Below are 144,179 nucleotides of genomic sequence, written 5' to 3' on the forward strand. Positions count from 1 at the left end.
TGACATCCTTATTGACGTATCTATGTCCATCCTTACGTCAATCTCGGCACCTTAAAGGTATCAATATTACCGATATTGCCCTATGCAAACACACGCGGTGGTGACGAGATCGGAGCAGCCAGACTTGCCGAAGCCCAGAGCAGAGCAGACCCCGCTGGCGCAGCCCCGCCTTCCTGACGCGCTGAGAACGAGAAGCTGCCTTTTTCTCCTGCCGAGAAATCCAGCTCCGGCGCTTCCAGGTAGCCCTCGCAGGCAGCCTGGAATATCGAGACCAGAGACGAGAGATACCATCCCTCAACCATCCTAGATTCCAGGTACAGAACTGAATAACCCCTCGCAGAGAATTCTTTAGTCAGTCACTTGGCAAAACAAACTTAACTTAAACTGTAACTTTCTATCCCCGCCCATGTATTAGGCTTAGGTCAGGTACACGGGGTAGGCGTAGTTAGAAACACCAGTTGAGTACGATTAGTCAAATGTAAATGTGTATGTATCTATTTTATTCATTTTAAACCTTCATATGGCTTAGAAACCATATCAATGTTTTTACAGTATTATTTTATACTTCTGCTTTTAATGTATGCACTTTACTTAACCATAAGTATTGCTATAATATCGATCCATTTCTCTTGTATGAGAAAAGAGACTGATCAATAAATAACATCTTTTATTGAACACGCCCGTCTCTTCCTTTTCTCTACAAACTGATGAGACTAAGAATGCACGTACTGACTGAGTAAAATAAATTGCCTTTTGTTCACACGACTCTAGAGATACACTCTTGATTAGGGGAGAGCAAAGTTGTCATGTTCTATGGTTGTCAGAAACTAAATCCCTTCTTGTCTATCCAGGGAGGTTCAACTCCTCCTTGCCTATTCGAGAAAGTTTCTAGTGAACTCTGAGCTAGCTGGCAAACCCAAAACTTTAAGTCTAATATCGACAGTAGTAGACCTAGTTAATGTCTGGTCTAGGCCTATACTATTGAAGGTATTATGCCAATGCGCAGAGCCTATTGGGATAATAGGAACTACACTACAATGGCAGCCACAACGTAGTAGGTGACAACTAAGGACAGAGCTGGGGCATAATGGAACACATTGAGTACTGCCTTGGAGAATCGCAGTTTCTCCCTTCCCCCGCGTCCCCTGAGGGAGCGCCTCATGGGATCGGAGGCCTGACCCATAGTTGGCCATTCTTTGGACAGCAGGCGAGTGATCCGAGAACGGAGGTGAGCGGCTGTGAGTCCTTACACGCGCGGTAATAACGCAGGACTGCTGTGGGTAGCCCTAGAACTGTGCCCTCTGCTTTGACACAACAGAGCCCGTGGTGTGGTGTGGGCGGTGCTGAACTCACGGACTATCTTAGTTTACAGTGCCTGTCCGGCCAACATAAACGCACAGTGAGAGAGTATTTCAATCGAGCAGGCCATGGTCCGGAAAGGGACGAGGGCGATGGAGAGCCGGGAAGGCTCGGCCACTGTGCAGCAGACGCAGGACACCGAGGCTGAGGGGCCCTATCAGGGGCAGCTGCATTGAACCCCACCGGGGGACACCAAACAGACAAACTGGATTTGATCCTGAAGGAGATTAGGGATTCCAGGTCAGCAATGGAGTTACAATTAGGAGCCCTTACCACCAACCTCTCCTTACTCAAAGCGGACCACAATAAACTAGCTGATAAGGTAAAGGATCAGGGCATTGTGCTGGCGGATCGCACCCTGACAATGGCGGACCATACTACATCTATCCAGCAGCTACAACAACAGGTTGCCTCCTTGATGGACCACGTGGAGGATGCGGAAGCCCGTAATCGACGCAACAACATCCGCGTCATTGGCCTTCCGGAGCGCTGTGAGGGGACCCACGCTGCGGACCTCATGGAACAATGGTTCCAGGACCACATCACAGCGGAAGGCCTGTCACCACATTTTTGTGTGGAAAGAGCACACCGAATCCCCACTTGAAGACCCAGACAGGGGTGCCCGCCCCGCCCTTTGATCGTATGGATACTTATCTATCGGGACAGGGATATACTTCTGCAAAAGGCGAGGGAGAAATCCCTTATACAATTTGAGAACCGCCGCATATATCTGTACCCGGACTATACTAATGTGGTGCAAAAACAGAGATCCTCATACCAGGAGGTGAAGAAGAAACTCCAAAAGGCCAAGCTGAAGTACGCGTTAATATTTCCAGCCCAATTAAAGATCGTGTATGACACAAAAACGCACTTCTTCGAAAGCCCTGCAGATGTGGAGGAGTGGCTCGAAGTGATGGGCATCGAAGGTAGTCAAGGGGCGACTCAAGACACATCTGCTGGCGGATCTCGAACCGGCTCGGACCGTAATGCTGGGAATTCTCCGGCCCTAGAGAGAGGATCAGGACGACTCGGACCATCGCGGGAGCAGCAGAAGGATGACCAACTAGAAGCTGTTGCACTGGTGGGCAACTTTCGGGATGATCAGGAGACGATTAACACGGACACGGATGACAGCACGATTCATTCGGACTTGGAACACAGCGTGCTTTTATTCCCAACTGTAACCCCCAGAGCGGCAGATGACATATTGGACAATTAAGAGTCTCTGAGAGGGGACTGGGGAATTATTAGTTCTAGTTTAGATCCTACGAGGTGGGTCCCAGAGTACGTTAGATTTAACGCTGTATGAGTTACGAGGGTGAGAACACTCTGGCTGTTGGGTCCCGATGGATTCTGAAGTCCCCCTATTAGGGTCCTCCGGAAGATCACTGTGAATGTTCTCCTGACAATGGTACCCCTGGGCTGTTGCACCTAAGTGGACAGTTGTGATGACTAAGACAGTGCTGTTTTTGAGTGGGAAAGGGTACGTCTCCTGGCCGATTTTAACATTATGCATTAGAAAGGGACCGGTAACACCCTGGGTTTAACCCAAACAAGGTTATGGCTAACACAATAGGGACCTACAGCCTGGCTACCTGGAATGTGCGTGGGCTGGGTGCAATACAAAAGAGGCACAGGATACATACGTTCTTACTGCGACACCATGCACAAATTACATTCCTGCAGGAATCTTAGCTAACAGCATCTGAAATATACACGCTGAGGAAGAGGTGGAGGGGTACCATTTACTCCACTTCCTACTCCGCCTTTTCCAGGGGTCGATCATTTGGGTGCGTCATGGAACACCTTTTGTTGAAATAGAGAGGAAGGTGGATGATCAGGGGAGGTACGTCCTGGTGAAAGGCACACTGGATGGCACACTACTGGTCCTTGGTAGTATTTACGCCCCGAATTTTGATCATGATACATTTCTTTGTAAGGTGGGACGGGCACTGTCAGATTGGGTGGATATCCCCTGGATCCTGCGTGGTGACTGGAATATGGTGTTAGATGTGGGCCTTGATAGGTCACATCCTCCCCTCTAGATGGCTGGGATAACTAATTTGGTTAAGACGTTTCAGGCCTGGGTTGCGGGATGGGGGCTAGTGGATACCTGGCGAGCATTACATCTGACCCACCAGGAGTATTTTTATTTTTCCCCAGTACACAACTTACACACCCGAATTGATAGATTCTTGTGTTCCAACTCCATAGTGTCCAAGATTCATACATCTGAATATTTAGCTAAAACCTTCTCTGACCACAGGATCTTTAACGCTTGGCCTTCTTTGGGGTAGGGTGCCGTCTCTGGTGCCCACAGTGGAGACTCAACCCAACACTTTTGGAAGATGCCCTATTTCGCACACCTCTGTCTGAAACTTTAACTAATTACTTTAGAGACAATTGGGGCTCAGCAACGTCCAATTTGGTGGTGTGGGACGCTATGAAGGTGGTACTGCAGGGTGCCGCCATTGGACAGTTAGTGGGAGCCCGACAAGAAATCCATAAGAGACTCTGCGACATTAAGAACCGCCTGAAAATATTGGAGAGGGAGGCGAGTGTAGACCTAGTAAAGAAAGGGGACCTGCAAGCTGGAAAATATAGAGCATGCAGAACTGTTAGAAACACTGAGGACCATTGACTATAAAGAGTATTTACACCGTCAACAAGCCGAAGCCGATAGGTCGGGCGCTTTGCTGACCCGCCTGGTGCCCGATAGGCCCGACCCCCCGGTAATTATACAGATTTGTGATAGGTTAGGCGACATCGTAGTTACACAGTCCGAGATTAATAAGGCGTTCCACGACCACTTGCAAGAGTTATATGCTCCCTTCCCCACAGAGGACCCAGGGCGGATTGGCGAAGTCTTAAATATTCTGCCCTTCCCAACTCTATCATGAGAGGTACAAGACGAGGTGGACGGTCCCATTACACAACAGGAAATCTGAGCGGCGATCCGGTCCCTTAATCGTAAGAAGACACTGGGCATGGACGGGCTTTCAGTGGAGTTTTACCAGAAATACTCCAAAACCCTGGTGCCCATCCTTGGACAGATATATAAGACATCATATGAGGAAGGTCACCTACCTGCCTCAACGATGCAAGCCCTGGTTAAGTCTATACCAAAACCCGGTAGGGATACGCTCGAACTGACTAATTATAGGCCTCTGTCGATGCTCTCAACGGAGTACAAGATACTTAGTAAGGCCATTGCTTTGAGGGTGCAACCCCACCTCCCCGCCCTGATACACCCGGATCAGTGTGGTTTCCTCCCGGGCAGGAGTACGTCCCAGAACACACGGAGACTCCACGCTCTTATGACTGCCACACACGGGAACTCCCTCAGGCTGGCTGTATTGCGCTAGACCTCAGGCAGGCATTCAACTCACTGTCCTGGATGTTCATGTTTGAGGTACTGAGATGCTTTGGTTTCCCAGATTCTTTCTTAAAATGGGTGCGGCTATTATACACAGATCCCTCGGCCCGAGCGCGTACCGGTCGGTACATTTCGGATAGCTATCCAGTATGCAGAGGCACCCAGCCGGGTTGTCCCCTGTCGCCCATCTTATTTGTCTTAACGCTGGAGCCCTTGGCCATAGCCCTTCGGGCTCATGAAGAACGGATGGGTATTTCTATTGGAGGGACACATAACTTGATATCAATATACGCAGACGATATCTTATTGTACTTCCGTGATCTAGAAGAGGATCATTCTGCGATAGCCGACATTTTCCTTTGCTTTGACTTTCCTAGCCATTAACCCCGGAAAGACTATTGGCTTTTACTTCAGGGAATTACCGTACCCTCCTCTTGTTCACTTTGGGGGGTACCGGCTTCCGGTAGCCCAGAGCACGTTTAAGTATCTGGGTATCCAAGTCTATAGAAAGCCCGAAGACCAGATTGAGGGCAATGTTCGAAGGGCCATCACTAACCTCCGCAGTAGTGTGGGGTTCTGGACGTCCTTGCCCCTGTCCGTCATGGGCAGAATCGCCGTCTCAAAGATGGTCCTGCTCCTCCGCATGTTATACTCTTTTGTTAACTTGCCGGTCATCCTTCCACAACAGATATTTAGTACCTTAAATACGATTTTGATCACTCTTATTTGGGGGTCCAGGCGGAGACGTATAGGCCTCCAAAAGCTTCAACTTGACACCAGATTGGGAGGTCTTGGAGTGCCGGACCTGCGCGGATATTATTATGCCAGCCAACTTCAGTGGCTGGCGCGATGGGTGGCGGGCAGGAATCTGCACAAGATTAATTTCACAATGGACCAACTGGTACGCGGCGAGTTACACTCCCTGCTATTGCCTAAGGCCAGGATTCCCCCAGATTGCCATTCTCTCCTGCGCACGGCTCTGATGTGCTGGAGAAAGGCACTGGCATATACTTCTACGACCACGCCCTTTGCGGAGAATGTTCCGTTGTTAGGCATTCCGACACCGCAGGGACAGCTCAGCCAACGTAGGCTACTGCTCTGGACGGAAGCTGGGGTGGAGGATGTAGGGGCTTTTTACGGGGATGACGCTTTATTAGATCATGAATCCTTTCTGCAAACCACAGGGGCTCCCCAACGGTTATACTTACTACATGCCACTGTGTCACACTACATAAGACGTACATGGGACCCACAGCGGATCAAACCTGCACAACATGAACTGGTGCATTGACTTTATTTTATGGGGGCAGGTGGCCACTTGGTGCGGTGGCTCTACACTGGGATCAGAGAACATGCAGCCACATCCCTAACCACACTTAGAGACACCTGGATACAAGACACAGGGGAAGTCCTATCGGATAAGCATGGCATGGAAGGTTGTCCTTGAGCACCCCAGGAAGGTGTCTAGGAATGTCAAATTTAAGTTTATTCAGGTTATGGTATTGCATAGGGCGTACCTTACCCCCCCAAAGGCTACATCAAATGTTCCTGGATTCCCCCCACCATTGTCCTCGTTGTAAGGCAGATGAGGCTGGCCTCCTTCACATGCTCTGGGCGTGCCCGCGATTACGCAGTTATTGGAGGGCAATTTGCCATATCCTACACACATATCCTACACACTGTCACCGCTCTGCAGGTGCCAGAGGAGGCGCTGTATTGCTTGGTGGGGCACCGTAAACGTCCTAAACACCATAAGGCTCAATTGAAATTCTTATACCTGGCTCTGTTACTGGCAATTAGAGCTATAACAATGCGATGGAAGTCCCCCAGACCCCCTGGAATAGCTGTCCTGTTGAGATGGGGCAGGGCAGAAGGGACGGCCTTGCGCCGGGAGGAGGAGAGAGAACAGCGGAAGTATCCAATTGCACAAGACTGGGAACTTTTGCTGTTAGAATTGGAAGAAATGGAACTGGGGCCATCGCAGGTTGATGGGCTGTAAGTGAAAGACCTATTAGTGAGTATCGGAGTAGGCAGTATTAGTGCACAGGATCACATAAATGTGCAGGTGGTCCCCAAAGTGATTCTACACAACATTCCAAGATGGCCCGTTATCTACGACACGAAGTGTTACCCGTTGGTATTGGTGTGCCAGGAGACGTACAAGATGAGGGGTGGGGGGAGGCGGGGGGTGGGATGGATCACGGGCTTAATCTATTACATGATTAGCAAGATACGGCTCTGTATAATGATGTGTTGCATAATGATGATTCTCTAATTGAGGCTTTCTCGCACGTTTTATACAACGAATATAAGTTTCCTGTTCACTTTCCTGATTGCGTCAGACAATGTAATTATAGAGCCAGTATTGTTTAAGCCAGTTTGCGAAAAGAAGGGGCGAAAAGTTAAAAGACTGTATTTCATAACTGATGAAAATGATAAGATGTATGTAATTATGCAGTCGCAAATAAAACGTTTAAAAAATGTATTATTTGACTAATGGAAATTAATTAACAACTAATTATTAAACTATTTTTAATTAATCAATTAACACATTAATTATTCAATAAATGTTAAATATTTAAATTACTTCCCACCCTATTCCCCTATAGACCCACAACCCGCTTCGGAACTAAAAACGCAGAATTAAACTTAAAATAAATGAAAAACTAGTAAAATACTAAAACATATAATAAAATGACAATCAATTCTCATTAAAAACACTAACATACATAACATTATTAATAAATCGATATTTTTGTCAACTATATTTTTGTGAACGATATTTATTACAATATTTTTGTAATTGCTATTACTTACCTGTCAGTCGATATTCTTGACAACTATATTTTTGTTGTCGATATTTCTTTCCCACAATATTTTTCCAGAGATATTTATGTCCCACGTTATTTCTCTGTCGATATTCCTGCTCTGCACCATTAAAACCTATGAGAATGTCATGAGATTCACGTCTTCATCTAAGCATTATTGTTTTAATACACTATTCAGTATTTAGCATTGTAAATATATGTGGCAGGTAGAAAACTAACTAAATGTCATGAGCACATGCAGCTTAGGAAAAGAAGAGATACATTTATAAAGGCAGCACATTCTACAGAGATGACATGTTTAAAAAAATGGAGGAGTAGATGTATCAAGCCTTTTGCAATTCGCAAAGGCCGGAATTCTGCGAATTTCGGCGTTTGCGAATCGCAAAAGGCTTTTGTACATTTTTTGATATGTATCAAAAAAACGCAAAATAAGGACTCGCAAACATTTGCGATTCCTTATTTTGCTTAAGCATTTAAGGAATCGCAAATTTTGCGATTCCTTAAATGCGATGTATGTATGTTTTTGAAATTGTGAATTTGGGTTAAGAAATTGCAAATTACCACCAACTTGTAGTTGGTGGTCATTTGCGATTTCTTTAAAAAATGCCCTATTTGGCATTTGTGAAGGTGGCATGTGACGCACATACATGCCCATAGGGCATGTATGTACGCCATATGCACACACATGTAAATTTCAGGGGTGCAGCAGGGTGTCTTTGAGACACCCCTGCACCCTTGAAATTATTCTAAATTTGAGATTCGCAAATTGCGAATCACGAATCGAGAATTTTTCACAATCACTCCTATGGGCCTCCTTGCCCATAGGAATGCATGGAAATTATTCCTTAATTGCGAATTTGCAAATTGCGAATTTGCAATTAAGGAAGATTAAGAAATCGCTAAAAAATAGCGATTTTCTACGTACATTCCATTTTGCGATTTCTAAATAGCGATTCCTTAAAAATCGCTATTTAGAAATCGCAAAATGGAATCTTGATACATCTTTCCACAAGTGTGCATCATTTATCAAATAATATGGCATAGTTAAGCACTATCCCGAAGAGGTGTTTAATTGACATATACAAAGAGGAGCAGCAGTCCAGACCACAAAAGTGGCCCTGCTGTAGACTTTCTGCATGGGTTCAGTGAAGTCAGCAGACCAAACTCGATATTAGAGGCAAGCTGGGCAACCAGCTGCTAAGCGGTTGAAATTTGAACGCAAACGGTACAAAACTCAGGATGATGGCCCGGCCTGTGGATTTAAAACACGGCACTCATGACTGTAAAAGAACCCACAACCAATATCCACTGTGGGGCAGGGAGATGAATCAACTGACATGAGATTCAACATAGAATGCAGAACAGCAAAGCAACAAAGGGCCTCTACAGAAGCATTACAAGAGCATTGATCACCTTGATGAGACACACCAATAATTAAATAGGGGCCACTCATCCTTTCCTCTGGCCATGAAAACCTAGAATTACCTTTCAATGGGCTCTGGCAGTAAGTGACTTAGTATGTGAAAGCGACAATTCGTTGCCTGGCAGTAAAAATATCGCAATAGCTGCTTTTTCTGATGGTTTACAATATTTCAGGCACTATTTCTCCTGTGTAGTGTAGTGTTTCAACGGGCATTCTGAGTTCTTATGTAGCTATACAAAATATTTTTGAGCTACAAATGAATAATGTTCCCGAATACTCTGGCAGAAGAGGTGACATAATATGTAGAAGTAATATAATCTGAAATAAAGTTTGTTTACTGCACTCCCTCTTTTTGACTGCTCTGTGATCGATGACATTGGGGAAAGAGATAGTGTTTCAGATATGCTTTTTCGAGTTTTTTTTACTGTCCCAGAGTGCTAGAAGAAAGAAACCAACTTTGGAGATGCCTGCAGTGTGTAAGGTTTGAATTAATGAACATCGGCCCTGAAATCTTTCAGAGATAAGTCATTATAAAGCCTTTTACAGTTGTGTGTTTTAGCTCAGGTGGGATTTCTATTAATCCTGTTTTTTGGTTCCCTTGGGATAGTGCTCAGCAAGACATTTTCTTTGATCACTTTCAAAGTCCATGCGGTACAGAAAATTAACTAAAAACCTGTTTTGCAGTGTAGTAGTCTGGATAGAAAAACATTCTTAAAGACGCCACAGTTTATTGAGGTTGTATGAAAAATTCAGGAAACGCGTACAAAATATAGTTTTAGCCAAGCTAATTTCGTTGTTTTGGTTAAAACAGCACACATTAGAAGAAGAACCATGTATGATTTTATACTTTAATGCCCAGTACCATTTTAGGGTGTGTAAACTGGCAAGAAATAATGTTACTTTCCAAAACCGACTTATATAACATGCAAAGCTGCATGTTTGATAACGTTTTAGTGGAATACATATTGCTAATGTCTCATTTTATTTGCTTAAATAATTAGAGTCATTATGCTATATTGTGAGAAATAACGTTGGTATACAATATATCGAAACAGGTAAATACAAGACCACGTGAGGAATAAATGATTACCCTGTATGTTTGTGATTAATTGTACTGGTATTTATGTAGGGGGGCAATCTGATCTGGGAAGTACCATCAATTCTATAAAAAGCTGGTTGGAAACGAGGGGAATAAATCATTCCACGCGGTGATAGATTCAGGAAGTGTACCGTAAATCATACATCTTTATGTCTTTGCTTACACCTGGATGGATTTGACAAGCCTGATGTTTGGAGAGCTGTTATTTCAGATTATCAGCATACAGTTGATTTTGAGTGCCCATCATATTAACTTCCCTTGAATTTACACCAGTATTTTTCCACATTCATAATTACCAAAGTCATGGCATGGCTCTGACCACACCAAGCAATTACTGAGGGTCCGATAAAGTTCAATCGCCTAGATTTTGGCAGGGCAAACTTGATTACATTTGTTAGGGGGAACGGCCTGGTATTTGTATTTTTAGCATTTTTAAAGCGCATTAGACCAAGCAAGGCATCAAAGAGCTATGCAGGAGAGAGTGCTGTTAAGAATTTGGCAGCTCAGAACAACAGAATCCACCCCCTTCCCCCCGAAGAAGGATTAAAAAAGACAAGTTTTAACAGGTGCGAAGTAAGGCTCCTGATATGGTAAATAGCAAAACATGCAGATTTTTGCGCCTGGCTCACTAAAGTCCACATGTTATGGCCCATCTAGAGGGTTTATTCTGTGCTAGGTGCTCTTTATTTCACCCATTACATTTTGAATCCTAATGTGTTGGTTTGCAAGGAGCTGTGAATAAAACACCAGTCACCAGTGCACTCAAAATCAAAGCCCTGTTGGTCCTATGTATACTATAAAGTGTAATCAACGCCCACCCTGTTGATGTCAACTTGGGATGATGTAGAGATGATCCCACATTCTATTGGGTCCCTATTTTCCTGGGCTTGATGACAAATTTACCAGCATGCATTCATGCATCCATCTTTAGCTTTGAAAGTGTTTTCGTAACTAATAAATCTATAGTGTTCTGTATATAATGTGCATAAGCTTCTCTCTATTTACACCGCTCTATGCAGAGAAAGACTAACTATTGTGTGCTTTCTCTTCTCAGTGTTTCAGACCTTTAGGCTTCGCTCACTAATTATTTAACGTTACAAACTTTGTATTTTAGACTGTGGTGTGGGTATTTCTAAACAGCATGACCTCGTTCTTCTCCTGAGTTAGAGATATCTGCCAGTGATGATCAGTTGCAGCTAGCATGACTCACGGGTGGGGGGGGCGGGTGGAGGGGTCGCGCAGGTGTTCGTGCAGGGCGGGGTTTGGGAGACAGGGACGATTTTAATAAAATAAAACTTACCTTACCGGGTCCCATGGCACCTTCGCTCCTGGCCTGGTCCTGCTGCTGGAAACAGGAAGAAGGCAGCTTCCCTCCTCTAAGCAAATCACAATGCTGCAATGGCAGCGTTGTGAGTGGTACAGACAGCACTCAGCGCCCAGCCAGGCGCCTGTAGGGAGGCAATGTTCTCTATGTAGGCTGCATGTAGCCTACATTGAGAAAATGTAGAGTGTGCATCACTGGTTTGGTCAGCCCCAGAGGGCCGACCAAACAGTCAGGGCCCAAAACAGTGGGCAAGCCACTCCTCCCCAACCTGATGAACTAGGCATACCCTCCCGCCCGCCCACAACCAGGCATACGCTGCCTTTTGCTTTCTCGCAACGTGAGAAGTAGAAACATAAAATGGTGTTTAAGGTACCAGTTTATGTTTCTGCTTCTCGCACTAGGAGAAAGCAGTTAGGCAACGCTCCTCCGCCCTACAGGAGGAGCTGCCCCTTGTGATGAATCGTGTACTCTCTTTTTTAGTTCCTTGCCCTGAAGCACTCCATTCATGAAAAAGAGTCACGTAGACTAATTCACAAAATTTACTTCAGACTTACATTTTATCACATAGAAAAACATTTCTTTAAGATTATATGGCTCACTATGAACTGCCTGTGTTTTAACAATTTCTAAGAATTATGTCAAGATACCAAGACTGAGCCGAAGTTCGCCTCGTTCATTATTTATGGAGGGAAAAAAAAGAAAATTCAATCTCACTTTCAAGAGAGTTCGATAAAAAACGGATTCTCGCACTTGAGTTCAGCAAAACAAGTCAAATCCATCGCAGCACTAGAAAACCTAATTTAGCTTTACACACACTAGTATAAAGGCAATAAAAAATATTCCCTACCCACCAACCGTAAAGCCTCAAACATTTCGACTTCTTTGATACACTTACTGAAACGGTTTTGTAAATTTGTAAATCTATTCAACCCACCTCATATTCCCTTTGAAGGAACAGGTTTTGTTGCCAGGAGGTTGGCATTCTTTTCCAGTTAGATTCTACATTTGTCAAACAACTTAAGGGGTGTGTAAAGGTTCATAACGGGTACTACGCATTGAGTAAATATCCCTTATTTATATTAGTATAGAACAGTGTGGTCTTCAGGGGTCTCCAATGCCAGCATGGCCTCCAATAGCATCAGCTGGTCGACTTTGTTAATTTCTGCAAGCACTTGATTCACACATGCTTACCCAGTCTATCTGATTTCTCTTTGTAAGATCAGTTTCCTTTTAATTTCACCTCTCATCAAGACATTTAGTTTTTTTTCTCTTGGGCCCTGTAATCTTACCCTCACTCTAAAGTTACCTTGAACAGGAAATAGTGGTTATTGCAAATTTTGCATCTGTAAAGCAAATACACATTCTCACACTGGTCATAACTCACACAACAGTGCTGCTGCTTGTTGTGGTAGCCATATTACTCCAATCCGCTCCCCCAGCGCTGCAGGTTTCCTGGACTCTGCTATGCATTCCAGCTGCCAGAAACCTGCCTTGTGTTTGTGCTGCCTGTTTTTGTTCTCAGTAGACAGACTAAGCAAGGCACTGTTTTAGCCATCTTCATACATACTTTATTTCGCTGCATAAAAAGTACACATACAAACAATGTAAAACCTTAAATAAAACCTCTGTTTCAGCCATTCTGCTCTGTGCCTACTCTTCATTTCCTGTATTCACCACTGATAATTGTATTGCTGTGCCAGTAAGTCCTACAATTCGTCCTGTTCCTCTCCTATATTCCTGAGTTTTTCTCCGGGGGTAGCTGCGCGCTGTATAAGCTACTTAAATAAATAAGTAAGCCTGTTTGGTACTTTTGTATCATGAGTTGTTTTTTTACTGTAGAAAAGCCAGTTAGTCAGTATAATTCAGCCCCATTCATTTACTTTTTCTTTAATTGTTCAGTGTCTGTACTTCACTGTTTTTTGGAGCCACTCAATCCTTTTCTGACCCGTTCACCGGTCCCGCCACCCAACGCACCTCCCCCTACCAGGACCTACTTAATGGAGGTCGCAGCATCACAGCACACCACCAGCATACCAAAGGCAATCCGGTCTGCACCGTCCTTCCCTGGAATACGTCTAGCACCAAGAACCCTGGCCCTCTGGCCACCCAGAGATTCTCCACCGAAGAACTCCGAGCCCTCGACCCCAGATGCCACAACAATAGATGCTGCCTCACATCACCTGCTGCCACTGCCTCTTCACTCGAAACTCAGAACCTCCCAGCCTCAATGAAACATTCGCTAGGCCCACCCTCAAAATTCAAAGCCATAGAACCACACCACTGCCTCTGCTCAACCACCGCTCACTCTGCAAACATGCTACAGAGATCTGGGACATCATCATAACTTTCACCCCAGACATTGCATTTATAACAGAGACCTGCCTCAACCCCTCTGCTGCCTCTGACATCACAAAGCCCAAAGGATACAATATGATACACCAGGACCACACCAATAAACACAGAGGCAGCATTACCATTATCCACAGAGAAAAAACATCCATTGCATCGCAACCACCAAAGCCAACACTACAGCAATCATGAAGCAACTCAACTTCCTACTTCAAAATGATGAAAGAACAACGTTCAGAGACACTCTTGTATACTGACCCTCAGGCACACACCCCAGCTTCTGCAACACCATTCCTAAATACATTGTCCCACTTGCCATTAACTCCATACACTTCATATTCCTTGGAGACCTCAACTTCCACCTCGACGGCCTCCAAGACACTAACACTGCTGCTGGTGGGTTTGCAGCACTGGTTATGCCACCCACAGAAGCAGCTTGTAAAATGTGTCTCAGGTCTGCCATTACAAGGACTAGGTGCAGTCTACCACTGCCATGTTGACTTGGCCAAGTGCACCCACTAGCCAGTTTCTAAACCTTCCATTTGCTTCATATTAGACACCCCTATGGTAGGCCAAAGGGAAGGGTGCATTGTAAGTATAAGGTAGGACATGCTCGGATGTGTGTAGCAAGTTCTAATAGTGAATTACAGCTTTTTTTGTTTTTCACTATTGAAGGCTACCGTTTCTCATAGGCCAGAATGGGCAGTTAGATAATTACATTCTTATAATCCTAACTGACTCAGGGAACATGGTAGAAATTCGTATTTAGTATGCCTGAACACAGAATAATAAAATACATCTTTTGGTAAAGTGGGTTTTAATATTCTGTGTTTGAAAATACCACTTTTAGAAAGTAGGTATTTTCTTGCCTAACTATCCAGGTGTGCCTCTGCTGGGTTGTGTATTCCTTGTCTGGGTTTGTGAGTGACAGGGCTGGGGATTCCAGGAGACAGGCTGGGGCAGGCCAGTGGTGAATAGAAAGATCTGCATCTAGATGGGAGGGAGGAGTTGCACTTGGGACCTAAATAGGGCTGTGCCCTCCCTCTACAATGCTGGCTCCACCTCCTGTGGCTTGTCTGATGTCTCTGCCCTGCACTGTGAAAGGAGAGGAGTAATCAAGTCAACAGAGTGCTCCAGAGCTGTATCTTCCCTCCCATGTGCTGGCTCCACCTCCTGTGGGGCAGCTGATGTCTCTGCCCTGCACAGTGAAAGGAAGAAGAGAGTCATGTAAACAAAGTGCTCAGGAACTGGTTTGAACTAGGCAGAGGCCTCTCTGCCTTCAGAGAACAAAGGATGTTGGGGTATAAATATTGAGACCCTGATCCCAAGAAATTAGAACACTTCTGGACAAGAAACCTTTCTGCCAAGGAGAAGAATCAATGAAGCTGCAGGAGTTGTACTGCCCCTCTGCCAGTGTGCTGTTTGCTGGGTTGACCTGCAGTGGTTGCTTCATTGCTAAGGGAAAGGAGAAGGAACTTTGTAAAGATCTTTCATCTACAGAATATTCTCCAAGGGCTTGAACTGTGCTTGCCTCCTGCTGAAGTCTCAGGGACAATAGACTTCACCTCCAGCTCCCTCCTGAATTTTCTTGCTGGGAATTAGGACTCCAGTCACTTGCGTGCCGCTGGGAACTGGACGCGCAACGCATCGAGAAGAAGCGTGTTGCCGCCGCAGCTGAAATCATGGCAACGCCGGAGAAGCGAGCCTTCGTCGCATCTCCCTGGAAGCGTATGTTCATCAAAGCTGCCTGCTGTCGTATCACCGGAGAAGCGTGACGCCATCGTGAGAGTGGCCATCGCATCACCGGAGAAGCATGTCGTAGGGCCTGCCGCGGCTCCAGACTACAGAGTCTTCGCAAGGCTGCCAGGGCGCCATCACATCACTGCCTCAAGGGCGCCATCTTCTCGCATCGCAACAGGATCATCACATTGCATCAAGGCGCCATCTTGCGCACCGCAACGGGCCCTCAGCCGAGAATCTACACATCACCTGCGCACCGGTAAGGCTCACAACGGGTCCCCTACTCTGTGCAAGCATTGAGGCAGGACGCAACCGTTCCCCCGGATCACGGAACAAACGCATCTCCCCTTTTGCAAGCCTTTTGTTCACTTTGCATTATGCATCCAGGTACTTTGTTGAGAACTTTGTCGCATTTACCAACAACTTGAACTAAGCAATTTTAATCATATTTTAAGTAATCTTAAGTGTAGTATTGTGGATTTTTGTCATTTGTGGTCTTGTGTTTAAGTCTATATAAAGAATACTTATTTTTATAAAACCTGTGTTGTGTCCATCTGTAGTGTTTTCACTGTATTACTGTGTATATTTACAAATGCTTAACACACTGCCTCAGAGATAAGCCTGTCTGGTCGTGCCAAGCTACCAAGGGGGTGAGCAGGGGCTATCAAGGAGTGTAATCCCCTTAACCTGACTTAGAAGTATGGGTCCCTATTTGGACAAAGGTGAATACCATTGCCAACTAGAGACCCCCGGATCTAACATTGGTGGTTAGCGGTGAGGATTTGGACTTTGCATTTGTGTTTCATATACAGTGATTGGTGTACACTACTAGTGAGTGCAGATCAAACGCGACCACATACTTTTTTTAGAATCCTTTTTTCCTTGGACTATCAGTTTTTCCTGAAAACTCCCAATTTTTATTACCATGAGTAAACCAGCATCTGTTGCATCTATTGATCTGGATTTTGAGGAAGAGAGGTTGGAATCCTACACTGTGAAACAGCTCAAGTATCTCTGCAGGAAAATGAAAGTTGCTACACCAGGCATTTCTAAAAAGGAAGACTACCAAAGGTGCTGAGGGCCAGAAATGTCCCTGATTCTGTGGTGGAGCCTGTTGGGGATGCAGATGGGCAAAGTGATGGGCCAAAATTTCCAGCCAGGGGAGGGGTGCCGTCCCCACCTGGCAGCAGCATCTCTTCCAAAGACCTGTCCCCCAGACAACTGGAAGACAGGGTGAGAAATAGGGCACTGAAGATGGAGTTGGCTAAGCTTAAAATGGAGAGTCAGAGCGAAACAGAGAATACTAGGTTGTCCATGGAAAGGGAGAGAATGAGAATGGAGCATGAGAGAATGTTGATGGAGTTAGAGATCAAGGCCAAGGGCTTAGAAATCAATCCATCTGGTGGCAGCGCACCATCTGTGCCTTCAGAAGGCAGGGCACATATTCCCAAGAATGTCATCAAGGATTTCCACAAAGGTGAAGATATTGGGCAGTGGTTTGCAGCCTATGAGATAGCAATGTTGGCACACCGGGTCCCTGAGAAGGATTGGAGAGCGGGGTTGTGGGGCCGCTTTTTAACTGAAGGTAGGGATACTTTGTTAGACCAGCCGCAGTTGGTAGGGGAGTACCTGCCGGGGCGGTAACGTGGGGAGGGGGAGGGGCAGGGTGGGGGTTAGTAATGTATGGATAATGGAGGTTTGCAGGTAAGTAAACATTTAAATAAATCAAACGAATTTCGTTGCGCGCACTGCATTGCATTTGGGGATGCAGTGCGCGCAACGAAATTTGTTTGATTTATTTAAATGTTTACTTACCTGCAAACCTCCATTATCCATACATTACTAACCCCCACCCTGCCCCTCCCCCCGTCACCGCCCCATCAGGTACTCACCTACCGACCGCGGCTGTGTTAGACTTGCCTAAGACTCATAGAATGCCGTATGCCCACATGAAGGAAGCACGGATGACAAGGTATGGGTTAACACCAGAGCTCTATAGGCAGGAATTGTAAGAAACTTGAGGGAACCACTTGGTTAGAATATGTGTCTTTCTTTGCAGAGCTATGGATGGTTGGGTGATGGGTAGCAATGTTGATAATTTTCAAGCGCTCTATGATTTGATTGCTAGTGAGCACTTGTCTGCTAATTGTTTTCCAGAGCTACGCCAACACCTTATTGATAGCAAGTTGACTAATCCTAGAAAATTTGCTGAAGAGGAGGGCCGCTGGGTCAGTACCAGGGTCCACAAGGGTCTTGTGAGAGACGTCGCCGAAGGTGTGCAGGGTCCTCAACAGAAGAGTGGGGGGGACAAGGGTAAACAGAGGGAGTTCCAAAAAGGTCCCCAAAGTAATTCCCAAGGGAACCAAGGTAAGGGTTCCCAGCCTCCCCCTGAGAAGAAGTTAGGACTCCCGACAGGTAAACCTGTTCAGAGGGGGCCTGTTACCTGCTTTCAGTGTAAGCAGGTGGGATACCGTTGGTATGATCCCCAGTGTCCCCAAAAGGGTCAGTAAGTGCCACCCCGTGCACCACCCCCTCAGATAGCGAGTGTAGCCCTGGGTGGGGGGGAAATGGGTGCCCAAGGTGGGTGGGGTCCCGCAGAAATGTCCCTTGTCTCATTAGGAGACTTTGAGATGGTCCCTAGAACTCAGCTGCCTGATAGCACTAAGAAATACAGGCAGTGGGTGACTATCAATGGCCATAGAGTGGAGGCTCTGAGAGACACAGGAGCAAGTGTGAAGCTGTCAAGTGTCACTTGGTCTCTGAAGAGTAGGTAGTCCCTCATGCATTCTTCCCAGTTGTTGCCGCTGACAACACAGAGAGCCATTGCGAGGTGGCTCAAGTTCCCTTTGAGTGGAGGGGGTCTCTGGAACTCTTTAAGTGGATGTACGTCAGTACAACGCGTTCTTTTAGATCGCGGTCCTTTACAACGCTGCCATTACAACGCAAGTCATTACAACGACTTGCGTTGGTGTGCGCAGATTGAGGATTATTATAATTTGATATTCCAACACCAGCCCACGTAATAGTCAGACCCCCCAGGATATAGCGGCATGGATTCGCAAATTTAGCGGCACAAAAATGGAAATTTAGCGGCACAAATATGGAAATTTAGCGGCAATTTTGCGGCATTTTATTTGGCCATTTTTCCTACAACAAACACAGATATCTTAGCTTTTTTAGCTATTTAACAACATGAAGCTATGTATATTTGGTTTAATTACAATGTAGACACTTGGTCATATAAAAGAGGCTGACAAACTGCACAAATACTATCTGTGTCAAGGTGAGAGGTGAGTCTGTGATACTTGTGAGCCATTAACCAGCATTAGATGTTTATTTAAGCAAGAGCACTTTGCATGCTGAATTTCTAAACTCGTGTTTGCAATGAAAACCGAAACAGAACTGCGAGTCACAGAATGCAAAGCGATGTTGGCTCAAAAATGGCATGGAGGTGGAAAACGTCACACAGGATATTCAGAAGCTTTCCAGGCATGTGCACATAAGACCCTAACGCCCTAAATACCAACGGGATCCTAGCTAGAATTATTTAGCATTCATTTTTAGGTCACAAAAAAAGATAAACATCCGGCGCTATTATGTCTCGCCTTCTATTAAGTTAAAGCCATCTGCTTTGCTATACAATACCATTAGCAAAGCAAATGACTTTACCTTAATCAAAGGTGCGACCTATTGCATTTTCAATGCTTGTTTTTCTTCCGTGGGAATCATTGCTCCATTACGAAGCAAGTTTTCTGTGACTTCGTTTTGGTTCCTTGATTGCTGTCTTACAATCTCTATGTGGGAATGGCCAGGAAGGTGTGTTCTTTCTTCATTAAATCTCATGAAGTTTCACGTGACAAGGTTTTAAAGATAAGTGAGAGAGCTTGCTAAAACTTAAACTTTGCAAATTTCCACATTTCAAGTTATCACTGCTCACGTGCGAGCATAACCTCAAATTTATACACATTGTTTGATAAAGGCGAGAGCCAATTAAATGGCATGGGCCACTGCATGGACCTATTGGCCTTAGCACGAGATTAGCAATAAATGGCTGCTCTTTTCAAGAAATCCTCTCGCATTACATGGTAGAGCTAACACGTTATGTTTTTGAGTGTTAGAAAGACTGTACTGTAGGGGATTTCTGATGGGAGAACTCATTAGCCAATATTTTCGAGCCCAAAGTACAGATGGAGGCAGATAACAGATATCTGCAACGTATAACGTAAAAGGTAATTTGCTCTCTTAATTGAATTAGGAGCAGAATTAAATTCGCCTAAAACCTCAAATCAGAAATTTATTTCTGACATGAAAGTATGGTAGTTTATTTTTGACGTACATTCGATCTGTCAACAAATGATTTTCAAAATGTCTGGCACATCACGGTAAAACACCACAGGAGCCAGCATGGGCTGCAGCGTGACACACAGATCAAAGGCACAGCCGAGGCCAGAGCTCCGAGCAGGATTAAAAGCCGAGCAGCGCTGGGCCCGCACCTTCTTGCCTCCCACCTCCCAGGATCTGGGGGGACATCTTCCGAGCAGCTGGAGGTGCACAGATGAAAAGCCAGCTCATAATATCCTTGCTGCCCTTGCTGAGAGCCTGCCTGCTGAAAGCCCACTTTTAGTCAGACCCCCCAGGATATAGTGGCATGGATTAGCTTTTGTAAAGATACCGCGATTTCCACAAAAGTGCCGATTTCGCGGGCACTTTTGTGAAAATCGCGGCATTTTTACATAAGTGCCGATTTCGTGGCAAATCGCGAAATCGCGATATACTGGAGGGTCTGAAGAGTAGGGAAGCTGTTGGATTATAAAATTACAATATTCCTTATCCAACAGCGCCATCCAGCGCAAGTAATAGCATAGTTGTAAAGGTAGTGCGGTGTAAACACCACGTTGTAAACGATGTTTCCCCTTTAAGTAGCAGTGAGGCCATCCATCCCTGTTGATAGTCTGTTAAGCAATAATTTGCAAAACTCCCCTTGGGCTAAGGTGGAGAGGAAGGCGCATTTAGAGATGTTGGGTCTGCCTGAGTGGGCATGTGTGACCACTCGGTCTATGGCAGCTAAGGGTGTTCAAGAGACCCTGGAACCTTAAAGTATGGCCCACGGACCTGCCTTAAAGAGAAGAGGTAGGGGGTGCGGGAAACCAGCTCCCATTGTTCCCACGGTCCAGGAGGAGGCAGACCTTGAAGGGGATGCCCTGGAACCTACAGGGGTGCAAGTTTCTGAACTGGGGAACCTTCCTGAGCTGACCCATTGGCAGCAAGAAGGGGGTCGCTCCAGGGAGGAATTTTGTGAAGAGCAGCAGAAGTGCCCTTCTCTTGTGGGTTTGAGGCAACAGGCCACAAACCAGGCAGCAGATATCAGTCTAGAGTAAGCATGGGCGTAAAATCCGCTCCGCTCGCGGATTTTTCGGATTTTCGGCAAATCCGCAATCCGCGAACGCTCGCGAATTTGTCGAAAATCCGTGAATCCGCTCGCGGCGGATTTTTTGCTTGGTTGCGGCGCGCGGCGTGGTGCACGGCGTTCACTTTCCGTCATTTTAGCGTTTGCCGAGTTGTTTTTCTTTGCGAGTGACGCGCCATTTTAGATCTTGCTGCGTGTTCCCGCGGGAGTTTGTCGCCCGCGAATACGTACTCGCGGCTTGCCACCTTGCACAGCACACCTCGCGAGAGTTCGCAATTGCGAACACGTAGTTGCGGCGGAAAGGAACAATCTCGCACTTGCGAAATAGAGATTTTGCAATTTCGCACAAGAAAATCACCAGCAAACAGGATAAACCTTCAGAAAATTATGATTTTTATCAGAATCACTCCTCAGGTTGACATTTGCATGGCTTTTTTTTTTTGCAAGGAGTCCATTTTGGGGGGGGGGGAGGAAGGAAGTGCCCCACAGTCTCCAACTTCCTGTTCCTGTCCAGCAGGCTCCTCCCAGTGCTTTGTCCATCTCCTGGTCACTTTCATTTGGATCTGGAGCTGGAAGGATTACTTTTTGTGGGTGCTGCTGGATATTTGGATTTGAGGCCTTTTTGACTGTCTTTGGATCACTTTTGGATTAGAAATCAACTTTCACAAGTAAGTTTGTTTGGGGCATTACAGTTGCTGCAAGTAAAATTTTGGAACTTTTTCAGAACATTAAATAAATTATATTGTGGGTAGCCACAGTATCCAGTAGGACCAGGGTTGGTTAGGGGTGCATGATACAACTGTTTTGTTGAATTTAAACACCATTGAGGCCATGGATGGGCTGGGATTGTGCTGATTTTTGTCTTTTTTTTGGGACTGCTGGTGGGGCCCTTTGCCCAGGGGTGGTGAGTGTTGCATGGGCCTAGTCTTTCTGTGGGGTGTCTTCTTAAATTTAAACATAATTGAGGCCATGGATGGGCTGGGATTGTGCTTATTTTATTGTTTTTTGTCGTTTTTGGGGGGCTGCTGGTGTGGCCTTTTGCCCAGGGGTGGTGGGTGGTGCATGGACTGAGTGTGCCTGTGGTGTGGTCTCACTCTCTTTAATGTAAACATCATGGATGGCATTGGATTGTGGTGATTTCTGGCTGTTTTTCTGTTTTTTGGGGGTGTACTGTTGATGTGGACTGGTCATGTGGGTGGTGGTGGTGGCCATCTTGAGTGCTGGCTGGTACAGGTAACATGTGCCTGGGGTGTAAGGGGCCATTTTGAGGAGAGGCAGTGTCTGAGGCCTGCACTTATTTTGCCTACTTTTCATCCATTATGCCCAGGGGTAGTGAGTGTTGCATGGGCCTAGTGTTTCTGAGGGGTGTCTTCTTGAATTTAAACACCATTGAGGCCATGGATGGGCTGGGATTGTGCTGATTTTATTGTTTTTTGTCGTTTTTTGGGCCTGCTGGTGGGGCCCTTTGCCCAGGGGTGGTGAGTGTTGCATGGGCCTAGTCTTTCTGTGGGGTGTCTTCTTGAATTTAAACATAATAGAGGCCATGGATGGGCTGGGATTGTGCTTATTTTATTGTTTTTTGTCGTTTTTGGGGGGCTGCTGGTGTGGCCTTTTGCCCAGGGGTGGTGGTGCATGGACTGAGTGTGCCTGTGGTGTGGTCTCACTCTCTTTAATGTAAACATCATGGATGGCATTGGATTGTGGTGATTTCTGGCTGTTTTTCTGTTTTTTTGGGGGTGTACTGTTGATGTGGACTGGTCATGTGGGTGGTGGTGGTGGCCATCTTGAGTGCTGGCTGGTACAGGCAACATGTGCCTGGGGTGTAAGGGGCCATTTTGAGGAGAGGCAGTGTCTGAGGCCTGCACTTATTTTGCCTACTTTTCATCCATTATGCCCAGGGGTAGTGAGTGTTGCATGGGCCTAGTGTTTCTGAGGGGTGTCTTCTTGAATTTAAACACCATTGAGGCCATGGATGGGCTGGGATTGTGCTGATTTTATTGTTTTTTGTCGTTTTTTTGGGCCTGCTGGTGGGGCCCTTTGCCCAGGGGTGGTGAGTGTTGCATGGGCCTAGTCTTTCTGTGGGGTGTCTTCTTGAATTTAAACATAATAGAGGCCATGGATGGGCTGGGATTGTGCTTATTTTATTGTTTTTTGTCGTTTTTGGGGGGCTGCTGGTGTGGCCTTTTGCCCAGGGGTGGTGGGTGGTGCATGGACTGAGTGTGCCTGTGGTGTGGTCTCACTCTCTTTAATGTAAACATCATGGATGGCCTTGGATTGTGGTGATTTCTGGCTGTTTTTCTGTTTTTTGGGGGTGTACTGTTGATGTGGACTGGTCATGTGGGTGGTGGTGGTGGCCATCTTGAGTGCTGGCTGCTACAGGCAACATGTGCTTGGGGTGTAAGGGGCCATTTTGAGGAGAGGCAGTGTCTGAGGCCTGCACTTATTTTGCCTACTTTTCATCCATTATGCCCAGGGGTAGTGAGTGTTGCATGGGCCTAGTGTTTCTGAGGGGTGTCTTCTTGAATTTAAACACCATTGAGGCCATGGATGGGCTGGGATTGTGCTGATTTTATTGTTTTTTGTCGTTTTTTTGGGCCTGCTGGTGGGGCCCTTTGCCCAGGGGTGGTGAGTGTTGCATGGGCCTAGTCTTTCTGTGGGGTGTCTTCTTGAATTTAAACATAATAGAGGCCATGGATGGGCTGGGATTGTGCTTATTTTATTGTTTTTTGTCGTTTTTGGGGGGCTGCTGGTGTGGCCTTTTGCCCAGGGGTGGTGGTGCATGGACTGAGTGTGCCTGTGGTGTGGTCTCACTCTCTTTAATGTAAACATCATGGATGGCGTTGGATTGTGGTGATTTCTGGCTGTTTTTCTGTTTTTTGGGGGTGTACTGTTGATGTGGACTGGTCATGTGGGTGGTGGTGGTGGCCATCTTGAGTGCTGGCTGGTACAGGCAACATGTGCCTGGGGTGTAAGGGGCCATTTTGAGGAGAGGCAGTGTCTGAGGCCTGCACTTATTTTGCCTACTTTTCATCCATTATGCCCAGGGGTAGTGAGTGTTGCATACTTGCATGTCCGTAGTCTTTCTGTGGGGTGTCTTCAATGTAAACATCATGGATGGCATGGGATTGTGCTCATTTTTCTGTGTTTTGTCGATTTTTTGGGGTGTATAACTGAACTGATGTTCCTCTGTCTTCCATTGCTTTTAGGTGCACAAGAAGACTCAAGAGAACCACCAGTGCCAGGAAGAAGTCCTGCAGCGGTGTGTGTGTGCAGCATAACGTCACGCGACGTCACGTCTGGACACAGAACCCTCTGCAACTCGTGCAACTGCTGCCTGCTGACCTGCTCTGAAGAAGATGGCCCCAAAAAAAGTAACCCGTAGCTCCTCTAGCAAGAAAGGTGCCAGTAAGGAGCAGAAGAAGCAAGTTACCAAGGACACTGGTGTGCCGCCCGCCCCTTTTTTTGGGAGTAAAAAAAAAAGTATGCCTGCAGCAGCAGCGGGATCTGCTGGGGACCAAGCTGGCAGCAGCACCCCCGCTCCATTGGGCTCAGTGCCACCACCACCACCACACCAACTTAAGTCCAAGCCCTTGAGTGCTGCAGAGGCAGCCAGTATAGTTCTTCAATCACCATCGACCAGTGATGTTGGCTCATCGCAAGAAAGCAGCAGCAATGTCCCTCAATCAACACAGGTTGTTGTAGCTCATCTGACGAGTGTTGAACAACCACAGCCGCAACAACAATCACATGTGCAAGTACAAGCCCAAGTACATGTGGAAGGAGAGGCAGCGCAAGGAGATGCGCAAGCAGAGGTGCATGGAGGGTCACAAGTGCCCACAATAGTTGTTCCTCCCGAAGTAGGGGCACATCAGGAAATCGACAATCAAGGCGAGGTATCATTTGAGGAAGCCACTCCTCCTGATGATCCTTCATTGTCTTCCACACCCCTAGCAAGGAAGAGATCAAGGGTGGTGTCTACATCTTCTTCAAGCACACCTCCTTCTGATGATACGGATCAAACTTGGGAACCAGCACCACAGCCGTCTGAGAGTGAGGCACACCATGATCCAACAAAGGTACTTAAGCGTAAAAGGAAGCTCGTCCAAAGTCTCAGACTTATGGAGTGTGATGAGGCTCAACAAGAAGTGGCGGATACTGCTGCTGATGAAGACTCTGCCAACGACGACCCAGTCATCATAAAGGTCACTGCAGCCCCAGCGGGCATGCAGCAAACAGACATTTTGACCCTAGCCCGAAGAGCTGCTGCGCGTGATGATGATGATGATGATGTTGTCGATGAGGAGGCAGTGGAAACACCACAATCATTGGAGTTAAGTAGTACACCAACTCGTCCCGCTTCCATATTTCTTTCTGGCAAGAAGAGACCTGCGTCAACCTCGACCTTAATTAGTGGCGGTGAAAGTGGAAAACGTACAAAAGTTGGCCAATCCAGATCCTCCACTTCATCTGGCATTAGCTTCATGACCACCACCACCAGTATCGCCGCCTCCTCCAGGTCCCACAGACACTTCAAGTCCCCAGTTTGGGACTTCTTTACTGTTTGTCCCAAAAATCCAAAGTTTGCCATTTGTACCCTTTGTAAGCTTGCAGTTAGTCGTGGTAAGCCAGGTAGCAACTATGGTACCGGCGGCCAGAGTGGTCATCTTGAGAGAAAGCACGCTGTCAAATGGTTTGCGCACCTAGCTGCGATCAAGAAAGGCCAAAATCAAGGAAACGTTGATGTTTCATCTGATGTTGACGAGCAGGAAGAAGACGTGTCAAACACTTCCCTTACACCCAGTACCCCTCTCAGCAGCACACCCAATGTGAGGCACACTAAGAGTGTTGGAGCGAGTGAGACACCAACGCACAAAAGTTCACCAGCGAGCAAAATTGGGTCAACGAAGTCATTATCAGCCCGTAAATGCTTGGTCCAGGGCAACATTAGAACAATGCTTACTTCAGAGGTGCCATATGAACGCAACCACCCACTGACGCGTCTGTATAACACTAAGCTGGCTAAAATGCTAGCTGTGGACCTTCTACCTTTTTCTTTTGTAGAAGCGGTAGGTTTTCTTGAATTAGTTGCAACGCTCTGCCCTAAATGGAAGGTTCCGAGCCGGTTCTATTTTGCCAGAGTTGCGGTTCCAGCACTACATGAAGATGTGCTGCAGGCGATTGGGGCAGCTTTGCAGAAGAGTGCTGTTCACACAATACATCTGACAACAGACATGTGGACCAGTGGCCCAGGCGATGATTACATGTGCATCACTGCACACTGGGTCTCTTTTTCAGGTGTTATAGCAAAGCTAAACGCAGGTGTTGACCCGGACCAAGTTTTCAAAGCTGCTCGGAAACATGCAACACTAGCCATGTTTGGCTTGGAGAAAAGTCACACAGCAGAAAACCTTTTGCAAGAGTTTAACAAAAAGGTCTTGACAATGCTATCCCCCCTAAAACGCAAGATTGGTTATGTTTCCACGGATAATGGCGCCAATGTAGTTAAGGCCATGTTACAGGGTGACCATGTTAGAGTGCCGTGTTTGGCGCACTGTATCAACCTGGTAGTTCAAAAATTCTTGAGTGATAAAGAGAGTCCAGCGTTCGAGGTAATGGCCACCTGCTGCAAAATGTGCAACCATTTCAGCCATTCTTTTAAGGCCCGGAAGCATCTGCGGAGACTGCTACTTCAACGTGGAATGCCAGTGAAAGCACTCATCCAGGAGGTGGCAACACGTTGGAACTCAACCTTCTACATGCTTGAGCGTCTGCATGAGCAGTATACGGTACTCGATCACTATTTCTTGACAGAGGCTACATCTCAGAAGGAGGACCTGCGGATGAGTAAGGCGCAATGGGCCATAGTTAAAAGCCTGACAGACATGCTTCGTCCTTTTGAGTTCTTCACGCGTGCAGTCAGCCAGGAGGACTGTAATTTGGGAAAAGCTATCCCATTGTTGTGCATACTGGAGCACCAACTGATGGCGGTTTCTTCTGAGTTTGAAAAAGATGAAAAAAAAAAAAACCATTTCATTTTGTCTGAGAAATTATTACATCGCCTACGTGGTGATGAACGTCTTAAAAACATCAACTCAGATCAGCATTACATTTGTGCTACTATTCTGGATCCACGCTACAAAAAGGCGCTGGCAGACAACGCATTCTTTCCTTTCGCTGATGCAGATGTTCAAAAGTACAAACATTGGTTAGCCTGGTCAGCCAAGAGGTTTGAAAAAGAACGGCAGGTTATTGAAGGAGAAGCCAGTACATCAGCATCAGCAGGCCATCCGCAGTCACAAGAATCCACTTCTGCACCTGTGGCTGGGGCACAAGTGACCTCTCAGCCGTTAAAGACACCGGCAACTGGATCATCTGCACCACACACAATGACAACACTAACAGTGGCTGGGGAGGAGGATTGGCTAAGTTTGATGGGGTATGGTTCTCGAAAAAATGTCACAGGCACAGCAAAAAGTAAGCAAAGTGGAGGAACAGTTGATGACCTTGAGTCGATGGTGCAGGACTATCTGAATGACTCAACAGTGGTCTTTCTTAATGAGGAGCCATTGCAGTATTGGCATGGCAAAAAACAATTGTGGCCACAGCTCTACAACCTGGCTATAAACTATTTGTCTTGCCCACTCGCAAGTGTGTCTTCTGAACGTGTTTTCAGTGCTGCTGGTGGCATTGTAACTCCCAAACGGAGCCGCCTATCGCCCAAAAATGTGGAGCGGCTGACAATGATCAAGATGAATCAGCACCTCATACCACCAGATTACAAAGTGCGAGAAAGCACGCCACATGAAGACGAGGAGGACAGCAACGTAGATGAGGGGATTTTTTCTCTGTTCGGTGCCACTGACCTCATCCAGCCTGAATTCGCAGAGTATGATGACGAAATCTTGTTCTTATTCCCTGACACCGAGCCCTGAAAATGAGACAATCAATCAAGAACTTTCTTTTTCGTCCTTATTCACTTTTATTCCTGTGTGCTTTGTGTCTCTCTTTCTTTGTTTTGCACAGTTAATTTAATTCAAACTTTAATCACCTAATCCCAAAAACAAGACCATCATCAGAACTGTCTTCACTTGTTTGCTTATTGATTTGAAGGTGCCGCAGTCTACATTCCTCACGTTCACAAGTTCTGAAGAACATGCTCCTCTATCCTCCTCCTCCAGACTGCGATTTACCTCCAAGCAGAGTGCTGGATTACGCACAATGAAGAAAGACTCAGCACTTGTGGGGGTGTTGTACTTCTTTGCGGGTGAGTTGACGGTTTTGGGCCCATTGCTGTGAAGCTCTAATAATGGACAAAAGTGTTTTGGACCAAATATGAGGTGGAAATTTCTTGCCGTTTTTGCTGACTTGCTTGCCTTTGAGGTGCTCTTTGGCGGGGTTCCGGGGGTTTGTGTGTAATTTTTGGTGTCTGTCGAAGCACTGCTGCGACAGTCTAATCTTGATTGCATTTGCTTTTCAGGAAATCCGTGGTGGAAAACAGGAGTTATGATGATTGATGATGATGACCTAGCTGAACAGCGCGGCATTTGGAACGAAGGCCGAGAGATATTGTAACTTGTAAGTATGAGATTTAGCTTTTTCGCTGTTTGGGGGTGTTGTCGGGTGTTTTTTTGCGGGTGGGTTGGCGCCGGCGGGTCTTGCCTGGGGCATTCCTGGGAAGGTCTAATACCGGATACAAGTGTTTTGGACAAAATCCATAAGGAACAGCCTTTTTTTTGCCATTTCTTCAGACATCTTGCTCAATGTAGCGTTTTGGGGGGCTTCCTGCTGTTCGTGGGTGGGTTGCGGCCGGGGTCTCTGTCGAAGCACTGCTGCGACAGTCTAATCTTGATTGCATTTGCTTTTCAGGAAATCCGTGGTGGAAAACAGGAGTTATGATGATTGATGATGATGACGACCTAGCTGCACAGCGCCGCGTTTGGACCGAAGGCCGAGAGACATTGTAAGTATGAGATTTAGCTTTTTCGCTGTTTGGTGGTGTTGTGTCGGGTGTTTTTTTCCGGGTGGGTTGGCGCCGGCGGGTCTTGCCTGGGGCATTCCTGGGAAGGTCTAATACCGGATACAAGTGTTTTGGACAAAATCCATAAGGAACAGCCTTTTTTTTGCCATTTCTTCAGACATCTTGCTCAATGTAGCGTTTTGGGGGGCTTCCTGCTGTTCGTGGGTGGGTTGCGGCCGGGGTCTCTGTCGAAGCACTGCTGCGACAGTCTAATCTTGATTGCATTTGCTTTTCAGGAAATCCGTGGTGGAAAACAGGAGTTATGATGATTGATGATGATGACGACCTAGCTGCACAGCGCCGCGTTTGGACCGAAGGCCGAGAGACATTGTAAGTATGAGATTTAGCTTTTTCGCTGTTTGGTGGTGTTGTGTCGGGTGTTTTTTTCCGGGTGGGTTGGCGCCGGCGGGTCTTGCCTGGGGCATTCCTGGGAAGGTCTAATACCGGATACAAGTGTTTTGGACAAAATCCATAAGGAACAGCCTTTTTTTTGCCATTTCTTCAGACATCTTGCTCAATGTAGCGTTTTGGGGGGCTTCCTGCTGTTCGTGGGTGGGTTGCGGCCGGGGTCTCTGTCGAAGCACTGCTGCGACAGTCTAATCTTGATTGCATTTGCTTTTCAGGAAATCCGTGGTGGAAAACAGGAGTTATGATGATTGATGATGATGACGACCTAGCTGCACAGCGCCGCGTTTGGACCGAAGGCCGAGAGACATTGTAAGTATGAGATTTAGCTTTTTCGCTGTTTGGTGGTGTTGTGTCGGGTGTTTTTTTGCGGGTGGGTTGGCGGGTCTTGCCTGGGGCATTCCTGGGAAGGTCTAATACCGGCTAGAAGTTAGTTGGACAAAATCCATAAGGAAACACCAGTTTTGGCACTTTTTGTAAGTTAGGGTTCGTTAGGGTTAGCCCTAGCAGCAGGATTGCATGTGTTTAGGGGGGTTCGATTGCAACGCGGTTCTGTTGTTGTAGAGCACTGTTGGAGCGATGCTGGCTATGGATACTTTTGCTTGCAGGCAAGTGGTTTGAATACAATCCACGGTCTGTATTTGGGTCTACTGTTACTTTCAAAGTACGTTTTGTAACCATTTTTCTGCTAGGCATCGTTTTTGGAGATATGATTGGGTTCTTCTACATTTTTGCGACTGGCTTTAGTAAGGGTCTTGGTGGGAGCATTGCTGGGAAGGTCAAATTTTGTTCTAAAACACAGTAGTACACCCACCTTGAGGGGAAAGATCCGCTATAATATTTTGGCCATACTTATTGATCCTTAAAAAGGTGACTCAGACAGAGCACGCAATTTCAAAAATATTGTACTGTCTATTAGGGAAATCAAAGTGTCACTTTTTGAACCACACAGCGTACATACCTTTTATTTATTTATCAGTGGTATTGTAATAGCACTTCCTGTTTTCCGTTCAATAATTACAGGCCGGGTTTCAGTCAACATCCGCCAGGCAGGCAGTGGACAGGGTGTCTCTTCTGTCAGTGGTCACCACCACATTGATGGACGAAGCGTCAGCTGGAATGGAGGAGTGCCGCCAATAAGAGGAATTGTTTGCTGCATGCAACTTACTTACCAATTTCAACAGGACAACTCCAACAACATACGCAATACAGATACAGTATCCATTGTTGTCTTTTATTCTATGAGTGTGACTGCATGTGCTTACCTTTAGTTTGTAACCAAAGATTGTCTGTAAACTCTGTATCTTCAATTATTGTTTGTCCATGCTCTGCTTTTTTTTTCTTCTCTCAACAAAACCTACCCAAAAAGAAACCCCCATTCCCATCCATTTTACAAACCCTAACCCTCTTCCCCCGGGCTGTGTTGTTTTGCTTGATGTCTGACTAAAATGACATCAATAATTCCACACACTTGCTGGGGAGGATAAGGTGATAGCAGCAACAGGCTGGTGAAGGAATACGAGGATATCTTCTAGACTTACTCAGCTTCAGTACTATATCTTCTAGTAGTAGTAGCCAATGTCAAATAAATTCAACGCAAGTACTAGTTATACTTGCAATACTTTACCATTTGTTAGGCTACATTATGGCACTGTTCTAGTGTACTGTCACCTGCTATTTTCTCGATCGTACCGTAACCGTTGTAATGCTACAGTAAGGAGTACAAACAAGGTTTCGTTTTCTTTTTTTCCATAGGCATGCAACTGCCACTGTGTCACACCACTAGTAACACCGCAATGAGGAAATGTCACCCGCCCAGGAATGACAACGTTAATCCCCATTTCACCTGGAGCCAGCCCTGGGCCTAGCCCTAATTTCTAACACAAATTACAGGTAAGATAAGCGTTTGGTGGGAGGTAGTATAATGGAGTATTATTTCGGAGTAGACAAGAGATTGACGGTTGTACTACTAAAGTCCTACGACTGTTCAGGAAAACAAAGTTACTGTTACACCCCCGCCCCCCACCCACCAGACTGAAAAGCAGTAAAAAACAGGTATGGTCAGATAAAGTTGAAAAATATATTTATTTATCCCTAACAAAATAATCTCCCTCACCCACCCTAACCCCAACGATTGTCTCTGAAACGTCCCAAAACGATCCCAACTCCCAAATCCCACCCCCCAAAAGTCTATAAAAAAAGGGCAAGGGACACTCCACTACTGGAGGGTGCTGGTGCTGGTGCATGATGCGGCATGGGCATCATACTCCTTGCGGAGGGTGGCAAGCTCGGAGCGGAGGCCCTTAACCAAGGTCTTATACCTCAGGACCTCCTGCTCCAGGTTGGACATGCGGACTCGTAGGCGGCGTTGGCGTTCCTTGCAGCTCCTGTGGGGGGCAGCTGGTATTTCGGGTGCTTGGCGGTGGCGGTCGGCTTTCTTAGCCCGGCTCGGTCTCGCTGGTTTAGTCACGGAGGAGGATGCAGTGGTCACAGTCGAAGATGTTGCCCCGCTCGACTGCGTGTCCTCCTCCTCCTCCAGGGCCACCAGCCGCCGATACTCGGCGACTGTGGCCTCCAGCCTCCGTTGCCGGGCCAATCTAGCCTGCTCCCTCCTTGTTGTTGATTTGGAAGGAGCAACTATATGAAGAAAGAAAGACATAGTCTGTAACCAATGCTCCTTATTAATAACACAAAGTGATTGAGCCGAAAGTTGGGTCACAGAGTACAAGTAGCAAATTGAAAGCACAGTACATAACTATTGAGGACAGTATCTATGTAACCTCCCACTTCTGCATCCTTGCTCTAACAGTAGTGGTAGTTTAATGAACTAATTCTACAACCACTATGGACTTCCATTACAGTCGACTATGACAGTACACCAGTCTTATTCTTCTTCTTCTCTCTTGTTTAGGGAAATGGGTACGTTATCTTATGCAAGCCGGCAGAATGACATGGACACAGCACAGTGAAGTTGCACCCGAGAAAAAAAGTTGCACACCATGATGATGGAGACAGACTTGCGTTACTGTACCGGTCCAGTACATGCAGGTGGTGAAGCTATTACTTTTCTATTACGGGTGGCACTGAGAATACTCTGTTACAAGGGCTACTGCTTAATTAATTTACCTTTCACCCTACAGTGCAAATGAGTACTAGAAAAGGAAACTGAAGAAGCTAACTAATTTGATTATCTATCACTTCACATGGGACGTATTTAATGACAGATGAGATGACTTTAGGTGCTTTGCTTAATATTGAGTGAACACAGTGATACACCCACACATGAATGACGTACTACAAGTAAACTAAAGTTATTAAGAGAGGTACGGAGTGTCCACCGTAATAACCAGATATATGCTGTGAATGCAAACGCAATACAAAGTACTGCTACTATTCATGGTAGTATTGGACACATTTACAATTTCTTTTCCTTGCCTTCCCTGCACTGGGACGGACGTGCGGGTGCGGTGGTACATGCTCTTCAAGGTAACACTTACTTCACCTGGCGACCATCTACTCTCTCTAGATACACATTTGCTATGTAAGAGTCAGAGAATACCATGCTCCAGGCATCCATTCATTCAAAGTATACGCACACATACAGTTTCTGTTTCACCCACCCAGGCTGCTGTCCTTCCACCCATCCTTGCTTCATCATTGACCCAGCCATGCACCATACCATATTCTTTCCTTCCCAGCCACCTCTGGGTCCAAGCAAACACATATCGTTCTTCTTTGCCAGCCATCATACAAGTTCGCGTCCCACTTACTTACACCCTTCTTTCGCTTTTCGTTCATCCCATCCATCACGTTCGTCTAAGAACTTATTGGGATTCTTCTCACCAAAAACTTCACAGCTAAGTCGAAGTACATTTCGAGGAGGCTACTACCTGGTTGATTTGTAATTGTAATACACCCGTGCAAAAAGCACACTATGCAGTCTTCAATCTCAATAAGTAAGGAATATATAGCTTACCTGTTTCCGCCACCACCGTTTGATCCCCCACAGGAACGGCCACCAGCTCTTCTAACGCCGCCTCCTCCCCAGAGGCCTCCGAGTCCAAGTCCAACACAGCCACCTCCGCGCTGGCCCCGTCACCAGATGTTACACCTACAAAGTACATTTAAGAATGTTAGAATACACCACTCACTACTATATAATATTTGGTCTAGGAGAAATGTTAAAAAAACAGAATACAATGTAATAATTTGTGACTGTCTACTCCATAGTAAAAATGTCCCATTTTCCAGGGAAGGCTGTTGTCTTGCTGCACTTTTATGCACAACTGATGAATGCTTGCTTTTGATTTTTAACACGCACCACTTTTTCTCCTAACAGACAGAAGCTTGACTCCTGTCCTGACTGAGTCCTAAGAACATGACCAGGATCAAGTTCAAACTAGGTGAGAGTTCGGCTCGACCACAAGAAATGTGTCCAATTAATCGTCAGCACTAACCACTTTTCCGTTTACAGTTAAATAGTTTTATGACAAAGTAGATTTTAATAAATGTGTTTACTTTTAATAAAGCTTTTACACTTAAATAGACTCTGTGGTTTTTGTTCCTCTAGACTAGAGTGGATGAGCTAAAGGTTTTGGAATTTTTGCAAGCATGAGTGCCTCTGACACTTCTTGACTGTGCTGTGACTCCGTACTACTCTCTTGTCCTGCGTACGATAATCTAGAGATCATTGGGGATCTATAATCGGTGACTTCGGGAGCTGAATGACTCTACCACACTATCTAGTCAGTAAGGAGACAGTGCATAGAGGTATTGCTGAATATAATGGGAGTCCAATGGAATTGCCAAATGTCCAATCTTAGTTATCTACACAGACAGACTAATAAGAATAGTCTAATAATACCACAGGGAGTCATATTCGAGGCAGGATAAGAATTTATATCCAGTCTACAAGAAGATCAAAGATGATTTAGAAAAAATCGAATGAGGAACGCTAGGAAAAAATATGTACTGTTTATTAAAATGTAAACTTACTGGGGCCAGCAAAGGAGCCCTCGCCTGCCCGATCCTGGCCTGCATCCTCAGCACCCTCCTCCTGTGTCCTCTTGCCCTTGGGGGGAGCTGATGTACAACATGAAAGAAAGAAAAACCAGAAAACATGGATGAGATTTTTCAACCAAATCAAACATTTCAAAAGAACAATAACAACATATTTGGAAAAATAGCAAATAGATAGACAACTATTCCACGGGATCTATCTCATGTGGTATACTACGTTATTCGTATTGCCTGATTTGCGGAACGTTGACTTAGAAAGTTCCTATGTAACTCAATAAACAGACTACTAAAGAGGTTGATTTTCCTCCATTGTTGCGTGCCTTTTCTGACGCAGCGGCAGAACAAAAGACTCGCCATGGTGTTGGTGCGGCGTATATATTAAAAAAAAAAACACATATGGGCATATGGGTGATGCATCACGTTGTAAAGCCCTGCGCCATCAGGGGGCGTTCCGGCGCAAGGGAGGGCGTACCTGCGCAGGAACGAATCCTAAAAGTGGCTGGGGGAAATCTACAAGATGTCAATCAGTCACTTTTAGGACAATGATGCATGACTCAAACCCTGCGCGCTTGAAGCCGACGTACGGCTTGATGCAGCATTGGGGAGATAGGGTACCCCAGAGCATTGCTGGAGCTGCGCCATCGTTGGCACGCAACTCCAGCAATGCGCTGCCTTTACGGCACAGATGCGTAAGGCTTCTGTGACGTTTTGGGCCAATGGGTGGTGGTGGCATGGCACACAATTACTGCCGCATCCCTGCTACTTTGCAGGGATGCGCCGGTAATTGAAAATATGACCCTTACTGTCTAGCATTACGCAGTTCTTTTCTTTACAGTACACTCATACATAATTTCTCAGGCCAATGAAATGCTTCTGAACACAACATACAAAACAAAGAAGCATAGTAGCAAGCAAGGCTACTGAGAAGGAGAGCAGTGCACCTGAAAATGAAATGCATAGAAGATTTTGAAATATAATTTACCTCAATGTAATCGGCAGCATTATTGCTCTTGGTAAAGAACAAAGATTTGCAAATAACAGAGCAGGATAAAACAGAGTAGTAAATGTACCACTACTACTACTCACCAATCCCGGGGACCTCTACGCCGAGCGCGTCCAGCAAGTCCCGCTCCCGGTCCATGACATCGGTCCAGCGGTGGGTGGCCTGGTTATATGTGCGCCGGACCCCAGAGATCTTGTACATGGCCCGGCACACCTTCTCCCACCGCTGGCGGCGCTCCCGGATGCCATAGCCGGTCGCGATCTTGCCGCCTCCCAGGATCGTCTTGGGGAGGCGGCGCTGGACGTGGAAGATCAGTGCCGCCACTTCCTCCGCGCTGAAGATCTCCCTCGGGACCACTTGCTCCCCCCTTAAACGCCCGCACGGGAGCCGGGCACGGGGTGCGGGACCCTTCCCCTTCTCAGGGTGCTTCCCGGCTCCCTTTACCATGGTCTGGGCAGAAATAAACTTAAATGATAAAGAAGAAATAGAATAGTGAAGAAGAAAAGAAAAGAGTTTAAAAAAGTAGTTTAAAAGTAAATAAAAGCTGCAGAAAACACAAAAATATAGAGCTAGAAAAATAGAGGGTTAGATAATAAGTAAAATTAGATCAAAAAAACTTCAAACAAGCAAAGGATGGCAGAGATTGAGAGAGGATAGAGAAAGCATGCCCAGAACCATAGCAATGAATGAGAAACAAGATGGCCGCGCCCGTTCACGACCGCGTGGGTAAGTTCGCGCGAGATTTTCCTTGCGAGTACGCGCGAAATTGTACTAGCGAGCAGCACACTTTGCGAGATTACACATAGCGGGCGGAAACGGAATTACGTCACGCCAACAAGATGGCCGCGCCCGTGTACGACCGATAGGGTAACTTGGCAAACGAATAGCTAGGAGCGCCTCGCGAACACGAGCAAGATCACGCGAACATACACGTCGCAACAAAAACAATTTTGTATTCGCACGTATTCGCGGCTTCCGAAATCGATCTCGCACGGATTCGCGCCCCAAAAAACGCGCGAAATTGCAGAAAAAACGATTTTAGCTAAAATGAAAGCAATGAGCAGGTGCAAAAGTTCAAACTTAACATTAGTAACATTCAAGGTAGTGCTTCCTGATGGGCCCCTCCAGAGTTTGCAACTATTCTATGACCCTGCTATGACCCAAACAGCAGGCTCATAGAATAGCACCATAAAGGTCCTGTGAAAAAAAAATTTCACTGCAACAAAAAGCAAATTACAGATAAGGAAGGAAGCAGGTGCCAGCCAGACTGGAACTTTCAAAATTAGTGACACATTAATGAAACAAATTAATTGATGGCAGTTGAAGAAGGGCAGGTGTGCTTGCTTTTTTCAACCACCATAATCTACAGTGATAAATAAACCTAATAGGTGCCAGTGAGGATGTACTAGAGGGTGGCATGGGTGTCCCAGTGGGTGGCAGTGGTGAAACAGAGGGTGCTGTGAACCTGTGATGATAAACCAGACGTAGAAACAACATAGTCGCGGCCGTTGCAAGCCGAAAAGTAAGTTCGCAATTGCGAACTTGTCCCAAAATCGGCGCGAACACGCGCCAACACAAAAAACGGAAAAATCCGCAAATCCGCTAGAGTTCGCGGATCTTCGCGGATTGCGAATCCGTAAATACGCAAGTTCGCGGATTGCCAATCCGCAAAATCCGCCCATGCTTAGTCTAGAGCACATTGGATCTACTGGGAGAATGGTCTCCTGTATAGCGAGCCTAAGGTTTCTGAGCCTGGGTCAGCCTGTGTGCTGTGGTACCCCAGTGCTTCAGAGCCTTCCTACTGCGTTTGGCTCAGGATGTTCCTTTAGCTGGCCATCTGGGGCAGAACAAGACCTTTGAAAGGCTTGTCTCCCACTTTTATTGGCCCCAGATGCGGAAGAGTTCAGATAATCACTGTAGGACCTGTCAAACTTGCCAGGCAAGTGGGAAGAGCGGGAGGAGGCACAAGGCCCCTCTCCAGCCTTTCCCTGTAGTCAGTACCCCCTTTGAACGGGTGGGGGTTGACATTGTGGGGCCTCTGGACCCCAAGACAGCCATGGGCAACATGTTTATCCTGGTCTTGGTGGAGCATGCTACCTGGTGCCCGGAAGCCATTCCGCTCATGACAGTGACGTCCCCCGTGGTGGGGCGTGCACTGATAGGGATCTTCTCCCGTGTGGGGTTCCCCAGAGAGGCAGTGTCTGACCAAGGTACAAACTTAATATCTAATTATATGAAGTCTCTGTGGAAGGAGCGTGGTGTTACCTACAAGTTCACCACTCCTTACCACCCACAAGGTAATGGGCTGGTTGAAAGATGCAACCAGACCCTCAAAGGCATGATCATGGGTCTTGAAAAATCAATGAAGCGTAAGTGGGACGTCCTCTTGCCATGCCTCCTGTTTGCCTACCAAGAGGTGCCACAAAAGTCTCCAGGGTTCAGCCCCTCTGAGCTTTCGTATGGTCACCCGGTAAGACAACATTTGAGTTTGCTCAAGGAAGGCTGGGAACAATCTCCCAGGAAACTTCCCCAGGATGTATATAGCTACATGCTGGCATTCAAGAATCAGACTCGACGTTTCAGAGATCTCGCTCAGGTGAATCTGGAAGCCAGCCAGGAGGAAATGAAGCGGTGGTACGATCAGAATGCCACTCTGATTGAGCTTCAGCCTGGACAGAAAGTTTGGACCATTGCCCCTGTGGAGCTTGTGTGCTCCAGGACAGGTAAGTGAACGTGTGGTCTCCCAGGAATCCCTTGCGTGTCCTGCATGTTAACCGCCTAAAGCCCCACTTAGAAAGGTCCGAAGTGGGCATGCTCCTAGCAACAGATGATGGAATGGAGGAGGAGACTGAGTCTCTTCCTTACCTCCTGTCTGCAACAGAGCAAGATGGGTCAGTGGATGGTGTCAGCCTCACTGACCCCTAATCAGCAGCAAGATTGTCGCCAGCTGTTGGGGCAATTCTCAGATCTATTTTCCTTGGAACCCGGTGTCACAGAGTGGTGCGTCCATGATGTGGACACTGGAGACAGTCCTCCTGTGAAGCACAAGGCTAACAGAGTGACTGACAAGGTTAGGGCTTACATTAAGGAGGAAATCTCCAAGATGTTTGCTTTAGGGATCATTGAGTCCTCAAACAGTCCTTGGGCCAGCCCAGTGGTCTTGGTCCCAAAGGCTGCCTCGCCGGGTGCCACACCTGAACTCCAGCTCTGAGTGGACTACTGAGGACTCAATTCGGTCACCAGGACTGATGCATACCCCATCCCCAGAGATGATGAGCTCAGAGATCGGTTAGGGGCTGCACGGTACCTCAACACATTTGATTTGACGTCTGGGTACTGGCAGATCACCTTGACTGATGGAGTTAAGGAGAGGTCAGCATTCTCCACACCAGATGGGCACTACCAATTCCGGGTTATGCCCTTTGGGATGAAGAATGCACCTGCAACCTTTCAGAGGTTGGTCAACCAGGTGTTGGCTGGACTGGAGGATGTCAGTGCCGCCTACCTGGATGACATTGCAGTGTTCAGCGCCAGTTGGGAAGAACACTTGCAGCACCTCTGGGAAGTGTTGATGGCACTGCGAAAGGAAGGCCTCACGATCAAAGCAAGCAAGTGCCAGATCGGGCAGGGTTCCATTGTGTACTTGGGTCACCAGGTAAGCAGCGGCCAGGTGGCACCCCTATAACCCAAGATTGATACCATCCTGGCATGAGAACCCTCAAAGACTCAGACACAGGTGAGAGTCTTTAAAGGACTCACTGGGTACTACAGGAGGTTTGCAAAGGGGTATGGCAACATTGTTGCACCCTTTGAATGAGCTGACTTCCAGGAAGCAGTCCATAAAAGTGAACTGGACTGATACCTGTCAGAAGGCTTTTGACACCATGAAGACTGCCATGTGCACAGCACCCATGCTACAGGCGCCCAACTTCTCAAAATAATTCATTGTTCAGACAGACGCTTCTGAGCATGGTGTGGGGGCTGTTCTATCACAGATTATTGAGGAGGGCCTAGACCAACCTGTAGCCTTCTTCAGTAGGAGTTTGCTTCCAGGCACAGAGGTGGAGTGCAATTGAGCGTGAGGCATTTGCTCTGGTCTGGACGCTGAAGAAGTTGAGACCAAACTTGTTTGGGACTCACTTCTGGGTTCAGACCGACCACAGGCCCCTCAGACGGCTGATGCAGATGAGTGGTGAGAACCAAAAGTTGTTGAGGTGGTCCATTTCCCTACAGTGTATGGACTTTACGGTGGAACACCGCCCTGGTACAGAACACGCCAACGCTGATGTTCTGTCCAGATGTTTCCACCTTAGTGAAGAGAATTCCCAAGGGGAAGGGTAGTTCTCCCCACATTTCTGCTGGAGGGAACACGTGTTAGACCTGACATCATTGGCGTGAGGCTCCCTTCCATTTTGACGGATTGCCTCCTCTGTTTTGATATGTTTTTGCTGGATTTATGCTTTGGGCACTGTGCCACTGCTAATCAGTGCCACAGTGCAAGTGCTCCCTATGTTAAACTAATGTACTAATTGGTTATTCCATGGTTGGGTTATTTGTCAGCCCCTAGTACAGGTACAGTGCACCGTGTGTGCCCAGGGCTTGTAAATCAGATGCTGCTGGTGGGCTTGCAGCACTGATTGCGCCACCCACAGAAGCAGCTTGTAAAATGTGTCTCAGGCCTGCCATTGCAAGGCCTAGGTGCAGTCTAGCATTGCCATGTCGACTTGGCCAAGTGCACCTACTTGCCAGTCCCAAACCTTCCCTTTGCTTCATATTAGACAGTTTTATGGTAAGCCCAAGGGCAGGGTGCATTGTAAGTATAAGGTCGGACATGCTCTGATGTGTGTAGCATGTTCTAATAGTGAATTACTGCCATTTTCATTTTTCACCATTGATGGCTACCATTTCTCCTAGGCCAGAATGGGAAGTTAGATTATTACATTCTTATAATCCTAACTGACTCAGGGAACATGGTAGAAATTCGAATTTAGTATGCCTGAACTCAGAATAATAAAATACATCTTTTAGTAAAGTGGGTTTTAATATTCTGTGTTTGAATATACCACTTTAAGAAAGTAGGTATTTTCTTGCCCAAATATCCAGGCCTGCCTCTGCTGGGTTGTGTATTCCTTGTCTGGGTTTGTGAGTGACAGGGCTGGGGGATTCCAGGAGACAGGCTGGGGCAGGCCAGTGGTGACTAGAGAGTTCTGCATCTAGATGGGAGGGAGCACTGTGAAAGGAGAGGAGGAATCATGTCAACAGAGTGCTCCAGAGCTGTATCTTCCCTCCCCTGTGTTGGCTCCACCTCCCGTGAGGCGGCTGATGTCTCTGCCCTGCACAGTGAAAGGAAGAAGAGAGTCTTGTAAACAAAGTGCTCTGGAACTGGTTTGGACTCTGCCTTCAGAGAACAAAGGGTTTTGGTGTATAATTATTGGGACCCTGATCCCAAGAAATTAGATCACTTCTGGACAAGAAACCTTTCTGCCAAGGAGAAGAACAAAGTAAGCCGCAGGCTGAGAATCTATGCATCACCTCCGCACCGGTAAGGCTCACAACGAGTCCCTACTCTGCGCAAGCATTGAGGCAGGACGCAACCGTTCCCTCAAGCATAGGCCACTATTCCAGCAAAGAGCCCAAATTAGTATGCAAGATGGCTTTAGAGTATGCCAAAGCCAATAGGTAAGCCCTGCCTTTAAGCAAGATATAGTCAGCCACAGAAAGAACATTATCAAGTCCTATTTTACAGCTAATCTATATTATGCGTGCCTGCATAGCACTATATTAGAGCAAAATATACTGAGATGGCAGTGGGCAATGGTCATAATCGAGCCAAATAGCCATAAAAATGGCCCAATCACTACATTCCACCCATGACCATTGTCCAATTCCAACGAATGTATATAAACATTAAACAGGTCGTAAATCATTGCTAGAATAATAGGAAACATAACTAACAGATCTCGATAAAGTTCCAGGTCGAAACATAATTAAAAGATTGGGTACACATTGGATGCAGCAACATATAGCAATAAGAAAGGAAATTACCAAGAGTGCACCACCTAAAGTAGAACGAAGGAAATTAAAATCATGCAACCACCCAAAAAGCCAATTAAACCACCCTTGATTCAAATTTTGACACACTTCCATGGACAAATTATGCAGAGCATTAATGTGGGACTGAATAGATCTCGAATGGTCTGATAGGTTAAAACAAAATAGGCCCTCAAAGTCAGAGAACCCATGATCATGTTTCAGAAGAAGATAATCAATGGCAGATCTATTTTGTAAAATAGCTTGGCGTTCACCCTGTGTATCTAATAAAAATTCTGATAAAGCAGTTGAAGTGTGATTGATAGATTTGACCATGAGACACGCTAATTTACTAATAGCTTTAGAATTGTAAATAGAAAGCCCTGGAATTCCCACAATTGAAGCAGCAAGGCTGATATATTCAGTCTTAGAAAGTAAATGCAAATTAGATTCAGAATGTTCATACAATGGATGTGCCTCACGTACAGTTTGAATTTGCATAGAGGGTAGCAAAGGAAACATAGCCAGGGTGAGTCTGCCTAAGGCACAAGGTCCACTGGAAATGTTCGCAGGAATAAAGGACCAAGACATATTCCCGCAGGAAAATAACCATCCATTTGGCAATAGAACTTGCTTATAATAACTAACTGAAAGAATTGTCGTTCTACAGGACATAGAGTTACGAACCGAAAGACACATATGGGGTTTACGATTATAACACAACATCTGCACATGTCGGGGAAGCATGGAAACATTCTCTAATTTAGATTGAATACATTTGCCAATTAATCATGGATTGCACGTAAATTCAACGCAATCATCACCTTCTGCAATGTCATAAGTGGTGACAATAAAAGTCTGTGGCGGGTCAAGATCAGGTAACACTGTGTAGGAGGCACAATAGTCATATACCGACAGCTGACTCTTCACCGTGTCGATATCATCATTGCTATCAATATTCGTAACGTTGAAGGCTTTAATGAAGACTGCTGTCGGAGTTGAAACTGAAATGAGGCACGTGGACACAATCTCAGGGACGCTTCTCATGTTGGAGATACAAAAATAGGAGTTAGGTAATATTTTGTTGGCCACATTTTCCCAGATGTTTGTTGTATCAAAAAGGATCGAATCCGTCCTGCGCTCTCTGATGATCGTCTCGCTGTTGATCCTCCACGGCCCATCTCGGCCACAAACGCACCATGCCGAAAGGAGTCCAGCAACGACACATCCCGCAGCGACAATCCATCTAATGATCTAAAGAAAACAAGTCAAAAACAGGCATTATTCATTCTCGAAGGTAACATTTGTCAGCGGGAACGTAGTCCCACTTTTCCTGTCCAGGTTTCATGACTAATATTGTGTTGTCACCGCCCGTGGCAATTAATACAGCCGGCTCAGGGGGTCGATTAGGCGACTGTACCCACACTTTGGCTCCTGGGTTTTCTCAGTTGAGCCAAAACCTCCTTCTCCACGTACAGTTAGGAGGGTTGGGGTAGTTCCTTTTCTCACCACCCCTCCAAGGACTGGCATTATAACCAACTGGGCAACTCGATCACCAGGTTGAACTGTCAAATCCAGATCACCACTGTTCAACAGTATAAATTTGATTTCACCTTGATAGTCAGAATCAATCACACCTCCCAGCACCTGGATGCCTTCCAGCGCTAGTCCAGAGCGTGAAGCGATCAAACCAAAGTGTCCTACTGGTATTTGGTCACCAATTCCAGTTTCGATGAGGACAATATCTCTTTGCTTTAATACATGAGATTTCAATGTATACAAATCTAAACCAGCAGCTTCAGGAGTCGGTCTGTGTGGAGCCAAGGCTCGATGAGTAATTTCCCAATAAACAATGGTAGCTACTGCTGTATGCGGTTGCAATTTCACAGAAGGGGACAACATTCGCATAATGGGTGTCTCAGAATTATGTACAGGTCTATTGTTATTTGTAAGGCATCAACTAGGTGAATTCTCCAATTATGCAAAGAATCATTAGATAGTTTTTTCAATTGATGTTTTAAAAGGCCGTTTATTCTCTCAATCAATCCCACTGCCTGCGGGTAATAAGGAATATGAAAGACCCACTTGATTTTGCTTTGAGCGCAATATTCTTGCACCATCCTCCCTTTAGAGTGTGTGGCATTGTCCGATTGAATTTGTAAAGGCACCCCATAAAAAGAGCAATCAAATCCAAAGTTGTCAGTGTATTTACCTGAGTAGCAGGTTTATAAGGGGATGCAACCAAATATAATGAATAAGAGTCTACAACTGTACATACATATTGACAACCTCAGCATGTTGGCAAGGTACCTATGTAATCTATCTGCCAAATCTGTGCTGGTGACTTACCTCGATGTAACTGACCCTTCACTATCTGTGGTACCTCACGTTGTCGAGAATGTTGGCAAATAGGACATTGCAAAATTACTGTTTTAACTATGTCGTGGGGAAGGTGTATCCCTCTATCTGCTGCCCACCTGCTAGTAATCTTTTCTCCAACATGTCCACACATTTGATCTGCCCATCTCGCTCATCCAACCAAGTTAGAATTTTGCATTTCCACCTCTGCCTCAGAGATCTTAGCATTTTCATCTGCAATGAGGTTAAACAATCTATCAAGTGAATCAACAAAAGAGTGTGCATCAACATGAAAAACAGTTACAGTACTTTGAGGAAGCATGTCTCACATTACTTTCCACAATTCTTTTCCCCGTAATTCTTTGGTATATATAAACCAATTGTGAGCATGCCATGTGGGAAGCCAAGTCGCCAATCCATTAGCGGTCGACCAGGAGTCAGTGTAAATATGGCAAACCCCCGGTAATTCCTGTTTCAAAGCCTGATAAACAGCATAAAGTTCAGCAAACTGACTGCTCTTTCCTTCATCAGTTGTATTCAATATTCTCTGGGTAGCAGAGTTATAGGATACCGCCTTCCATTGTCTCTTTGCTCCAACATACCTGGCTGAACCATCCATAAACCATGCATGCTTCCTCTCCTCCTCGGAGAGATCGCTAAACGGCTTACCCCACATAACAGGTGATTCCTGTACTATAGGTACGTTCTACTCCACATCAGTCTCCTCTATTGGCGCCTGTGCCACCTGCTCATTCAACATTGTGGTGCCCTTAGGACCCACTCAATCCCTGTCCTGTATGTACCACTTCGACTTGATCACACTAGCTTCCTGTGCATGTCCAATTCTATGAGTTTTAGGGGAGCACATAACCCATTGCATGATCGGAATCTCAGGTCTCAGATTAACATTGTGTCCCAAAGTCAATTGTTCCGTGTCTACCAAAGCCCAATAACATGCAAGTAACTTTCTCAAAAGGTGTATAACGCTCACCAGCGTCGGGCAATTTCTTTGTCAAAATCCTAGAGGTACTTTTGTCTTACCTTGTTTTTGCCATAAACTCCAATTTGCATATAAACCTTGTACAGTCACATTTAAATCGACATCACCATCACGCACTGGCCACAAATTCAAAGCATGCTGAATAGCCTCTTTCGCCAGCTCAAATGCAGTCTGTTGTGACTCACCCCACTCAAACGCATTTTTCTTTCTGGTAATCTTGTACAAAGGGGCCAAAATCTGACTCAAATATGGAATGTATTGTCTCCAAAACCCAAACAAGCCAATAAAGCTCTGAGTCTCTTTCCTGTTTCGGGGTACTGCAAATTCCTTAATTTTCTGTCTCACTTGTAGGATTACCTCTCGATTTCCACTGAATACCTAGGAATTTCACACTCTGTGCTGGACCTTGTAATTTATCAGGATTAATCTCCCATCCTTTGCTTTGCAAATGAGTTACAATTTGGTCTAATTGTGTCTGAACGTGTTCCTGTGTTTCACCTTGTATCTATATATCATCAATGTAATGACAAATTTGCACACCAGAAGTTATTGGTACCTCATCTAAATGTTCTGCCACCAGCCGATGACACATTGTCGGACTGTGTAAATAGCCTTGTGGCAAACTTTGAAATGTCATTTGTCTGCCACCCCATGAAAAACTGAATGAATTGTTTCTGACATTGGCAATATCAATAGTTGAGTACCAAGTCCCTGAATGTTTCTGAATTCTCTCAATTAAAGTGACAGTGTCAGGGACAGCAACAGTAAAAGACAGAGTATGTTTGTTCAATTCACGGTAATCAACTGTCAAGCGCCATGAGTTATCACTTTTGGGCACCGGCCACACAGGATTGTTCTATGCAGAAGTAATCGGAACCACAACCCCGGCATCCATCAAGTCTTGGATAGTAGCACTGATCTCATCATGCCCACCTGGAATTCTGTACTGTTTGATTGAGATTACCTTAGTCGCCTGAGGCACCTTCACAGGAGGAATTTTCAAGCGACCTACTCTCACAGTATTAGCTGAGATATAGCATTTCGTTCCAAAGTGGTAATATAAATCATCTAAACATAGTGTCATTCCTTTTAAAATGTCAATTTTAATAATATATTCAGAAAGGGGCACAACTAGTACACTGTATTATTTTCGTGGTATTTGTCCGATATTTAATTGGAGATTAGTTAGTACTGCTGGGGTCTCTTTACAACCTAATCCTGTAATTGTAAAATACTGTCCTCTAAATTTCTTAGGATTTCCATATATCAAAGTGGCCTCCGCTCCTGTGTCTACTAAGAGTAGAATCAAATAAATATAGACAAAATTGTTTCTATATTGGTTTGACATGTCCAGCCGGACAGAGGTCTGGTATTTACTTAGTAAGCAATGTAGGACGGAGATTTACTCATAACAACAATTTCTCCTAATTCTCAAGAATTGTGAGTATGGGAGACTATCCTTGAGTGCCCTAGGATGGCAGCTACTATAACTGAGCAGGGTGTTACGTTCTGTGGGTTTGCGAAAAAGGGCTGTGAAAAGTGTTCCATCTTGATGTTTAATTGTGAGGTCCAAGAAAGGGATATTGGTTTTGATGTGAGTCTGGGTGAATGTCAGACCATTGCAGTTATTGTTGAGCCAGTGCAAGAACGACTCAAGGGCATCGAGCTCCCCGGACCAAATAAGGAAAATATAATCTATATACCTTTTCCAATTTATTATGCATGTATGAAACGGGTTGCTGGGGGGCAAGATGATATTGCTTTTCAATGAATCCATGTACAGGATTGCCAGGGTAGGAGCAAAAATGGCTCCCATCGAGGTACCTAGTACCTGCTGGTAGTACTGGTCATCAAACTAATTGGTAAGCCTGCATCCTTGCTCCACATGCGGCGTCCCCTTCACCGCTCGTGTGCTCATTGCTGAGAGTAAGTTATTTGTTACAGGTTCGTTGGTCTCCATCGGAACCCCGTAACCGCTTCCCAAAACCGCTGCCTTGACTCTAACTGGCATGCCCACGGTAAGCTTCTATATCCTCGTCCTTCAGGGAATATATCATGGTCTAAAAAATGCTCCAGAAACTCACTTCTCCTGTTCCTGGTTGAATCACACACTCGGACAACCGCTCTCTCTGTTTAGTACCTTCCACATGAGCCGTGATCGCCGTGCTCTCCGTTCGACTCCACTTCAGGCCAGTCACCACCACTGAACCTCGTCACTGCACCCGTCTCTATGGCTAAACTTTCTCCCTTGCATAGGCTCGCATGACACACTACGACGCCCCTCACCAGCTCCGATCAGTCTCACCAACTTCACCCGTGTATCATCTCACACCAGTGTATCTTCACGGTTCGATTTCTTAATTCCACTTCTAAAATCCACGACCTCAATGTATGTATGCAAACTCCTTGAATCCTCTTAATGGTGAATTGTTGTATTTTCCTTCCCCCGTTTCTCCTGTAGGCATATGAGGCTTATTACTGTTAAGCATAAAATTTGATCTGTGGACCTTGACATACGTCGAAACGCCGTCGACAAATATGAGCACCTTATACAATTGTAAAACTTTCTTTTTTTCCTTTCAAGTGTAAAGGTGCTAGTATTGTTCTGTTTTACATCCATAACTGTGAAAACAACAGTATAACAGAACGCTAAGCTTTTGCCTAAAAGCCCTTTGTTTGTTTTTTCCGTTTATGTTATGTGTACGTTAAGTTGGGTACAGGTTTGTGCCCCGTCTTGTATATAATGAGTAAATCTCTGTCCTACATCGCTAACTAAGTAAATACCAGACCTCTGTCCGGCTGGACATGTCAAACCAATATAGCAACGATTTTGTCTATATTTATTTGATTCTACTCTTATGCTTGTAAGGGACCGTTGTTGTCTGAATTAATCAATTCCCAAGGTCCCTTGCCGACTTAATTAGGTGCCCTTGTTGTTTACAAATATACCTGTGTCTACTAAAGCACGGGCCGGTTGAATGTTACGATGCATCCAGAAAATCTCTATGTCTACATAGGGTCTCTGATCTTTACGAGCCCAATTCTATACCGGAGCTTGACCTATTTCCTAGTCTTTTTTGTTCATGTCCTGTGCCCAGGACAAATCAGGATATAGACTTTCGTTGCGTTTAGGAAGTACGTCTTCCTCGTACACTCTTGCTTCATAATATGAATTTCTCATATTCCTGCCACTCTGTGATCCTCGATCGGGAGATCTACCTTGGGGAAATCATAGGCGATGATAATAAATCAAAAATCTAAAAAGCCGCACCCACAATGGTTCCTGCGAGATCAGAAGATGGAAACAGTTAAAGAATATAAATATTTGGGCATAATTTTCGACTCAAAAGGCTCATTCAAACAACAAAAAATGGCAATTAAGACCAGAGGGATATCCCTGGCAATTGCTCTAAAGATCATTAAGAACAAAATAGCGGGACCAAATCTAATCCCTCTGTTAAACGTTCTACAAGCAAGACTACTGCCATCGATAACCTATGGTAGCGAATGTATGAGAGGGAGAGACGAGCCCACATTAGACAAAGTAGTAGCAAAATCAATGCGAATACTCTTCAGTCTCCCACCGTACACCTCGCCAGCTCAATTAAGGCTTGAGTTTGGCCTACAGAAACAACAAATAGCACGTAAGGGTGCTTACGCAAAATGCTGGCACAAAGTAAAGAGCTCTGAGATGGGCACCCTGAACACTTAACTATGGAGAGAGCTGGAAAGAAACATGGACAGCCCTGCAATGGTCTATCTTCAATCAGCAATAAGCACCCTTGCGCTAAAAGACCTTTGGGATACAAGCTCCACACACAAATGCTTCAAACGGCTCGCTAACAAAACTGTGAAGTATCAATCCCTGGAAGAAGATAAAGCAGCACTAAACAGTAGGACTCACGGGTGGTTCGTGATCCAGAGCCACACCAGGCCCCAATCACAGGCCTATCTAGGCACTGGCTTCTCCAGGGCGATGAAGGAATCCTTCTTGCAGTTGAGAATGGGGGTAATACCATCAAAAGAACATCTTCCCCTGTGGAAACGCTCGGAATCCAACACAAAGTGCAGACTCTGCGAAGATCCAAAAGAGGACGTTTTGCACTTGTTATGCAGCTGCAAAGCCCTGGACAGTGAACGAAGGAGACAACTAACACAGCTGTGGAACCAAAGACGTTTGCGAACTCGTCGACAGGCATTGTTGGCATGCTTTAACGGGGAGGACATTCAATTAGCCTGCAGACTGGTTCGCTTCATGAAACTAGCAAATACCGCACAAAACCCAGCCGTTAGTCCATGATCTGGAATAACTATGACCGGCGAAAAACCCTTACATGAAAAGAACTTTCATTTGCGAATGTTTGACAGTGTCCTTTTCTTTCCTGCTATAGCAAGCACAGAAATCACACACTGACAGTGCCTCATAGGAATCCTTGGGCTTTTAATTTCTCTCTATTTAAAGATAGCACAAGATTATTTTTGCACATATTTATTTACAATTTATTAACATTGCTAAATCTTGAAATGCTTTTATATTAATGTGACTGTAATGAAATGTACTCCTTTTATCCTTTGCTATTTTATGTGCCTTGCAAAAGTGCTCAAGACAAGCACCTTTTATACCAATTGCAAAGATTGTTATTAATCATGCAATATCTTATTTACCTTTGGGAGATCTACCTCTCTCATTTATCATTCTGCATTCTGGAGATTTACCTCTTTCATGTCTTATTCTCAGTTCAGGGGATCTACCTCTTTCGTTTCTGGCCCTGCGTTCTGAGGATTCTTCCCTCCCATATCATGTTCTATATACTGGGGGGGTCCTCCCCTTCTTCCCCTGTATAGCTCGTCATCACTTCCCTCTGAATGTCTCTGTTCATGATCCTGTTTATTAACTCTCCTACTCCCTTCTTTTCTATCCAAACCTCTTTTTCGATATATTGTCCATAGCTTCTGAGTAGGTTCCCCATCTATGTCTTCCATTCTCACCCCATCCTTCATTAGGGCTGTAAACAGATCTCGTCTAGTCAATTTGTTATTGTCTGTATGGACTTCAGATCTAGATGGTCTTTCTGTTTTCATCCATTCCCCAGTTCGCCCAACTCACGAACCGCTTCAATCACTTGAGCTAATGTGTTACCTGTTTGATTTATTAACAATGTCATCATTACCTACTTATAATCAGGAGGAGCAGTGCAAATTATCTTATTTCTTACTGAAGTGTTAAGTAGTCGCTCCATTAGTCTGTGTGCAGTATCTAGGAAAATAGAGGTTTTCATTACCTCTTCCTTTTATCTCTGTGTCGCAGCTCTCAACGTGTACCATTGCTTTTCATTTGCTGGCCAATCTGATTCAGTCGGGTATTTATGACTGCATCCAGCCACAGCCAATTGTAATAGGCTAATTAGATCGTAAGCCCATAGTTTCTGAAATGTTCTTGAATTGTCGGGTCTGTGATTATTGTACAAAATTTCAAGGCGTCTCCTTGGTCTAACATTACGCCTGCCGCACCCAAATCATAAATGCGGACCATCCATGTAAGCAAATTCTCACCAGGTCTCTGCCGAAACCTGTCCAAAATGTCATTAATTTCTTGTTGCGTAAAATCCTCAAAGCTATCTCAAGCTATTCCCTGGGGATGTTGTGGACCACCCTGTAACCTTCTCCGATGTATCGGCTGAGCATGCACCTCTCTACGCTCCTCTGCTTTTGCGATGACTAAATGTACCTTCCTTTTACTGACTCTCCCTCGCTTGTTCCTGTACTTGTATTTTGCAGTACGCACTGCAGCCCTTTCCGCTACGATCTGATAAGTCTCTATCTTGTCCAACAGGAATTTATTTTGATATGTTAACAACGTAGTGGCATTTTTGGCTTCAACTTACTAAGCGTGGGCGTAAAATCCGTTCCGCTCGCGGATTTTGCGGATTGTCGGCAAATTCGCAATACGCAAACTCTCGCGAATTTGCCGAAAATTCGCAAATCCGCGCGAAGCGGATTTTTTTGCTTGGTCCCACTTGCCAAATAGAATACTATACAATTTTGCGGCACGCAACGTTCACTTACCATCATTCAGCATTTGAAGAGTTGTTTTTCTCCATGTTTGCGTGTGCTGCGCCATTTTGGATCTTACTGCGGGATCCCGCGGGAGTTTGTCGGCCGCGATTACGTCATCACAGCTTGCCAACTTGCCCAGCGAGAGTTTGTCAACGCGAGTACGTTATAAAGGGCCGTGATCACGCATCGCGGGAGTAAACACTTGCAAACACGTAGCTGCGGCAGGCAGCGATAATCTCGCAATTGCGAGATTGCAAAATTTGCAATTTCGCACAAGAAATTCACCAGCAGAATAAAAATGATGATTTTTATCGGAATAACTCCTCAGGTTGACATTTGCCTGCACTTTTTTGTTGTTGCAAGGAATCCATTTTGGGAGGGGGGGAGGAAGGAAGTGCCCCACAGTCTCCAACTTCCTGTTCCTGTCAGCAGGCTCCTCCCAGTGCTTTCTTCATTAGCTGGTCACTTTGATTTGGATATTGACCTGGAAGGATTACTTTTTGTGGATGCTGCTGGATATTTGGATTTGAGGCCTTTTTGACTTTCTTTGGATCACTTTTGGATTAGAAATTTCACAAGTAATTTGATGGTGTTTGTTTGGGGCATTACAGTTGCTGCAACTACAATTTTGGAACTTTTTCAGAACATTAAATAAAATATATTGTGGGTAGCCACAGTATCCAGTAGGACCAGGGTTAGTTATGGGTGCATAATACAACTGTTTTGTTGAATTTCAACATAATTTAGGGCATGGATGGCATTGGATTGTGGTGATTTCTGTGTGTTTTTCTGTTTTTGGGGATGTTGATGGGGCCTTTTGCCCAGGGGTACTCACTCAGTGGTGCATGGGCCTAGTCTTTCTGTGGGGTGTCTTGAATGTAAACATCATGGAGGGCATGGATGGCATTGGATTGTGGTGATTTTTGTGTGTTTTTCGATTTTTGGGGGTGTTGATGGGGCATGGCAATGTGGGTGGGGGCCATTTTGAGGCCTGGTCCAGGGCCATGTGGTGGGGGTGAATGGGCCATTTTGAATCCAGGCAGTGTGCTTTGTGCCATAGGCCTGCATCCAATGTGCCTTGCTTTCATCCATTATGCCCAGGGGTACTCACTCAGTGGTGCATGGGCCTAGTCTTTCTGTGTGGTTTCTTTAATGTAAGCATCATGGATGGCATTAGATTGTGGTGATTTTTGTGTGTTTTTCGATTTTCGGGGGTGTTGATGGGGTCTTTTGCCCAGGGGTACTCACTCAGTGGTGCATGGACCTAGTCTTTCTGTGGGGTGTCTTGCATGTAAACATTATGGAGGGCATGGATGGCATTGGATTGTGGTGATTTTTGTGTGTTTTTCGATTTTTGGGGGTGTTGATGGGGCATGGCCATGTGGGTGGGGGCCATTTTGAGGCCTGATCCAGGGCCATGTGGTGGGGGTGAAGGGGCCATTTTGAATCCAGGCAGTGTGCTTTGTGCCATAGGCCTGCATCCAATGTGCCTTGCTTTCATCCATTATGCCCAGGGCTACTCACTCAGTGGTGCATGGGCCTAGTCTTTCTGTGTGGTTTCTTTAATGTAAGCATCATGGATGGCATTGGATTGTGGTGATTGTTGTGTGTTTTTCGATTTTTGGGGGTGTTGATGGGGCCTTTTGCCCAGGGGTACTCACTCAGTGGTGCATGGGCCTAGTCTTTCTGTGTGGTTTCTATAATGTAAGCATCATGGAGGGCTTGGATGGCATTGGATTGTGGTCATTTTTGTGTGTTTTTTTTTCGATTTTTGGGGGTGTTGATGGGGCCTTTTGCCCAGGGGTACTCACTCAGTGGTGCATGGGCTAGTCTTTCTGTGGGGTGTCTTGAATGTAAACATCATGGAGGGCATGGATGGCATTGGATTGTGGTGATTTCTATGTGTTTTTCGATTTTTGGGGGTGTTGATGGGGCATGGCCATGTGGGTGGGGGCCATTTTGAGGCCTGGTCCAGGCAGGGCCTGGCCATGTGGGTGGGGGTCTAGGGGCAATTTTGAAGCCAGGCAGTGTGATTTGTTGTGTTATAGGCCTGCACCCAGTCTGCCATGCTTTCATCCATTATGCCCAGGGGTACTCTGTCAGTGGTGCATTTGATTGGTCTTTCCATTTTGGGGGTGGGTATAATAAAAATTCTTACTTGCAAACTATTAATTGAAGCGCTACATATGCAACATTTATTTAACTGATGTTCCTCTGGCTTCGTTTGCTTTTAGGTGCAGAAACACAAATCATCAGCCTCATCGTTCCTCATCAGTGCCAGGAAGAAGTCCTGCTGCGGTGTGTGCAGCACAACGTCACGTGTGGCCACAGACAACTCTGCAACTTGTGCAACTGCGGCCTGCTGTTCTGACATCTGAAGAAGATGGCCCCAAAAAAAGTTGCCCGTAGCTCCTCTAGCAAGAAAGTTGCCAGTAAGGAGCAGAAGAAGCAAATGGCGCCACTTACCAAGGAGACTGGTGTGAAGACCGCCACATTTTTTGGGGGAAAAAAAGTACGCCTGCAGCAGCAGCGGGGGCTGCTGGGGACCAAGCTGGGAGCAGCACCTCCGCTCCATTGGGCTCAGTGCCACCACCACCACGCCAACTTAGGTCCAAGCCCTTGAGTGCTGCAGAGGCAGCCAGTATAGTTGTGCAATCACCATCGACCAGTGGTGTTGGCTCATCGCAAGAAAGTAGCAGCATCCCTCAATCAACACAGGTTGTTGTAACTCATCTGACGAGTGTTCAACAACCACAGCCGCAACAACAACCACATGTGCAAGTACAAGCCCAAGTACATGTGGAAGGAGAGGCGGCGCAAGGAGAGGAGCAAGCAGAGGTGCATGGAGCGGCACAAGTGCCCACAATAGTTGTTCCTCCCGAAGTAGGGGCACATCAGGAAATAGACATTCAAGCCAAGGTATCACATGAGGAAGCCACTCCTCCTGATGATTCATTGTCTTCCAGATCCCCAGCAAGGAAAAGATCAAGGATGGTGTCTACTTCTTCTTCAAGCCCCCTTCCTTCTGATGATATGGATGAAACTTGGGAACCACCACGGCCGTCTGAGAGTGAGGCACACCATGATCCGACAAAGGTAGCTAAGCGTAAAAGGAAGGTCCCCGAAAGTCTCAGAGTTAAGGAGTGTGATGATGACACTGAAGAAGAAGTGGTGTACTCCTGCTGATGAAGACTCTCACGACGACGATGCAGTCATCATAGGCGTCACTCCAGCCTCAGCGGGCATGCAGCAAACAGACATTTTTACCCTATCCCGAAATGCTGCTGAGCGTGATGATGGCGACGTGGCAAAGGGACCACCACCAATGCAGTTAACTAGTACACCACCACCTTCAGCTTCCATATTTTCTCGCCAGAAGCGACCTCCATCCACTTCGACCTCTATTTCCTCAATTAGTGGTGCTGTAAGTGCACAACGTACTAAATTTTGGCAACACACATCCTCCAGTTCATCTGGCATTAGCAGCATTCCCAGTATCGCCTCCTCCGCTTCCCACGGACATTTGAAGTCCGCAGTTTGGGACTTCTTTAGTGTTAGCCCAACAAGGGAAAACATAGCCATTTGTACCATTTGTAAGGTTCGAGTTAGTCGTGGTAAGCTTGGTACCAACTATGGTACCGGAGGCCAGAGAGGTAATCTTGAGAGACAGCACACTGTCAAATGGCATGCGCACCTAAGGGAGATCAAGGATGCCCGAATTGCAAGTCAACAAATTGTATCCGTTGATGTTTCATCTGCTGATGACGAGGAGGAAGAAGAAGCTTCAAACATTTCTTCACTTACACCCAGTACCCCTGCCAGCAGCAGATCTATGAGCCACACTAAGAGTGTGGGAGAGAGTGAGACACCAACGCGAAAAAGTTCACCACAGAGCGTAACTGGGTCGCAGAAGTCATCATCATCCTGTAAAATGGTGCAGCCCACAATTAAAAGCATGTTGTTTTCAGAAACGCCATATGAACGCAACCACCCAATGGCGCGTCTGTATAACAATAAGCTGGCTAAAAGGCTAGCGCTGGACCTTCTCCATTTTTCTTTTGTGGAAGGGGTGGGTTTTCTTGAAATGGTGGCAATGCTCTGCCCTAAATGGAAGGTTCCTAGCCGGTTCTATTTTGCCAGAGTTGCGGTTCCAGCACTACATGAAGATGTGCTGGAGGTGATTGGGGCAGCTTTGCAGAAGAGTGCTGTTCACACTATACATCTGACAACAGACATGTGGAGCAGTTGCGCAGCCACTGATTACATGTGCATCACTGCACACTGGGTCTCTTTTTCAGGGGTGAAAGCAAAGATAAACGCAGGTGTTGACGAGGACAAAGTTTATAAAGCTGCTCGGAAACATGTAACAATAGCCATGTTTGCCATGGAGAAAAGTCATACAGCAGAAAACATTTTGCATGAGTTTAACACAAAGGTCTTTGAATGGCTGTCCCCAAGAAAACGCATGATTGGTTATGTTTCCACGGATAATGGCGCCAATGTAGTTAAGGCCATGGATATGGGTAACTATTTCAGAGTGCCGTGTCTGGCGCACTGTATAAACCTGGTTGTTAAAAAATTCTTGAGTGAAGAAAGTCCAGTCTCCGAGTTACTGACCACCTGCCGAAGAATGTGCGCACATTTCAACCATACTTTTAAGGCCCGGAAGCATCTGAGGTGCCTGCAACATGAACGTAACTTGCCAGCGAAAGCACTCATCCAGGAGTTGGCAACACGTTGGAACGCAACCTTCTACATGCTTGAGCGTCTCTATGAGCAGTATGCGGTAGTCGCTCAGTATTTCTTTAAACTGGGTACACCTATGATAGACATGAGGATACAGGTGGAGCAATGGCACCTAGTTAAAAGCCTGACAGACATGCTTCGTCCTTTTGAGGTCTTCACGCGTGCAGTCAGCAGGGAGGACTGTAATTTGGGAAAAGCTATCCCATTGTTGAGCATGCTAGAGCACCAACTGAAGGCGATGTGTTCTAAGTTTGAAAAAGATGGAAAGGAAGAAGCATTTGAGTTGGCGGAGAAGTTATTACGCCGCCTACTTGGCGATGGTCGTCTTGAAATGATCAAGACAGAACAGCATTACATTTGTGCTACTATTCTGGATCCATGGTACAAAAAGGCAGTGGCAGGCAGAGTATTCTTTCCTTTTGATGACGCAGATGTTACAAAGTACAAACATTGGCTAGCTGTGTCAGCCACTCGGTTTGAAAGAGAACGGCAGGAAATTGAAGGAAAAGGCAGTACATCAGCATCAGCAGGCCGTCCGCAGTCAAAAAAATCCACTTCTGCATTTGTGGCTGTGGCAGAAGTGAGTGATTTTCCCTCTCAGCCGTTAACGACACCAGCAACCGTATCATCTGCGCCAGACACAACAGTAATATTGGGTGATGACGAGGATTGGCTAACTCAGCTTGGGTTTGCTTCTGAAATGGTCCCAGAAAAAAGTAAGCAAAGTGGAGGAACCCAGGAGAACCTTGAGTTGATGGTGCAGGCCTATCTGAATGACTCAACAGAGGTCCATCTTTCTCATGACCCATTGGCGTATTGGCATGGGAAAACAGTTGTGTGGCCAGAGATCACCAACCTGGCTATAAATTACCTGTCTTGCCCACTCGCAAGCGTGTCTTCTGAACGTGTTTTCAGTGCTGCCGGTGGCATTGTAACTTCCAAAAGGACCCGCCTCTCGCCCAAAAATGTGGAGAGGTTAACAATGATCAAGATGAATCAGCACCTCATACCACCAGATTACAAAATACGAGAATGCACGCAGGAAGAAGACGAGGAGGAGGTCGCCAACTTAGATGAGGGAATTTCTTCTCTGTTAAGTGACCTACTCCCGTATGAATTCGCAGATTTTGAGGTAAGCTCTTCTTCCCTGACACCGAGCCCTGAAAATGAGTCAATGAATCACTAACTTTCTTTTTCGTCCTTATTCACTTTTATTCCTGTGTGTCTGTCTTTCTTTGTTTTGCAAAATCTATATAAAAAAACTTTAATCACCTAATCACAAAAACAAGCCCATCAGCAGAACTGTCTTCATTTATTTGCTTATTGATTTGAAGGTGCCGCAGTCTGCATTCCTCATGTTCACCAGTTCACAAGAACATGCTCCTCTATCCTCCTCCTCCTCCAGACTCCTATTTCCCTCAAAGCAGATGGCTGGATTACGCCCAATAAAGAAGGACTCTGCACTTGTGGGGGTGTTCTACTTCTTTGCGGGTGAGTTGACGGGTCTGGGGCCATTGCTGGGAAGGTCTAATACCGGCTAAAAGTGGTTTGGAGAAAATCGGATCAGAAAAAGATTTTGCGCTTTTGATCACTTGCCTGTCTTTGGGGTGCTGTTTGGCGGGCTTTTAGGTTGTTGTGGGTGGGTTTTGGGGTCTGGGAGCACTGCTGGCACAGTCTAATGTTGATTGCATTTGTTTTTCAGGAAATCCATGGTGGAAAAGGGGAGTTAGGGCCTAGCTGCAGAGCGCATTTGGACTAAATTCCAGATAGTAGGCTCATTTTTGCTTTTGGCCTGTTTGGGGGTCTTCTACTTCTTTCCGCCTGGGTTGACCGGTCTGGGGCCATTGCTGGGAAGGTCTAATACCGGCTAAAAGTGGTTTGGAGAAAATCGGATCAGAAAAAGATTTTGCGCTTTTGATCACTTGCCTGTCTTTGGGGTGCTGTTTGGCGGGCTTTTAGGTTGTTGTGGGTGGGTTTTGGGGTCTGGGAGCAGCACTGCTGGCACAGTATAAGGCTGATTGCATTTGTTTTTCAGGAAATCCATGGTGGAAAAGGGGAGTTAGGGCCTAGCTGCAGAGCGCATTTGGACTAAATTCCAGGTAGTAGGCCCATTATTGCTTTTTGCCTGTTTGGGGGTCTTCTACTTCTTTCCGCCTGGGTTGACTGGTCTGGGGCCATTGCTGGGAAGGTCTAATACCGGCTAAAAGTGGTTGGAGAAAATCGGATCAGAAAAAGATTTTGCGCTTTTGATCACTTGCCTGTCTTTGGGGTGCTGTTTGGCGGGCTTTTAGGTTGTTGTGGGTTTGTTTTGGGGTCTGGGAGCACTGTTGGCACAGTCTAATGTTGATTGCATTTGTTTTTCAGGAAATCCATGGTGGAAAAGGGGAGTTAGGGCCTAGCTGCAGAGCGCATTTGGACTAAATTCCAGGTAGTAGGCCCATTTTTGCTTTTTGCCTGTTTGGGGGTCTTCTACTTCTTTCCGCCTGGGTTGACGGGTTCGGGGCCATTGCTAGGAAGGTCTAATACCGGCTAAAAGTGGTTTGGAGAAGATCGGATCAGAAAAAGATTTTGCGCTTGTGATCACTTGCCTGTCTTTGGGGTGCTGTTTGGCGGGCTTTTAGGTTGTTGTGGGTGGGTTTTGGGGTCTGGGAGCACTACTGGCACAGTCAATGTTGATTGCATTTGTTTTTCAGGAAATCCATGGTGGAAAAGGGGCGTTAGGGCCTAGCTGCAGTGCGCATTTGGACTGAATTCCAGGTAGGCCCAAAGTTTTTTCCTTTTGGCTTGTTGGGGGGGTTAAACTTGTTTTCGCCCAGGTTGACAGTTCTGGAGCCATTGCTGGAAAGGTCTAATACCCGAAAGAAAGTGTTTTGGAGACAATCCCTGGGGAAAAAGTTTTTTGCATTTCCTGAGATTTCGCTCACTCTACCGTTTTCGGGGGGCTTTTTGTGGGGGTTCCTGGTGTTTGTGGGGGGGGTTTGCGAGTCTTGGAGCAATGCTGGGTATGGATACTTTTGCTTGCTTGCAAGTGGTTTCAATACAATCCATGGTGGGTAAGGGAGGATTTGGGCCTACTTAACTTTCCAGGTACGTTTTGTCACCATTTTCGAATGGGTTTAGTAAGGGTCTGGGAGCACTGCTGGGAAGGTCTAATTTTGCTCTAAAACACAGTTTACAGTACACCTAGCTTGAGGGGAAGGATCCGCTAAATTAATTTGACCATACTTATTTATCCTTCAAAAGGAGACTCAGACAGAGTAGGCACTTTCAAAAATATTGTACTGTCTATTAGGAAACTCAAAGTGTGACTTTTTGCACTACACAGCGTACATACCTTATATTTATTTGTCAGTGGTGTTCGAATATCACTTCCTGTTTTTCCATCAATAATTACAGGCCGGGTTTCAGCCTGTGCAATGGGAAAAAAAGGATGAAGTCAGGCTTCACATTAGCGAGCCGCAATTCAGCATTCGCCAGGCAGGCAGTGGACAGGGTGTCTTCTAGTCACCAACATTGATGGACGGAGCGTCAGATGGAATGGAGGAGTCCCGCTAATAAGAGGAATGGTTGGATGCATGCAACTTACCAAATTCAACAGGGCAACTACAAAAACATACAGATACAGTATCCGTTCTTTTTTAATTCTCTTTTAAGTAATGTTATTGCTGTGAACTTATATGAGTGTGACTCTGCATTTCTTTGATCTCTGCTTCTAAATTCATCCCTACAGCCATTCTATAGATTTTACTTCTGCTATTTTTTAAACGTAATTTAATGTAAGCAGTGTTTCTCCGAGATCAGAGATAGGCAAGTGAAAAACGCATAATTATTACTGCAGCCCTGTACTGTCGCATCCTTTCATTCACGGTTGTCGAAAGTACTACTTACTTTTCAGTAACCATGCATGCAGTAGTGCATGCACTTCCTTTATTTCACTTACAAGATTTATGGCTAGCTTTGTACCCAAATATTTGTTTATCCTCAATTATTGTTTGTCCATGCTGTGCTTTTTTTTTCTTCTCTCAACAAAACTTTCCCAAAAACCCCATTCCCATCCATTTTCCAAACCCTAACCCTCTTCCCCCGGGCTGTGTGGTTTTGATTGATGTGTGACTAAATGACAGCAAGAATTCCACACACTTGCTGGGGAGGATAAGGTCATAGCAACAGGCTGGTAAAGGAATCCGAGGATATATTCTTACTCAGCTTGATACTGAGTTACTATTGGCAAATGAAAGCAGATTTTCATGTGCGCCATCAACTTGATTGGTCATCAAGAACATCCTCCTCCTAGACGTGGCAAATTAATATTACGCTGCTGTGTCCTTCACCTTCAGTACTATTTCTTGTAGTAGTAGCCAATGTCAAAGAAATATAACGCAAGTACTTTCAATACTTTACCATTTGTTCGGCTACATTGTGGCACTGTTCTAGTGTACTGTCACCTGCTATATTCTCTATCGTACCGTTCTAATGCTACGGTAAGGACAAACAAGGTTTCATTTTCTTTTGTTTCAGATGCTGCAACTGCCACTGTGTAACACCACAAGTACCACCGCAATGATGACATTTCATCCGCCCAGGATTGCCAACCTTAATCGCCATTTCCCGTGCAGCCAGCCCTGTGCCTAGCCCTATTCCCAAACACAAATTACAGGTAAGATAAGCGTTTGGGGGGAGGTAGTATAATGGAGTATTAGGAGAGACAATAGACTGAAGGTCCTAGGACTATTGAATTCACTTACTCTGTGACAGGCACTTAGTTTTGAAAACATTTGGGCAATTACTAGTACTTACCCAACTTGAATCAAGATGCCACTTAAGTTTCAGGAAAACAAACTTACTGTTAAACCCCCACCCACCAGCCTCAAAAGCAGTAAAAAACACGTATGCTAAGATAAAGTTTAAAGTATATTTATATATCCCTAACATAAATAATCTCCCGCAAGACCCAACCCACCCCCCCAAACCCCAATGAATGTCCGTGAAAACTAAGTCCAAAAAAATAGAAAACCCAAATCCCAATTCCCACCCCCCAGAAGTCTTTAAAAAAGGCTGGCTGCTGCTGTTGACTTTTCGGGCCAGGTCTGCATGCTCCTTGCGGAGGGTCTCGAGCAGGGTTTTGGTGTTGAGGAGCTCCTGCTCGAGGTAGGACACCCTCAGTGAAAGGCGGTGCACGCGTGCCTTGCACCTGCTGTGGGGGGCCAGCTGATTTCTTTGCTGCTCGGCGGTGGCGGGTGGCTGTGGTACCCCGGCTCCATACCGCTGGAGACCTGCTGCGCTGACTGGCTGACCCAGAGAGCGCGGAGAAGGATGCACGTGTCGCCGTGGATGTTGTCGACGTACTGTGCGTGTCCTCCTCCTCCTGGGCCACCAGCCGCCGATATTCGTCGACAGTGGCCTCCAGCCTCCGTTGCCGGGCCCTGTTAGCCAGCTCCTTCCGTGTTGGTTTGGAAGGAGCATCTATATGAAGAAAGAAAGACATAGTCTGTAACCAATGCTCTTTAAGATTAACACAAAATGATTCAGCAGAAAGTTGTGTCACAGTAGAACTAGCAACTTGCAAGCGCAGTACATACCTATTGTGGCCAGTATCTATCTAACCTCCCACTTCTTCACCCTTGCTCTAACATTAGTGGGAGTTTAAGGAATCAATTCTACGAGCACTATGGACTCACTCCATTAGAGTCGACTATGACAGTACACCAGTCTTATTCTTCTTCTTCTCTCTTGTTTAGCAAAATTGGTACGTTAGCTTCTGCAAGCCGGCATAATGCCAGCGCAGTCAACTTGCGCCCGAGAAAAACAGACGCCCGCCATGATGAGTGAGACAGACTTGCGTTACTGTACCAGTCCAGTACATGCAGGTGGTGATGCTCTTACTTTTCTATTACGGTGGCACTGAGAATACTCTGTTACAAGGGCTACTGCTTAATTAATTTAACTTTCACCCTACAGTGCCAATGAATACTAGAAAAGGAAAATGAAGAAGATAAATAATCTGATTATCTATCACTGCACATGGTATGTATTTGCTTACATATGGGATGACGTTAGGTGCTTTGCTTTTTATTAAGTGAACAGTGATACATCCACACATGAATGACCGAGTTCTACTGAACTTATTAACAGAGGTAGTGAGTGTCCATAGTAATAGCCGGATATATGCTGTGCTTGCAATACAAACTACTGCTACTATTCATGGTAGTATTCGGACAAAATTACAACTTCTTTCCTTTGCCTTTCCTACACTGGGACGGACGTGCGGGTGCGGTGTTACATGCTCTTCAAAGTAACACTTAGTTCATCCAGTGACCGTCTACTCTCTCTAGATACACATATGCTATCTAAGAGTCAGATAGTACCATGATCCAGGCATCCATCCATTCAAACTATATGTCAATCATTCTTCTTCATGTCTCTCAACGGGACAAACCTTACGTTTTCTCACGGGAAAACAACCTTTTCATTTCATTTGGGAAACCGCAAGCCATACATCGGTGCTTGACTTCCAGTGAATTTCAACCCAAGCATATATTGCGCACACATACAGTTTCTGTTTCACCCACCCAGGCTGTTCTCCTTCCACCCATCCTTGCTTCATCCTTCACCCAGCCATGCATCATATTCCTTCCCAGCCACCTCGGGCACCAATCAAACACGTATCATTCTTCTTTGTCAGTCATCATTACTTTTAACTTGCTCGTCCTTCCACACATACTTACACCCTTCTTTCGCTTTTCGTTCATCCCATCTATCAAGTTCATCTCAGATCTGATTTGGATTCTCGAAAAAAAATTCACCGCTGAGTTGAAGTAAATTTAGAGGAGGCTACTACCTGATTGATAAAAAACGTTGTTCTAAATGTGAAAGTCTGCTTAACAGTATAGTAACTTAACTGTAAAACATATTTACTACACCCGTGCAGAGAGTACACTATGCAGTCTGCAATCTCAATAAGTAAGGAATATAAGAGCTTACCACTGCCCGCCACTACCGTGGCAACCCGCACAGCAGTTTCGTCCGGCACTTGCACCGCCTCCTCACCAGAACTGTCCTCCACCTCCGCGCTGGGCCCAGCACCAGATGTTCCACCTACAAAGTACATTTAAGAATGTTAGATGTCATAGAAATACACCAGTATTTTGTCTAGGAATGAAGAAATGTGAATACAGAAAACAATTTCATAATTTGTGACTGTCTACTCTAAAGTAAAATTGTCCCTTTTTCCAGGGAAGGGTGTTGTCTTACTGCACTTTTTGGCACAACTGATGAATCCTTGCTTTTTAACACGCACCATTTTTCTCATAACAAACAGAAGCTTCACTTCTAAGAACAAATCATCATCACTAGGACGGAGTGACCAACGATTCAGCACCAAAAAGAAAATTTAAAGTTCAAAGTCAAACCAGGTGAGGGCTCGGCTCGCCCACAATAAATGTGTGAAATAAATCACTAAGCACTTTTCCTTTTTTAATCAACCGTTTATGTTTTATGACAAGCTTGATTTTAATAAATATTTTTACTTTTAATAAAGCTTTAAAACTTAAATAGACTCTGTGGTTTTTGTCCAAGAGTGACTGAGCAAAAGGTTTTGCAATTTCCAAGCATGAGTCCGTGCCTCTGACACTTCTGGACTCTGACTCCGTACTTTTGCCCTGCATTGGATAATCATCATTGGGGATCAATCATTGATGAATTCGGGAGCTAAATGACTCTGCCACACTATCTAGTCAGTAAGGAGATTGGGGGTTCTTCAAAGTCTGATATCACTGAGGTATGTGGAAAGTCTACCTGCGCCTATTATAATTGATAAACAATGCACTATTTAGTGTCCATAGTTCTGTTTGTGCAGATTTGTCCCTGCAATAGTAGTAGTATGGATTGTCCTCCTATCCAAACTAAAAGTAAATAGTATCTTATTCTTTCTTGGTGGTCATTCACCTTTTTATTGTTGGTAATTGTCAAAGCATAAACATTTAGAAGACTTGAAAAGACATTACGGACAATCCCAGAGGACTGCACTCAGTGCATAGAGCTATTGCTGACTAGAATGGGAGTTTTGTTTAACACCTTTTGCCAACGGTGCAATCTTAGTTAGCTACACAGACAGACTAATAAGAATAATCTAGTAATACCACAGGGAGTCATAGTAGAGGCAGGATAAGAATTTAGATACAGTCTACAAGAAGATCAAAGACGATTTAGAAAAAATCAAATGAGGAACGTTAGGAAAAAAAAGGTACTCTATATTAAAATTAAAACTTACCGGGGCCAGCAAAGGAGCCCTCGCCTGACCGATCCTGGCCTTGTACAGCAGCAGCAGCCGATGACCCCTCCTCCTCTGTCCTCTTGCCCCTGGGGGGCCCTGATGTACAACATGAAAGAAAGAAAGACCCGAAAACATGGATGATTGTTGTCAACCAAATCAAACATTTCAAAAGAACAATAACAAAATATTTTGGCGAAATAGCAAATAGACAACTATTCCACGCGATATATTGACCTATCTCATGTGGTCTACTACGATATTAGTATTGCTTGATTTGCGGACCGTCGACTTGGAAAGTTATGTAACTAACTAACCAAACTACTAAAAAGGTTCGCCTAGGACTGGCAGGCAGCAGTCCGCAGCACGCGAAGTGACAGACAAACTCCATCGTGATTGCAGATCAGCGACAACACTAAAAAGTTTCCTACTACATTAACCAGTCATAAAAAAACTCAAACTATCAATCCACCACCACTATTTCTTCTTATTGCCAGGTGTACAAAGGAAGGACTGGACTTGAGTCTGTAGGGGCAGATTTACAAGCCCCTTGCAGCTCTTTTGCTCCATTGTTGCGTGACTTTTGTGACGCAGCGGCAGAACAAAAGAGGCGCCATGGTGCGGCGTATATTAAAAACGTGACGCATATGGGAGATGCATCACGTTGTAAAGCCCTGCGTCATCAGGGGGCGTTCCGGTGCAAGGGAGGGCGTTCCTGCGCAGTAACGCATCCTAAAAATGGCTGAGGGAAATCTACATAATTTCAATCAGTCACTTTTAGGACAATGACTCAAACCCTGCGCCTGCTTGAAGCAGACATACGGCTTGACGCAGCATTGGGGAGATAGGGCACCCCAGAGCATTGCTGGAGCTGCACCATCGTTGTGACGCAACTCCAGCAATGCGCCGCCTTTACGGCACAGATGCGTAACGCTTCTGTGACGTTTTGGGCCCATGGCACATCCCTGCTACATTGCAGGGATGCGCCGGTAATTTAAAATCTGAACCTTAGTGTCTAGCATTACGCAGTTCTTTACAATACACTCATACATAATTTCTCAGGCCAATGAAATGAACACAAAATAGAAAACAAATAAGCATAGTAGCAACACTACTGAGAAGGAGAGCAGTGCACCTGAAATGCAAAGAAGATTTTGAAATATAATTTACCTACAATGTAATCGGCAGCATTATTGCTCTTGGTAAAAAACAAAAATTTGCAATATATTAACACACAGAGTGGGAGAAAACAGAGTAGTGATGAAATAGCTAGAAATAGCTACTACTACTCACCAAGCCCGGGGATCTCGATGCCGAGCACGTCCAGCAAGTCGCGTTCCCGGTCCAGGAGATCCGTCCAGCGGTGGGTGGCCTGGTTGTAGGTGCGCCGGACCCCAGAGTGTTCAAACATGGCCCGGCACACCTTCTCCCACCGCTTCCGGCGCTCCCGGAGCCCGTAGCCGGTAGCAATCTTGCCACCTCCCATGATGGTCCTGGGGAGGCGGCGCTTGGCATAAAAGACTAGTGCGGCCACCTCCTCCGCACTAAAAGTCTCCGAGCTATAACTAGCTCCCCCCTCAAACGCCCGCACGTGAGCCGGGCACGGGGTGCGGGACCCTTCCCCTTCGCGGGCTGCTTAACCGGCTCCCTTTACCATGGTCTGGGCAGAAAGGAAGCTAAATAATAAAGAAGAAATAGAATAGGGAAGAAGAAAAGAAAAGAGTTAACTTTAAACTAAGTTTAAAATTAACCAAAAGTAGCAGAACACACAAAAATATAGAGCTAGAAAAATAGAGGGATAGATAATAAGTAAAATAGATTAAAAAAAACTTCAAACAAACAAAGGAAGGCAGAGATTGACAGAGGATACAGAAAGCATGCCCAGAACCATAGCAATGAATGAAAAACAAGATGGCCGCCCCTGTTCACGACCGCGTGGGTAAGTTCGCGCGAGATTTCCCCCGCGATCACACGCGAACATGTACTAGCGAGCCGAACACTTTGCGAGATTACACATAGCGTCCGGAAACTGAATTACGTCACGCAAACAAGATGGCCGCGCCCATGTACGACCGCTAGGGTAACTTCGCAAACGTTGCGCTACAAGCGGCTTGCGAACCCGCAAAAAATCACGCGAACAAACACGCCACAAAAAAAACAAATCGTGTATTCGCACGAATTCGCGGCTTCCGAAATCGATCTCGCACGAATTCGCGCCCCGCGAATCGCGTGAAATTGTAGAAAAACGATTTTTGCAAAACTGAAAGCACTCAGCAGGTGCAAAAGTTCAATCTTATCATTAGTAGCCATTCCCTCTAGTGCTTCCTGAGGGGCCCCTCCAGAGTTCAGTTGCCTACTTGCAACTATTCTATGACCCTGCTCTGACCCTCACAGCAGGCTCAGAGAATAGCTACAAGTATGCCACAAAGGTCCTGCTAAAAAAAATTAGACTGCAACAGAAAGCAATTACAGATAAGGAAGCAGGTGCCAGACTGGAAGTTCAAATTCAGTGACACATTAATCAATCAGCCCCTAATTCATTCATGTCAGTTGAGGCAGGGCAGGTGTGCTTTTCCCCCCATAATCTACAGTGATGAAACAGAGGGTGGCATGGGTGAGCCAGAGGGTGGCAGTGGTGAAACAGAGGGTGGCAGTGGTGAAAAAGAGGGTGCTGTGATGAACCAGACGTAGAAACAACATGGTCGCGACCGTTGCTACCCGACAAGTAAGTTCGCATTTGCGAACTGGTAAAAACCCCTTGCAAAACGGCAGAAACACTTGCGAACCCCAAAAAAAAAACAATCCTCACGAATTTTGCGGATTGCGAATCCGTAAATACGCAATTTTGCGAATTGCCAATTCGCAAAATCCGCCCATGCTTACAACATTCTGTTCTTCTAATTCTTTACACTCACGCTGTAACTTCACATATTTCTCATGTACTATTCTATAAGCATTTAGGAGTAATCCTCTCCGTCCTAATATAGGAAGCTTTTCTCTCGTTACCGGCACTTTCTGCAAACATGAAACCACTTGAGCCGGTTCGGCTTCAAACAAACACGCATTCCAGTTTTCACTCAAACCAGCAGAATTAGCTCATTCATGAGCCAAAACTCCAGATGGAGTCGATTCCCATACGGGAATTTCCATTGACAATTGCAAGTCAACTTTTGTTTTCCTAGAAAACATAATTTTCTCTTTTCCCCTATAATCCACCTCTTCGATCCTGTGAGTCAAGACGCCAAGATGTAATAACCTGATAATTCTGCCAATCACCAGGGCATACTTACCTTATCCCTTCTCAGGACCCAAAAAGATACCACACTTCACAATACTTACCTAAGAAAGGTATAATACCAACGAATAACTAAAGATAAATGGCATTTGCTGGGGAGCTTGCGAAAAACAACGCCCATTGGCGACAACAACACAAAAACAATACCAGTGACGAAAAAACAAAAACCCGGGAAAAACAACAACTCTCGGTAAAACAAAGCAAGAAACCAAGTGCCACAAGGTAACAACGTACCCTAGGGTACAAAAACACAACACAATACCAAGAGCCACAGGGTAACAACAATGCGAACAACAATGCGAAACATAGCCCACCCTGGTGGAGCTAAAACAATGCGTACTCCTCCTAACAAGGCCCCGGGGTGGATTACTTATTGGTTTTGGTTTCCCTAGATAGGAACGGAGCCCAACCTTCAACAACTACCTGCAGGAAGGGAAACTTACCATCCTTCCGATGCTACAGCACTTGGACCAAAAAGGCCCCGACCTCCCATCCCAAGGAATACAGACGAATAATGGTATTTATTCTGGGGTTTCTTTATTACACAATGATAGAAGGACAAAAGAAAGAAATCATTACTATGTCACGATAGGCCTTCTTCACATCAATCCCTAAGCAATTGCTAATACAATTAGAATATACATATATAGAACTCATATGTCAATCAGCATATAACCTGAAAATAGGAGACGATAGTTAGATAAGAACAGTTAGGAAATAAGAGTTAGTGGAACATCTCACCAAGTCTCTACACATCCCACTTCCACTTCGCCATAGGGGAGTCCGTTTCTCCAGCCGAATCAGAATTCTCTGCTCCACTGTCACAGCTGCACTTCTGCAATGTGATGGACTACCAGTGGTCGAGACCCAAACACCCCCTTAAGTGCAAGTGGAAACGTTGGTCAAAGCTTCTAGCAAGCCTCACCCCCATTCCCATCAGATTCCGTACCACTCCACGCCAAGGTCATAGCTTCAGCTAGCTAGGCATCTGTTATGACTTCGAGGCAGAGTGAGCACATTCCCTTAACAAGAACCGGTTCCTACTAGTATACGAAGTGCGAAAAACAAGTGAGAAGTAAAACATGACTCCTCACCCAGAAAGGCTTAGAAGATGGCGACAGCTTAGAATTCCTGCAAAGAGCCCAACTTAGTATGTAAGATGGCATCAGAGTATGCCAGAGCCAATAGGTAAGCCCTGCCTTTAAGCAAGATATAGTCAGACAGAGAAAGAACATTATCGGGTCCTATTTTACAGCTAATCTATATTATGCAGGCATGCATAGCACTATATTAGAGCAAAATATACTGAGATGGTAGTGGGCAATAGTCATAATCGAGCCAATTAGCCATAAAAATGGCTCAATCACTACAGGTCCCTATTTGGACAAAAGTAAACACCATTGCCAACTAGTGACCCCCAGATCTAACAGTGCATATAACATTCTTTCCAGTTGTCAGGGCAAATTCCTACTGAAAGTATTTTCCTAGTGCTTCAGTAATCTTGTATGATTTACTTTTTTGCTGGGAGCAGCCCATTTGGGATGCAACCTTTTAATTCCTGAACAAATACTGTCTCTTTTGACATTTGGTTTTATCACTTCCTAACAACAACTCTGTTGTGATGCCTTGAGATAAGCTTTGTAAGCATACTACACCTGAAGGCTGTGTGCAGATTCAAGAATTCTTTACAAAACTGTGTTTCATATTTAACTATTTCAAGAAATATATCTTTTGTCATTGCTTTATCAAAGGTCTACAGTGTAGTACCATGAGTTTTGCTATCCATGGTACAAGGCATTATACTTCAAGTGGCAAGGTTGTATTTTGATTTTACATTTTTCATCAAACAGTTGTGGTGAAACTCGAAACAATCAGTTAGGCAATATGAATTATACTTCTTCAAGAGTAAAGCCTGGTGTCTAAGGTTTGAACTTACTACATAGGATCCACATTTTGTTTTAGATCTCTTTTAATTGAGTGTGAGGTTCGGATAAACAATTTGATCAATAATACTGTGCTGAAGTCTAGACTTACACACTAATAGGAGCTTATTTACATGCCTGCTATTTCTATTTAAATGTTATAAAACACAGATGTGGATTCCCTATCTACAGCAGCATTTCTCTGCACCAAGTAGGGCAGCAAACCACTAAGAAGGGCCTGCTGGTTTGCCATCACAGCAGCAACATTGTGGTGTATGACATCCATTGTTGCTATGTAGGATTCCAGCTTCCACTCCATGGACTCCAGGATGTTGTGGATCAGCCCCAGCTGGTTTGCAATCTTGCTGGTGCCACTTCAGAAGGGGAGTTGTTCATACCTCTGCCTCATGACACGAGCAATGTCAGCCAGGTACTGAACCAAGCCATGGAGTGGAGGGCAAGTGCCTCTGATAGTCTCTAAAGTGTCCTTATTGCGACCAAGGCACTAACGGACTCCCTGATCTGCCTTGCTGCTGGCACCACATCTGCCAGCTCCCGCTGGACTCCTACCAAATGTATAGGCATTTATATAGCGCACTACTTACCCGTAGGGTCCCAAGGCGCTTCTACCGCTGCAAAACCCTTCCTGGCTTCCATGAGAGATGGTCCCTTAATGGGTATCTCCAGGGTGAGACCAGGCATCCCCGGCGGTCTGGTGGGGCCGTTAGTGAAGATGAGGCAAGCTAATGCCCAGAGTTGCCGAGTGTGAACGCTGATCAGAGTGGGCACCGAGGCGAGAGAATTATCGAGTCCACTGACCCTGGTCCAGAAACCTGCCGCGCCGGGAATCGAACCCTGGTCCCGGGCCGTCCTCTGCTCTCGGGTCTGCCGCCTCTAACCAGTGAGCCACACTACTTCACTACCACATTCTGTTGGAATTAAACAGGGGGTCCTCAAAGTCGAGGGCTGGGTTTGGGATGGCTGGTGGTGTTTGTTGGGTATTAGGCAGATCCTCTGGAGACTGTGCAACACTGTTGGACTTTCTTGTGCCCAGAGATGGTGTCTGAATGGAGTACAGGATTTGCTGGAGGGTGTTTTGTTCCAGTTATGGCAGGCTGTCATCATCAGCAGGATCTTCATCCATGACAGACAGCTGGTCAGAAGTTGTTGGTACATCCTCTACAATTACACAGATATATGTTGATGGTGATATATGTTTGATGGTGACATGAGTTATCTGCTTGACAATCAGACTTCCTACTATTCACCTTCAGGTCAACATTGATGCTTAGGACATCTGTTCCTCATAGGGTTTGAGGGCAAGTTGCTTTCTAGTTGCCTTTCAGATGGCTGTCTCTCTGTATTGGTCACGCAACCACAGTGTGACAAGGCTAACTTATCCTGTCATGACACATATTGCAACACTGTTACAGAGCTCACTTGGCTTGCTATTCCTGCATATGTGATATTGGGTAAGGTCCTCTTCTGCCTTGGTAATTTGATTTGGTTTTCATGATGCCTATGCTGATTGTGTTTTGATGTTTTGACACTACAACTGTGCACATTGAACCTAGTCCCCAGGGTGCCTGAATTCCCTTTGACCAGCACTCAGTCCACAGCTCCTGTGAAGGTGATGTGCGTTTGGTCATCAATTAGTTATGATCCTGCATTCTGCGGTCACACAGTAGACTCTGCATTGTTGTGATGACTTGCATGGACATTGTGCTTTCATGTGGCCACAGGTTTATTTTTTCTTAACACATATCCTGCACACCTCTACACAGCTTCCAACCTTGCTACCCTTTGTGGTTCTTAATCCTGTACCGTGACGGATCCCTGTTTCACATCCTCCGACTTTGACATATGTAGCATGGTACGACAAATCGCCTTCAGACTCCCTCCTGCCACATGCTAGATCTTCACCCAGGTTCACTTCACATGTAGGATGTATTTCCACAATGGTTTCTTCTCTGCAATCCGTTCCCTGCTGCACACAAGTGTGACACTATCAGACATACCAATGCGTTTGTATTGGTCAGCCTACCTTGCAGTACACATATCCCATCAATGTCTCCCCATTCAGACACAGTGGCAGTTCAACATGCTCAGCCTTTGCCTATAATGCACTGCACTACCAGGGGCCCACCAGTGCCACACACCATTTTTTGTTTAAACATGCATGCTCCCCTGGTGGGTATTAATTGCATTGATGCCCATACCCTGTCTGATTTAGTACATGACAGGACTTTGGCTGCTCCCTACCATGGCATTTGACAGCTGTGCACTCTCATACCGCATGTTGGGAGAGCTGCATGCAATAAACTTTCACACAGTTTACTCTACACATGGCTCTTGGCATGTTCCAATGTGTTGATCCTTCACATGACCCACACCTGATCCCCTCCCAGGTATGCAGTTTCTCCTCTGACAAGACAATTCCATTGCTTTACAGTGCAGATGTGTGTGCATGGGCCCAATATAGGCCCAAGTTAGACACAGTGGCCTCATGGTGCAAGGGGGCCTGCATTGTAACAGTCAGGTTGGGCCGAGTTAATGTGTCCATGCATGATGTTTTGGTTCAGTGCATGTTTTTTGTTTTTCTGGGACTTGTAGTTCTGGTGACTCATGTTGTACATGCCACTACAAATGCCAGTAAACAAAGGTGAACCTGGACTAGTGCTGCACTCCACACATGGGAGCAAGAAATGTGGCAGAGCTGGACTGAGCTGTGCCACATGTAACTAGGCAGTGTGACTTACACTTATGCGATGTATAATAGTACATTTCTCAGTTTCCTGACCTAATCCCTGAACACAGCACAGTGGAGCACTAGGACATAGGTTGCTGCACTGCACAGCATGACGTTTTTGCCCACATTGCCCCGTGTTACACCTCATTCTGTAGAAGTGGCATATCAAAACCTTAGGGGGGCCCCCTACAATGTACTGCAAGGGGGCCCCCTTATTCAATCACTCTACCACCCGCTGGTTTAAAGCACCTCACCCTCATAACCTACCTCAAAGCTAGCAGCAGGGTTTTCACTGATACAATGAGCTTCAAAGAAATCAACAAGCTCTGTATTCAGGGAGACATTGGAGTATATAAAAACAGTTTTTGGGGGTAATTGATTTAAAAAATGGAGCTATAGGGGAAAAGGGGGAAATGCTTGCTGACATGAAGGGATCCCAGGGCACAGCCATATGGCTATGAGAAATTCAAAGTTAGTAGTGAGCAAAAGTGATGCCTTTGTGCTACTGAGAATTCCATTTGCATTGCACCAATGGACCTTGTTACCGGTCATTTTAATCTCTCACATTTCTCGCTCAATCTTTCCTAATCAGTCTCTCATCTTTAGCCCTCATTCTTACATCACCTTTTCTGCTTTGAACAGTTCACCTGATCTCTTATTCTTCCAGCACTTTTACCCCTCTTCAGTATAATTAGGCCTCCCTCCCACTAGCACTGATGTCATTTACCTTTTTCATTCTTATTTCTATCATTCCCAGTTTCCCCTCTCCCTTTCTTGTTCTCGTCTCTCTCCAAGTCCTCTTAATTCCACTTCTGTCTTCCCGTTTCATCAATTTATTTGAGTTTCCTCTTCAAACACAAGATTATGTCCCTCATCTCAAGCTACTGTCATGATCCCTCACTCTTCCCCTACTTGTTCTGACAATTTCTCCCTCTGCTCTATTCCTCCTGGGTTTCTTTGCACCTCATTCTCTCATTAGTTCACTCTATTTCTTCCAATTGGCTGCTTACCTTCAACTCTGATTCTCTCCTTCTCTAAACTATACCTCTAACTTTTCGTACTCACCTTTATCTATCCACACTATGCTCATTCTCCTCTCCCTCCTGATATTTACCTTCACCTTGCACACACCACATACTCTAATATCTATACTACCCCTCCCTCTCACATTTAATTTTACATTTGACCACTAAATATCTCTCTTCAGTCCGTCTCTTACTTTTCACTTTATTGTTCTCGATCTCTCACTATCACCTCTCAATGCTACTCTCTGAACTGTCTATGATTTTCCTGCTTCTGCACCCCCAGTTTCCAAACTATCTTCTTCATTACCCCTTTCGCTCATTTCCAAACTCCTATCACACAGATACCACTCTCATTCCCATTCACCTACTTACTTCTTGGTATGGGCTTTATTTTATTACTCAAAATGTTCCTTTCAGCTTACTCAACTTCAGCCTCCCTTACGCCTTACCATTTTTAATTCCATAGTTTACACTTGTGTCATCTCTCTTTTGCATTCCATAACTTCACTCATCCTTTAACACCCATGCATATCCAGTCTAAGCTTCTTACCTCTTTGCAATGTATATCTCTCTCCCTTTCGTGTTTACCACCCATTCTTGCACAGTCTTTTCCTTATGGGCTCAGGCTGCTGCCCATGCCCTTTGCCATTGTTCAGCCTTTGTTCTTACCCTTTGGTCTTACCCTTTCTATTTTTTCTGCCTTACTTTCTTTTTTATCTCCTTTTTCTTTTCCAGTCAGTTCATTTCTTTATGTCTATTTCTATCCCCTTCATTTTTCTTTCCGATTTCTTATTCATCTTGTATCTTAGTTATTACCCCGTTTCTTATATCTCTTTTGCTTTTCCTTTAGCACATGATTTCTTTCTCATGTGTTATCCCCATTCCTTCATTCTCTTACATAGAGGTGTTTTTCATTCTTTTCTTTTTTCAACTCCTCGCTTTTCATTTCCCCATTCGTTGTCTCTCCCTTTACCTCCACTTGATTGTTCCTTTTCCTACACTATTCCCTTTCTTCTCTCTTCTTTCTTTTAACTCTTATTGTCTTAGCATTTCTATGTCACTATGCTTGACTCCTAACTACTACACCCTTTGTCACATACTTCTACACACTAGGTTATTTATGATCCTCAGCCTAAGTGTACAGGATTATTTTCAAAACTTGGAATAGAATGCAAGTGCCAAAGCCGCAATAGAGCACAATTCTTACCCAAACAATAGGTACAGCATCAGTAGGAGCAGTTCAGGTTTCTCACACACACAAAAAAAGCTGCCCATAGGTAGCAGCAGTTCAACCTTCATTCACACACCCACAGCATGTACTGTGCAGGGAGAAGCATTGCAAAGGAGACGAAAATGTCCTCATGCACGTTATGCACAAGCAGCACCGTTGTAAGTTTTCTTCACACAAAAGAGAAATAGCACAGCAATGCAATTCCTGATGCAAAATAGGCATAGCAGAGGCAACTTCTGTGCAAGCTTCCTTCACACAAAGAACAGGCATGCCACGAAAGAAAACTACACAACAACTTTCTGCTAAAGTTAGGAGTCCTTACTTTACTACTCCTAAACTGAGAAAAATCCTAACTTTAAGACTTTCGGTATTCACAGAAGGCATTTAGGGGTCTTAAAGTTAGGAGTCCTAACTTTACTACTCCTAAACTGAGAAAAATCCTAACTTTAAGACTTCCGGTATTCACAAGAGGCATTTAGAAGTCTTAGAGTTAGAAGTCCTAACTTTACTACTCCTAAACTGAGAAAAACCCTAACTTTAAGACTTTCTGTATTCACAGAAGGCATTTAGGAGACGTAAAGTTAGGCAACTCGCCTCCCCTGATCTCCAGCAGTTGTCCAGTCTGTATGGTAGCATTGCGGTCCCCCAATCGCACTCGCAGCCTCAGCTCACCGCTACCGTGTGATCTCCGCCGGCCGCTCCGGGCGCCTTTTTGCATCGCCCCTGCTTCCTGTGCCATCAGCCCGCCAGGGTCTCAGCGACTCAGTGGCCCCAATTTCCACAGTAACTCTCACCTCGGGCCATAGCAAGGGGGTAGGCAGCACCACCGGCCGTCCCCGACAGTCTTCACAGGACGAGCAGCCCTTACAGCCTGTCGGGTTGCAGAGCTCCGACCGTCATCTTGGGTCCGCTCCTCGTATCAGTTTACTTTTAGCAGTCCCTCCATCCACGCCGCTTCCAGGCTTGGTGTACCGGCCGCCGGTGCCTCCAGGCACCCTTCTTTTTCACCCCTGGGTTTTGGGTGGGTTTATATTATGCCCCTATTCAGGATAAGATAGGGGGTCGGAGCGGAGCTCTTTGCTCACGCGTCCGCTCCCATCTGCCTCCTGGCCACGCCCCCTTCAACACTGTCTCATGTACGTCTGTGTATCTCACTGCACCTCAGTTGAAGTTGTGTGGGTGGATGTCAGAAGTGTAAGGAGATGCTGAGGAGGGAACACCTAACATCACTCATAAAAAATCATATGAAACGTTATATTTTGGTTACCTTTAAAATTGACTACTTGAGCTATACATGCATGCATTAAATCTCAATGCCTTTCTATTGACTGTTTTTAGTAGACGTTCTGAGTGACTATCTATGGAATGCCATCTTCCTTATACACATGGAGTGCTAGTGTGAGTTATTTCTACATACTTATTAGCCACATTCCACCATATCCCCCAGCATCAAGTCAGTGAACACATTAGCGAACTATCCCCTTACATCACAGACAGTTTGCATGTTGATGGAGTACCAGCGAGGTCTGTTGTGTTAAAAGTGTTTAATGTGTTTAGGTGGCAGAAGTGGCACATATGTGCAATCAAAGACACATCATCAAACAGGGTGGTGTACAATGGACTAGAATTTCTCTGACACCCTTTGCCTTTCCAACAGTGACTGTGGCATGGCAATGGACTTGTACAACCCAGCTGGTGCAGATTCTCAGTACTTATCGCAAGCACTGTGATTGACTTACATATAAAATGCCAACCTTGTCTCCACTGACCCTCTGTAAGGATGCAGTGACCATAAAGTAGAGTGTAGCCAGTAGTTTACCATGTGTAAGAATGGTGTGGAAGTGATCTAGAAATTAGGTGAGCTACTGCTCTCACTCATTAACCATGTAAAAGACCATTTCAGGTGAAAAACAGCATCCAGCCAGGTCTGCTTTTGTGCAAATGCCACAAATGATTATCCTCTACCTGTAAATCATCTGCTACTGCTAATGGCTGTCACAAATCTTGTATCTCTTGCCATCAGAAAACAAGGTCAGTCTCACCTTCTTCCCTTGTAGATTAACCCACTTTAGCTAAACTATACAACTCATAGAAGTGTAAATAACATATTTGAAAGAGAAAAGAGGGCATGGGGTATGTGGAAAGAGAGAGTAGGGGAGAGAGAAAGAGAGAGAGAGAGCGAGAGAGAGAGAGAGAGAAACTCCTTGCAGCAGGCTGGGTGCTGGAAGACCTGGACTGGACTCTGATTTACAGAAGTGAGATACTGAGCACAACATATGCGTTAATATGCAAGGTCCTACAAGTGATAGAGTTTCACAGTAAACATGTGGTATGCTTAACAGCTGAAGCAAGGAGCCTCACTGTAGTGAGCCCTCTTGCAAACCTGGAAGTACACGGGAGAACTGAAGTAGGGACGGGAGTTCAATCAATAGTTTGAGACATGAGGTATATAAATGTTGGACTTTGCCCTTTTTGCAGGGTCATCCCTAAACTTTTTGCCATCCTCATAGCCTTTTGTCTGACATGGTGTTGGTGGTTCTAGGACTCCGGGCACTTAGCACTGTTGTCCAGTGTAAAGTGTTGTGTTCTTGGGTAAACATGGTAAGATTGGTCTACACCTGTTTGGCTAATTTAATTTACCTGTCAGTCCCTTGTAAAGTGGTATCCCAGATACCCAGAAAAAGTAAATTAAATGCTACTGGTGGGCTTGCAGCACTGATTGTACCACCCACCAAAGTAGCCTTTCAAACCTGTCTCAGGGCCTGTGCGCGCAGTGTTACTGCCGCTGTGACGTGACACCTAAAGTGTGTGTCACATCTGTTACCCCCATTTTACTGCATGCCAATCACCCCTAAGGTAGGCCCTAGCTAGACCTATTGGCAGGGTGCATTGTAGGTAAAAGGTAGGACATGTACCTTAAGTGTGTGGCATATCATGGTAGTGACAAACAGCCATTTTGGTTTCTCACTGCTGTGATGCTGCCCTCTCATAGGAAAGCATTGGGGATTCCCTGATAAGAGATTCAGTGGCAGCAGAGAATGAGGCATCTGCTTTGGGGCTGACCTTTGTCAGTTATGTCAAAGTTTGGCAGTCGTATGTAATGGTCGATTGTAGCCCATTGTGCTCAGGAGGTTTCCACCATTACTGCAAAGGAATGACACAGTAGATTTGGAGGGAGACATTTAATCTGTCTTGGTTAGACTATGGTAACATAGGGCCTTAATTAGAGAGCAGCAAATGAGGGGCATATGCCAAATCAGATGTCCTGTCCATTGTATTGAGAGTTCTTTGGTATCAATGACACTCTAAACCAGCAGACAAGACATCCGCTATTTTTTAGCGTAAGTGCTGCTACGCCTTATTGTAAGACACAAAATCAGCAGTGAAACGCTAGAACTTTGAGGTCCAGGAGGAGCTGCTTATGCTATGTTTCAATCGGAAGTGATCAGGCCCCCATCACTCCAGGTTTCGAGAGCAGTCTAAGACTGACACAAGTGTGTGCACTGAGTCCAAGGATCTCGGTTGAAACAGATCAGGCTACCTCAGAAGACTGCCACCCTACAACATTATTGCTCTGAACTGATTACATTGACATCCTGAAAAAGGAAAAAATGCACAGGAAAAGACACCTACAGGTCTAAGTGCATCCTACCTGCATCAAGACAGCTTGTTGAAGGAAGCCTTTTTCAAACTGCTTTCAAGCACAGGATCAACTTCCTCCATATCCAGGTAATTGGAGCATTGTCTTCACTAAAAGAGCGTCTCCAAATTGGAGAACGTTATAATCTTTTGCAACAAAGTGGGGTAGGTGACTTAAAGTCTACACAAAGCACATCAATAAATAAATAGATAGACAGACATGTAGATAGATAAAAAGATAGATAGATAGATAGATAGATAGATAGATAGATAGATAGATAGATAGATAGATAGATCGATAGATAGATAGATAGATAGATAGATAGATAGATAGATAGATAGATAGATAGATAGATAGATAGATAGAGAGATAGAGAGATAGATAGATAGATAGATAGATAGATAGATAGATAGATAGATAGATAGATAGATAGATAGATAGATAGATAGATAGATAGATAGATAGATAGATAGATAGATAGATAGATAGATAGATAGATAGATAGATAGATAGATAGATAGATAGATAGATAGATCTTTTTCCTACTTGTATCGCAATTCACAGAAATGTGCTAAAGTTGTCCTGGTGTAATATTCTCACACTGGACACTTTCAGCAGCGCCTGTACGCAGTCTGCTTTTGTTCTGAGCTGCAAAGTGCAATAGGAGAAGGGGCACATAAAGGCGGGGAAGGGGCTCATCAGATTCCAGCTTCACCCTTAACAAAAGCCGGAGTTATGGGGCAATTAGGCCTCTTTTTGTTAGAGTGTCCTGGCTGGGAGCTATTGAGAGCCTTACACCTAGATGCAATGGAAGGGAAACATAGGCTTACATCTTATCTCTTCACAGGTACTTAAGAGAAGAATGCTTTTGACTTTGTTCAGTACCTGTATATAAGAGCTATGCAAACATGTAAGAATTTCAGATGTGTTGGTCACCCCAGTAGTTACACAAATGACAATTTCACCCCCTCTCTCCCTCTCTTGCAGAAACTGCATTGGTTACCGGTCCAGAAGTGAATCCGCTTCAGGATCTGCTGCATAGTGCATAAAGCCATAAATGAAAAGGGCTCCAGTTATTTAGCAGAGACATTTTTAAAAATCAGCCTCCCAGGACACTACGCTCAAGGATCAAATCTCTACTTGTGGTTCCACGCTGCAAGAAAGTTCGGCTAGGCGGGAAAGCCTTTTTCCACTTAGGCCCTACCTACTGGAACCATCTTCCAATTAATTTGCGTGAATTCTATGACCTCCTGAGATTTCACAAGCTTTTGAAGACCTCATTGTTCTAACTTACACCCTGTTTCTGTCCAACTATGCAGTTTGCAAGCGCGGAGATAACCCTTGGGGCGGTGATTCATGCGCTTTATAAATCCTAAATCTAATCAAATCAAATACCACCAACATCCCAATGTAGGGTCTCAGAGTTCTTTACATGACATACACAGATTGACAATAAATGATATGTGTGTACATCGATATAAAGGATCTGCTAGGTAAGACAGGGAGGGATGCAAGGTGTAGAAGCCATGCGTCCTTTTATACCTCACTGTGCTATATTAGAAGGATTAGAATTTATGAACTGCACATGACAAAAGGCTCTCTGACTCAAAAGCAGTAACCCACTTACCCATTTACATAAAATAGAAACCGTTCATCTGCGTGTTATATAATGTGCTTTGCTGGAGACATATTAACCCTATATGCTACTTTGATTTAAAACTAGGACTAGGCAAAACACAGATCTCTCCTGCAAATCCAGCAAAGTTCTTACCATTATTATTTTTCCCTACGATTTATCTGGCACACAAAGATTTCTGCAGCAAGTTCCTTAACTCCATAAGATATTTTAAAATACAGACATTAAGCAGAACAGATTTACTGCCACATTTCTCCTTGTTGTTAATTTATTTGTGACAGGGTTTAAAAAAGAAAATTTATAAATTCAAGACCAGATTTTTCATCGTAGTTGCATAATATGTTTTACCACAAACCCAATGCAGATTATAAAGTGTTAATTACGGTAAGGCAATCAAATGCACTGATGATAGACCTGCTAAACATATGTGAGGTCTGACGCCACTTCCTGTGAGGTCATGGATTGTGATGCCACATGCAATATCACATGCTGTGATTTCACTTCCTGTGATGTCACATACAATGATGTCACACCCATTCTGCCTAACTTGGTGCGTCTACCAACTTCTGTTTTTTAGGACTTTAGCCCTGAGATAGATAGATAGATAGCTAGATGGCTAGATAGATAGATATGTAGATAGATAGATACTCATTCCCTGTCATGTATTTTAAGGTTAGAGGCCCCCTTGTAGAATTAAAATATTTTAAGCACATGACGTCCCTTTGGGCTCATCCCTCAGCCCGACGCTATTCAACGTCTACAAGGCCCCCCTCGCACAAGTGGCCCGCCAGCACGACCTCAATATCATCTCCTACGCTGACGACACCCAGCTCATCCTCTCCCTCACAAGGACCCGCACACCGCCAAAACCAACCTCCATGAGGGAATGAAGGCCGTCGCCGACTGGATGAGGAACAGCCGTCTGAAGCTGAACTCAGACAAGACGGCGGTACTCATCCTCAGACCCACCCCCTCAGCCTGGGATGCCTCCTGGTGGCTGACCACACTGGGAACAGCACCGACACCCACCGGCCATGCACACAACCTAGGATTCATCCTTGACTCCTCCCTCGCCATGTCTAAACAGGTCAACGCCGTCTCCTCCTCCTGCTACAACACCCTCTGCATGCACCGCAGGATCTACAAGTGGATCCCAACTGAAACAAGAAGAACGGTGACACAGGCCATCGTCAGCAGCAGACGGGACTATGGCAACGCACTCTATGCAGGAATCCCAGCCAAACTCCTACGATGACTATAACGCATCCAAAACGCCTCCGCCCGACTGATCGTCAACGTCCCCTGCCGCAGCCACATCACCCCCCACCTGAGAGACCTACACTGGCTCCTCGTCGACAAGAGGATCACCTTCTAGCTCCTCACCCACGCACACAAAGCACTCCACAACGCCGGACCAGCCTACCTGAACAGCAGACTCAGCTTTTACACCCCCACCCGCCAGCTCAGCTCCACCAGCCTCGCCCTCGCCGCTGTTCCCCGCATCCTACGAACAACCTCCGGCTGCAGATCCTTCTCCTACCTCGCCGGCAAGACCTGGAACACCCTCCCATCCCACCTACGCCAGACCTAAGACCTACTCGCCTTCAGAAGACTCCTCAAGACCTGACTCTTCGAGCAGTAGCGGCACCCCTCTCCTCAGCGCCTTGAGACCCTAAAGGGTAAGTAGCGCACTTTATAAGTACTCTGATTGATTGATTATGACTAAGAAAAGAGTCCAAAGATGATGGAGTTGAAAAATGGTATGGAATAGTAAATGCACTATTTTTCTATAAGGATACTCACTGGCATTTGAACTCCAGAGAAAAACTAATGGTGGACATTTACATTGTGATTATTACATTGTTTTTCAAAAGTATAGTATTTAGTTAGAGAAATGTAACCTGATTAATAGCCAAATTGAACACCTTAAACTAAATCTTATTTATGTATAACTAAAAAATAAATTCTCTACAAGTAATAAAACATAGAAAATGCACATTTTGATACAGTGAGGTATAACACACTAAAAACTTTTTCAATAAAAAAAAGGCATATCGGGGTAATAAAGGTGAAATATTAATGTGTCTGCCACAAACATCATTATAAAATATGTGCATATTAATGCTAGAGGTGATTTTCCCATCAACTCCTGTGCAGGTATAAAATAGAACAAAAACTGCGAAAACCCGAAACAAATGCACAGAATTATATTTAGGTGTAGGAGCAGGAAACAAACAACTTAGCAGTCCAAGGAACATGGGCCTGGGGCGTATTTCAGCAGCTAGGTCCAGTGGGTGAAGCTAATTTAGCACCTGATTGGTTCAGCTCGACAGATGCTCTCAGACTCGAGTGCTATGTAAACGCTCCAAGCAGGAGTTGGCACGGAAAGAGAAGAAAGACGTAAGCAGGTTCCTTGGATCACCTCACCTCACCTCATCCATTACTCGTGGTAAATTATTTTGTCAGCACGGAAAAATAGCGTGTGCTTTTTAATAGATTTCTGCAGATATGTTTTGTTCCCTTTTGGCAAGTTGGATGTTAACTCGCGTGAAACATTCTCATTTATCTTTCTCAATACTCCAGTATAAGTTTACTACCTCGATCTCTATTGTTCTCTATACCTGATATGTTTATTTTGGAGTACATTACATTCGATGCTGTTTTAGTGCCAGGTTTGCCACCAGAAGAAATACTATTGGTGGAGTCCCGCACTCAACATGCCATAGTAGAAACAATGATTGGTTTTATGCTTTTGATCACACAGAATAGGCTGGTGCAATGTTCGTATCTCTTTTGAATATAGGGCTTGGGTCCCCCAAGGGAATGCTAGACACTAAATTCTTGACACCTTCAGCAGACATGCATAAGGACTGATATGATGGAGTACCTGGTTGAAATTTGACCAAAGACCCCCTCTGCCAACAAACATGAACAAACGAGACATGTTCTGAATATCTTATAAACTCTTAAATCCCTTTTAGAGGATTCTTGGTGGCATATTGCCAGAGGCTTTGACTTATTTTGCAAACAATCTGATTCACAAAATCATAGTATTAGCGACAACAAAATAGATTTTTCTGATGTAGAATCCTATTTTATCAGTTAGTAATCATTTACTGGCTTCTAAAATGTAATTCTGAATGTTTACCAAATCACAGTTTAGAATAGGAATGTTCTGGGTGCCCCATCCAAATTGCAATATGGTCCTTTCTGAACTCCTCCTTTTCCTTTGCGAATTTGGGTGCAAGTTTTAGGAGGAATAGTCAATGGCCCAGGGGGCCACAGTCACTACCGACCATCTCGGAAAAGTTTCAACATCATTTTTTTAAGCAGCCCAATTTTTTTCAAGGATTTAACGCTATTTTGAACAGCAAAAGGTTTTCATTTTTGAAAAGCAATCAGGGATAGTGGCTTACCCACCCTTGCAGGACTCTATCTCCACAATTGTGTCCAATCCTAGTAAGTCACAAATTAAAACCTGCATGATGAATATTAATTGAGGCAGGTCATTCTGTGACTCACTATATTTCTTTATCCAAGCTAATAGTGCATAGATTAGTGCACAAAATCCTGAATCAATTCATACAAAAATCGTGCTTTTTTAGATTTTTTTTTAGGCCATCTGGCCCTTAGGCATCAGGACTCAATAACACTGGCTTTCTAAGAGTGCAGGTAACATATTTATTCATAATTCTTGGTTCACACTTGGGGCCTAATTTATGGCATTTTGACTTGGGCAGCACAGCATGGCACCTTGCTTCGCTGCCCTATGCCAAATTGAAAGGGCATAAATGCATCGTATTTAAGCAATATGGTGCATTCCGGTCCTTTCTTCTTGTGGTGGTGCCATATTCGCAGCCTAGCGCCAACATAGGCACCCTTGCACCGTGGTACAAGGGGGCCTCCGTTGCAGACAGGATTGTATTTTTGCAGGAAGGAGAACTTTCCTGCATGAAAAAAATCCTACTGGTATGTACCCTAATGCACCCCAATATAGGCCTAGGTAGCTACACAACCTTTTACCTACATTTGTCCTACCTTGCTCTACATAATGGTTCTAGCACTGCCCTTTTACCCAGTTATGTGCTGAATAAATGTCAATCAGTTCCCTTGAAGCTAGCCTCGTTTATTATGCATGAGAATTCTTAGAAAAGTCCCTTGCACATGATGTACATAACAGGTTTAACATACTCTGTATAAAAGTCATGGTCATATTCATCCTAGGGCAAAAGAACTGCTTTGCATAATTACAGGCATTGATTTATTCTCATTTACATTTTCGTACTTACAACACATCAGTTGAGTAAGGATCCCTGAGCCTATCTTTATAGTATAAAAGAACCACACCTAACCTAGATAGGCAGAAGGGAAGCTTCCACGCTGACACAAAACGCTGAGGTGCCTGTACGCAGAAGCTCCAGCACGCAGTGGTTTGACATCCCTTGCCATTATAATGCAAGCCATTACAACAGCTTGCTGTAGGGGGGGCACTGGAATTTTGAATAGCATAATTTATGATTCCAACTCCTGTCTGTGCAACAGTAGGGAAGTTGTTGGATTTAAAATCCAAACCTTCTGCCCCCTACAGCAAGTTGCTGTAATGACTTGCGTTGTGATGGTATGCGATGTAACATCGCGGTCGTTATAATGACTGCGTTGCAATGGCATGCGTTGTATCAATTTTGTTGTAAATGATGTTTACTGGATCAAGGGTTGTCATGTTTCATTGTCACCTTAACTCCTTATTTAAGCTTAGGAGACTTATGGTGGCTGTGTAGACTAGCTTGTCTAAAGGTTACAATATTGTTTAGGGGTGCCTGGAATTATTCTGGACACCGATTCCTTAGTTTATGTTGTCTAAACATGCAGATCCTATGTATTTTTAGGAGCTACACTCCACTATGAGGCGTTTTCCTTTTTCTATGTGTGCTGCAGAATACAGCACACATGGAAAGAGAAAATATGAGGAGAAATTACCATATTTCTCCTTGTTACGCCTCACCTTAGGAATTTATACAGATTTGTTGCTTCCCCAGGTTTACTTCACTTTGTAAATCTTTTGTCAAATTCTATGGGTGTTCCATGTGAAAATTCACTGCAAGGCCAACCTGGAGCAAAGTAAGGTGACACAGCAATGTGTGTTGCGTCACCTTACTCATGATCATGAAGTCACTCATAGCTATGTAGAGTGGTTTTGCGTGGCTTCAGAAATCTTCATGAGAGTACTTTGTCACACATGTACCACTTTACCTGGTGCAAAAGTGATGCAGGGTTCTCATAGATATACCCACTGGTGTGTAATTATTGTGCCACAATTAAACAACCAACAATCTCATTAAAATGATCAAGTGATTCTAAAAAGTGAGTTCGACTCAAATAGTGGAAGTGGATTCAAGGATATTTCATCTTTTATTTGCTCCAAATGTAATGATTTCCTATGGGAAGTGTTCCGTTATGCATTGTAGTCAAGAAAACCTGTTGTAAATATGGACATTTCTTCAGACACCTCCAGAAGAACACTGGCTTCCTAATAATGGAAAAGAGCCCTTTCCATCACTAATCTTTTGGGAAATTTTAACCATGGACAAGAAATGTGGATTTATCTTTGGCTGCAGGTTTGTAGGACGTTTTAGACCAGCTGTTTTTTATGTGTTTTTATGTCCTTTGTGAAAAACAGTGTGGTGATGACAGATAAATACAGACCCCCAGATGAATTTAAGTGAACTAATATCCCTGGGACTCCAGGTTCAGATCTGCTATGGGTGGTGTGGGGAAATGGATGAAGAAGCAGGGTGATTGCTCAATCTTAGTATTGTCCTGACAGCAAGGACAACTGGCTTACACTGTGTGGTGCTCCTACTGACAGTACCACAAATGTAAAATTTAAAAGCAGACCCCAAGTTCAGTAACCGATCATTTTAATAGCCCTTCCCTTGATTGCATCAGATTGCCTCTAACATTGAAAGGGGCCATTTGTGACATTAGGTCTTAAAACCCTATCAGCTCTCATCACAAAGGAACATTCTAGAAGACAAAAGAAGAAGGGCAGTGACCTGGACAAATTGCAGCACCCACATTGTTATGTTCCTATATCTTACCTTAAGAGGTATGTATTCACGGAGTGCACTACCTGCAGGCACCCTTTGCCCAAAAGGGTGCTACCCTGCCATAGGGAGACAGTTCTATCAAACATTATAACCAGAGGTGCACCACATTCAAAATATTTACAATGATTATTAGAAATGACATTTGTCCAAACAGAAATTCGTAATTCCTGAAGTGATCTTTATTTAGTGAAGCATCTTAAATACACCAAAAGCCAGTCAACGCGTTTCGTCCAAAAACAAAATGAACTTCATCAGGGCTGCAATACGACACATTTACAACGGATATAAATATACACTTAACATAGAATAACAACTCTTTCTATATTTACTAACAATGACAAGGACACCAATACATAGTGACATTTGGATAAGCATGACTTAAAGTCTAGTTTGATAATACGCTCAAAAAAGAACTAGAGGCACCGGTTATGGAGGCCCAATGTTAGATCTGGGGGTCTCCAGTTGGCAATGGTTATCACCTTTGTCCAAATAGGAACCCTTACTTCTATTTCAGGACAAGGCGATTACTCTCCTTAATAACCCCTGCTCACCCCCTTGGTAGCTTGGCACGAGCAGACAGGCTTATCTCAGAGGCAATATGTTAAGCATTTGTGAATATACACAGTAATACAGTGATAACACTACAGATTGACACAACACAGGTTTTATAAAAATAGGTATTCTTTATATAGACTTAAACACAAGACCACAAACGACAAAAATCGACAATACTATACTAAAGGTTACTTAAAGGATGATAGAAGTCTCTTAGTTCAAGTTGTTGGTAAATGCGACAAAGTTCTCAACAAAGTTCTTGGATGCGGCACGCAAAGTAAACAAAAGGCTCGCAGAAGGGGAGATGCGTCGGTTCCGTGACCCGGGGGAACGGTTGCGTCCTTCCTCAATGCTTGCGCAGAGTAGGGGACTCGTCGTGAGCCTTACCGGTGCGGAGGTGATGCGTAGATTCTCAACCTGTTGCGGTGCGCAAGATGCCGCCTTGATGCGATGCGATGCGACAGTTGCGATGCAAGTAGATGGCGCCCTGGATGCGGCGATGCGATGACGATGCGATGACACCCTGGCAGCCTTGCGACGACTCTGTACTTTGGAGCCGCGACATGCCCTGCGATGCGATTCTCCGGTGATGCGATGACGACTCTCTCGATGCGTCGCGCTTCTCCGGCGATGCGACAGCAGACAGCTTTGATGAACACACGCTTCCAGGGAGATGCGACGAACTCTCGCTTCTCCGGCGTTGCGATGATTTCAGCTGTGGCGGTGACACGCTTCTTCTCGATGCGTCGCGCTTCCAGCTCCCAGCGGCACGCAAGTGACTGGAGTCAGAATTCCCAGCAAGGAAATTCAGCAGGGAGCTGGGGGTGAAGTATTTTGGCCCTGAGACTTCAGCAGGAGGCAAGCACAGTTCAAGGCCTTGGAGAATATTCTGTAGATGAAAGTCCTTACAAAGTTCCTTCTCCTTTCCCTTGGCAATGAAGTAACCACTGCAGGCCAACCCAGCAAACAGCACACTGGCAGAGGGGCAGTCCAAACTCCTGCCGCTTCCTTGGTTCTTCTCCTTGGCAGAAAGGTTTCTTGTTCCAGAAGTGATCTAAAGTCTGTGGGACTGGGTCCCAATATTTATACCAAAAAATCCTTTGTTCTCTGAAGGCAGAGAGGCCTCTGCCTAGTTCAAACCAGTTCCTGAGCACTGTGTTTACATGACTCTTCTCTTCCTTTCACTGTGCAGGGCAGAAACATCAGACGCCCCACAGGAGGTGGAGCAAGCACAGGGGAGGGAAGATGTAGCTCTGGAGCCCTCTGTTGACAGGATTCCCCTCCTCCTTTCACTGTGCAGGGCAGAGACATCAGACAAGCCACAGGGGGTGGAGCCAGCATTGTGGAGGGAAGGCCCAGCCCTATTCAGGTTCCAAGTGCACTCTCCCCCTCCCATCTGGAGGTAAATCTCCCTATTCACCACTGTCTCCTGGAATTTCCCCAACCCTGTCACACACAAACCCAGACAAGGAATACACAAGTCAGCAGAGGCGGGCTCAAATGGTTAGGCAAGCAAATACTTTCTAAAAGTGGTATTTACAAACACAGAATATTAAAATAAACTTTACTATAAGATGTTTTTTTTATTCTGAGTTCAGGCATACTAAACTCAAATTTCTACCATGTTCCCTGAGTCAGTTAGGATTGTAGGGATGTAACAATCTTTCTTGCCCATTCTAGTCTATGAGAACAGGTAGCCTTCAATAGTGAAAAACTAAAATGGCTGCAATTCACTACTAGAACATGCTACACACATCAGAGCATGTCCTACCTTATACTTACAATGCACCCTGCCCTTGGGCCTACCATAGGGGTGTCAAATATGAAACAAAGGGAAGTTTTAGGGACTGTCAAGTGGGTGCACTTGGCCAAGTCGACATGGTAGTCACAGACTACACACAGGCCTTGCAATGGCAGTCCTGAGACACACTTTACAAGCTGCTTCTGTGGTTGGCACAACCAGTGCTGCAAGCCCACCAGCAGCATTTGCTCTACAAGTCCTGGGCACACATGGTGCACTGTACTAGGGGCTGACAGTAGATCAAATAAGCCAATCATTGAATCCAATCAGTATATCAATTTAACATAGGGAGCACTTGCACTGTGGCACTGATTAGCAGTGGCACAGGGCCCAAAACATACAACCAGCAAAAATAGGTCAAAACAATCGAGACAATCCGTCAAAAATGGAAGGGAGACTCACGCCAATGGTGTCAGGTCTAACACGTGTCCCCTCCAGCTGAAATGTGGGGAGAGCTACCCTTCCCCTTGGGAGTTCTCTTCACTAAGGCGGAAAAATGTGGACAGACCATCAGCGTTGGAGTGTTCTGTACCAGGGTGGTGTTCCACCGTAAAGTCCATACCCTGTAGGGAGATGGACCACCTCAACAACTTTGGGTTCTCACCCCTCATCTGCATCAGCCATCTGAGGGGCCTGTGGTTGGTCTGAACCCGGAAGTGAGTCCCAAACAAGTATGGTCTCAACTTCTTCAGTGCCCAAACCACAGCAAATGCCTCATGCTCAATTGCACTCCACCTCTGTTCCCGTGGAAGTAATGTCCTACTGAGGAAGGCTACAGGTTGGTCAAAGCCCTCTTCAGTAATATGTGATAGAACAGCCCCCACACCATGCCCTGAAGCGTCTGTCTGAACAATGAATTATTTTGAGAAGTTGGGTGCCTGAAGCACGGGTGTTGTGCACAAGGCAGTCTTCAGGGCATCAAAAGCTTTCTGACAGGTGTCAGTCCAGTTCACTTTCTTGGGCTGCTTCCTGGAAGTCAGCTCAGTCAAAGGTGCAACAATGTTGCCATACCCTTTGACAAACCTCCTGTAGTACCCGGTGAGCCCTAAAAAGGCTCTCACCTGTGTCTGAGACTTTGGGGTTCCCATGCCAGGATGGTATCAATCTTGGGTTGTAAGGGCGCCACCTGGCCGCTTCCTGCCTGGTGACCCAAGTACACAATGGAGCCCTGCCCGATCTGACACTTACTTACCTTGATCGTGAGGCCTGCCTTGTGCAGTGCCATCAACACTTTCCAGAGGTGCTGCAAGTGTTCCTCCCAACTAGCGCTGAACACTGCAATGTCATCCAGGTAGGCAGCACTGAAATCCTCCAGTACAGCCAACACCTGGTTGACCAACCTCTGAAAGGTGGCAGGGGCATTCTTCATCCCAAAGGGCATAACCCGAAATTGGAGTGCCCATCTGGGTTGGAGAATGCTGACCTCTCCTTAGGCCCATCGGTCAAGGTGATCTGCCAGTACCCAGACGTCAAATCAAACGTGCTGAGGTACCGTGCAGCTCCTAGCCGATCAATGAGCTCATCAGCTCTGGGGATGGGGTGTGCATCAGTCCTGGTGACTGAATTGAGCCCTCTGTAGTCCACACAGAACCGGAGTTCAGGTGTGGCACCCGGCAAGGCAGCCTTTGGGACCAAGACTACTGGGCTGGCCCAAGGACTGTTGGAAGACTCAATGACCCATAAAGCAAACATCTTGGAGATTTCCTCCTTAATGTAAGCCCTAACCTTGTCATTCGCTCTGTAAGCCTTGTGCTTCACAGGAGGACTGTCACCAGTGTCCACATCATGGACGCACCAATCTGTGACACCAGGAACCAAGGAAAATAGATCAGAGAATTGCCCCAACAGCTGGCGACAATCTTGCTGCTGCTCAGGGGTCAGTGAGGCAGAGAGGCTGACACCATCCACTGACCCATCTTGCTCTGTTGCAGACAGGAGGTCAGGAAGAGACTCGGTCTCCTCCTCCATTCCATCATCTGTCGCTAGGAGCATGCCCACTTCGGCCCTTTCTAAGTGGGGCTTCAGGCGGTTAACATGAAGGACCCTCAAAGGGTTCCTTGGAGACACAAGTTCACCAGATAGGTGACATCACTCTTGCGCTCCACCACCCCATATGGACCAGTCCACCTGTCTTGGAGCGCACAAGGCTCCACAGGGTCCATGACCCAAACTTTCTGTCCAGGCTGAAGCTTAATCGGAGTGGCATTCTGATCGTACTACCGCTTCATCTCTTCCTGGCTTTCTTCCAGATTCGCCTGAGCGAGATCCCTGAAATGCCTGGTTTGGTTTCTGAAGGCCAGCATGTAGCTATATACATCCGGGGGAGGTTTCCTGGGAGATTGCTCCCAGCCTTCCTTTACCAAACTCAAAGGTCCTCTTACCGGGTGACCATACAAAAGCTCAAAGGGGCTGAACCCTAGAGACTTCTGCGGCACCTCTCGGTAGGCAAACAGAAGGCATGGCAAGAGGACGTCCCACTTACACCTCATTGGTTCTTCAAACCCATGATCATGCCCTTAAGGGTCCGGTTAAATCTTTCAACCAGCCCATTACCTTGTGGGTGGTAAGGAGTGGTGAATTGTAGGTAACACCACACTCCTTCCACAGAGACTTCATATAATTGGAAATTAAGTTTGTACCCCGGTCAGACACAACCTCTCTGGGGAACCCCACACGGGAGAAAATCCCCATCAGTGCACGTCCCACCACGGGGGCCGTCACTGTCCTGAGTGGAATGGCTTCCGGGTACCGGGTAGCATGGTCCACCAAGACCTGGATAAACCTGCTGCCCATGGCTGTCTTGGGATCCAGTGGCCCCACAATGTCAATGCCCACCCGTTCAAAGGGGGTACTTACTACGGGAAAAGGTTGGAGACGGGCCTTGTGCCTTCTTCCACTTTTCCCACTTGCCTGTCAAGTTTGACAAGTCCTACAATGAGTATCTGAACTCATTCCCATCTGGGGCCAATAAAAGTGGGAGACAAGCCTTTCAAAGGTCTTGTTCTGCCTCAGATGACCAGCTAATGGAACATCATGAGCCAAACCCAGTAGGAAGGCTCTGAAGTGCTGGGGTACCACCAGCACACGGGCTGACCCAGGCTCAGCCACCTTAGGCTCGCTATACAGGAGACCATTCTCCCAGCAGATCCAATGTGATCCAGACTGATCACCTGCTGCCTGGTTTGTGTGCGCTGTTGCCTCAAACCCACAAGAGAAGGGCACTTCTTTCGCTCTTCACAAAATTCCTCCCTGGAAGGACCCCCTTCTTGCTGCCAATAGGTCAGCTCAGGTAGGTTCCCCAGTTCAGAAACTTGCTCACCAGTGGGTTCCAGGGAATCCCCCTCAGGGTCTGCCTCCTCCTGGACAGTGGGAACAATAGGTGCTGGTTTCCCACGCCCCTGACCTCTTCTCTTTAAGGCAGATCCCTAGGCCATACTTTCAGGCACCAGGGTCTCTTGAACACCCTTAGCTGCCATAGACTGAGTGGTCACACATGCCCACTCAGGCAGACCCAACATCTCCAAATCTGCCATCCTCTCCACCTTAGCCCAAGCGGAGCTTTCTAAATCATTGCCTAACAGACAATCAACAGGCATGGACGGCCTCACAGCCACTTGAAGAGTACTAGAGACCCCCCCACTCAAAGAGAACTTGAGGCACCTTGCAATGGCTATCTGTGTTGTCAGCGGCAACAACTGGGAAGAATGCATGAGGGACTACCTGCTCCTCAGAGACCAAGTGACACTTGACAGCTGTCACACTTGCTCCTGTGTCTCTGAGAGCCTCCACTCTATGGCCATTGATGGTCACACACTGCCTGTATTTTTCAGTGTTATCAGGCAGCTGAGTTTTAGAGACCATCTCAAAATGTCCTAATGAGACAAGGGACATTTCTGCGGGACCCCACCCACCTTGGGCACCCATCTCCTCCCCACCCAGGGCTACACTTGCCATCTGACAGGGTGGTGTACGGGGTGGCACATACTGTCCTTTCTGAGGACACTGGGGATCATACCAACGGTGTCCCACCTGCTTACACTGAAAGCAGGTAACAGGCCCCCTATGAACAGGTGTACCTGTTGGGGGCCCTGACTTATTTTCAGGGGAAGGCTGGGAACCCTTACCCTGATTCCCTTGGGAATTACTTTGGGGACCTTTTTGGAACTCCCTCTGTTTACCCTTGTCCCCCCACTCTTCTGCTGGGGACCCTGCCCACCTTTGGCGGAGTCTCCCACAAGACCCTTGTGGACCCTGGTACTGACCCAGCGGTCTGCCTCCTCAGCAAGCTTTCTAGGATTAGTCAACTTGCTATCAACAAGGTGCTGGCATAGCTCTGGAAAACAATTAGTAGAGAATTGCTCCCTGGCAATCAAATCATAGAGAGCTGAAAAAGTATCAACATTGCTACCCCTCACCCAACCATCCATGGCTCTGCAAAAGAAAGACACATATTCTACCCAAGTGGTTACCTCCAGTTTCTTACAATTCCTAAACCTCTGTCTATAGAGCCCTGGAGTTAACCCATACCTTGCCATCAGTGCTTCCCTCATGTGGTTATCAGACATCCTATGCTCATTGGGCAGGTCTAACAAAGTGTCCCTACCTTCAGTGACGAAGCGGCCCCACAACCCCGCTCCCCAATCCTTCTCAGGGACCCGGTGGGCCAATATTGCTATCTCATAGGCTGCAAACCACTGACCAATATCTTCACCTTTGTGAAAATCTTTGATGACATCCTTGGGAATATGTACCCAGCCTTCTGAAGGCACAGATGGTGCGCTGCCACCAGAGGAGTTGATCCCTAAGCCCTTGGCCTTGATCTCTAACTCCCTCAACATTCTCTCATGCTCCATTCTCATTCGCTCTCTTTCCAAGGACAACCTGTTATTATCTGCTTCTCTCTGACCCTCCATCTTAAGCTTAGCCAACTCCAGCTTCAGTGCTCTATTTCTCTCCCTGTCTTACAGTTGTCTGGGGGACAGGTCTTTGGAAGAGATGCTGCTGCCAGGTGGGGACGGGACCCCTCCCCTGTCTGGAAATTCTTGCCCATCAATTTGCCCATCTGCATCCCCAACAGGCTCCACAACAAGATCAGGGATATTTCTGGCTTCTACCCAGGCCCTCAGCACCTTTTGATAGTCTTCCTTCTTAGAAATGCCCTGTGTAGCAACTTTCAATTTCCTGCAGAGATACTTGAGCTGTTTCACAGTGTAGGTTTCCAACCTCTCTTCCTCAAAATCAAGATCCAAAGGTGCAACAGATGCTGGTTTACTCATTGTAGTAAGAATTGGGAGTCTTTAGAAAAAATAACAGTTCCAAGGAAAAAGGATTCTATCAAAAAAAGTATGTGGTCGCGTTTGGTCTGCACTCACTAGTAGTGTACACCAATTTGTGTATATGAAACACAAATGCAAAGTCCAAATCCTCACTGCTGACCACCAATGTTAGATCTGGGGGTCTCTAGTTGGCAATGGTTATCACCTTTGTCCAAATAGGGACCCTTACTTCTAAGTCAGGACAAGGGGATTACTCTCCTTAATAACCCCTGCTCACCCCCTTGGTAGCTTGGCACGAGCAGACAGGCTTATCTCAGAGGCAGTGTGTTAAGCATTTGTGAAGATACACAGTAATACAGTGATAACACTACAGATGGACACAACACAGGTCTTATAAAAATAGGTATTCTTTATATAGACTTAAACACAAGACCACAAATGACAAAAATACACAATACTATACTAAAGGTTACTTAAAGGATGATAATAGTCTCTTAGTTCAAGTTGTTGGTAAATGCGACAAAGTTCTCAACAAAGTTCTTGGATGCGGCACGCAAAGTAAACAAAAGGCTTGCAGAAGGGGAGATGCGTCGGTTCCGTGACCCGGGGGAACGGTTGCGTCCTTCCTCAATGCTTGCACAGAGTAGGGGACTCGTCGTGAGCCTTACCGGTGCGGAGGTGATGCGTAGATTCTCGACCTGTTGCGGTGCGCAAGATGGTGCCTTGATGCGATGCGATGATCCAGTTGCGATGCGAGAAGATGGCGCCCTTGATGCGGCGATGCGATGACGATGCGATGACGCCCTGGCAACTTGCGACGACTCTGTACTTTAGAGCCGCGACAGGCCCTGCGATGCGCTTCTCCGGTGATGCGATGACGACTCTTTCGATGTGTCACGCTTCTCCGGCGATGCGACAGCAGACAGCTTCAATGAACACATGCTTCCAGGGAGATGCGATGAACTCTCGCTTCTCCGGCGTTGCGATGATTTCAGCTGCGGCGGTGACACGCTTCTTCTTGATTCATCGCGCTTCCAGCTCCCAGCGGCACGCAAGTGACTGGAGTAAGAATTCCCAGCAAGGAAATTCAGGAGGGAGCTGGGGGTGAATTCTTTTGACCCTGAGACTTCAGCAGGAGGCAAGCACAGTTCAAGCCCTTGGAGAATATTCTGTAGATGAAAGTCCTTACAAAGTTCCTTCTCCTTTCCCTTGTTAATGAAGTAACCACTGCAGGCCAACCCAGCAAACAGCACACTGACAGAGGGGCTGTCCAAACTCCTGCAGCTTCCTTGGTTCTTCTCCTTGGCAGAAAGGTTTCTTGTTCCAGAAGTGATCTAATGTCTGTGGGACTGGGTCCCAATATTTATACCAAAAAATCCTTTGTTCTCTGAAGGCAGAGAGGGCCTCAGCCTAGTTCAAACCAGGTCCTGAGCACTGTGCTTACATAACTCTTCTCTTCCTTTCACTGTGCAGGGCAGAAACATCAGACGCCCCACAGGACATGGAGCCAGCACAGGGGGGGGAAGATGCAGCTTTGGAGGACTCTGTTGACAGGATTCCCCTTCTCCTTTCACTGTGCAGGGTAGAGACATCAGACAAGCCACAGGGGGTGGAGCCAGCATTGTGGAGGGAAGGCCCAGCCCTATTCAGGTTCCAGGTGCACTCTCCCCCTCCCATATGGAGGTAAATCTCCCTATTCACCACTGGGCTGTCCCAAACTGTCTCCTAGAATTTCCCCAGCCCTGTCACACACAAACCCAGACAAGGAATACACAAGTCAGCAGAGGCGGGCTCAGATGGTTAGGCAAGCAAATACTTTCTAAAAGTGGTATTTGCAAACACAGAATATTAAAATAAACTTTACTAAAAGATGTATTTTATTATTCTGAGTTCAGGTATACTAAACTCGAATTTCTACCATGTTCCCTGAGTCAGTTAGGATTGTAGGGATGTAACAACCTTCCCTGCCCATTCTAGTCTATGAGAACAGGTAGCCTTCAATAGTGAACAACAAAAATGGCTGTAATTCACTACTAGAACATGCTACACACATCAAAGCATGTCCTACCTTATGCTTACAATGCACCCTGCCCTTGGGCCTACCATAGGGGTGTCTAATATGAAGCAAAGGGAAGTTTTAGGGACTGGCAAGTGGGTGCACTTGGCCAATTCGACATGGTAGTCACAGACTACACACAGGCCTTGCAATGGCAGGCCTGAGACACACTTTACAAGCTGCTTCTGTGGGTGGCACAACCAGTGCTCAAGCCCACCAGCAGCATTTGCTCTACAAGCCCTGGGCTCACATGGTGCACTGTACTAGGGGCTGACATTAGATCAAATAAGCCAATCATGGAATCCAATCAGTATATCAATTTAACAGAGGGAGCACTTGCACTGTGGCACTGATTAGCAGTGGCACAGGGCCCAAAACATACAACCAGCAAAAATAGGTCAAAACAGAGGAGGCAATCCGTCAAAAATGGAAGGGAGACTCACGCCAATGATGTCAGGTCTAACACCCAAGTACAGCAACCCAATGACCTTACAATTGTTAATTTTCTAGCCATTCTCTAACAATATCAGAAAAGAATGTGCTGGGTAAGAATCTGGGCTTTTGCCCCACGCAAATAGGGAATCCGGTTAACCGCATTGTGGATTCGTACAAATATACATGCTTGTTTTAATGAAAAGATTTTTCAATACAATCACCTACACACACAATATTGAACATGTACGATTTACAACTACTAATGTCATTACCAGGTATCACTGTGTGGACATTGACACACTTAGAGATGAGTTTAACATCATGGAGGATATACAAATAGACAGTTGGCTCAAGCTCCATTCCAAATTCACACCCACTGATACGTAGAAAAACATTCACTTACTTAGAGAAAAGGTAACTAAGGACATATATACAATGATGGGAATTACTAAACAACAGACTACGAAAAGCCAAAATCTTACCTGAAATGGAAGGGTTGTACTCCATGACCTTAGTAGTGATGATACAATTGTGATCACATAAAGCGGGAAATGCTGTGATCATGAATACGAATGATTACATTCAGGAAATCAATAGGCAGCTCTCAGACACTAGTTGTTATGAGCACATTACACACAATTCCATAAAGGCACTTGTCATCCGTATAAACATGAGACTTTTTGACTGGCGTGAGAATTTTTTCACCTCTGATGAGGAATAAGGCTACCTATCAGTGAAGGATCCACGTTATACCTGCATTTATATTTTGCCAAAACATTGATCAAAGGAGGTGGGTTTCCCCTAGAGTGAACCATCATTTCTGGTATCGCCTAGCCCATTAAATGGATTTTGCAGTATATGGACACTTTTCTGCAGACCTTTGTGTGCAACTTACCTGCTTATATACAGGACAGCCCAGACATACTGCATACATTTGAGGATGTCTCATGGTCTCAGGACCCTATGTTTGTGACAATGGATGTCACAGGAATATACATCTGTATGTAAAAACATTTTTGGATGATGGCTGTTCAATCTTTTCTGTGCACCAGGGTGGCAGACCATTTGGAACACAATGCAATGTTATTCAAAATGATTGACATCATACTGTCCAAAATATTTTTCCTCCATGATGGTAATTGGTACCGCCAGATCTAAGGCTGGCCTATTCATAGTGTGGTGGGAATGCGAGCATGCATGGGGTCAATATGCCTCCCCCTTGAAAGGCTGCATTGTCTTCTGGGGAAGGTATATTGATAATATCATTATACTATGGAAATGTACAGTGGATCAAGTGATGGAGTTCCACTCTTTCCTTAATGACAACCCATGTAATCTTAGGTTGACACTCAAGTACTGCAGTGCAGAAATTGAGTTCCTTGACCTCCTATTTTACATGGAGAAAAGCACCATACAGAGCAAAATGTTCAGAAAACCGACTACATGCAATAGCACTCTGCATGCAACAAGTGTCCATCCTATGTCTGTTATTAAGAACAAACCATTTGGTGCAATGGTACACATGAGGTGCAATTGCAGCTCATTTGACACATTTTCGTAGCTAATATTACCCACATGAAACACAGATTTAAGAACAGAGGGTTTGACCATGGCACCCTAAAAATGGCAGAGACAAGAATTGGGACGATCACCAGTCAGGCCACACTAGTAAAAAGACCCGATATGAAAAAGAAAAAAGAGGGTACACATTTACATCTTGCCTTTATCACACAGTACACTATTCATTGTGATAAAGTATATAAGATCTTGAGGAAACACTGGGTCTTGCTTAGTGAGGAACCAAGGCTCAGAGACAATATAACCACATCTCCCAAAGTGACTTATCATAGGGGAAGACCATAAGAAACAGGCTTTGCCCCAGCTATAAAAACACTGTGGTAAAGAACACATGGCTACCACAGATAGTACATGGTTTCTATACTTGGCAAGAGAGCAATGTATGTCCCTTAGTAAAAAATAAAACCAAACGATTTAGATAAAATTCTGACAGGGAATATGACATAAGATACCACATCAGTTGCAAAATCAAATTTATGGTCTACATTATAGGATGTGGGTGCAACAAAATATATACATGGGCAGCATCGTGAGATCTTTGAAAGTATGCATTCAGGAACACATCAGTACAATTAAGAACAATGACCTGAGCTATCCAATGACATTCCACATGGGGGAACATCACATGGAGGATGATAGAATCTGGTTTCATGATATAGATTATATCCCCCACAGAACCGAGGGGGGGGGGACCGTGAGCTGGCACTGAGATGCAGGAAGGCCGCATGGATATGCTGCCTATGCTGCATTGAATGGAATATAACACAGATGACAATTAGACCACTTTCTATGAGGATTTTTATCTGTAACATGTCCCATTTCCTCAAAGTCATTTTCACTGTTGATTGGGAAGTGCTGTTTGGGATTTTGTATATGTCAAAGGCTAATCAATATCTGTAAGCCATACAAAACAATAATGTGGCTTAATAATTGTTTGATTGACTAACCATTTTCAATGCATAATTATTGTTGGTTTCCTTCAGAACAATTACTGTGACATGGATCATGCAACCCTATGGGTGACATCTCTTACTGAATAGCACACAAGGAGTTGTGCAAGGAGGGTATCTTTATCTCCATTATGTTTTCCTTACACATTACTTTGCTTATTGACCATTGCTCTCTGTTTACACACTTAAACAGTGCTAGGGCCATAAGCAATATTATTGTTTGAAATGGAATGATTCTTATCTTACCAAATATATTGATGGAGTGGCTTAAGAATGGCACCTTCATCTTTAATTTGCTCTCCTCAAGCTTTGCTCTATTTAGTTAGGGACACTAATAAAATTATCAGTTGAAATGGAATGATGATCTTGAACGTGGGGGTATATTGGTTTTATCTCACCTCCAATTGGCCATGGAATTCTACACAGATTCGGAAATGTAGACCATATCGAAAAGACATGACTACATGGCGATCTCTTTCTTTTCCACATTAAATTATACTATTGAGCATCCAAGATAGTTCGCTTTACCTGTTTGCTTCCTAGAACTCAGTGTCAAAACATGTAACTTAATGTACAATCTTCACCCTTCCAAGATGGCCGAAATGTCAACATTTAATCATACACTGGCCGTATTCAAATCACTGACCTGTAATAGGTATGCACTGTATTGAGTTCTTAAGTGCTGGCCGTCGGATATACAAATCTGCACACTCTGACCACTGGCTCAAGACTGGGAGGAATAATCTGTTTCCCATACAACAACACTAATTGCAGTAAGTTCAACGACGTCCCAGGAGATACTCACTAGGGGATAGTGACTCAGATTCTATCTTGCTAGAATTACGGGAATTGGGTTGAGTAATATAGACATTGGCTAATGTGTTTACAGTTAGATTTTCTTGTCAATTACCCATCGGCTAGGAGCTGGGGTTGGACATAGGTTTGGTACATACCGCCCCCTTTTGGAATGTATTAATGTACAATTGAAACTCTTGATCCATACAGTTACCTTGAAACTTTACAGATATAACAATGTGGATTACTTATAACAAGGCCCCTATGAAACTGAACCATCCTCTATGTTTCCAATACACTATGGTTATGCCAAGGGGATTACCCATGACCATAAAGTAATCTCCACAGCCACCAATGAAGTTGATGATGAACCATCTAGTCCCATGTCATTAGTTTTGGCATATACATTATAACACATAATAAATACCCAACTGCCTTTGAATGGGTCTAGCTATATGTGGTTTATATTATTTAATTACATTGACAGGTGTCTGACGAGAGGCTGATATTCCTTTTGTTTATTGAACACAGGATTCTTGTAATTGCCTATGCCACACTCAGGCGGATTGTCATCTATCTCCTGACTTTTTGTTCTTTTTACCATCGGGTATGTATTTTAATTGATTCTTCTAGTTACATCTTACATTCCCCAACCTACATCCACCTCCTCTCTCCCATTACGTTTTCCTAACCATTACAATAGGACTGACAATGTATCTTTTTATCACAGTGTGCTGTGTATTCTTATGCTCACTTTTTCTTTTATCAGATGGACTATTGTGGTTATTTCACCACGCGAATTATCAGGCCAACCTAGATGCATTACATACAGTTGAATCACATGGTCCATATTCACATTACCATAATATTGGTATGTACTCGCTTTGATGTTCTAAGTTAATTCTTATCCTCTTGTCTTTACACATCCAATAACCTTTCATATGCTTCGGTGTTCACTCTTTTTACTACCTGGGGTTTTCTTGCCTGTTTACCACACACCTTTTTTGTCAATTACATCTGCCACTGATTGCCTTTACGAATATCACTGTGGGAGAATGTAAAGTCCTAGGTTTTTTGATTGTCACTTTGGGTGCATCATTCGGTTCCATATGCAGTGTTTGTTATGTATTGCTACTTGTATGGTACACATATTCTATTCTCAAACTGGAATATAAGTCAGGCTTGTCCAAATGTCACTAAGTATTGTTGTCCCTGTCATTGTTTAGAACATATAGAAAGAACTGTTATTGTATGTTAAGTGTATAATTATATATGTTGTAAATTTATCACATTGCTTCCTTGAAGAAGTCTATTCTGTTTTTGGACAAAATGTGTTAGCTGGCTTTTACAGCGTATTTAAGACGTATAAATAAATGAAGATCACTTATGGCTTTACAAATTTCTGTTTGTACAAATGTCATGTCTCATAATCATTGTAAATATTTTGTGTTGGTGCACCTCTTGTTGTAATGTTTGATAAAGGAACATACTAGAATACCTATTGTTAATGATTGTTAGAAATACAGGACTGGCTAAAGAGAAAAAAAATCTGCACTCTTAGTTGCCCGTTTGATGTGACTGAATAATTTAACATAGAACGTTCTGTGTAAAAAATAAAAGCTTTGAAAACAAGGAAAATGTTCTGATATCAATGTAAGAGAGCCAGGTTGGGTCTGTTCTTTAAAGGTGCTGCCTGAGACTTTCCACTGAGGAACACTGGTGTTGTGGCTCCACCTCTTTCCTTACCTGTTCTGCCAAGAAAAGGACCTAAGTCTTCATTCTTCTTCCGCCAATTCAACATGCACACATCTTTGCTCCAAGGCAGTCAGTCGGAGAGAATCACTCAGCATCCCTCAAACAAATCATCCAGGCTAGTTGTGGACAACATCATGATTATTTTGTCAGAAGAAGGCCAAGTGTTAGCAGGTCTCCACTCTATTTAATTCCTGTCTAGGCTACTTGATGCTGAGGACACTACTCCTCCCTCCATGGTGCTAGAGTATTACATAAACAAAAAGAGAGAGGCCAAATCAGTCTCAGAATTGCCACTTAATTGGAGCGAGATAGATAAGGATCACACACTCACTTAGGGTGAATAGGAAAGCCCTCACACACCGACCTGGTCAGTGTCATGCTTCATCATCGGGCCCCACCAAAGAGGCCGAGTGCCTCTTTGGTGTGCTACAACGCCAGAAAGACTGCGGAGCTGGTTGTGTGAAGAAGGGCGTGTTGTGAGGGTGAGTGAAATTAAAAGTGTCTAGAAGAGTATCAAAATAAAAAAATGTTAATTGGTGATCCCTAAGACACGAAATTACAAGTATTATGTGTCTGAATTTAATTGCCAAGGTTTAGGAATGGTAAAATTCAGAGAAATACAATCAGTTAGTCAGTCAACATGTTTCTGTCATTTCAGAGGCGTAAATTTACCAAGGCATTCATCAGGACTATACCCCGGCGGTATGGACTCTCTAATCGTCCACCCTAACCAAGGGACGTGAAAGTGAAAAAAAGGGGGTGAAAAAAGTGCATAAAAAGGGGAGAGCGAAGGCTCGATCCCCAAAAAAACCCTCCAAATTCAGGAGAGTTTCTGCACCTGTGAAGTGAAAGTACACATACAAACACAAACACAAACAGACAACAATTAATAAATGCCATTGCGTTTGGTTGTCGTGCTCCTTATAATGTGGCAAAATTTGTGTGCCCAAAGTAACACTAGGTTTAACACCATCCACATAACCCTATAGGGATGATATCGGTAACTCTGGGAAGTGGAGTGAAAAGGGTGTCTTAAAAACTCAATTATCTGGGAAGAAATCGTTACAAACATACTCTATGTACTCCTTCTGAAGGGATCAATGGACCAAAGGGTCAGTGACCCCCTAGGATGGTAGTATCACACATAAATCTCACTTTAAAATGTGGCGCTACTTGCACCATGGGTCCCGGGAGGGGGGTTGGAGCGTGCCTGGCACATCCTGAAAATGAAAAGAGGTTTAGCCATTAGATCCCCGTTTCCGGGCGGTACTTAGCTTCGTTTTGTAGCAGATCGGCGTTGTGTATGATCCAGGTACACTCACGCCCTTGACGCTCACAGCCCGCTAGACACCTAGGATCTCCCTCAGAACCGGACACCGACGATGGAGAGCGGGCCGGTAACTGAGTATTAGAGCAGGCGAGCAGCGCGTCGCGTTCTTCCTGGTGGGCGTGTCCAGCCAAAACGAGGCTTGGAACGCGCCCGCCCCTTGCTGGAGATGAGGTTTGACACGCACCAGCCATGAATAGGAGGGACATGGCTTCACAGAAACAATAATGAGTTAAATCTGAGTCTGTCAAAATTAGGGAAACGGATTATAAATCCATTTACCAGCGTCCAGATGACAGAAACGGGCGTCTGATCGAATTAGCAGATAGCGCCCTGGCTGTACACTTTGGTTGTAGTGGTAGTGTACTGAATTATAAGCAGTATGAATAGTGGGAAACCTGAAGCTCTGTAAAGTATGGGCACGTGGCACAGATTCTTATTACAGGTATGTGCTGAGGCAAAAAGTCATAATAAAGGGCACAAAAAAGGCATTTACTTAAAGGGAACCTTATCCTTATACAGAGCAGTGAATCATATTGTCATATAGGTGCTCAGGCATCATGTTCAAGATAAAACAGTATTCCATGGGATGTCATCGTTAAGGCCGTTGGTATTCGGGCCCAGACGGTACACCCAGCGTTGCTCTTTTTCAAAGAGTCTGCTTGTGATATTAGTGGTCCCTTGGAGTGCTTCAATTACAGTCCACCTCATATCATTGGGTGTGTGATTACTATCCAGAAAATGGCGACTCAGCTTAGTGGTTACTTTTTTGCACCTTATGTTACTTCGGTGTTCGCATATGCGCTGTTTAACCCTGCGCGTGGTCATGCCAATATAGCGAAGCTGGCACGGGCAGGTAATCAGGTACACTACATTCGTAGAGTTACAGTTAGTATGTTCTTTCTGTACCCAGATTTTCCCTGGTTCCAATGATAAAGTTTTAGTAGCCTCTGTCAAGTGGCAGACAACACAGTCAGAACGCGGGTAGTGCCCAGTGATTTTTGGTAGACCCCATGCTGCGGTTATTGATGGCACATTATTGGTAAGTTTCTCTTTTGGCCGAGTGTGGACTAAGGCATCTTTCAAGCTTCGACCTTTTTTGAAAGAAAACAACAGTTTCTCCCAGTCTTCTTTGCAGGATGTGATAATATTCCAATGTTTGTTAATTGTCTTTTTCATTACATTGGACAGGCTATTGTATGTTGTCACACAAGTCAGTGGTATTGAATCCGGGTTCTTTACCTTCTCTTCCAAGAGTGCCTCTCTTGGTTGGTTTCTTGCTCTTTTCAGACCCTTGCTCAAGATTGGTGCTGGATAACCCCTGCCTTTCAGTTTCTCTGTCAGACAGATGGACTGTTCCTTGAAATCGGAAAGGGCACTACAGTTTCTTCGGAGTCTCAGATATTGCCCATACGGGAGATTCTCTTTGAGTGGGCGAGGATGAAAACTTCTAAAGTCAAGAAGATTGTTTTTAGCTGTAGGCTTGTGGTGGGTCTTAGTGGTGAGACCAGTGCCAACAACAGAAATGACCACATCAAGGAAGACAATATCCGTTTTGCTTGTGGTGTTGGTGAATCTCAGATTCTGGTCTAGCGTGTTGATCCAGATCAGAAAGGTGTCCAGTTCACTATCACTCCCTGTCCAGAGAAGCAGAATGTCGTCGATGTAACGCTTCCATAGAAGCATGTAAGTAGAGAAAGCTGCAGTTGGGGGCAATATGAATTTGGCCTCAAAGTCCGCAACATACAATCCGGCCACACTGGGAGCAAAAACACTGCCCATGGATGTCCCAGAGCATTGTAGGAACAGTTTGTCTTTGAAAGAGAAAAAATTCTCTTTCAGGGCTATGGTGGCACATTCAATGATAAAGGCTTTAGGTGTCTGGTAGTTCCATTCGATGGAGTCTAGTGATTTTCCAAGAACATTGATGGTATCATCCTGTGGAATGCTCGTGTAGAGGCTTTCTACATCGAGGGTCACTAGGGTAACTGAGTTTTCAGTGAACGTGATTTCTGATAGTAGTTTCAAGAGGCTCTTGGTGTCTCTGAGGTACGTGGGAGTGGATTGTACTAGAGGTTTCAAAAAGTAGTCACAAAATTGTGACAAGGGTTCCAAAAGCGAACCGATCCCTGACATGATGGGACGTCCGGGGGGTGGCAATCGGTTTTTATGCATCTTGGGCAAAGTGTAAAAGTATGGTACAACGTTGCTAGGACTATTGAGGAAGTCCGCTTTGTTTTTAGACAAATGCCCGCATTCCTCTGCATGACGGACCAAGGTTGTGATCCTGTTGGTGAGATCTGTTGTGGGATCTCTGGTGAGTGGGGTATAGTTTTTAGTATCTCCGAGCAGGTCAGTACAGGTTTGCTCGTAGTCTCTAGTGTTTTGGATAACTATCCCTCCACCCTTGTCTGCCGGCTTTATGGTTATGGAGGTGTCACTCTGTAACGTCCGTAGCGCTTGATGTTCGGCAGTGCTGAAATTTCCAAAGGTCTTAGGATTCTGGTGTATTTCCAGATCTTTAAATACGGCATGCTCAAAGGCGGTGATAGCCGCCGGGACAGTATGGGTGGGAGGGGTGAAAGTGGAACTTAGTCTCAGTCCCGTGTCACCTTTCCTGACTATCTCATTAGGGTCTGTTTCCATCGAATGGAACTACCAGACACCTAAAGCCTTTATCATTGAATGTGCCACCATAGCCCTGAAAGAGAATTTTTTCTCTTTCAAAGACAAACTGTTCCTACAATGCTCTGGGACATCCATGGGCAGTGTTTTTGCTCCCAGTGTGGCCGGATTGTATGTTGCGGACTTTGAGGCCAAATTCATATTGCCCCCAACTGCAGCTTTCTCTACTTACATGCTTCTATGGAAGCGTTACATCGACGACATTCTGCTTCTCTGGACAGGGAGTGATAGTGAACTGGACACCTTTCTGATCTGGATCAACACGCTAGACCAGAATCTGAGATTCACCAACACCACAAGCAAAACGGATATTGTCTTCCTTGATGTGGTCATTTCTGTTGTTGGCACTGGTCTCACCACTAAGACCCACCACAAGCCTACAGCTAAAAACAATCTTCTTGACTTTAGAAGTTTTCATCCTCGCCCACTCAAAGAGAATCTCCCGTATGGGCAATATCTGAGACTCAGAAAAAACTGTAGTGCCATTTCCGATTTCAAGGAACAGTCCATCTGTCTGACAGAGAAACTGAAAGACAGGGGTTATCCAGCACCAATCTTGAGCAAGGGTCTGAAAAGAGCAAGAAACCAACCAAGAGAGGCACTCTTGGAAGAGAAGGTAAAGAACCCGGATTCAATACCACTGACTTGTGTGACAACATACAATAGCCTGTCCAATGTAATGAAAAAGACAATTAACAAACATTGGAATATTATCACATCCTGCAAAGAAGACTGGGAGAAACCGTTGTTTTCTTTCAAAAAAGGTCGAAGCTTGAAAGATGCCTTAGTCCACACTCGGCCAAAAGAGAAACTTACCAATAATGTGCCATCAATAACCGCAGCATGGGGTCTACCAAAAATCACTGGGCACTACCCGTGTTCTGACTGTGTTGTCTGCCACTTGACAGAGGCTACTAAAACTTTATCATTGGAACCAGGGAAAATCTGGGTACAGAAAGAACATACTAACTGTAACTCTACGAATGTAGTGTACCTGATTACCTGCCCGTGCCAGCTTCGCTATATTGGCATGACCACGCGCAGGGTTAAACAGCGCATATGCGAACACCGAAGTAACATAAGGTGCAAAAAAGTAACCACTAAGCTGAGTCGCCATTTTCTGGACAGTAATCACACACCCAATGATATGAGGTGGACTGTAATTGAAGCACTCCAAGGGACCACTAATATCACAAGCAGACTCTTTGAAAAAGAGCAACGCTGGGTGTACCGTCTGGGCACGAATACCAACGGCCTTAACGATGACATCCCATGGAATACTGTTTTATCTTGAACATGATGCCTGAGCACCTATATGACAATATGATTCACTGCTCTGTATAAGGATAAGGTTCCCTTTAAGTAAATGCCTTTTTTGTGCCCTTTATTATGACTTTTTGCCTCAGCACATACCTGTAATAAGAATCTGTGCCACGTGCCGATACTTTACAGAGCTTCAGGTTTCCCACTATTCATACTGCTTATAATTCAGTACACTACCACTACAACCAAAGTGTACAGCCAGGGCGCTATCTGCTAATTCGATCAGACGCCTGTTTCTGTCATCTGGGCGCTGGTAAATGGATTTATAATCCGTTTCCCTAATTTTGACAGACTCAGATTTAACTCATTATTGTTTCTGTGACGCCATGTCCCTCCTATTCAAGGCTGGTGCGTGTCAAACCTCGTCTCCAGCAAGGGGCGGGCACGTTCCAAGCCTCGTTTTGGCTGGACACGCCCACCAGGAAGAACGCGACGCGCTGCTCGCCTGCTCTAATACTCAGTTACCGGCCCCGCTTTCCATCGTCGGGGTCCGGTTCTGAGGGAGATCCTAGGTGTCTAGCGGGCTGTGAGCGTCAAGGGCGTGAGTGTACCTGGATCATACACAACGCCGATCTGCTACAAAACGAAGCTAAGTACCGCCCGGAAACGGGGATCTAATGGCTAAACCTCTTTTCATTTTCAGGATGTGCCAGGCACGCTCCAACCCCCCTCCCGAGACCCATGGTGCAAGTAGCGCCACATTTTAAAGTGAGATTTATGTGTGATACTACCATCCTAGGGGGTCACTGACCCTTTGGTCCATTGATCCCTTCAGAAGGAGTACATAGAGTATGTTTTTAACGATTTCTTCCCAGATAATTGAGTTTTTAAGACACCCTTTTCACTCCACTTCCCAGAGTTACCGATATCATCCCTATAGGGTTATGTGGATGGTGTTAAACCTAGTGTTACTTTGGGCACACGAATTTTGCCACATTATAAGGAGCACGACAACCAAACGCAATGGCATTTATTAATTGTTGTCTGTTTGTGTTTGTGTTTGTATGTGTACTTACACTTCACAGGTGCAGAAACTCTCCTGAATTTGGAGGTTTTTTTGAGGATCGAGCCTTCGCTCTCCCCTTTTTATGCACTTTTTTTCACCCCCTCTTTTTCACTTTCACGTCCCTTGGTTAGGGTGGACGATTAGAGAGTCCATACCGCCGGGGTATAGTCCTGATGAATGCCTTGGTAAATTTACGCCTCTGAAATGGCAGAAACATGTTGACTGACTAACTGATTGTATTTCTCTGAATTTTACCATTCCTAAACCTTGGCAATTAAATTCAGACACATAATACTTGTAATTGCGTGTCTTAGGGATCACCTATTAAAATTTTTTTATTTTGATACTCTTCTAGACACTTTTAATTTCACTCACCCTCACAACACGCCCTTCTTCACACAACCAGCTCCGCAGTCTTTCTGGCGTTGTAGCACACCAAAGAGGCACTCGGCTTCTTTGGTGGGGCCCGATGATGAAGCATGACACTGACCAGGTCGGTGTGTGAGGGCTTTCCTATTCACCCTAAGTGAGTGTGTGATCCTTATCTATCTAGCTCCAATTAAGTGGCAATTCTGAGACTGATTTGGCCTCTCTTTTTTTGTTTATGTACATTGAACCGGGGACTGAGAGAAGCCTCCTTGACTCTCCCTACCTCTCCCATTGTTGTTTTGTATCATAGCAGCGCACAGCTGTGAGAGCCTAATTTTATTCAAGCAATATAATATTTTATTTATATTGTTTGTTTTAGCAACATACTCATACCTCCTTCAATTGCTATCTCACTATGGCGAACTTTGGCCTAACATTCTCCGAATCTGAAATTGAGGCTCTAATGTCGGATCCTGCAGTTTTTGCAGATCCACATATATCACAAGCAATAGCAAATACTACTGAATGGGAAAACCTGACTGAGAAAAAAAGAGAGCACATACGTACCATCCTGCATGGCACCATCCTTAAACAGTACCTTGTCTCAAACTCAGCGCCAAAAGGCCTGCTGGTAACTAATGCCCCCCGCATTTTTCTCAACGATGCAGCATTTAGAAAAGACTGGGCAATGATCGCGTGGCACTGCACGCGCGACTGGTTGGTCCTGATAATAAAAACAGCACTGAGACTCTCTGAAACACTAATGGTGGAAATCAGAGAAACTGAGTCTCACTTTAAGGCAACAATAACGGGGTACAAAAAACGACTTGATGAAATTAACAAGGATCTAAATGAATATAAAGACAACCTCATGCAGTCGAAAGTTACTAAACTCCAGAAAGACCAGAAGAAATTTGACTTCGAGAAAGTGTACCCATACTCTGCGGCAACCTTCACACCACCAGCACGTAATGAGAGTAAATCCGACTACACGGATGATGACTCCTCAAATAGTAGTGGGTCTAGTAACAACTCATTCAGACAGACAAAGAAAAGAGGTAACCGCGGCAATAGGAACAATAGGGGTAGGCAAGGTAACCAGGACAACCAGCGCCAATGGTATCCCCCCCAAATGGGAATGGGCCCGCACCCTTATGCCTTCCAACACCCACAATTTCCATTCATGGGTTGGAACCCTGGTTTTATGCCTCCAACACACTTCCAGAATCAATACAGACAGCCTTTTTTAGAGAACGGCCGAAGGGGCAGAGGCAAAAGAAGAGGCAACAACAGAGTGACCTGGGAAGAGGAAGACCCTGTAGCGAATCACACCCGCAGCAACCAACAGCCGGGAACGAGCGGGATCTGAGTTTGGTGACGAACTTGTCTGATAGGTCATTAACCACCACAGAAATCCAAGTACTTGAGAAAGGCTTGGGTTTTGTCCCGTTAGCAAGACCGGACAAATTCAAGTTACATTGCGAACTCGCAGGTTTCTTTCGAAAATTAAAACTCAAAGCCTTCTTTGAAGGCAAAACAGACCCTAATGAGATAGTCAGGAAAGGTGACACGGGACTGAGACTAAGTTCCACTTTCACCCCTCCCACCCATACTGTCCCGGCGGCAATCACCGCCTTTGAGCATGCCGTATTTAAAGATCTGGAAATACACCAGAATCCTAAGACCTTTGGAAATTTCAGCACTGCCGAACATCAAGCGCTACGGACGTTACAGAGTGACACCTCCATAACCATAAAGCCGGCAGACAAGGGTGGAGGGATAGTTATCCAAAACACTAGAGACTACGAGCAAACCTGTACTGACCTGCTCGGAGATACTAAAAACTATACCCCACTCACCAGAGATCCCACAATAGATCTCACCAACAGGATCACAACCTTGGTCCGTCATGCAGAGGAATGCGGGCATTTGTCTAAAAACGAAGCGGACTTCCTCAATAGTCCTAGCAACATTGTACCATACTTTTACACTTTGCCCAAGATGCATAAAAACCGATTGCCACCCCCCGGACGTCCCATCGTGTCAGGGATCGGTTCACTTTTGGAACCCTTGTCACAATTTTGTGACTACTTTTTGAAACCTCTAGTACAATCCACTCCCACGTACCTCAGAGACACCAAGAGCCTCTTGAAACTACTATCAGAAATCACGTTCACTGAAAACTCAGTTACCCTAGTGACCCTCGATGTAGAAAGCCTCTACACGAGCATTCCACAGGACGATACCATCAATGTCCTTGGAAAATCACTAGACTCCATCGAATGGAACTACCAGACACCTAAAGCCTTTATCATTGAATGTGCCGCCATAGCCCTGAAAGAGAATTTTTTCTCTTTCAAAGACAAACTGTTCCTACAATGCTCTGGGACATCCATGGGCAGTGTTTTTGCTCCCAGTGTGGCCGGATTGTATGTTGCGGACTTTGAGGCCACATTCATATTGCCCCCAACTGCAGCTTTCTCTACTTACATGCTTCTATGGAAGCGTTACATCGACAACATTCTGCTTCTCTGGACAGGGAGTGATAGTGAACTGGACACCTTTCTGATCTGGATCAATACGCTAGACCAGAATCTGAGATTCACCAACACCACAAGCAAAACGGATATTGTCTTCCTTGATGTGGTCATTTCTGTTGTTGGCACTGGTCTCACCACTAAGACCCACCACAAGCCTACAGCTAAAAACAATCTTCTTGACTTTAGAAGTTTTCATCCTCGCCCACTCAAAGAGAATCTCCCGTATGGGCAATATCTGAGACTCAGAAGAAACTGTAGTGCCCTTTCCGATTTCAAGGAACAGTCCATCTGTCTGACAGAGAAACTGAAAGACAGGGGTTATCCAGCACCAATCTTGAGCAAGGGTCTGAAAAGAGCAAGAAACCAACCAAGAGAGGCACTCTTGGAAGAGAAGTTAAAGAACCCGGATTCAATACCACTGACTTGTGTGACAACATACAATAGCCTGTCCAATGTAATGAAAAAGACAATTAACAAACATTGGAATATTATCACATCCTGCAAAGAACACTGGGAGAAACTGTTGTTTTCTTTCAAAAAAGGTCGAAGCTTGAAAGATGCCTTAGTCCACACTCGGCCAAAAGAGAAACTTACCAATAATGTGCCATCAATAACCGCAGCATGGGGTCTACCAAAAATCACTGGGCACTACCCGTGTTCTGACTGTGTTGTCTGCCACTTGACAGAGGCTACTAAAACTTTATCATTGGAACCAGGGAAAATCTGGGTACAGAAAGAACATACTAACTGTAACTCTACGAATGTAGTGTACCTGATTACCTGCCCGTGCCAGCTTCGCTATATTGGCATGACCACGCGCAGGGTTAAACAGCGCATATGCGAACACCGAAGTAACATAAGGTGCAAAAAAGTAACCACTAAGCTGAGTCGCCATTTTCTGGACAGTAATCACACACCCAATGATATGAGGTGGACTGTAATTGAAGCACTCCAAGGGACCACTAATATCACAAGCAGACTCTTTGAAAAAGAGCAACGCTGGGTGTACCGTCTGGGCACAAATACCAACGGCCTTAACGATGACATCCCATGGAATACTGTTTTATCTTGAACATGATGCCTGAGCACCTATATGACAATATGATTCACTGCTCTGTATAAGGATAAGGTTCCCTTTAAGTAAATGCCTTTTTTGTGCCCTTTATTATGACTTTTTGCCTCAGCACATACCTGTAATAAGAGTCTGTGCCACGTGCCAATACTTTACAGAGCTTCAGGTTTCCCACTATTCATACTGCTTATAATTCAGTACACTACCACTACAACCAAAGTGTACAGCCAGGGCGCTATCTGCTAATTCGATCAGACGCCCGTTTCTGTCATCTGGACGCTGGTAAATGGATTTATAATCCGTTTCCCTAATTTTGACAGACTCAGATTTAACTCATTATTGTTTCTGTGAAGCCATGTCCCTCCTATTCATGGCTGGTGCGTGTCAAACCTCCTCTCCAGCAAGGGAAGGGCGCGTTCCAAGCCTCGTTTTGGCTGGACACGCCCACCAGGAAGAACGCGACGCGCTGCTCGCCTGCTCTAATACTCAGTTACCGGCCCCGCTCTCCATCGTCGGGGTCCGGTTCTGAGGGAGATCCTAGGTGTCTAGCGGGCTGTGAGCGTCAAGGGCGTGAGTGTACCTGGATCATACACAACGCCGATCTGCTACAAAACAAAGCTAAGTACCGCCTGGAAACGGGGATCTAATGGCTAAACCTCTTTTCATTTTCAGGATGTGCCAGGCACGCTCCAACCCCCCTCCCGAGACCCATGGTGCAAGTAGCGCCACATTTTAAAGTGAGATTTATGTGTGATACTACCATCCTAGGGGGTCACTGACCCTTTGGTCCATTGATCCCTTCAGAAGGAGTACATAGAGGATGTTTTTAACGATTTCTTCCCAGATAATTGAGTTTTTAAGACACCCTTTTCACTCCACTTCCCAGAGTTACCGATATCATCCCTATAGGGTTATGTGGATGGTGTTAAACCTAGTTTTACTTTGGGCACACGAATTTTGCCACATTATAAGGAGCACGACAACCAAACGCAATGGCATTTATTAATTGTTGTCTGTTTGTGTTTGTGTTTGTATGTGTACTTTCACTTCACAGGTGCAGAAACTCTCCTGAATTTGGAGGTTTTTTTGGGGATCGAGCCTTCGCTCTCCCCTTTTTATGCACTTTTTTCACCCCCTTTTTTTCACTTTCACGTCCCTTGGTTAGGGTGGACGATTAGAGAGTCCATACCGCCGGGGTATAGTCCTGATGAATGCCTTGGTAAATTTACGCCTCTGAAATGGCAGAAACATGTTGACTGACTAACTGATTGTATTTCTCTGAATTTTACCATTCCTAAACCTCGGCAATTAAATTCAGACACATAATACTTGTAATTTCGTGTCTTAGGGATCACCTATTAAAATTTTTTTATTTTGATACTCTTCTAGACACTTTTAATTTCACTCACCCTCACAATACGCCCTTCTTCACACAACCAGCTCCGCTTGTAGCACACCAAAGAGGCACTCGGCCTCTTTGGTGGGGCCCGATGATGAAGCATGACACTGACCAGGTCGGTGTGTGAGGGCTTTCCTATTCACCCTAAGTGAGTGTGTGATCCTTATCTATCTCGCTCCAATTAAGTGGCAATTCTGAGACTGATTTGGCCTCTCTATTTTTGTTTATGTACATTGAACCGGGGACTGAGAGAAGCCTCCTTGACTCTCCCTACCTCTCCCATTGTTGTTTTGCTAGAGTATTACAGCAATGTCAGCAGCAACCAGTGAAGATTTGTAGCTGCCAGCCTCCACCCTCTTACCCTTCTTTAACTTTCCACTCAACCAATAGGTGCAATGTAATGATCATGCAGGAAGTTGAATGTAGTTGTGGTGGGGAGATGTTGGGCTGGTGGCCCACCCAACTTTGTCCATGGGTCTAAGAAGATCATTGTGATTGCCAATTCCCCTGCAGAAATGTTGGATCGTGATTCTTTTTTTTCATGAAAGAGGCTTAAAAAGCAATGAAAATGCTGCATCATAATGAGGTTATTATTTTTCCAGCCAATATACATAACAAATGATAATTACGGTTCAGGGCACAGTAAAATTGTTCATTTTTGAGAACTTTACACCATTCGTAAATAATTATTAGTTGACTAATCAGCAAACATGAATCAAAAATAGCAAAACCTTCAATAATTCTTTCTTTCTTTCCTTCTTTCTTTCTTTCTTTCTTTCTTTCTCTTTCTCCTTTGTGTAGCATTTCGTCTCACCAATTAGTAATGTCTTCTCTGTAATTTTTACTTTATTGATAAACTTTCCCAAATATGTGGAAAATTATGTGACAGATATGTAGCCCCATAATTATGGGGTTAATGCTGCAGCCACAGAATTGCCTAAATCACGTATGGGGTTAATGCTGCAGCCACAGCATTGCCTAAATCACGTATGCCATTAAGTAACTATAACTCGCATCCCTGCCATGTACTGTGTTTTCATCAATGCTGCAGCCTTGTTATTAATGATGTCATTGAATGCCATGAGTGATGGAATATGGAAGGTAGTTAGCTATGTATATTGAGAGAGGAAGTTTTAGGGCCTTTAAGACACAAGATATAGTAATTTGAGGTAACTATAACTGGTGAATTTCAGGGGTTTTGTTAATATAAAATGGTATGTTTCAACTGACATTTTCACTTCAGTATTATATATCGTTAACCGTTGCTTTCTTTCCAGTGAATTTCGAAGGAGTTTTTACTATAAATTAACATACCATTACAATTTTTAACTATAATGGACATTGACTTGGGGATTTTTCAGTAAATTTCTATGTTTTTTAAAATGTAAAATAAGATGTCTTTTTCCATTTGCGGCATTTGGTTGGGTGCAAGTAGGCAATGCACCCAACGCCTCCTGGCATCCAACCCCCTGCTGCGCATAATCTGTGGCCAATTGCCTGTGGAAGGCTGCACAAGGATTGGGTTGCGTGAAGGGCCTGGCCTGTGGCGAAGCCTTCTGCCCAACCCACCAACGGGTGCCCACCCAGCCAGTTGTGTATGGCTGACTTTGCCATTTAACAATATAGATGGTGTCAATTAAGTAAGGCCCTGCTGTGCATGGCTGACTATGTCAGGTAACAATATAAAAGGTATCATTTTAAGTAAGACAGTCATATTGTCTGTGGCAAAGAGTCAGCACACTTATTGGCTTTATCACGGGGACAGCTCATCAACATATATAACATTTATAAATGAGACCTACTTACTTTGTCAAAATTTCACCAATAACTGTAATCAAATGAATATTTTATACACTGACACATAACAGTATTTGATAATGAGGATTATATTTGTAATAAAGCATTATTTAATATACATCATTGAACATATCTTTGAGCGCTCTGGGCCTGGACAACTACCACAGACCCGCCCTGGGATTCACGCATTTCTTTCTGCCCCATACCACCATGTGACAATAACGACAGCCCTTGGGGCTACCTCGACTCATCAAGTTCACTTGCTCCTCCACGCCGCGACCTTCTCTGTGGTACTAGTGTTGAGACACCTACACACGAGCGTGACTGCGAGCCGCCTGAGGCAATCGGCGGATACCCCACGACACACGTGAGGGCTGCAGGGGCCTGCGAACTAATCTGCCTGATTTTCTTGATCTGCCCTATCCTGTCAGTGGGCCTCCCTTTGAACGTGTCATAGCGAGAACCTTTGGAACACATCTCTGGCTGATCACGTCGCCGTCTCCCATGTCGGTGGGGCCTAAAACGAGGGCTGTAACAAGCAACACGCTGGCGAAGGGGAAAATGGCGAAGCAGGCTGAGACGGACCAAACTGCCTCTAAGCTAGATACGATGTTGGCAGCTATGGAACGGCTTGAGGAATCAATGCAGCTGACCCGCGCCTCCTTAGAGACTAAAATTGATAACGTGGCCATAGATATGACACACCTCCGAGCTGACCACAAAAATCTCTCTGAGAGGACGTCGATTCTGGAGACCACGGTGACGGAGTTGACTCCCAAAATGTCCCTGATGGATAAACACGTGCAGGACCTCCTTAACAGGGTAGAGTTCCTGGAGGATCGTGCGGAGGATGCGGGAGGGCGGGCGAGACGGAACAACATTCGCATAGTGGGCCTGCCGGAACGATGGGAACCCAGAGAAGCACCGGAACACATGGAGCGGTGGCTCAGAGACATTCTCCCGGAAGGCACCCTCTCACAGCACTTTGTTGTGGAGCGCGCCCATCGCGTTCCAACCAAACCTCCCCCCGAGGGCTCCAACCCTAGGCCCATGCTCATCTGCGTACTGAACTATCACGATCGAGACGCTATTCTGCGTGAGGTCAGAAAGCTACCGGAGGTCAGGATTGACAACGCAACGATTATGTTCTTCCCGGACTACACAATACAGGTGCAGCGTCAACGACACTCCTTTATGGGAGTCAAACAGCGACTCCGCCGCCTAGCTCTCAAGTATTCATTACTGTTCCCTGCTCGCCTACGTGTTGTTGCCCAGGACAAAACACACTTCTTCAATACTCCGGAGGCCACTGAGTCTTGGCTTGACTCGGGCGTTGTTACGGAACCTGATGGCCTACCCCCGAGACCACGCCGCGGCGGAGGAGCCCGCCGACGCCGACGCAGGAGACACTCGGTGGCGAGTTCGGTGCACCCAGAGGCGAATGTGGGCCCTACCCTTGAACACCGTCATGAAGAGCAACAGGAGGCTTTCCGCAGAGTGGCGGAGATCATCGGTTCGCTGACGGAAATCCCAGCCCCGGGAGCTAGCCCTGAAGAACTGGTGAGCGATGATGAGTATATATATGGATTGCCGGATTCTTAGTTGTCAGCCAAACTCCCAGATGTCACACCGCAGATGGCTGATTTGCTTCATTGACTTTGCTACAGGCTCACTTGCCGCCAGTGAGAAGCACACACCACCCGCCTGCGACCTCTGTGCACCTGCGCTGCTGTTGGACGAAGGAGCTGCTGATGGTGCTTTGCAGGTACCGTGGTGAGGTCTGGACTCGGGGGCTCTGGCTCTGGACACCGAGTCTGATGTTGGTGCCCTGCTGTAGATAGTCCTGTTACTGGTAAGTTTCTGCGGAGGGCGCAGACGTGCCATCCCCCAGTGGTAAGTGCTTGCCCACGAACTGTCCAATGTGGTTGCGGGTCATCTGCCGCTTAGACTGCACCTGATACCGAGTACTCTTGCTGATGAAGGGCTGTGCGACAATGGATGCCTGTGATGGGGGAAGTGCACCCTCGTCATGCCTGCATGAACCAATTGTACATTTAGTGCACGAGCTCAGCGAACCCCCCCCCCCTTGAACTTACGAACAGTTAGTGCTCATTAGAGCGTTTGGACGACGGCATGTTTCGCAGTCGACCTTTTGGCATTATTTTTCTGTATTTCATAGTTATGGGTCTGATGCTTATTTCCCTTCCCTCTGATGTGTGTTGGCGAGGTGGTGTGATGATGTGGTCCAAACGATGTGCCTTTTGTAACAATTTGATCTGTTGGGTTACTGATCGTTGTGCTGAGGGCGGGTGGTGGGCCTGGGAGGTGGGAAAGCGATGTCGAAATGTCTGCGATTAAATTTTGCACCTGGAACGTGCGTGGTATGCACACCCCCTCACGTTGTTATCAGGTGTATTAATATTTCAAGCGTCACCAGGTACAGATAGCACTGCTACAAGAGACGCACCTGACAGGCACAGAGATACATACTCTGCACCGCCGATGGAGGGGGCAACTATACGCCACAGGCTTCTCGGCATACGCGCGTGAGGCTCTGATATGGATTCATCCGGGGGTCCCCTTCGCTCTCACACATAGCAACATTGACGAAGAAGGCAGATATGTGCTACTTCAGGGCAGCCTGGATGGCCAACACATAGTCATAGCCTCTATTTGTGCTCCCAACATCGACCAAGGGCGTTTCCTTGGACAATTGTCGACAGCGATAGCGTCATGGCCACTTTTGCTTGGGGCGACTACCATTGTGTCCTCGATGTTACACTGGACAGGTCCTTTCCCCCTTTGGCAAATGCGACGATGCATGGTATATCGAGAGCATTTGCTGACTGGGCGACGCAATGGGATCTCATTGACGCCTGGCGCAGCCGCAATCCCAACACAAGAACTTATTCATACTACTCGGGCGCTCATGCGTTACATGTCAGACTCGACAGATTCATGCTAACTAGTGACCTACTACCCTTAGTCACTGACTCTGCTATTTGGGTCGCACCCACTTAGATCACAATCCACACACACTTGACTTTGCCTGGGAACATCCACACCCACCGATTCCCACGTGGCGCCTTCAGCCAGATGTTTTATTAGATGCCCCATTCCGGGAATTGCTTTCGGCTCGCATTTTACAATATTTTGAGGATAACACTGATACTGCATCCACCCCACAAGTTGAGTGGGAAGCTTTTAAGGTGGTCACGAGAGGTCATTGTCTGGGAGCGCAGGCGGGACTGAGGCGCCAGGTGGACAGGGAACTGACACAGATAGAGGCAGAGCTACTGATAGGCGAGCGAGAAGGAGTGGAGGGTGACGATACGAGCTTACTGAACGCCTGCGGGAAGCATACACAGCTTCTTGATAGATTAAAGAACTGAAATTATGCAGCACACTCGGCACGCACGCATCACGCTGGGGATAAGTCTGGCAGACTGTTGACTTGGCTGATAAGTGAGACACCCAAACATTACCGGTGATGTCGATCCGTACCACGCACGGTACTGTGGTCTACACCCAGAGGGCTATACATGAGGCATTTATGAGTCAATATGAGAACCTGTACTGTTCCCGTTTGAGAGCCACTGGAGCTGATATCGCTGAGTACTTATTAGACCTACTGTTACTGACGATCACTAATGCACAGTGTGAGGAACTGGGTGCAACATTCACAGCGGAAGAACCCTGCGCTGTTATATTCTCTCTCTCAAACGATAAGACCCCAGGCCCCGACGGGCTGCCGGCGGAGTTTTATAAGGCATACTCTACCATTCTCATCCCTGAACTATTACGGGTGTACGCGGCAGCAGTACAAGATGCTGCCCTCCCTCTGTCCTTGAATGAGGCGAATGTGATTTCACTCTTGAAGCCCGGCAAAGACGCACTAAACATGGGATCCTATAGGCCTCTTGCCCTTCTTAACACAGACTATAAAATACTAGCATCAGCACTGGCCCAGAGATTGGCGCCTCTGGTTCCTACACTGTTACACGCAGACCAAAACAGATTTGTCCCCACCCGCAGCACATCTTATAATATCAGGCGGCTGTTTCGGGTGCAGAGTCTGGCTGTGTCCCGGTGGCCCTGTTCGGGATGTGTAGTTCTCGATCTCGAGAAAGCATTTGACTCAGTGGAATGGCCCTACCTAGCACTGGTGTTGGAAAAATTTGGTCTGGGTGCAGCCTACCTTCGTATGGTGGAGCTCCTTTACTCCGTTCCCGTGGTGCGCGTGCGAACGAACAGGCTTTTCTCGGACCCGATCCGTGTTCGCAGGGGCACGAGACAAGGGTGTCCCCTCTCTCCCCTAATTTTCGCACTCATGATGGAGCCACTGGCGGCACAGCTACGTGCTTCTGGCGAGGATTGGGGTATTCCTTTAATTGACGGGATACACTCGGTATCACTGTATGCCGATGATTTATTGATCTATATTAGTGACCTAACCTGCTTTCCGCGCGTGCTCACGGACATATTCAGCAACTTTGGTGAAATGTCGGGGCTGCGTGTTAACTGGGCGAAATCGGGCGTGTACTCTTTTGCTGCGAATACCCCTGAGTGCGAGATCACGGTGATGGGCGAACGGCTCCTTTGGTACCCAACTGCTTTTCGTTACCTGGAAATTCATATTTACCGTGACCCTGCCGACCTACTGGAAGGCAATCTCGCGAGAGCAATATCGTCACTTACGACCCAAGTGTCCTTTTGGAATACTCTCCTGCTAAGTGTACCCAGCCGCATCGCGCTGGCAAAGGCGATCGCTCTGCCCAGGTTGCTGTATTACTATGCGAATCTGCCGGTATACGTCCCGGTCCGCGTTTTTCGCAAACTGGAATCTCTGACTAGGCGATTGATCTGGAACAAGGGGCGCCCCAGAATGGCGTTGAAAACCCTTTTTGCTGCGACAGAGAGTGATGGACTGTCGGTCCCTAACCACGAGCTATATTATCTGGCTGCGCAGTTGCAATGGGTGGCTTACTGGTTGAGTGGGAGGAACTTGGGAGATACGGCCACGGCAGAGGCAATCATGACGGTCTCGCAGATACATGCGCTGTTTCATCCCTTGACTAAGACCCACGCTCTGGACCAGCTGCACCTGGCGGTAGCGAGAAAGTGCTACATGAGAAGCTTGAAACTCACCGCAGCGACTAAACCGTATGCGCCCAATCTGCCACTGCTGGGCACGCCTTGGGGTTCCGGAGTGCTCACGACGCCTGTACTAGACAGCTGGGGGGCAGCCGATCTGGAAAGTCTGGGCGCCTTGTTTGTAGAGGGTGCATTGCTCCCTTTTGCGACACTAGCGGACACTACGGGACTACCGGCCGGACAATTCCTGACTCATGCACAACTTCTACACGCACTGACACGGGTATGGGGACCATTAACAGAGGAACCGCCTACGCACCTGCTCATTCAATACCTGGACGTGATGGGAAATGGTTCCCACATAATACACTGGCTCGCACAAGCATTACACACACACACACAGTTCTCCCCTCAGCGCCTGCAAGACAAATGGACAGCTGACAAAGGCGGGGACTGGACTGACAGAGAATGGGCGCAGATACTTGCTGGGGCATTGCATGTGCCGCGCAATGCACGCTTCAAGATCATACAGTATTACATTGTGCATCGAGCGTATCTGTCCCCAGACAAAATTAATCGATATTTTGGGCCCACTACATCGGCGTGTCCCAGATGCGGACTTGTGGATGCGCAGTTCCTGCATGTCCTCTGGACGTGCCCTTCACTGCAGACCTACTGGACTGCGGTATCAACTGTCTTGGCAAAAGCGACAGGGGGCACCTTACCGAATACTTGGGAAGCTTGCCTATTGGGCTTATTTAAAAGGACACGCAGACGCAAGTCCAAGCGAGATTCTGGGATCTGGGGCTGATCACAGCGAAGCGCCTCATTACTAGACACTGGAAACATAGTATGCCTCCTCAAGCGATACAGTGGCGTAACTCATTGGATAATTGGGCGAGAGCGGAGAGTGTGGCGCTGCATAGGGAAGAGACGGCAGGGCTCCGGATGTACCCCATAGCGCTGGACTGGGATAGTACCCTGGTGACCTACCACCAGGTGTGCCAGCAGAATAACATTGTGTAATCATTTACACCTCTCTTTTCATCTCAGCTACTAATAAATGTTCTCCCCCCCTCTCCCTCTCTCCCCCCCTCTCTGCCCCCCCTCAAAGAACCCCCCACACTCTGTCACATACAAGATGTAGCCTGCGAATTGCTCCTTACCACTGACGCGAGACACTATGGACCTACTCCCCGCTTACTTCGAAGACTCCACACATACACACACGATTGTTATTAATCACCACCCAGTCTTTTGTTCCTTGTATATTTTAGATTGTTCTCTATATTTGATTGTTTTAAAATGAAGCTTTGGATATGCGATATACTGTCAATGTGATCAACTCCTTTGGTTCTACTGCCATGGCATAGCCTGTGCTCTGAATTGAACAAGTCTAAGATATGCAGTCACGAAACAGATTTTACTTTCTCCGTTGTTGAGCACGCCACTATTGATCATTATTCTTTTGCACATATGCCGGTATTATGCGAATCTGTCATGCTGTTTAATTGTGTTACTTTTCTCATGATCCTTGCTACCATGCCTTCACATGGGTATGATTGACTGTAACAACCTGTGGACAATATTTTACACTACAGCATCATTTATTATCTTTGTATGCATATGTGTAATGTTGTACAACAACAAAATGCAATAAACATATTCAAACAAAAAAAATTTAACATATCTTTGAGTCTTATTTGAATAAAATACAGGCGACAAAGTGCAGGCACAAAGCCAACTACAAGAGATCCCTTAACTTCAGCTGAATATTATTCAGCTCCCACCTGGAATGCTTTAAAAACTATGTTAAGATCTCCTGTGGTGATGAAATAAATGGCCCAGGAGACTTACTGTGTTTGTTTGGTGTTACTGGAGGGATGTTTACGATGCATGCAGCTTTCATGTGGTCTCAACCACATAATTCTGGTATACAACCTTTACAACGCAACTTTTACAACGCACTACCATTACAACGAAACGTTTACAACGCAAAATCCATTACAACGCATGCATTTACAACTCAACCATTACAACGCATGACACTACAACGCACACCACTACAACGCATGTCATTACAATGCAGTCATTACAACGCATACCATTATAACGCATAGCATTACAACACATAGTACCCTCACACTATCCTACACTTACCCTACTGTTGCACCCCATGGAGTTAGAATAGTAATTTTTACCCCTACACTATCCAACACTTACCCTACTGTTGCACCCCCTGGAGTTAGAATAGTATTTATTACCCCTATACTATCCAATACTAACCTTAAATGGAAAGTAATGTTATGCGTTGTAATGGTATGCGTTGTAAAGGTAGTATGCGATGTGATGGAATGCGTTGTAAAAGTAGTTTTTAAAAATTCGTTGTAAATGCATGCGTTGTAATGGAATGCGCTGTAATGGATGTTGTGTTGTAAAAAATGCGTTGTAAAGGTAGGCGTTGTAAAAGTATGCGTTGTAACGTCCTACATCCCATAACTCTTAACCACGCATAGGCCTTTACCATCCATGCCTTGACAATGAAATATGCATTGTTAATGCAAGTATGGCAGAGACTTATCCGTGGATAAGACTTGACCGGTAAGCCTTACCCCCGACTCCTGCCCCTGTCCTGAGTCCTAAAACTACCCCTTGCCTCTTGAAAACATAATCCAACCCCCTCTGAGCCCTAAACACTTTCATGCCCTAAAAACCTGATCCCTACCCCCTTCCCTGAGCCCAAAATGGGGTCCCTAAGCCCACATCCTATCACCTAAAACTACTCCTTCCTTCTAAAAACAGAGCCCTTGCCCTCTAGCTCTAAATGTTTCCCTCCCCTCCTGGGTCCTTAAACTACCCCGCCCTCCCATAAGCCCTTAAAACTACCCCGACCCCAGCCCTGAAAACTACCCTGACCCTCTTGCCCAGAAATGTACCTGACCCCCCAGCCCTGCAACTACTCCTCAACCCATACAAACTACCCCCCAAAACCCGGCACCAGCCATACTTACCTTACTGCCTCCTAATGTTTTCCCGATCCTTCCTGCTTCTGCCAAGAAGCAGCTAGACAGCGCACTGCCTTAACCACGCATATGTGTGGTTAAGGCATACACGTGATTAAGCCAAGCATGGTAGTGCTTACATTGTCGTAAAACACGTGGCTGGGCCTGTGTTGTTCCAACTGTTTGCACTCAGAAACATTTGAAAAATTGGTCTGTGGTGCCTTATGGGGGCATCACTAACACATTAAAATATTATTAAAAAGCCCTTGCAGGGCATTATTGGGCGCTCTTTGTACAGAGCAGTGAACAATAAATGAGCAGCTAGTAATGCTCATTTACTGTTCTTTCTATGCTATTTTTATTATTTTTTGGGTGCCCCAATGCCCGACCACCACTGAGAAATATATATGTGTGATTCTGCATGTGCATGTGTGTGTGTGTCCTTGCATGGAGATGAAGAAAAGGTAGATAGTCCAAAGAAATTAAATACCACAATTTAATATACATTATCATTATGATCATGATTTTAATTTGAGCCCACTTGGGTCTAATATTCCTGCAATTTGAATATCTGGGAGGTGCGTATTTAAAATGCCTACAAATCTAGTTCGACAATGCTCTTTAAAAGGAATTAGAATACAGTATGTAGCGCGAACTTGGCCCAAATCAGGTATCAGAGTTCTTTACATAGCACCAGTTGCGTTACATGAGGACACATTCATTTCTTTTTCTTTTTTAATACTTGATAAAACTCATGAGGCAGACGAGGACTGCAAAGCATTACACAGTATGAGCATGATGAAAAATCTGAAAGGATGCTGATGCTTTAAAAAATTCAAAAGAACCAATTGATGGACGGAATGCTGGACAATGCAAACATTCACCCCCAGTCACTAGGATCTGTGTTTAATCCATCTTCATTTGCTCACCACACCACCCCAGTTTGGACCCAGCCAAATGGAAATCAGTTTTGACCCTGTTCCCCATGGGAACAGTCCAGCCCGAACTGCCAAGCCAGGTCCACCCTGGACTGGTAACAAGCATCCTGGGACCGGTGATGTTCCTGACCAAGTCATGAGAGATCTAAGCAGTGTATTGTCAGGCGTAAATTATAGTAAGCTCAGGTTACTATAACTCTTGAATTTCAATGGTTTTGTGCGAGTGTGCGAGTGAAATCTGAGCTCAACTATAACGTCCCTGTAACCTTTTTTCCCTGTTGATTTCTATAGTTTTTATAACTCTATTTTCTATCTATAACATCCCTGTAACCTTTGATTTTTTTAAATGAATTTCTACTTAAAAAAATAATCTATTTCCTAACTATAATGTCATTGAAACCTTTGTTATTTTACGTGAAGTTCTATGGTTTTGTAACAACTAGACATGCTTGCAGAGTGATGGAGAAAGGGGCCTGGGCCTCCAACCAGCTCTCAGTAATCCTGCTGTGTGGGACCTACTGCTGGAAATAGGAGGGCTTGTTGGCTACCAAGGGGACTTCATCCCCAACCAGCAATGTGCTAGGAGGCAAGTGTACAGAGTGTTGGAGAAAAGGGCAGACCTCCCACAAGCTCCAAGCAATCCCACTATGTGGTAGCTATTAGATCCACCCTCTTTCTGCAACCATGTTGCATCTTTCTGCACCGCTGTTCTTTCTTTTTGCTCTTCTTTGGTTTCTTTCTGCACATCTCTTACTTCTTTCTCCAAACCAAGTGGCTCTTTTTGCATCCCTCTTCCCTCTACTGGGCCACCTCTTGCTTGTTTCTGCACCTCTGTTGCGTCTTTCTGCACTCATATTGCTTCTTTCTGCTTTCCTCATGCCTCTTTCTGCACCCTGTTCCTTCTTTCTGCACTTCTAGTCTTTCTTTCTCCACCACTTGCTTCTTTCTATACCCCTTTTGCTTCCTTCTGCACCCCTGTTGCCTCTTTCTGCACCTCTTTCTGTACTTTTTTCGTCTCTTTTTGCAGCACTCGTGCTTTTTTCTGAACCCCCATACACCTTTCCACCCCCTCTTCCCTCTTTCTGCACCACTGTTGCCCCTTTCTGCACCTCTGATCCTTCTTTCTGCCCTTCTTTTCTTTCTTTCTGCATGTCTCTTGCTACTTTCTGCACCCATTGTGCCTCATTCTGTACCCTCTTCTCTATTTTTGCACCCCACTTGCCTGCTTCTGCACCTCTGTTGCTCCTTTCTGCACTCCTCTTGCTTCTTTCTACACCTCTCGTTTCCTTCTGCACTACTTGTGCCTCTTTCTGCACCCCTCTTGCCTCTTTCTGCATGCCTCTTGCTTCTTTCTGCACCTCTGTATCTCTGTTCCTTTTTCTGCTCTTCTTTTGTTTCTTTCTGCACATCTCTTGCTTCTTTTTGTGTCATTGTTGCCACTTTCTCCACCCTTGTTCCCCCTATTTCCATCTCTTTTGCATCTTTCTGCACTTCCCTTGCCTCTTTCTCCATCCCTCATCCTTCTTCATGCAGTTCTTTTGTTTCTTTCTGCAACTCCCTTGCTTCTTTCTGCAATCCTCGTGCCTCATTCACACCCCTCTTTCTTCTTCCTGCACCCCTCTTGCCTCTTTCTGCAGCTCTGTTCCTTCATTCATCACTATTTTTGTTTCTTTCAGCACCTCTCTTTTTTCTTTGTGTATCCCTCTTCACTCTTTCTCCACCCTACTTTCCCCTTTCTTCATCTCTGTTACTTCTTTATGCACTTTTTTTGCTTTTTACTGCACCTCTCTTGCTTCTTTCTGCACCCCGTGTGCCTCTTTCTGCACACCTCTTCCCTCTTTCTACACACTTCTTGCCTCTTTCTGCACCTCAGTTGCTTCTTTCTGTACTTCTTTTGTTTCTTTCTGTACCCCGCTTACCTCTTTCTGTACCTCTTTTCCTTCTTTCTGTCTTTTTGGTTTCTTTCTGCACCTCTCACTTCTTTTTGCATTCCTTATGCCTCTGTCTGCACCCCTCTTGCCTCTTTCTACACCTCTGTTGCATTTTTCTGCAATTTTTGTTTTTTTCTGCAGCTCTCTTGATTCTTTCTGCACCCTTTGTGCCTTTTTCTGCACCCCTCTTCCCTCTTTCTACACCCCTCTTGCCTCTTTCCGCACCTCTGTTTCTTTTTTCCGCACTTCTTTTGTTTCTTTCTGTACCCCTCTTGCTTCTTTTGGCATCACTCATGTTTCTTTATGCCCCCTCGTCCATTTTTCTGTACCCCTATTGCCTCTTTCTGCACCTCTGTTCCTTCTTTCTGCTCTTCTTTTGTTTCATTCTACACCCCTCTTGCTTCTTTCTGCACAATTTGTTGCACCCCTCTTGCTTTTTTCTGTATCCCTCTTGCCACATTCTCTACCCCAATCCCCCTTTCTGCACCTCTGTTGCTTCTTTCTGCACTTCTCTTGCTTCTTTTTGTGCCAATCATGATTCTTTCTGCACCCCTCTTCCCTTCTTTCTGCAACCCTCTTGCCTCTTTCTGTACCTCTGTTCATTCTTCCTGGTCTTGTTTTGTTTCTTTCAGTTCATCTCTTGCTTCTTTCTGCACCCCTCTTGCCACGTTCTCCACCCCTGTTCCCTCTTTTTACATCTCTCTTGCTTCTTTTTGCACCACTCTTGCTTCATTCTGCGCCCCTCTTCCCTCTTTTTGCACCCCTCTTGCCTCTTTCTGCACATATGTCCCTTCTTTTTGCAACCCATGTGCCACTTTCTGTACCCCTCTTTCCTCTTTCTGCACCCCTCTTGCCTCTCTCTGCACCTCTGTTCCTTCTTTCTGCACTTCTTTTGTTTCTTTCTGTACCTCTCTTGCCTCTTTCTGCACCTCTGTTCTTTTTTCTGTATTTCTTTTGCTTCTTTCTGTACTTCTTTTGTATCTTTCTGCACCACTCGTGCTTCTTTCCTCACTTCTCCTGCTTGTTTCCGCACATTTTTGGCCACTTTTTCCACCCCAGTTCCTCCTTTTTGCATCTCTGTAGCTTCTTTATACACTTCTCTTGCCTTTTTTTCTACCCCTCACCCCTCTTTCTGCACCCCTGTTGCTTCTTTCTGCAATTATCTTGCTTCTTTATGTACCTCTGTCTATTCTTTCTGCAACCCTTGCACCTCTTTCTGCACCCCTGTTCCCTCTTTATGCTGCCTCTCTGTTCCTTCTTTCTATATTTCTTTTGTTTCTTTCTACAACTCTCTTGCTTCTTTCTTTATCCCTCTTGCCTCTTTCCCCACTCCACTACCCCCTTTTCTGCATCTCTGTTGCTTCTTTCTGTACTTCTCTTGCTTCTTTCTGTACCTCTCTTGCTTCTTTCTTCATCCCTCGTGCCTCTTTCTGCACCCATCAATCCCTCTTTCTGCACTCCTCTTGCCTCTTTTTGCACCTCTGTTTCTTCTTTCTGTACTTATTTTGTTTCTTTCTGCACCTCTCTTGCTTCTTTCTGCACCCCTCTTGCTTCTTTCTGCACCCCTCTTAATCTCTGGTGCTTTTTTCTGCACTTCCAGTGGCTTTTATTTCACCCCTCATCTGTCTTTCTTCACCTTTGTTGCTTCTTTCTGCACTTCTCTTGCCTTACACCTCTTTCCTTTTTTCTGCACTCCTTGTGTTTCTTTTTTGCAGTTATCTTGCTTCTTTCTGCAGCCCCTTGCCTCTTTCTCCACCCCTCTTCCCTCTTTCTGCACCCCTGTTGCCTCTTTCTGCACCTCTGTTCCTTCTTTCTTTCTGCACTTCTGTTGCTTTCTGTACTTCTCTTGCTTCTTTTTGTACTCAAATGGGAAGTGCAAGCCGTCAAGTGTAAAGGTCTCGGTGCTCTTGCGACTGAGGTATGTGTCTAATATATGTATTCTCACATGTGTTATGCATCTGAAGATGGTAGCTTAAAAAGTGGGTAACTTCTTCTATAGGGGGTTAAATCTTCTCATTTCTGCTCTGTCATTCAGTTGTACACCAGACATGCCTTATGTATATAGGTGTTATAAAACCCCTCAAATATACTATTGAATAGCCATGTGCCCTGTATTATGAACAAAAAGAAATACATACACCTTTTGGTACACATATTGACAGAGTACACTGTTTAAAACACAAGTATTCAAGTATTTCTATGTTTATTTTTATGTATTATGTCGGTAAAAGCAGAGACACGCATGAATACCTTCACATACTTGGTCAGACTTACATCAGTGATATGCTAAGGATTGCTGTTTTATATTTGGTAGGTAGGCCTAACATTCTGAGCAGTCGATTAATAGTGAACCTTCAAGAGAAAAGTGAGGTTCAAGACATCATGGTAGAGGGATTAGTGATTAGGCTACCTTGTATGAGTATGTTGTAAGGTACAGTCAAAGTATGCCTCTTTATGCACCTCAGTTGGTTCTTTCTGCACTTCTCTTGCTGCATCTTTATGCACCTTTTTTCCTCTTTCTAGAATTCTGTTGCCTCTTTCTGAACATGTCTTGCTTCTTTCTGTGCCTTTCTACATCTTTCTGTACATGTCCTCCCTACGTAGGCATAATTCAGAAATTAGCATTTAAAAAAGCCTTTGAAATTCACTGTAAAAAACAGATGTTTCAGGGATGTTACAGTTAGGTATTAGCAGTTAAAAAAAACTTTGAAATTCACTGAAAAAAACATAGGTTTTAGGGACGTTACATGTAGAAATTACCATTTAGAGAACCTTAGAAATTCACTGAAAAAACCCACAGGTTTCAGGGACGTTATAGTTAGTTGGACATTTCACTCGTACAAAACCAGAGACATTCGGCCTCTATAGTTAGTTGAGCTAACTATAACTCGCGCCCGCAATGCACTGCTGATGACGTCACGTGTTAGATCACTCATGACATGGTCAGTGACATCACTGATGACATCACTGGCCATATACAGGGACTCATGCGATCACCCAGCCACTACTCAGGCAGTCATCACATCAGTGATTCACTATCCATGGAGCTATTCATTTAGTCATCAGTGATGTCACTGACCATGTAATAATAGGTGATGTAATATGTGAGGTCAGAAGAAGTGCATTGCGGGTGCATTAGTTTTGGTAAGCTCCAATAACTATAACTGCTGAATTTCTCCGTCTTTCTCATAGCATTATACAGATGGTGGTAGTGCTGTATCACCTTTAAACACAAATCTGCCTCATCATCAAACATAGTGAATAGTCTTACGGGTCCCACCACTCAGTTCCCTGGAAGGAAAGACTAGTTTCTCTGAGATAAGCAAGGTCAACGAGTATGTGCAGATAGTTATCTACACAAGTATGTTTTTACCATTAAATGCGTTCATATTCCAAAAATTTAATATGAAAAAGTAAATATACAATATTGGACCAAAGCACATGGCAATCATTACACTCCTTCACCTGAAGGATTATCATGCATGAACATTTAAAAAGAAAGGAAAATTCATTATTTCAAATATAAATTTATTTTGTGTCAGTATCCATGTAACATATCATGTCACAAATAAATTCCAGATAAAATATATAGTGTCCTTCCCTTGTGCATGTTTGCACCACATACTATGATACCACTTTTATCTCTGACCAGTAGCTGCAATACAATGTCAAGTGACAGTAAAAACAAATAGGATGCGTAAACCTGAAGGAATTATGCACATAGAAAAGAGCCCCACATTGAAGTCATTAAAACACAAAGACAAAAATGTGCTGATGCACAAAAAAATGTGCATGACATGATTAATAAAACGAGAAAGACACACCACAACAGACATACAATTAAGTCAGATCAGCTTATAAATTCGAACATAGGTAAAGCATAGTGTGTGCACATGCCCAACATGGGAATACAGATGTATGTTACATAAATTAGAGGAGTGGACCAATCCAGGAACCTATCATGCTTCCAAAGCATAATCGAAAAAGGGAGGTGGGGTAGCAGGGAGCTATCATTTCATGGGGTCTAGGAGACAACAAAATAAAACCATTAACTCAGATGTATATAAAATCCCTCATCCTGGTTTAGAATATTCGGGTGCTTGCTGTTGAGGCAAATTATATATTCTGATTCCAGGTGACCCCCCCTTGCAAAACAAGGTCCTTTTGTGATGGGTAATTTTGATGTCTCCACAATACATTTTGGGCCCTTTTCGATCTCGAGTACTTTCCCCACCCACATAAGTGAGGTACCATTTTTATTGGGAGACTGAGGGGAATGCTGTGTGGTAGGAAATTTGTGTCAGCTGAGTGATCCCACAACTTCTCTACACAGAAATGTGAGAAAAATCTGATTTTGGGTAAGAAACCGTTGGGGGGTCCATGCAAGCCATACCTCCCTGGATTCTCCTAGGTATCTAGTTTTCAGAAATGTCTGGGTTTGCTGGTTTTCTCTAGATAGCCACCGAGACTGGAGCTAAAAATCCAGGTGACCTCACTTGCAAAACCAGGTCAGTTTGTGATAGGTAATTTTGATATCTTCACAATACATTTTGGGCCCTTGCTTGTCGTGGGTACTTGGCCCACCCACACAAGTGAGGTGCCATTCTTTTCAGGAGACCTTGGAGAATGCTAAGGAGTAGGAAATTTCTGGCAACTCATTGATCCCACAACTTTCCCACACAGAAAACAGACAAAATATGATTTATTAGCTAAATATGAGGTTTGCAGGGGATTCTGTGTAGAAAAATGTTGGGAGATATATGCAAGCTGCTTTTCCCTGGACTCCCCTAGATGTCTAGTTTTTAGAAATGTCTGGGTTTTGTAGGGTTCTCTAGATGGCCGCTGAGCCCGAGACCAAAAACGCAGGTGACTACCTCGCAAAACCAGGTAATTTTACGATAGATAATTTTGAAGTCTCCACAGTACGTTTTGGGCCATTTCCTGTTGCGGGCACTACCCGCATAATGGAGTGGAAGGAAATTTGTGGCGGCCTGGTGATCACACATATTGACAACACAGAAAAGTGAGAAAACTGTGGGGGGTTTTGGTGCTAAATTCCAGAATTGCAGGGGAAACTGGGTAGAAAACTATTGGGAAATCTAGGTAAGCCACATCTCCCTGGACTCCCATGGGTGTCTCATTTCAGAAATGTCTGGGTTTGGTAGGTTTCCCTAGATGGCCATTGAGCCCTGGATCAAAAACGCAGGTGGCCCCCTAGAAAAACCAGGTTGTTTTGTGATAGATTGGTGAGCACCTAATTTTGGTCCCGGGCTTGCAGACATCTAGGGGACCCTAGAAAACCCAGACATTTCTGAAAACTAGACACCTGTGGGAGTCTAACGAGGTGTGGCTTGTGTTCGTCCCCCAACATTTTCCTACCCAGAATCTGCTGCAAACCTCAAATGTTGCTAAAAAGTAACATTTTCCTCTAATATCTGTGTGGGAATGTTGTGTGGTCACCGTGTGGCACAAATATTTCTTCCACTCAGCGTTCTCCTCAATCTTCCTTTAGGAATGATGCCTTACTTGTGTGGATGGACCAAGTGCTTATGAAATGGAATGGACAAAAATGTGTAGAGATTGAGGGGGGCCCAAAGCAGGTGCAAAAGGGCAGTTTGCTTATTCGTTTTTAGGCCGATACTACTTGGGGCACCCACACAATTGAGGTATAATTTTGTTTGGGAGACCAAGTAGAATGCTGGGTAGTAGGAAATGCGTGCCTGTGTGGTAATCCTACAACTTAAAGTAACTGTGGGTCTAGACAACATAATCCATGACACAGTGTCTGTGGTGTAGCTCTATTCTAATTTAAATTAAACAATTTGCTAAAACGTGAATTAAGCACAATCGGGTACTCCCATGTGCTGAAAAAGTACCCATCAGTTAACGTCCGGTACCGCCCTTGTCATCATCTGGGCCTCCTCACACCAAGGAGAGTATTCTTGCAGCCACTTATGATGTAAAAAGTGGGTGCCCCCGTGTGTGGATTGTTTTCAGGGAGGTGACCATGGACTGATAACTACAAAGAAGTGCATAAGAAAATTAAAGTGAAAATAATAGTGTGTGACCAAGGGCAAATTCTAAAATTGGAGAACCGGGAGGGAAAATTATTTATTAGGTACCTCACGTGTTTCCAATGCTTAAAAACCAGTGCGGAAAAAATAGTAGATTTAACAAATAGCTACTATATATATTCATATAAGGTCAACATGTTTCTGCAGTGAGTGGACCTATAATGGTGTCCGCTGCTTTCTTCTGGACCATATCTCGCTACTGCTTAGGAACAAAAAAATATAAAAGAATTCTTTTATAATACTCTCCTGTGGTCATTGGCATGGCCATTTAGGGCACCCCCACCCCAAATAACATTACAATAATAATCCCTGGTATCTAGTGTGCTTACTGCTCCCCCAGGAGGGGCAGAAGGGGGCCACTGCCCCATCTGCCCCCCAGGGACAGCAGAAAGAATGTTTGGGTGTGGACATGGTCTTGCCATTGGTGGCAGCCCCCACAACAATGAAAATCTTCGGTGTCTAGTGGGTTTTTTGCCCCCTGGGCGGCAGATTGGGGATAATACCACTCATTTACTCCCTAGGGGAGGCAGAAAGTCTGTTGAGGTTGTTTGGGGGTGGCACTGGCATGCCTATTTAGGGCAGTCCCCACCCCTAAATACTATCAAATAAATCCCTGGTATCTAGTGTGCTTTTTGCCATCCCCAGAGGGTAGATTGGGGGCTCCTGTCCCCGATCTGTCCCCCAGGGGAGACAGAAAGACTGTTCCAAAATATATTTGGGTGGGGGCATGGTCTTGCTCTTGGTGGGCAGACCCCACTCCTCATTTGTTAAAAACAATTACAAAATCGCTGGTGTCTAGTACGCTTTCTGCCCCCTGGTGCAGATCAGGGGAAATACCGCTTATTTGCCTCCTAGAGGAGCAGAAAGTCTGTGGAGGTTATTTGGGGAGTGGGGGCAATTGCATGCACATTTAGGGCAGCCCCCACCCCTAAATACAATTTAAGAAAAATCCCTGATTCCTGTCCCCGACGGGGGCAGATTGGGGACTACTGCCCCCATTTGCCCCCAAGGGGGAGAAGAAAGACTGAATTTGCCCAAATAATTTGCCCAAATAATAAAGCAGGGTGAATCTCTGCTTGGAGATTGCGGTCCTGAGGCAATCTCATATCAGGGATCCACTAGAGAGATTCTCCCCCCCTTTCCAATGATTCTTCTCCTGTCTTTCTACATGCTCAGGGGGCTGAGATAGCCCCATGAGCACATAGAAAATTAAGCTGAAATGAGTCTATCAGCTAATTTCAGTTCTGGTTTCTCTGAAATGACGCCAGTGCCACGTGCGCGCTGATCGTCATTTCAGTGAAACAAACTAAACAACGTCTGGAGCTAGGTAAGCTATTTCTCAGCTCCCGAGGCTGTTTAGGGGGAAAGGAAATCCCTCTGGTGCCCCAACACCATATATTTAGTTTTCTGGGTATTTATTTCCAGGACCCTGTTCTTACACAATAGGTAAAAAATATTCAGTGCCCTTTGAATACGCATTGGTGATTTTGGCAGCAGGATGGTATCGTCTGTGAACATCAAGGCTGATACCTCGCGGCCCGCTAGTTTTGGTGCATCTAGATCCCCTCCCGCTGCCAAAGCTTTCATATATAATAACATATGCTAAGTTTCTTTTTTTTGTCCTCATCTCACCATATAGCGCCTGCAAATATAAGCAAGAAACCATCCTTCCATCGTAAGTGCCCCAGGCTTCAGCTAATGCATTGGCTGTAGGCCTAACCGGGCCAGCTTCTTCATATGAAACTTGGTGTAATCATTGGACTTAGGAGCATTAGATCAGTCTCATTTCTGTGCCCCATACTAAGAGCTGTGACCAGATGTTACACCCATTATCATTTGAATGTCCCAAGACCAAGCAAGCCATACCCAGTGAGGCCCTCAGCCAGTTCTCATACAGCGGGGGCCGTGAATCCTTCCATAACTTGAAATCTCCCTCCGAGCAATAAGAATCAAATAAAGAAGCAAGCCTTTTTGTGTTACTGACATTGAAGTCATCAAGTTGTTATCAATGCCAAATATCACAATAGATAGATTCAAATTGAACTTGACTTTAAAAATAGCACCAAGAGCGCATTCCACATTCTGCCAAAACCCCTTTAAAATACCACATTCAAAAAATATATGTAGGTCATCAGCTGGGAAAAAATTGCATCTTGGGCATTTTGAAGAGGAGAGGGGAGCAAATTTAGCTATTTTCATGGGGGTAGAATACAACTTGTTAATTACATAGAAGTGGTTATTTTTTAATGTGGCTGGTTTAACAGACTTATATAATATCTGGAGAGAGGTTTCCTATAAATCTACAGCAGTGGCATCCAGGGCTGACATATTCCAAACTACATGCTGTGGGGAAAGATCTGTATCGTCGGCATCCTGCAGCTTCTTATACCAAAACCCAACCTCCTTTTTTATGAGATTTGTGTTCTGACACCGAGGCTCAATTTCCCAATTTCCCCCGATGAAGTCTTTCTCTGCTGTACACCAAGAGGCCAGTTGTAGGTATTTAAATCTTGATAAAGAATTTCCTATTTTTGACCTTAATACCTCCCAGGGATGAATTCCATCTGGGGATGTAAGATTGGACCAGATCAGGATACCGGCTTTCTTGATAGGCAGTGCAAGGCTATCCTCTAGACAGACAGGTAACCCAGGAGAATCCCAAAAGGGAGCAAAATTGGAGTAACAGCCAATCCCCCATTTTTTCCTGACCCCATACAATACATTTAAAGCTGCTTTTAAAACTTTCAGGCAAACCTTTTTGAAGAACCTCGGTGCACCAAATTTATATAAAAAACCCTCTCCACCACCCTCGAAAATAACCATTTTGTTTAGTATCTTCCCCCAATTAGACTTCCCCGCCGTACCAAGTAGTGTTCGAATGTTTTTAACCTGAAAAGCAAAAGAATACCAAAGTATATCAGGAAGTGCAAGGCCCCCTTTCAGGAGCTTACGCCTTAATTTCTTCCATGTGAGCCTTGCAGTTTTATTTGACCAAATAAAACTGCCTATTTTACCTTGGATTTTACTTATATCTCTACATCGAAAATCAAGGGGGATGGTACTTAATAAGTAGGTCAATTTTGGCAAGATGACAAGTTTTACCAAATTGACCCTGCTGTATATTGTAAGACGCAAGTTTTTCCATCTAGCAAAAAGGTGGTCGATCTCTTTAATTTGATTGATTTAATTTTTAGATTTATAAAGCGCAACTAATGCCCAGAGGTGTCTTGGCGCTGAGGACTGAGATGGTAGTGCAAGGTGGGGTGACAGAGTGGAAATAGAGGTCTGCTAGGAATAACCATGTTTTAGTGATTTCCTGAATGATGTAAGATTCAGGCTGTTTTTAATTGTTGGTGGTATAAGATTCCACATTTTTGCAGATCTTAGCAGGAAGCTCCTTCCTCCCCAGTATGTCTGCTTGAACCTGGGGACTTGCAGCAGGTTTAGTTGTGCAGATCTAGGGTTCCTAGATGGCACATAGTATTTTATCCGTGATGTCAAGTAAGATGGGCCCCTTCCTTGGAGCACCTTAAACGTGATGCACAGTGACTTAAAGATTATTCTTTTCCGAACCGGCAGCCAGTGCAAAGCTACTAGCTGCTGGGATACTGATTCGTGTTTGGGAATGTCCAGGTTCAGTCTTGCTGCTGCGTTCTGCAGACGTTGGAGGTTTTTCAGACATTGTGTTTTGATCCCCTAATAAAGTGCATTTCCATAATCTAGCCTAGAAATGGCGAGGGCAGTCACCAAGGTTTTCAAGGCCTCATGGGGAATGAAGGAACGGATATTTCTAATCAATTTTAAGATAACCCAGAATCTGGCAGTAAGACAGTTGATCTGGCTGTCGAAAGTTAGCTGACAGTCAAAGATCACCTTGGGAACCGGTGTAGGACACTCACCCAGCTCTATGGGCCAGCATTTCGGAGAACAGACTGGCGGATTGGCTCCCAACAACAGAACTTCGGTCTTGCCACCGTTTAGTTTTAAACAGTTGGATTGCATCCAGGTGTTAACATGGGACATCCAGTTGTTAAAACGGTCAGCAACCTCATCCTAATTGTTGGTTATTGTAACGACCACTTGCGTATCATCTGCATAGCTAATTACAGAAAATCCGAACTGTCTGATCAATGCGGCCAGAGGGGCCACATAAACATTAAAAAGCATAGGGCTCAAGGACAAGCCCTGCGGCACTACTCAATGCAGATTGAAAGTTTGAGAGCTGATTCCGCCTAATTCAACTCGGAAGGATCTCCCAGAGAGATGTGATGTCAGTAGAGTCGTGGCATATTCATGAACGCCCAGCTTAGACAGTCTTGCAGTTAGTAATTTGTGGTTGACGGTATCAAAGGCCGCAGATAGATCTAGTAATATCAAGGCGACCTTCCCGCCTCCATCCAAGGATTTCCTGAGCTCTTCACTCGCAGTGATTAAGGTAGTTTCTGTTCTGTGGCCCTCTCTGAACCCATTTTGCGAGTGGTCTAGCAGATTATTTGTGGAAATAAAGGTGGTGAGCTGGATATTAAGCAGTTTCTCCAGATCCTTTGAAAAGAAAGGAATTCTGGAGATTGACCGATATTTGTTGGGGTCATCTGGGTCCAGGTGAGGTTTTTTCAACAGGGGTAGCACGGATGCTATCTTCCACGCCTCACGCCTCAGGGAACTTTCCATGGAGTATAATCCCAGAGAACAGCTCATTTAGCGGTACGCTGAGAATCTCAGGACAGAGATGAAATATTTTATGGGGGCATGGGTCTGCAGGATCCCAGATTTCGTTTCCTTTATGGTTTGCAAGGTCTGTTCCCTAATGGGAGGGGAGAAAGAGAAATTGGGTGGGGTTGAAACAGGGCCACTCCTTTCAGAAGGCAGTTTGTTAGGGGAGTTTAAAAAGGTTTTATAAACTGACTTCACCTTATCAGCAAAAGCCTGGCCCAGTACATTACAGAAATCTGGGTTGTAGCCTGTTATGGCTTTGCTCGGAAGTTTGGCCAATTTTTTAACTGTAGCAAAAAGCTCTCTGCTAGAGTTCTTTGCTGCCGAAATTTTGGTTGAATAGTATCTGCTTTTTTCCTCCCTAATTAGTTTTTTATAGGTACCCAAAGACTGGGCATACTTCATTTTCAGATCCTTATTGTAATTTAGCCTCCACTGTTTTTCAGTTCTTCTACATAGCTGTTTTTGATTCCTCAGCTTATCTGAGAATCATGGTTCAGAAGGTTTTTTTCCTTCTCGAAGAGCCAGTTATTAGAGGTGCAGCTGTATTAGCAGCCTTTGTGATCTATGTAGTTAGATTATGCACAGCCGTATTGGTATCTGCCACCAAGTTAGGCTCATTTTCCCTAAGTGATGTCTAAAAATAGTCGAGGTCAATTGTTGCCCAATTTCGATATGTATGTGTCACGGGAGGCTCAGTCCCTGCCTTTGATTGGGATGTGGCCTTGATCGTGAATATGATAGCTCTATGATCTGACCACACAACAGGTAATACCTTGTGTATGTTAATCTTAGGATTGGAGGTAAATATGCCGTCAAGGGTATGTCCTGCAACATGGGTGCTCTCTTTGACCAGTTGTTCTATATCCAAACCTGACATTACATCAAGGAGTTCGAAGTTATTGGGGTCTAAGGCATTCTCTAGGTGGTAATTAAAGTTGCCAAGGATGGTGTAGTTTGTGTGGTTTACACTATCTTCCAAAAACGGGGTAAGTTGATCCAGCAAAGGAGACTGGGTTTCAGGTGGGCGGTAGATTAATAGGCCGTTCAAGGAGTCATTTGGGTTAGGTAGAATCTGGAAGGAAAGAATTTCACAGTCTTGTGAGGTGCCCAAAGAGGATGCGATTACTTATACTTTGTTTTTGGCAATAATGGCAAGTCCGCCACCCCGTTTATTAGTTCTGTCTACTCTGGTGATCTGAAAGTCTGTGGGAAGTGCTTGTAATAGGTCTGGGTCGGAAGTATCATTGCCCCAGGTTTCTGTTACGAATACTAAATCGAGTCTGTGACTTCCTATCATCTCTGCCATTTCCATATTGTGTTTAATTAACGAGCGTGTATTGAGTAGCATAGCTCTTATCTGTTTGGTGGTCTCGGACTGTTTTAGTTTAATTAGAGGCGACAGCTGTTTGAATGTATTATAGGAAAATTGTAATTTACAGTTTAAACACTCTTTTAGCTCCATCAGAGGGTCAAATGTAGGACAGCAGGGGGGAACCGACCTGGGTCTCCAGCTAACTAAGTCCTCTTGGGAGTAGCTGATGTGCACAGGGCTTTGTGGGGCAGGGGTTCTGGCCCTCGGCCCGGGCCAGGGCGGACGAGCTTGCCTTTGGCGTGCCCGTTAGACACCTTCTTTAGATTGATCTTAGGGATGTCATCTAAGTTGTTTACTATGATTATCCCAAAGTATCTAAATTCTTTACTTATTTTTCCAACCCAATTGTCGACATTCCAACACATTCCCTCTGTCTTGGAGGAGTTTGTGAGGTATCCTGAGTATGAGCCAAATTATTCTAAAATGGCATCCACTCTTGGAAGCACATCGGCTGGATTGTCAGTATAGAGCAGCAAGTCGTCCGCATAGAGGGCTATCTTGCTGCTATAAAGATGGACACTAAAAGGAGCAATTGATTCATCCAATCCTATTGCTTGGGCAAGAGGCTCTATATATAGATCAAAAAGTAAGGGTGAGATGGGACAGCCCTGCCTCGTTCCCCTCGCAATATTGAAACTTGATGTTAAGATGCCATTTAGCAGAATCACTGCTGAGACACCCTGATAACAGTTAATCAGTGTTTGTATAAAAATTGGACCAAATCTCATTGTCTTTAAGATTTCCCACATGAAGGCCCAACAGACACGGTCAAATGCCTTAGCCACGTCAAATGCTGCCACCGCCAAAGGCATCGACCGCGTCACAGCCATATCAATACTACTGATCAACTGATGGGTTGTGGGTGCATTAGGAGAAAATCTATAAAAATATCCTCAATCTCAGATTTGCTTTAGAAACTAAGCCATCCTTAGATCATTTGAATGTTGTCTTCTTAATGGGCAGACTCCTACGGCCTCAATGGGTAGCAAAATTAAACTCATCTCATGGAATACCAACGGGCTCAGATGTCCACGTAGGCACAGTTTGGTTTTGAAGTACCTTGAATAATCTTCTGCCCAGATTTGCCTCCTTCAAGAGACGAATCTGAGCCATTTGGAGTGCAGAACCATCTTTGGCAAATATTGTTGGATTGAGCTTTTTTGCTCCTCTGAATAGATTGCACATAATAAGGGGGTGGCAATTATAATCAGGTCAGCGGCAAAAGGTAATCTCAAATCAGTCTCCTCGGATCAGTCTGGGAGATGGATTATAGCACAGATTTTGATAGGGGGGACTGAATTGACGATAGTGTCATTTTATGGCCCAAATGTCGACGATCCAGCATTTATCTGCAGTATGCAGGCTAAATTAACAGAAATCACTACCCCAATAATTATAAGAGGGAATTTTGATGTCCTTCTCAATCCCCTACGCGACAGATCTAATCACAGCTTTCATGTGGGTGCCCCACGTATTCGCCGAGCAATGATCAATATGATACATGATCTTGGGCTGGCTGATGTTTGGAGGGCCAAGAAGGGAGACAAAATGGGTTTTACCTTTTTTAATAAAAATATGGTCACTCTTTGCGAATTGACTATATCCTAACTGATAGGCTGGGTTTGGAGAATGTTGGTGATATCTCTATTCTACCTAGTATTCTTTCTGACCATGCCCCTGTTTCTTTTTCGTATGTAAGAGGTATACAAAGTCTTAGATCCAGGTGGACTCTGAAAAGGGCAATGCTTTCTGATGCTGACATAGTTAGTGCACTTAAAGCTTCCACTATAGATTAGTTTGCCCTCAATATTGGTTCAACCTCTCTAGACTTTGTCTGGGTTGCTTTTAAAGCATATTTACGTTGGCAGCTTCATAGTCTGATCTGCTCAAAAAAAAGGGAAGAGTCTCTGGAATTTCAGAAGTTAGAAAAAGAGATAGGGAAGTTGGAAGATGTGAGGCTGAGTAGTCCTCAGTTATGCACCTAAATTGGCTCAAGTCAATAATGATCTTGATCGCCTCCGTCAGGAATATAGGGGAACATTGGAGTTAAAAGTAAAAGCCCAGTGGTCTGCTCATACCATGCGGCACTACGAATATGGTGACAGGCGGGGGCTCTTCTGGCTTGGAAGGCACACGCAGATCGTGCCAAGAACAATATAAATGAATTACCATTGATGAGAGTGGAGCAACTTCATGTAAACAGGAAGATATGCGAAGATGTCTCCTCTCCTTGTTCTTGGACCTTTATAGGGAAGAGATTACCCCCAGCCCAGAGAACATCCGAAACTGGCTGAGATTTAAATAATTACCAGTTTTAACTGAGGCTAGTCGAGCCTCTTTAGATGCCCCATTACTGAGGGTGAAATAAAAATGCATATTATTAAGATCAAGAACAACAAGGCCGCTGGGACTGATGCTCTCCCAGGTGAGGTTTATAAAATCCTTCAGGATGAATTGGCCCCTAGGCTGTGTGAACTATTTAACTATGTCTACTGCTCAGAAGGTAGAGTCCCGAATTCCTGGAAGGAGGCTACGATCGTCCCTATTTTAAAGCCAGGAAAAGCCGATTCATACAGGCCAATCTCCCTGCTTAATGCTTATTACAAGATCTTTATGAGCATTCTGGCAGGGAGATTGATAAAGTTGGTCCCGCAGCTGATAAACATGGACCAAAAGGGCTTTATTCCTAGGAGGTATATTCAGGAACAGAACATATGCGAAGTTTCAATAGCATTGTTAATTGTCATGTATTTACTTATTAATATGATAGTATTATACATTTCTTATATAATGGCATATGTACTTATTTGAATAGCATTTTACACTTATATTATGACCATCTATTTATCTGTCCCTACACAGTTACAAAGTGTATTGAAATCTTTGCTTTACTAACTTGACCAAAGGCCTTTATCATTAGGATTTTGCAGTGTTTAACCTTCAACACAAATGTTTTCTTTGGCTACAGTGTTTATCTTTTCTCTGCGGTTTCCGTGCACATGACCTAATGAATGGAGAAAGGCACATTGTGTGAATGAGATGAGGTACTTGAGGGGAGACCAGGATGATAAAATTAACGAGCATAAGGACTACTGTGTGTGAAATGAGGAGATTGAATCAAAGATTGCTTCAAATTTGTGGATCAAAGAAGAATTACATGTGAAGAGTATATTTTGAAGGTGGGCACTAATGAGACCTTTGATAGTGATTCTAGAAGGCTCTTTCTTAGGGTATAACTAGTGAATACTCTTTAGCTTTGTTCTGATTCCTTTCAGACTAGGAGGAGTACAGACTTCCATGCGCTATTCACATTACCTGGCTCCATGCTATGCAATACTTTTTCTTGAAGGAACTTCAACAGGAGTTCTTCTATGATGACAACTTTCTATTTTAATTGATCAAATTAGAGTTCCTATTTGCACACTTTAGTGTAGGTTAGTTAGAGAAAATTAGAATTCCTCATTCATTATCGGGAGGAGAATAGAAGCTTCCCATCCCACCACCAAGCCATTTTTCTCATACTTGGTACAATTGCTACTGAAATTCTCATCTGGTACTTGCTATTGAGGACAAATTTTGTCGGCTGTTTTGGCTTTCCGTTGACAATCTTGTATTGCTATCCTATGTTTCCGAGATTGATTGATATGATTTTTGATTTGAATTTGTAATAAACCCATACATAATCCTACTTAATAACTCTGAGCTGCATTGTGTGGCCAAATGGGTTGCACTGTAATTGTGACTTGAAATCAATCCTAACTCTTCAATACTTCAAGCACTCAAGAAAGGTCTATCGCAGGGGGCAAAAAGGGGGACCGACCCCTCTGCGTTTGCAACCCCACTGAAACCTGTACCGCCTGGCATCCTAGCTCCTCATGGTTCACTGTTGCACTATCTCAGTGAGCAACCACATGGGTAGCAGACAGCTTGCTTTTTGCAATTTGCACAGACACCCCTGTTCCGCAGCAACTAGTCAGATGTGCTCTGTTCTTAGTATCCATATCTCCTTTATGTGCAGATCACCTGCTAATTCAAAACCTAAAGACTGTAAAACGATATTGCTTAACAGCAAACTGCATACAGTTAACGCACACAATTAAATATATATATACATATATATGTATAAATATATATATCATTGTATCACTTCACGCAAACTTTTATCACATGCATTTGAAAATATGATTTGCGTCTTAAAAAAGCTTCTATATGTTTGAAGTGAAGACTTTCTGCTCAGTGGTCTTTCGATATTTCAGTTTAAAAAAGCTTCTATATTTTTAAACTAAAGACTTTCTGCTCAGTGGTCTTTCTATTTTACAAGAAAGAAATTCAGATTGCACCAACATTGAAGATGGTTGACAAAATCAATGCCATAGACGATTTGCTTTGATTTTGAAAATGGTTCCCTCGGCATGAACTCCGTGAGAGAATTGAGTGTTTGGGCGGCAAATGAGTACATCCATAAAATGCACACGATTAAACTGGTGTACTCGCTTTGCTATAGACAGAGAGAATCACATGCTTCGGGCAAAGCATTGCAGGGTCTCAGCAGACGCTATCGAATTTACCTTGCATTCGAAGATGTCCCGCAATTTCTCGCCTAATGTCGGGCGATGTCCCACAATGCCGTATTGTTCTCAGATGTGCGCCACAGCAACCTATCTGGAATTCAAATGCAAGCTTTTGATTCTGTGCAGTAGGGAACGCCACCGCAGTGTCTGCAATCTTAAGGAAACGGTGTTAGTTTCATTTCTCAGCAATGAGATTCTAAGAGTCGACTATGGTAAAGGGGCCAAAATAGCAGCATGGCATTCGAATTCAAAAGTAGTAAAAACAATTAAAAGTGTTCCTTTCCTTACTTTACATGTATGTAATTCGAATGCACGTTTTTCTATAAAACAACACAATGGTTTGAAAGTGCAAGCCTCGAAGGACGTTGCAGATATCTCGATAAGGTGCAATATGGCCCGTTTGGTAGAAGTTCGTTCAAAGCCCACAGCCACGTGTAGCGGTTTGTAGTCCATGTACTTATTAGTTAAATTACACACCTATCTTTCACTGAGTCATCTAAAAAATACTTGTGAATACACACATCTTTTGATTTAACGTTCAACGCACAGACAGTCTCATCTGTTGATCGCTAAACAGCTCTACTCTATGTAATTTTAGTGAATATGGATTATGAATGTAGTTTGTGGCCTTCCCTGGCTCATAGCCTGCTAGTCTCTGTCAGTTCCCTGCTTCCTAAATCAATGGCTTTTCTTCTTATTCTTGCGTTTGTCTCATACAAGGCACATGTTTGTCTCACCATGGTTTGATTTGCTGATTTGTATTCTTCCACTGCTGATGCGAGGGGACTATTTTTTATTTTGCTGTCAGCACCCCATGGGAGTGCATCATGTTCCACAATCTCTCCCCATTGCCCATGCTTTATTATTTTTCTTATATATTTCATTTCTGGATTTTAGTGAGAGCTAAGCAGCCTGCACATTGCTCTTGGGCTTCTTGCATTTATTCTATGTATGCAGTTCCATTCCATAACCCTTGATTCAATTTTTCAACTATATTTTGTTTCCTAGCTTCCGGCAGTGGTACACTGCTAGCAGACCACTAGCAAAGATGCCCACCATGAAACAAAAGACAAAGCATTTAAATATGGCCACAATGTATGAACAGGCATATATTATGGTCATCGGAATGAATTTTTATTTAAGTCAGACATGTGTGCGGCATCAAAATGAGGGGAAAAACATTGGCGAAGCCAAAAGGTTTCACAGATGAGATCTATCAGATTTTGCCAATGTGTGTTTTCCTATTACTGCCAGAAAATGAGCAGATATCAATTTGAAATCCACAGAACACTCTTGCTGCCTTCTCTCATGCTGACATAATGTACAGCGTGATAGTTCTGGATAAAGAGTATTCATGAACAATTAGCACACAGTTTACAACCTCTGCCAGACTGAAACGAAAACTTCCAAAGCTCTAGGATTCCAGGACAGACCTTTAATTTTTGGACTTTTGAAAATTTGTATATTCTGTGCGCAAAAACCAACAACTCAAAACCAATCTTAATCCCAGAAAAAATAAACCACTGATTAAATTTGGGTAACTCACACAGTCTCTGACACGTAGCAACTAATAAAATGAGTTACAGCATCAGTTATAATCATGGTATATGTGGTAAGAAACACTCGAAAACGTGTAACAAATATATGTAAAACACAAACCTAAAGCTCAACAGCTTGCAAACTGAGCCAGTGTTTACCTCAGTCTCCTTAGTACAGTTGTATCTCTTTATTCATTGTTTTAATGAATGCCTGTTAGACCTGGCACCCTTGGTGCTGGTTTTCTCCCTAACCTTTTGCATTCAACCACCTGTTTTTGCTGACTTCATGTTTTTCTGGCCTTAGGGCTCTGCACACTTTACCAGTGCTAATCAGTGCTAAAGTGCTTGTGCTCCCTCCTCTAAACATAGTGACATTGGCTTATACCCAATTGGCATATTTAATTGACTTATAAGTTGCTAGTAAAATGCTACTAAATGTACCCAGGGCCTGTAAATTAGATGCTACTGGTGGGCCTGCATCACTGACTGTGACACCCACTTAAGTAGCATTTTATGGAAGTCTGAGGCGTGTCATTGCAGCTTGCATATGTACCATTTTAAGACTGCCATTTCGACCTGGAAAAGAAAACCCTTTTCCAGGCCCAAACCTTCCTTTTTAATACATATATGTCACCCCTAGGGTAGGCCCTGGATAGCCCAGAGTGCATAGTGAATTGTATTTAAAAAATAGGACATGTACGTTTAAGTTTTACATGTCCTGATAGTGAAAAACTCTTAAATTCGTTTTTCAATACTGCACAGCCTACCTCTCCCATAGGATAACATTGGGGTTGCCTTATTACAATTTAT

This window comes from Lissotriton helveticus, chromosome 4_1 (assembly GCF_964261635.1).
Source record: "Lissotriton helveticus chromosome 4_1, aLisHel1.1, whole genome shotgun sequence".
Taxonomy (NCBI): domain Eukaryota; kingdom Metazoa; phylum Chordata; class Amphibia; order Caudata; family Salamandridae; genus Lissotriton; species Lissotriton helveticus.